A 144,179-nucleotide genomic window follows, 5' to 3' on the forward strand; every position below is an offset into this window, starting at 1 on the left:
CTATTAACAGAAAAAGGTCTGCAGTGACAATCTACATATTTCTCCCATAATAGTTTTCCTTTAATTTCTTTATTATTTAATTAAATTATTTTGGTAACTTGAATTGGTCTCATTCAACCAACCCCTTAAGAATTTCCTATTGGAGGAAACGCATTGAGAAGGAGCCTGTGTTAACATCATCATGCTCGCAGAATTAGCGGTGGTGCTTAAAAGCTTTTTATGTCTTACATTCAGCGATGCTTGTTTTACATTATTAAAAGTATACAGTTTCACACTTGCTGGATTGATATGATGGGAGTGAGAGAAGTACATTAAGCTGCCCTGTAACATTCTGTGTGGTTCCTGATTCTTAAAGGTGCCCTGCCTCTATATCCTCTGCTGGTGTCCTGGGAAGTCTCTATGTAACTAATGAAAATTGATATTTGAAAGCCTACTAAAACCACCATACGTTGGGTCCTTAACAGCTGGTAAGAGGCTGTGTGTGGTGGTGGATACTCACCAGGAGGAGCTGGATACCATTTAAAGAACTATGGACTTTTGTTATTCACTTTAGGGTGAGGCACTGTTAGATGTGTCACTTATGCAGAGTTGGTATAAATCTATATTGTACCAATGCTATTTTAGATTAATCATGGTTTTATTATCTTAAATTACAGCATATTCATTTGACATTTAAAAAAAAGTGATTGAGGAGCCTTATTACGTTTGACACTCACCACAAGCGAGATTGCCTATCAAGTTTAGATGGGCCACGACATCTGGTGAGTGCAACTGAATTATGGGAGGTTTTTCTCTGGAGCACGTGGTGACACTTGAGTGAAGTTTTTTTGGCACATGTGGAAGTAATCTTACTTAATCACGTGGTGATTCAGTGGATCAGAAGGACTTTCCATTTAACTTTATATTTTATATAACACATTTCTTTTGGTGGACTTATGTGAAGCATTTACGTGTTTGATGAATTGGACTTTCACTAATGCAATTTTATTGTTTTTTTTATATATTTATATGTTATAGCACATTATTTTATTGCATACTATTTTATGCCACTTTAATATATTTTATTTGTTGCACTGCTTTCACTAGTCAGGTAAAAGTGTTTCTAGATTGTGTGTCAGCATGGTAATGTGTATCCACAACCTTGATAGGAACTGCCTGAACAAGGAACCTAGTGACAGGATCTCAAGCTGGATTTAGATTAGTGCGGCCTGTTGCATTGTGTCAACACATGCTTGCTATTTTGTATTGCATAAATGAATATGTAAACCCAACATTTCATATTCCTGATATGTGCCCGCTGTACCAAGTACTTGTATGAAAAAGTATCCTGTTCTTTTTGTGAAATCCCTGGTGTTCCTGGCAGTCTCTTTGCTTTCCTACTAAAAACTGACTACAGTACACTAGTCATGTGATCACTTATAAAAAAGGGAACAAAAATGTGTTTATATATTTTTTTATATCTATACACAAATGTTTTACATTTAATTTCTATTTTAAACTGAATGGGTTATTTTACAAGGTGAGGGTTCACCTATATATTAAAGCAGCCCCAGCCTATTCATTATAAATTGGCTGTCAATACACAACAATGGACAGAAAAAAAAAACACAGACCCCTTTTTTTTAACCACTTGCCTACTGAGCATTTTTACCCCCTTCCTGCCCAGGCCAGTGTTCAGCTTGCAGTGCTGTCGCACTTTGAATGACAATTCCGTGGTCATGCAACACTGTACCCATATGAAAGTTTTATAATTTTTTTCACACAAATAGAGCTTTCTTTTGGTGGTATTTAATCACCAATGGGTGCTGTGACAGCGTGAGGAAAGTACTGCCGTGTGTTTAAATGGTGGTCATCTGTGATTAGCTGATCACATGGTAAAAGGCCACTGTGATTGACCCTTTACCGTATCATGTGATCAGCTGTATCCAAAGGACACAGTGATCATAGAGAGTGCTGGGAGCATGACTCTGGGGGTGAGGCTCTGGGAGGACGCCATATGATGCCCTACCAGAACTGGATGACCATTCTGAAGCTGTCATTCATCTCTAGCTCAGTCAGGAAGTTGTTAACACAGCTTACTACAACTCACAACATGTGCATTGTGACATGCTAAAGCATAGGTGCAATACCTGCTAAACTCATTGGGGGTTATTTATTAAAATATCATGGTGCAAAATTTGGTGCAGCTCTACATAGCAACCAATCAGCTTCCAGATTTTATTGTCAAAGCTTACTTGAGCAAGATGATGTTAGAAGCTACCTTGCCCAGCTGAGTGCATCTGAATGCACCAATTTTAGTAAATCCGGCTTGTAAGTCATTCAGATGTGTGCATTGTAGAAAAATTGGTTAAATTACATTTTAACCATGTATTACAGTAACACACTAATCTGAATGAGCCATCAGTTGTTCTTTTAATACAATCTGCAGGTCTAAAAAGACTTTACATATACTTTAAATTTACCAGAGTTACATAGTTAGTCTGGCTGACAAAAGACAAAAGTCCATCCAGTTCAACAATTAAAAAAAAAAAAAAAGTTATAATCCTATACCCACAGTTGATCCAGAGGAAGGCAAGAAAAACCCATCAAAGCATGATTCAATTTGCTTCTTCAGGGAAAAAAAATATTTCCTGATCCCCCGAGAGGCAATTGAATATTCCCTGGATCAACTTTACCTATAAATGTTAGTATCCAGTTCTGTGTATATAAGAAAGAATCCAGTTCAGTTACAGTGTTTTGTGTGCTTTATCGTCCTCTCTTAAAACATGAATATAGCTGTTTTAATAACAATGCATTTGGTAATAACAAGCAAAGAAAAAAATGATAATGCTTTGTTAATATGATTGATAAAATAAATATAGAAATGTGGATCCTTAGTTAAAATACAGTACCTCGGTCCTTCAAAAAAACTACTCTACCTTCAAAATACTATTGAATATTTACTAAAATATAACGTTGCCCTGTTATAATTAAAAATTATAGATTAGAAAACAGCCTGATAGCCTGTCCATATCCTGCAAGATCAATGGCTACTGCTGTTAGCTGTCTTATAAAGCATTTAGAAGGCAACTATTTAATATTTAATTTTTTTTATGTATATTCCACTTTAATTTTCAAATCTAAAAAGTATTGTAAAAGCTCTATCTCTTTCAGTCTCTCTGAGTATTTTGCTAGATATTATGAAAGAGTTCATAATGGCATACTTTAATAAACCAATCTAGGATGCAATAAAATGTACAGCCAAGTTTGAGTTCGATGTAAACCTTTTAATAATTAATAACTTTGGAGCAGAAGCAAACATAGGAAAATTGTAATTTTGTTGATGATATGAATCGGTTGTATTATCCCACCACTTTTTTAATATTCGGAATTAAAACTATAAGATTGAAATGTTTTCATCTGTTGCAAGATTTATTATCAGATTATAATTTTTTCTTCTATGAACTGTTTATTTTTATAACATCATTGTTTTATTAAAGTGAAAAGCATATCAAATATCTAAGTAAGACATAGTTGCAATGTATCACAATTTAAATATTCAGGAAACTCTAGATCACTCTGGAAAGTTTTAACATATATTGTTTCTGTAATTAGATCAGCTTTTGCATCCATTGTGTTTAATTTTACCATTTCTTATAGAGTGCTTGTGGAAGCATTACTGTTTGATTGTTTATAAAAATTTTATTTTTACATACCATTATTGATGCATGCTAATAAACAGCTAGTCTAAAACTAATTCAATTAGTGGAAAATTACCAAGATTTTCAGAACTATTCCATCCCTGTCCCCTTATTTTAATTAAATTTCGCTTTGGAGATTCCTTAAATCAGTGGAAAAGTGATGGAGAAGCTTTTAAAAAAAATTAAAATAACAAATATGTTATACTTATCTGCTCTGTGCAATAGTGTTGCACAGAGTTGCCCCAAACCTCCTTTTCTGGGATCCCCTGCTGGTGATATTGGCTCCTGGTTTTCTGTGTTTTCTCCCCATAGCAAGCTGCTTGCTATGAGGGCAAACATGCGGGTTCACCTCCAAGCTTGGCTGCTTGCATCAATAGACACACACTGTGCAGCTCAGCCTAGCCCCCCACCTCCCTCCTCATTGAATTTATCTGAAAGCAGCAGGAGCCAATGCTGAGGAGTCTCCTGTGAGAAAAAAGAGAGAGGAGAAACTCTGCTGTAGACAGGCACAGAACTGAATTGAGATTGGGTTAAGGTAAGTGTTTAGTGGGGCTGGCAAGGCACATACACATTAATGTTTTTTACCTTAAAGCAGAGACTGCATTTAGGTAAAAATACTTTTTTCCTTTAGTTCTACTTTAAAAACCCCAAAAGGATCATACATTTGCAGTTCACCAATCTTTAAATGTGGTGGCTGAATGGGTTTCCTTTCTCTGATCTGGCCAGTAACACACTTCCTGTCCTAAGGTGTCTCCACTCTGGAAAGGGAACAATGAAGATATCCTTGGACAGCAGAATTGTCAATCTGGAGAGGGAGGGCTGTGTTAGACAAACAGATTTAGATAGACTTGATTAAGGCAGACTACCTCCAGATGAACTGGAGCTTACACTTTATGAACAGTTACAGCAACAGTTTTTCTTCCTTTTGGTATAATGGTTTTAAATAAATGAAGCTGACCATTGTAAGCACCCCTGTCAGTGTTAAATGGTTTATCTCAAACCTCCTATTGCCACTTTTGTTGGAAAGCATGTTCTGTTAAATGAGGTTGAAAAATAACAGACCTAATGGCCCTATCAACATGTGAAAATAAAGGAAAAAAGCCAAAAAAAAGAAACAAATGCAGCCCCCAAGTCTAAACACTGTAAAGCTGCAATATATTATATTTTTGTTTTTGGGTTCAATACTGCTTTTACATTACACAAAAATTAATGTTGGTCAAACATGCTATACAAGTTTGGTGTGATTTTATTCTCTGCATTATAATATATTATTAGCACATTTTTCTTTCTGTGATGGACCATTGGCAAAGCTCAGAAACAGCTGGGGGGATGAGCCAAGCTTGACTTGTAAAACAAAAGATGACATTTGCATGTGACTTCAAGCGTCTCTAATCAAGAATGAAAATCAGCCTTTGCTTAATTTCTTACAATATAGTACCTTTACAATCAGGGGCAGACTGACAACTCATGGGGCCCCTGGGCAATAGGGGATCATGGGGCCCCTGTGTCCTTGCCCAAACTCAAAATGCGTATGAAAAAAAAGGTACCAGGGGCATCTCATGGGGCCCCCTACTGACCCCGGGCCCTCAGTCCACCCCTGTTCACAATATGCTCATGTTTCAAGTTCTTTACTGTTATAAAGCAATTACCTGTTGATCTTGCCAGTTTCTTGATGAATGTATGAGTTCCAGTGCTGAGCTGACAACACTATATCTGTTTTGTTATGAATCTAAATTGTGACAACATTTTTGCTTAGAGAACCAGATGTATCTAGGTATAAACTGGAGTGAACTCAAGAACCTCTCTGTGTGGCTGAAATTTTATCAAGGAATCAGAGTTTCATGGATTGCAAAACTATAATAAAAAACTGTCTTATCTAAATAATTCTATAGCTGTACTTTGGGCAGCCATAAAAACACTTTCTACAATGTATACCCAGCCAAATTTGTTTTTTGTAGTGTTTGATGGAGCCATGGTCATCCGTAAAATCTGACATTGCTTCTAATTCTTCCTCACTATCTGAGGATTCCCCCCACTTCTCACTTACTGTTGACAATAGTTTCAATAGAGAGCAAAAAAGGGGAAATTTCTAAAAGCAACACAAACACAAAAAAATGCTTTTGGCTGAAATTTAATTTTAATTCAGCTGCATATTACATTCAAGTAGCACTAGTATGCTGTACCGCAAATGGTTGTGATATCAGCCTTCCATTCCCTTCACAGCAGCTAGCGGAGGGGGTTCAGCCCCATAAGCCAATCAGACTCTGTTGCCTGCACTAATGTTGACAGGGAACAAGATGACAGGAGGAAAGTGTGGAGTAAGCAGTGGAGTTGATGACGTATCACTTTGTTGTCCAATCCATAGGCTGTGGGTGAGGAGGTCACACCACTGTACATGTTAATTCTATGAAAGAAAGTCTTGTCACCCTCCTATCTCTGTTGTATGCAGAAATATGTGAGTTACAAAAGTGACTTGAAAAAAATTACAAATCTTTTCACCAAAGACTCCTCCTATGTGTATTGCAACAATATATTTAGCTCTTTACCTGGAGTTCAGCTTTAAGAAATGCACTAGATAAGAACTAAAAATGTTTATTCACATACTATTCACAATATTTCCAAATTTAAAGATACCCTGTCACCAACATAAACACATTGCAGATAAACGCACAGGAAAATCAGGTATTTAAAATGCTTACCTAGGTTGTTTTTCCTTTCTATAACTTATTTTTTTGTCACTTGCAATGTGCCTTTAAACTTATTAGAACATCTGACTAGTCAATTTCCAAGCACAAACCCTTTCCTGCTTACACATCATAGCCCTCTCTTCTTCTGGGAGTATCTAACTACTGTCTGTGCTGGCCAGGGTCCTCAGCCAATCCCCCACCTCCCTGCATAGACTTTTATCTAGCTTTTATGTAGGGTGAGTGACAGCTCTGACTCTGCTGGGGCTGCTGACATCATATAAAAGATGGCAGTGCCCAGTACCAGGCCAAGGTCATTTGGATGTCTGCACAAGGAAGGCGTTTACAAGTACACAACATGCATAAAACATGTTAAATGCACCTGTAATCTTATAGTAATAGTATTGCTGAAATGAATGTTCTGGTTACAGGGTCTCTTTAAATGACCACCAGTATGTTTGTACCTACTAATCACAATATGGTAATTCTTTAAAGGGTAAAGCTATTAATTAGAGACCAGTGCAGCTTTCCTTCTTACTGCTGTAATCATTAAATTGATTTTTCCAGTCCATCATGTAATTGTTCCAGCGATGGAATTCAGCCTTCCACTGTCGTTCTACTTCATCAATATTTCCTGAAAAAAAAGATTACAACTAGTGTATTAATCTAAATTTAAATCTGTGTTTACATTAATTGAAAAAAAATGAGTGTTAGTGACTTTGAGATTGTTGTATTTCAACAATACAGACAGCCAAGAAAATGAAAAAAGTTTTTCTAAAAAAGACATGTTTTACCTTGCGTGATTTTAATTCTCTGTTGTATATTTTGTGCATAAAACCTTGGTATTGGGACTGTCCATTTGTATTTTTGTTTAGATATTATTATTTAGATGTCATTTTCCCTTTGCTCACATCTAATGTGGTTAACATATCTAAAAACTTAAAAGCTGTTTATTTAGCTTTTGGTGAATTGTAAGTGAACAAAAAATTTGGTATTATTATTATCAACACACCCCAGTATTTCAAATCAGAATCTATTTACTCCATTTTGCAAGTTTTCATTTACTTTAGATGTGTGGCCTTGATTTGGTCATGTGAAAAAGTAAGTACACACCATGGAGATTGTTGACGTTTTCATCATATTTGACTAGACAAATGCTAGATCCTTACTCAAACAATACCTACAGATAAAGGTAATATACTTGAATACTTTTTTTAATTGTTTTCCCTAGGTCATAAAATACAGTTATAGTAAATTGCTTGGTGCAATAGATTTTTTATTTTTTTTTCCTTTCTCTTTTTCCATAAAAGAAGAATTCTCCAGAATATCTTTTCTGCAATATTACCAGCACCACATTAATATGTTTTGGTTTTGCCCTAAATTAAAATAACTAGTAAGAATGCTTTGGGAATCATGCTTAGAAATAGCATAAACACAACAATGGCCATGTCTTTGGGCAGTTATCCCTAGCAACTCTCAGTGGGAATTTATTATAATAAAAGAGCCTTTGATAATAACACCTGTGACAATAGAAACATAAACATCATTAAACATATGTCTCCATACATAATTGATCTGGTTAATTACTTCATAGAAATTCAGTCCAATGTAACACTCCAATCCCACTCAGGAATTCACATCCTGAAAGGCAGTGAAGGACACAGTGTGATATATTATTGCCACCTGTTTACTTTCTTAGTGATAAGGTCACTGACACTGACCTCATCAATCTATGTGAAATGACTATCCTAGACAGAAATGATCCTGTCTCTAATAAAGCAAGATTACTGTGTTCCGTTCCACTTCTGATTAAAATAAACTGCCCTTGTAACAGGTTTTAATACAAAAATTAAGTAAATAAAAATAGCATACAAGTCATTATTCAAAATATACAAGCACAAATAATTGCAGTAAAAGCATACACAAAGCTCTCTTTTGTCCTCCATTTAAGAACACACCTCCAAAATAAAAAATAATAAAACAGTTTACAAAGCTTGACAGAAGAACAAAAGAGAATCTGAGAAGTCAGAGCTAGATCATCAAACTGGTGGACTTATAGAAGTGATGAAACCACTTCTGCAGTAAGCAACATGATATATGTAAGGCTAAGGGTAAGGAAGATCTGAATAGAATTCTCTTTTCCATATGTGATAATGTATAATCAATGCATTTTCTGCTGCTAGGCTTTGCCTAACACTCAGCTCTGGACACAAGACAAAAACACCCCTACCCCTACTCACTATTCCTCAATTTTTAAAGCTCTCCAATACCCTTTTTAAATTTCTGACTCTGCCATCATGTGTCACTCAGCAGTGCCTCTTTTATTATGGAATACCAGGAACACAGAGCTGCAGGCCTGGGCCTGGTATTGACCCTCATCATGACATCAAACTACCACCACTGTAGTCTTCAGCATCTATGAATGTGCCACCGATGAACAGCTAACGAGAAAGGTTCACATCACTAGTCAGTTTGCCTTATTCTTCAGCTGTTCCTTAAAAGTTATATCCAACCAAAACCTGCTTATCAGAATAGGGTATATGCTAGGCTTTTTACAGTTCCTATACCTTTTTGGACTTAAGCAGCTAAATCTTGTCTGGAAATATGAATTTTTAGGTTCCCCCTAGCTCTGTTTCATGAAGGCCATTACTGTTTAATTTGTCTTTAGGCACACTGAAAAAAATGTGATGGAGTTCATTATTATTATTATTATTATACAGTATTTATAAAGCGCCAATAGTTCGCTCAGCGCTGTACATTACAAAGGGGGACAGAACATGTGACAGAACAATACCAATACAATGCAAAACATGAGGGGATTGAGGGCCCTGCTCTTTCGAGCTTACAATCTAGGAGGGAGGGGATGGTGGCACAGGAGGAGATAGCTGTGGGGGATGGAGTGGTAGGAAGAGTGGAGGAGGTCGGCAAGTTAGCAGGGGGTGGGGCAGGCTTCCCTGAAGAGATGGGTTTTCAGGGTGCGCCTAAAGAAGAGGAGAGTAGGTGATAATCTGATGGGTTGGGGCAGGGCGTTCCAGAGGATGGGTGACACCCTGGAGAAGTCCTGGAGGCGGGCATGGGAGGAGGAGACCAGGGAACTAGAGAGAAGGAGGTCTTGTGAGGAGCGGAGTGTGCGTGCTGGGCGGTACTTGGATATTAGGTCAGTGATGTAGTTCGGGGCAGTATGGTGGACAGCTTTGTACGTCAGCATTAGGATTTTGAATTTGATCCGTTGCGCAATCGGAAGCCAGTGGAGGGATTGGCAGAGGGGGGTGGCGGAGACAGAGCGATTGGAAAGGTGAATGAGTCTGGCAGCCGTATTCAGGATCGACTGAAGCGGGGATAGCCAGCGGCGAGGCAGGCCAGTGAGGAGGGAGTTGCAGTAGTCGAGTCGTGATATGATGAGGGAGTGGATGAGCTGTTTAGTGGTTTCTGGGGTTAGGAACATGCGTATTTTGGCGATGTTGCGGAGGTGGAGTCTGCACGAGTTTGTTAAAGATTGGACTTGGGGTTGAAAGGATAGGTTGGAGTCCAGAATGACACCTAGTACTCTGGCCTGCAGGGCGGGTTTGATGGTAGTGTTGTTGGATGTGATGGAGAAGTCAATGGGGGGTGGTGTCCAGGCTGGGGGGAAGACAAACTCGGTTTTGGAGAGGTTCAATTTAAGGAAGTGGAGTGACATCCAGTCTGATATGTCGCTCAGTAGGTGTGTGATGTTGCTTTGCTCCCTACTTTCACTACAACACTGCATTCCTTATAAAACAAAACATTTGGATTTTTAAACAAGACAAGCCTTAGAGAAATGTATATTCTTTAAAAATTAATTTGTTGTGACAATATTCTCTTCCTTCAAGGTACGGTGGTTTTATAAACTCCACCTTATTTAGAATATTTCATTCGTTTGTTATTTACCTGTTATCTGCAGTATTTTGGGATAGAATTTGTTCCAGAATCTGCACTGCTTGGCACGCATTTTCCGATCTGTCTTTGAGTCTTCTGTGTCTAACATAAGGTAATGTTGTTCATCGAGTGTGAACGCTGGCCATCTGTTTTCCTGAGACTGTGCCCCATTTGGATTGCTAAATGAGAGATATTCAAACATAACGACTGTTATTACATACTCTGCTCATATTTTGCATTACACTGTTTATATCAGCATCCCTTTGGTTACTCATCCATATTCAAAACACACAAGCAATGTTTGTAATATCACTCAGAATTAAAAAGCTCAGACTATTGCGCTATTTTGTAGGCCTTATCAGTACAACGAGCAGACTCTGCTGTCTACTCTGCCTTATTTATCAAGCTCAGAAATGCAGATAGACAAAACTGCACTGGTTCAGTTAGAAAATGAAATCTCACATTTATGAAAAGAAAATATATACCAAATAAATTGTTTTGGTTTCTAACAAGAAAAAGATGGAAAAGCGACATTGAAAGTCAATTGCATACTAAATCAGCTAAGATCCCTAAAGCTCAAAATAAAAGCTTCTGTTCCTGACATTTTTTTTTTTAAACATTCTATGCAAAACATCAAAAGGGACAAGGTCTAAAATAAAATGGCAAATGCAGTGATAGGATATTGCTTCACACAAGATTCATATCAAATCAAAAAAATGCATATAGTAGAATGAAACATAAGGTTTGAAAAAGCTTTTACATTATTTCTCTTTTAAATATATATTGAACCTGCAGCACTTGCAAATTTTACTGTGTTTCTGGGGATATTCTGTCCCACTGAGGAGCATCTTTCATTTCATAAAAACTTGTGCACAGTGAAAGAAATCCTGAAAACCTGACCTGTAAGGAACTGCTAATCTAGATGTTGTATTGACCTGGTCCATTTTTTGGAATTAATTTTGTATTGTTTTGATATGTGCTTAATGAGGTCCATGTACCCTGGCATAAGGAAAACACAGGATGCTGGATATACACAATATACTTTTTTAACAATTGGCTTTTATTCAGACAAAAAGCAGAACATATGAACAGAAATGAACTGCAAGAAGGCATGACATAGTATCATATCATGTAGTACACAATTATACAAAATTAGTTTTGGAGCAAACACAGTAGTATAATCACAACATTATTCTGCAGGAAGCGTTCATATATTAAAACATTTACAATTTGCAGGTACAAATGTCAAGGTAGATATAAAGAAGTGTATGAGCAGAAGACAATTTCCCGGGGGCCCCATGAGTTGTCAGTCCGCCCCTGGGTATGAGCGGTCTTCCAGTGCCTGGGAATTAAGGACTTAGCCACATTCAAAAGGTGCCGCACCAAAGATTTCTTGTACGATTTCAGGGAACGCACAGAAATATGAAGGAAGGAGGCAACATTCAGGGGTTAATGGCAATGCAGTCCCCGTAATAGTAGATCAGCTCTCGAACATCATCCCAAAATGGCTTGAGCCATGGGCATTGCCACCAAATATGAAACAAGGGTCCCTCAGCTGACTCACAGTGCCAGCATAAGCCCGATGTCTGGGGGAACCACCTCTTTAACCTGTCTGGCATAGCGTACCACTGCTTTAACAATTTTTAGGAGATTTCTTGAGTCCTGGTGCTAATGGAGCATTGGTGAACAAAGATGCAAGCTTTTCTCCACTGGTCATCAGAGAACTCTGCCTGAAAGGCTGATTCCCAACCTGAAAATTGTCGGGGGTGGCAGAGGGATTGTTTTGAAGCCAAGAATAGGCAAAAGAGGTGGTTTTGTTAATGGGTTTCCCTTTCAGACATAGCGCTTCTAGGGTCATAAGAGGTCTGGAAAAGGCTGCCTTCCATCTGTGGTTTGTCAAGTAATTGTGTATTGGAAAAAAAGTCCAGTATGGAAGAGAAGCGTCACCTTTGGACCTAACTTCCCCTTGCTTAAAACAGTGAGTCGCCAACAAAGGCAGGCCCGACCCGTGCACCAGAATCAGAGGGAACCTGGAGAGGACGCAAAGCCCTCAACCTTCACAAGATCATGATATGCATCTAAAGTCGCACCAATTAGGGGAAGAGCCAGCAAATGTTTTGAGTGTGTAGACATTGACAGCCATGGTGAGAATCTTAAAGGGGCTAAAGAGTAGGAGCTTTCAGGGGGAAACCCAGTGTCTATGTGTGGATTGACAATTTCAGTCTATGATTCTGGTAATGTGAGTACAGTAATAGTACTTTTTAAAGTCTGGCAACCCCATACCCCCGGAACCTTTAGTGCGCGTGATTAGTTGAAATCTGGGGAAAACTGGGGCTGCTATTACTATGTTCCAGACTCCTCCCTGTCTGCTCATCCCTGATTGCCTTTAATACATTGTTCTGCATAATTTTTTCCCCTTCTTACCAAGGTTACTTGGTAACCTTACTGTCCACCTCTGTTCCCATTCTCCAACTAGTCCCTTAGCACTCCTTCATCACTAACACAATTCTTTTCTTTTGAGTCTCTTCTCCTTATATTCTCTCAGGTATAGTACTTCATGTCTTTCATTTCTGTGCCCACTCTACTTCCTCCCATATTTAAAAAAAATGTCTTTCTTCTGCAACCACTGCTTACTCTGCAGCCTCCAGTCTAGCTATTAGTGCTCCTACTTTCTTCCAGTCTACTATCATTGTTCTCCCCTTTGACCTTATGTATAAATGTTCTAGATCTTGTGTAGCAGTATCACATCTAAAAGCAAACATTTAGTATGCAACTATATGTATAAAAAAGGAGCACTAAACACAATGCCATACAAAATGACACATCTGTGACACTGAACTATGTAAATAGGTCAAAACATAAATAACAAACGTAAGTCATATATAAAGTCCATATCTCCAATATGAGTCAAGGTTCAACATGAAAAACAGTAGTTATTACTTTTCCGCACCATGCAGTCCACTTTAAATCATGCTGTGCCTCCACCACTTAATAGCAGAATGCGCACTCACCAGAAGATCTTGACCCCTGTACCAGAAGCTCAACATATGCTTATTTACAGGCTCAGATTGTACCAGTCACAGAGCTACCTAGGCCTCTCTGCACAAAAACAATTGGCAGAGATCAGGAAACAAAGCCACATGCACTAGAACCCACTCAGAGTGTGGTATATGTATTTAGTATAAAAAAAAGCACTACATGTAAAATAGCACTTACATTTAGCTGTGCCAAATACCAGCACCAATATAAACAGCTGTGTGTAGTGTTGATGGAAGCACTGCTGCTCCACTAAGCCTGAAGCCGGCATGCTCTCCAAAGACCAGAAGGATGTACCCAAGTGTGACGTCACTGACCCGCCTGAAATGAAGACTAATTCCTGCCATACAAGTGTCCTCAGTAAGCTCAAGAAGAACTGACTTATGTTTTTTGTAGAGACTGGGATCACACATTTTCATATTTGTATTGTTTCAAAGCCCATGTAGACATTATCATTAGAGATGAGCGAATCGAACTTGGCGAAGTGGAATTCGTTTCGAATATTAGGAAAAATTCGATTCGCACCGAATCCGAATTTTAGCAAACTTCGGATGCACGAATCAAATTTTCCCCGATCAGTGTCACTGCAGAGAGCTCCGCTATTTCTGACAGTTCTCTGACAGTTCCTTCACATTTACAGCGGTTGAAACATTGTATCTATTTGTTTCCATTTAGGATACAGATGTTTTTATTCGGAAACAAATAGATACAATGTTTCAACCGCTGTAAATGTGAAGGAACTGTCAGAGAGCTGTCAGAAATAGCGGAGCTCTCTGCAGATACACTTTTTGCTGTACTGGAATTCTTCTTCTTTTCATTCTTCTTCTTCTTTTCATTCTTCTTCTTCTTTTCATTCTTCTTCTTATCATTCTTCTTCTTCTTTTCATTCTTCTTTTCATTCTTCTTCTTCTTCTTTTCATTCTTCTTTTCAATCTTCTTCTTCTTCTTTTCATTCTTCTTTTCATTCTTCTTCTTCTTTTCATTCTTCTTCTTCTTTTCATTCTTCTTTTCATTCTTCTTTTCATTCTTCTTCTCATTCTTCTTCTTCTTCTTTTCATTCTTCTTTTCATTCTTCTTCTTCTTCTTTTCATTCTTCTTCTTCTTTTCATTCTTCTTCTTTTCATTCTTCTTTTCATTCTTCTTCTTTTCATTCTTCTCATTCTTCTTTTCATTCTTCTTTTCATTCTTCTTTTCATTCTTCTTTTCATTCTTCTTCTTCTTTTCATTCTTCTTCTTCTTTTCATTCTTCTTCTTCTTTTCATTCTTCTTCTTCTTCTTTTCATTCTTCTTTTCATTCTTCTTCTTCTTTTCATTCTTCTTCTTCTTCTTTTCATTCTTCTTCTTCTTCTTTTCATTCTTCTTTTCATTCTTCTTCTTCTTTTCATTCTTCTTCTTCTTCTTTTCATTCTTCTTTTCATTCTTCTTCTTCTTCTTTTCATTCTTCTTCTTCTTTTCATTCTTCTTCTTCTTTTCATTCTTCTTCTTCTTCTTCTTTTCATTCTTCTTCTTCTTCTTTTCATTCTTCTCATTCTTCTTTTCATTCTTCTTTTCATTCTTCTTCTTCTTCTTTTCATTCTTCTCATTCTTCTTTTCATTCTTCTTCTTTTCATTCTTCTTTTCATTCTTCTTCTTCTTCTTTTCATTCTTCTTCTTCTTCTTTTCATTCTTCTTCTTCTTTTCATTCTTCTTTTCATTCTTCTTCTTCTTCTTTTCATTCTTCTTCTTCTTCTTCTTTTCATTCTTCTTCTTTTCATTCTTCTTCTTCTTCTTTTCATTCTTCTTTTCATTCTTCTTCTTCTTTTCATTCTTCTTCTTCTTCTTCTTTTCATTCTTCTTTTCATTCTTCTTCTTTTCATTCTTCTTTTCATTCTTCTTCTTCTTCTTTTCATTCTTCTTTTCATTCTTCTTCTTCTTCTTTTCATTCTTCTTCTTCTTTTCATTCTTCTTCTTTTCATTCTTGTTTTCATTCTTCTTCTGCTTTTCATTCTTCCTCTTCTTCTTTTCATTCTTCTTTTCATTCTTCTTCTTCTTTTCATTCTTCTTTTCATTGTTCTTCTTCTTCGTCGTGCCCCGTGACTGCCCAAATGAGTGAAGTGTGCGGTGATTCTAAGATCGACGGCACTCATCTGCATGTCATACTGACTGACAGTATTATTTCTCTTCCCCAGCAGACTCCAAGGGCATTTAAATTAAAGGTACAGTGTTCTGCACTAATATAAAGGCTCTCTGAAGCCTAGAAACCCTTTTAATAAGTTAAATTTGCAGTGAATAAATTCGCATCGAATCGAATTTCTAACGCAAATTCGGCGAATCAGCCGAATCAAATTTTTGAATAATTCGCTCATCTCTAATTATCATGTTAGAGCGAGAATCAGCATTGAACCATTAAGCTGTACTTCAGTCATTAAAGTCCAATTTCAGCCAATATTTTTTTTTTTTGGATAGAGTATGACAGATTTGAAAAAACTGTCTGGTTCTTATTTCTTAAATAATATTTGAGAAGAGCTGGGATTTTAATACTTCAAGCAATCAAGCACAAAGAAGTTTTCAAACAAACACACTGCCTTTATTAAGACAGCTTTCAAACACACAGGTCTCACTTAATGGATACCTGGAAGGGACATGTGTAGATATGGGCACCAAACGCCCCCTTCATCAGAGCAAAAATCAGGTATAAAGAAGAATATCAACTTGTGTTCATGCAAATATGACTTATACAGGACACTGGGAGTGTGTCATGAAAGACAGGTATATATATATATATATATATATATATATATATATATAGATATAGATATATGTATATGTATATAAGTGGGGCAGCTTGAAGGATGAGTGCTCAGGGATTCTCGCCCATGCAGGATGAGTAGTTCCAGAATAGTCTGGTTGGAAAGAGAGGACCGATTGTCAGTACTCTGTGAATTGACAAGTACCTATTAGAAATCCGTAACTTTAGAGGTTCAAAGAGTTTTGGGATGGAAGAACCTTCAAACCTTGAGTACAAGGATTCTGGTCTTAAAGGGGTTAGGCTTCAGCAAAGGCAGCAAGAAGGGATCAGCATCTGTATTAATGAGGCAGAGTAGATTGTTTCACAGGTTGTGAGCAAGGTGAAACCTCTGGCAATTGAGATGCTCATTGCTGAATCCCTGCAGCTTGTCTGGTACCCTGATACTCAGAGGTACCCTAACCCAGTACTGGACCAAGAGTGACGGTGAGCCTGCAATGTGCTTCTTTCTTTTGTATCAGAACTGTGCACTGTTTTGCTTTATGTTTGGCTTAGGAAGCTCTTTCCATGTACTTGTTTTTGAAGATACCAATGAAAGGACTACTTTCTTTTACACACTCAATTGGCTGATGTTCCAGAACTACCTAATATTACAGACTATAAAATATTAAAATATGTATATTTTTTATAATAAACCATGGTAAGAAACAAGCAATGAGTTGACATATGAAACAAGAATATGTGTATAAAAACAAAAAAGGTGTTATTAAATGTGCATAAAATATACCATAAAATGGAACCACACAAGCAGTTTTATTATTTATTTTATGTATTTTTAACTGCATTTTTCTCATTTTATACACATCATCTTAATGTGCCAAATCGTTGATTGCATTTTACTATAGATTGTTAAAGAAAAGTTACATCTTTTATACAGTATGTGTTATATTCATACATGCATGGATGCAAGTTCCTATAATTATTGTTTATTATTATTTTTTATGTCTTCATATGTTTTTTTAGCTCTGATGAAGAGGGATTGCTTGAATTGTGAACAGTATTTAGTACTCTTCCACCATTTGGTTTGGTACCTACTTCTCTTTGTTTACACTTTGAGGTTTTTAATACTGTCTGTGTGCCCATTATAAATTTTACCTAACTTGCTGACTTTCTGACAAGAGAACAGAGGGACAGAAAGTGGTGGGAAATCTGTCCACTGTGGACACGGTTCCCAAGAAATAAATCTTGGTAGAGTGGAAAATAGTTAAAACCAGTGTTAAGTTTTTATTACTGGCTGTGTCTTCTTGTTCTGAGAACCCCCATACCCCTAATTTCTTGAACTGGTGTCACTGAGACACAAAGTGAAGATAAATTACCTAAATGGTGAAACAGAGAGCAATAAAACCTGACAAAGGTTCCAAACCCCATACTTATTCTAAAACAACATAGTCTAAAACAAAGAAAAGTTTTGGTTGGATTAGGGCAACTTTGATATGTTAAAGTTGTTGTTTATTATAACAGATGATGATACATATTTTCCTGAAAAAGAAACAAACAAAAACCCGATAATCTCACATTATAATTAAAAAAATTTACTTTTTTGTTATTTAGTAATTTCTGTAGTTCATGTAATAGCTGTGGGAATATGATAAATCACAGCATTTTGTATTAGGATAAGAAGAAATATTTGGTTGAGTTTGTTATTTCTTCTAGCAAATGGCATAGTAATTAATAATGGATGTTTTAGATATGTGTTAGGTAATTAACAGAAAGTGCCAGGAATAAAGTACAGTAATTTGTGAACTGTGATAGTTTATCATACCTCTGATTAATAATTAAAAGTACATTATGATTAATACTTCTTGCCTGCTCAGTAACAACTAGTACCTTGTGTATTATAGTGTGAAGTTCTTGATTCTCTTTCCAGGAGGGAGGTTGCATCTTCATATTGGGAATGTTCTTCCCTGTTAAATGTTTATTATATATTTTGCTTCCAAGGCAGAATTTGTGCTTATCTTTACTGTAAATGCAAGATGGCAGCATGATAAACAGTAGTCTTCATGGACTTCTTCCATAACTCACACACTGAAAGGTACTTTCCAAAATAAGGAATAGTCCAGCCAAAACAGATATTTCATTTCTTTGGGAAAGTATTAGAAAATAAATCAAAGGTAAATCACCTACAGGCTTCCTAGATTTCTCAGGAATACCACTGGTGAGATTTGGGTTTTCCAAGGCATGGGTTGTTCCTATTCTTCTTTTTAAATACGAGCACAATAGGAAAAGAGTAGCAGCATTTCACTGAAGGAGGAGTAAAGACTAGCACAAACCTGTACAATTCAATCTGAGCATTTGATTAAAAATTGCAAAATCAGATTTTGATGTGAAAATGTCAAAATGATCAGTAGATCCAGATACATGTTCAGCTAATGTTACATGCACAATATGGTACAGAAGTAACATATATTAGCAAACAATAAAATACAACTGGAGCACTGTGGAATGATAGGAGATTAATCACTAGTTCATGCTACTTGTGTAATTTACTCCATAGGGGCCATTTGTTCCCTCTGTTTAGCAATCTTTCGCTATTCCTAGTGTTTAACTATAGTTAGCAATTTTATTAACTGTAGTTTTAATGTTATGGACAGCCTTATTCACCAATAAGAAGACTCTGGAGTTGGAAGGAGACAGGGAAAAGAGCAGCTTTTACATAAAAGGCTCCATGCACACTGGATGTTTTGATAACACTGGTAACATTAGCTGTGTAAAGTCACGTTAAAAATGTAATTTTTTCAGCTTTTTTTTAGCATTTTTTTGCATTAGCATTTAGCGGCGTTATGCCGTGTTCAGCAGAGTTTTCCCGCGTTCGCTTTTTCAAGCATTTTTTCCACCCTAAAAAAAAATTTTCTTTGGTCAAAAAAGTACAAAAACACTGGTCTGTGGCAATTTTAAAGTGTTTTACCATGTTTTGCCACGTTTTTCAGCGTTAGAGCATTTTTACAGCTAAAAAAACCCTCTAGAACCAAAAAACATTGACTACAGTCTATGTGTGCATGGACACATAGGATAACATGCTGGGGAGTTTACTGGCTGTAGAAAAAATGTCAAAAGCCAAAAACAGCAGCTGTAAAAATGTCCAGTGTACATGATGACAAAAAATTAGGATCTGCATGTAATCACTGTTGCCACTGTACTGAGCAGGGGCGGACTGACCATTCGGGAACTCAGGCACTGCCCGAGGGCCCGGGGTCAGTAGGGGGCCCCATGAGATGCCTCTGGTACCTTTCATAGGATTTTTTGGGTGTGGTTTGAGTGTGGGTAAGGACACATGGGCCCCATGATCCCCTATTGCCCGGGGGCCCCATGAGTTGTCAGTCCGTCCTTGGTACTGAGCAAACATTTTAGGCAGGTGTGAAGAAATGCTGTAAATTAAAAATACTTTCAAAAATATATTTTTTAATTATTTGTTTGTATCAATGTACAAAATGCAAAGTGAGAGAACAGACGAAAAATTTTAATTTAATATTATTCAACCTAGCATCACTTCTTACACGTGCACACTTGTACAAAGTCAGGGATTTTGTAAGATTACACTCAGGTGCATGAATAACCAAATATACAAAGCAGGTGCTGATTATCAACAATTTCATATGGAGGTTGAAACACAGTCATTAACTGAAACAGAAGTAGCTGTGTAGCAGGCTTAAACTTGCTGAGGAGCAGCTAAACTCTGCTAATAAGTTGACATTGTGGAAGACAGTTTCATGTCACATACACCATGGCAATACTGAGCACAGCAATAAGACACTGCATCAGCAAGGTCTCTCCCAAGATTTCAAAGCAGACTGGGGTTTCAAGGAGTGCTGTTTAAGCTCTTTTGAAGACGCACAAAGAAATGGGCAATGTTGAGGACCGTAGACTCAGTGGTCTGCCAAGGAATCTTAATAAAGCAGATGGCAAGACACATCATGTTCACTTCCCTTTGACAGTGGATGATGTCCATCAGTGCCATCAGCACAGAACTGGCAGAAACCAATTGCACCTAGGTACATCCATCTACTTTCCAGAGAAGCCTGGCCAGAAGTGGTCTTCATGGAGGAATTGCAGCCAGAAGGCCATAACTCCAACTTGGAAACAATGTTAAGCAACTGAACTATGCATGAAAACATAGGTGGTGCAGCAAAAATGGCAGCAGGTGCTCTGGACTGATGAGTCAAAATTTGAAATATTTGGCTGTACCAGGAGTGAAGCATGGTGGAGGTTCTTTGCAAGTTTGGGGCTGTATTTCTGCAAATGAAGTTGGAGATTTCATCAGGATCAATGGTGTCCTCAATGCTGAGAAATACAGGCAAATACATTGTGCTATACCATTAGGGAAGCATGTGATTGACCCCAAATTTATTCTGCATCAGGACAACAACTCCAAACATACAGCCAATGTTATTAAGAACTATCTTAAGGGTAAAGAGAAAAAAAGGAGTCCTGGAAGTGATGGTTTGGTCCCTAAAGAGCCCTGATATTAACATTATCGGGTCTATCTCAGATTACATGACGAGACAGAAGGATTTGAGACAGCCTAGATCCATAGAAGATATGTGGTTAGTTCTATAAGATGTTTGGAGCAACTTACTTGCTGAGTTTTTTCAAAAACTGTGTGCAAGTGTATCTAGATGAATTAATCCTGTCACATGGGTGGTCACATGAAATTTTGATTTGCTTAGATATTTCTGCTGTTTATTTAATTTACATTTTGTTATTTGATAAAAAAAACTATTAACACTTCTATTCATGAAAGCATTCTTAATTTACAGCATTTTTTTCACACCTGCCTAAAACATTTGCACAGTAGTGTATATCTCTGACGTTTTTGGAAAATGTTGTTTTTCATTGAATGTAACCTCTGCTTGTGCATTTTTTTCCATCGTTCTCAGATGGAATAGCTCAGGTTTGTGACAGTTTAACTTTAAATAGTAACTATCCTTAACTATTTTCTTTGTAATGGTGCATGCAAGAGGGGCTTACAGCTTTTTGGTTAAGCAATAGCATTTAACCGAGGTTTTGTTATATGACTGAAGGAAATATTTATTCCTTTGAAGGAAAAGGCAATGGTTACTGGGTAAAAAGAGAGTTCTGCAAAGACAGTGAAAGGAAGTAGACCTAAGGCTGAGAAACTGAATACCATGCCATTTGAGAGGACATAAGTGTGCCCTTTGTTGGGGAGAGCATGGACTGGAGACTGTGGGGTTTATTTACTAAAGCTGGTTTACTTAGTCTTGTGCATGTCTGCATGGAAACCAATCAGCTTCTAGGTTTTATTGCTAAGCCTTAATTGAAAAGTTGAGGATAGAAGCTGATTGGCTAACCATACACAAGATTCTGAGTGAACCAGCTTTGTTCCCTTCCATTGTATGTCAAACTGAATGTGATTGTAAGAAGCTTTGCTGCATCAAAATACATGCACCAGCTAGTAAACCATGATGATCCCATGTTGGAATAATTGTACTTTAACTGCAACTTGGTTTTACTATATTCAGGTATGTGTATGACTTTGGGATCAAGTCACTCATAACACTCTTTTGAGTTGGAATTAAAGTTTAATAAAGTTACAAGCAAGAGCAGCGATGGCTAATTGTTTCCATCTGCACCTTGAAACAACGTACCGTATTTTCCGGCATATAAGACGAGTTTTTACCCCTTGAAAATCTTCTCAAAAGTCGGGGGGTCGTCTTATACGCCGGTATACGGCATGCTGACACTTGGTTTCAGGGCCTTTTTAAGGGGGTGGCGCAGTGCCGCCGCCGCCCCCCCTTCCAACGGAAGGGACACTAAGTACAGGGGTGGGCAGGGGCTGCTGTTTCTTACCTGGCTCCGGTCCCAGTCCCACAACGATCCAGTCCAGGAAGCGCGGCTGCTGCTTCACTCAGTTCGGCCACTGGATGTTCGCGCGGCTGCTCGGCTCCGCCTCCTCACCGGTGATTGGCCACCAAAACTGTAGGTCAGAAAAGGCACACAGGCGGCCAATCACCGGCGAGGAGGCGGAGCCGAGCGGACCCACGAAAATCGAGTGAAGGAGCGGCCGGTAAGTGTGCCGTGCAGAGGTGCTGCTGCAACCACATATGCTGGCTGCAGCAGCACCATACTGGAACAGGGGTCAGCAAGTGTAATTGGTGTCAGTGGGAGGAATAGTGCCCCATCATTGGTGTCACTGATACCAATGATGGGGCATTATTCCTCCCACTGACACCAATGATGGGGCACTATTCCACCCCCCACTGACACCAATGATGGAACACTATTCCTTCCCCCACTGACACCAATGATGGGATACTATTCCTCCCACTGACAGCAATGTTGGAACACTATTCCTGCCACTGACACCAATGACGGGGCACGATTCCTCCCACTGACACCAAAGATGGGGCACTATTCCCCCCACTGATACTAACGATGGGGCACTATTCCCCCCCACTGATACTAACGATGGGGCACTATTCCCCCCCACTGATACTAACGATGGGGCACTATTCCCCCCCACTGATACTAATGATGGGGCACTATTCCTCCCACTGATACCAATGATGGGGCACTATTCCTCCCACTGATACCAATGATGGGGCACTATTCCTGCCACTGATACCAATGATGGGGTGCTATTCCCCCCACTGATACTAATGATGGGGCACGATTCCTCCCACTGACACAAATGATGGGGCGCTATTCCTCCCACTGACACCAATGATGGGGCGCTATTCCTCCCAATGACATCAATGATGGGGCACGATTCGTCGCTCTGACACCATTGATGGGGCACTTTTCCTCCCACTAATACCAATGATGGGGCACTATTCCTCCCACTGATACCAATGATGGGGCACTATTCCTCCCACTGATACCAATGATGGGGCACTATTCCTCCCACTGATACCAATGATGGGGCACTATTCCTCCCACTGATACCAATGTCGGGACACTATTCCTCCCACTGACACCAATGACGGGGCACGATTCCTCCCACTGACACCAAAGATGGGGCACGATACCCCCCCCACTGATACTAATGATGGGGCACTATTCCCCCCACTGATACTAATGATGGGGCACTATTCCTGCCACTGATACCAATGATGGGGCACTATTCCTGCCACTGATACCAATGATGTGGCACGATTCCTCCCACTGACACCAATGATGTGGCACGATTCCTCCCACTGACACCAATGATGGGGCACTATTCCTCCCACTGACACCAATGATGGGGCACTATTCCTGCCACTGATACCAATGATAAGGCACTAATCCTCCCACTAATACCAATGATGGGCACTATTCCTCCCACTGACACCAATGATGAAGCACTATTCCTCCCACTAATACCAATGATGGAGCATTATTCCTGCCACTGATACCAATGATGGGGCACTATTCCTCCCACTAATACCAATGATGGGACACTATTCCTCCCACTGACACCAATGATGGGGCACTATTCCTCCCACTAATACCAATGATGGGACACTATTCCTCCCACTAATACCAATGATGGGACACTATTCCTCCCACTGACACCAATGATGGGGCACTATTCTTCCCACTGGTGTGCATTGGAAGAGGGGTAGTCTTATACGGCGAGTATAGCCCAAACACTATATTTTAACAGGAGACGTAGGGGGGTCGTCTTATATGCCCAGTCATCTTATACGCCGGAAAATACGGTATGTGGATAAAGTGCGCAGTTATGACGGAGTGGAATTTTGGCTAAGTCAGTCACCTGACATACAGGAGTGTATAACCAGAGGGGACATAAGAATACTCCTTTTGTGTTTTGTGGCGAGTCAAGTTAGTATGTGTATCAGTGACTTCCATTTTATTTAACACCATGCCTATTATGCTGAACTTTTTACTAGGAGATTTGCTCAGTGGCCCTTCAAGAATACTTTTTTGACAATTTCAGTTATACAGTTCTTCTTTTCTAGTCCTAAACTTGACATGGTTTATCAAAATAAGCATGGATTTAAACCCAAATACCAGTACTCCGTAAAACTTTAATTTGGATAATGCAAATATGTTAAACCTCAGAACCTTATACATGTTTAAAATTATCCACATAACTAAATTCTTTTTCTGGAAAAAAAACATAAGTATCATGGACATATTTAGAAATCTATGATTTTAAAATTATAACATTACGTCATAAGATATCTATAAAAGAGTTTATCCAGACACAAGAACCCATTGTAAGAAAGGAATGCTGAATGTTAACTCCGGCTGTTATGTGTAATCCTATTATATTCAGTGTATGGAAAGTTATCTTATTATAGAAATAGTGTATGTGTGATGCTATATCTCTAACCAATCAGTAGGGATGTACATGAATTAGTAGGTTTATATGAAGATATGGATATACAGTATGTATATCTATATATAGTGTATCGTTCTGTCCTAAATGTGCATAAAGAATAGTTTTAATCAGTATATATCTACAAATCTGTTTAGTTAAGATTTTACATATTTTACCCTCCAAGACATTTATACAGTTGTCACAAAGTTCAATTTGTTATAGTGGAATATTAATTTTCCCTATAATAAATGAGTTACTTCAATCTCAAAGAAACTCAAAATAATCAGGATTTATCTTAGAGTGGCACTCAGTGGCAAAATGGTGGTAATACTAAAACAAACAATGGGTGAAGTCTGAGACAAAGTCACCAATCAAAGGAAGGTAACGCCTATCGGGGAACCTCATTGGCCAGTATATTCAAATTTTATGAATGTATTTTGTGCCAATAGATAAAAGGGAAAGTCAGGTAGACAGGAAGGATCATATCAGATCATCGTATCATCCCATCTGATCTCATTCCATCCATCTGATCACAACTTTCCATCGGAACACTACCTGCCATCTGTCTGAATATGTACAGTGGGGATCGAAAGTTTGGGCACCCCAGCTAAAAATTTGTATTAATGTGCATAAAGAAGCCAAGGAAAGATGGAAAAATCTCCAAAAGGCATCAAATTACAGATTAGACATTCTTATATGTCAACAAAAGTTAGATTTTATTTCCATCATTTACACTTTCAAAATAACAGAAAACAAAAAAATTGTGTCTGCAAAAGTTTGGGCACCCTGCAGAATTTATAGCATGCACTGCCCCCTTTGCCAAGCTGAGACCTGCCAGTGTCATGGATTGTTCTCAATCATCGTCTCGGAAGACCAGGTGATGTCAATCTCAAAGGTTTTAAATGCCCAGACTCATCTGACCTTGCCCCAACAATTAGCACCATGGGTTCTTCTAAGCAGTTGTCTATAAAACTGAAACTGAAAATAGTTGACGCTCACAAAGCTGGAGAAGGCTATAAGAAGATAGCAAAGCGTTTTCAGATGTCAATATCCTCTGTTCGGAATGTAATTAAGAAATGGAGTCATCAGGAACAGTGGAAGTTAAAGCAAGATCTGGAAGACCAAGAAAAATATCAGACAGAACAGCTCGCAGGATTGTGAGAAAAACAATTCAAAACCCACGTTTGACTGCACGATCCCTCCAGAAAGATCTGGCAGACACTGGAGTTGTGGTACACTATTCCACTATAAAGAGATACTTGTACAAATATGGTCTTCATGAAAGAGTCATCAGAAGAAAACCTCTTCTACGTCCTCACCACAAAAATCATCGTTTGAACTTTGCAAATGAACATATAGACAAGCCTGATGCATTTTGGAAACAAGTTCTGTGGACCGATGAGGTTAAAATTGAACTTTTTGACCGGAATGAGCATAGGTATGTTTGGAGAAGAAGGGGCACAGAATTTAATGAAAAGAACCTCTGTCCAACTGTTAAGCATGGGGTTGGATCAATCATGCTTTGGGGTTGTGTTGCAGCCAGTGGCACAGGGAACATCTCACGAGTAGAAGGAAAAATGGATTCAATAAAATTTCAGCAAATTTTGGATGGTAACTTGATGCCACCTGTGAAAAAGCTGAAGTTAAAGAGAGGATGGCTTCTACAAATGGATAATGATCCTAAACACACCTTGAAATCCACAGGGGATTACATCAAGAGGCGTAAACTGAAGGTTTTGCCATGGCCTTCACAATCTCCTGACCTCAACATAATTGAAAATCTATGGATAGACCTTAAAAGAGCAGTGCGTGACAGACAGCCCAGAAATCTTAAAGAACTGGAAGACTTTTGTAAGGAAGAATGGGCAAAGATACCTCAAACAAGAATTGAAAGACTCTTGGCTGGCTACAAAAAGCGTTTACAAGCTGTGATACTTGCCAAAGGGGGCAGTACAAGATATTAACTCTGCAGGGTGCCCAAACTTTTGCAGATGCCATTTTTTTGTTTTCTGTTATTTTGAAAGTGTAAATGATGGAAATAAAATCTAACTTTTGTTGACATATTATAAGAATGTCTAATCTGTAATTTGATGCCTTTTGGAGATTTTTCCATTTTTCCTTGGCTTCTTTATGCACATTAATACAAATTTTTAGCTAGGGTGCCCAAACCTTCGATCCCCACTGTATCTTACTACATATCTGGCGCACAACTCCAGTCTGTCCAGACACTATTTTGTAGAAGCTCAACTCTACCCATTAAATCGGTAGCCATTTTTTGATTTACATGAGAATTGGAGGGTATCTATAAACTATATCCTAATTTTTATTATTTTTTTAATTATTTTTATACAGTATTTATAAAGTGCCAGCAGTTCACTCAGCGCTATACATTACAAAGAGGGACAGAACATGCGACAGTACAGTCACAATACAATGCGATACACGAGGGGTTCGAGGGCCCTACTCTTCGAGCTTACAATCTAGGAGGAAGGGGATAGTTACCACAAAGTTTAGTGTCATTTTGTGGTAACATAATTGTCTCCTTATGATAAAATAACCACCCACCTGTATAATAGTTTAGTTTTATTTGCTCTTGGGCCATATTGGCATATGGTTTTGAGAATTTTGATGCTTATTCCTTCTGCAGGGGAATAACCACTGAAATTCTGTAAAACACTATTGTCTGATAGTTAGAGATTAATGGTTATTTTGCCTGTGGGGAGAAATTAATTATTGATATTATTCATCTATATATATCTACATGTAAACTAGTGTTTAGGAAAAATTATGCAATTATGCAATTACTGTATGTCCATGTGCATCACAATCGAGCTATTACATTGTGTTTGTATGTGATATTTATTGTAAATAAATAATTTCATAATCTGTAGTCCATAATTACACTGATCTAATCTGTGTTTTAAAGGATTTTTGTTGGCTTCAAATTACTCAGAATTATTAAGCCAGTTAAATTATTTTTAACAATTATTGCTATATTTGCAAGCACCTTTAGCTGACTCAATTAATGGTCCAGCATTACCTGACAGAACATATCATTTTTGGAGGTACTGCTGGATGAATTATTAATTCATATTTCATCAAAAGCACAACAATGTGTATGTGAGATTTAGGTGTACATTTATTAAGCAGAGATAATTTACCTCATTTCAGTTCTCTGTAGATCTCAAGGAAAAATCTTATTCTCTGTCCCCGTTTATGGAGCAGAGAACATTTGTTCTCAGAAGGAGAAGAGAAGTTTTTCTTCTGAGAACAGCTGAAATCTGAGTAGAAGGGGGAGGGGCTACATGTGATCTCTTGAGATAATTGTGTGATTACAGATCACCTGAGTTTAAACAGCGAAACCAAAGTTACAAAGACCATGCAATTACATGACAAAAATAAGCACTGACCCCTGGTACTTTTTTACGCACATTTTGGCACATTCTTTAGATGTATATTTTGGCTCCTTTTTATTGGGCATTTTAGCAATATTTACGTGCATTTTGCCGCTTTTTAGCATGCTGTATTTTTTTTAACATGCAGTATTTTTTTAACATGCATTTTGGCGTGGGTTTTTTTAATGTGAATTTTGGCGATTTTTTTAAACACACATTTAGGTGCTTTAACACACATTTTGGCAGAAGTTATTTTAAATTGCATTTTGGTGTGGTTTGTAAACACACATTTTGGCACTTTTTTAAAGTGAATTTTTTATGCATATTTTGGCAAGCTGCACATCTGCTAGCCACTTTTGGAGCCATTAACAAATAATGGCACCGCAATAATGACATGCATTTGGCATGCATTTCCAGAACACACAAAAAAAACGCAGGTAAAATATGAGCCAAAATATATATTACAAAGCACCAAAATGCACATAAAAAATTGAACTCACATTTTTTTTTAAATATGTGTTGAAAAAAGCAGCAAAATGTTTGTGAAAACGTGCATTAAAATGTGCATTAAAAAAGGTCCAAAAAAACCAAACTGAACCTTTTTGGGCATGGAGTGTTGTGTGTTTTTTCAATGCGCATTTTGGTGCATTGTCAAATGGCAATGTGTGGCAAAATGCATACCTGCTAACAGCATTGGAGTGCCATTAACAATGAATGGCACCCAAAAACACTCTGCGTATTTTAACACAATTGTAGCACAATTTGGAATTGCAGCAAGAATTGTGCAATTCTGCCAACAATTCTGCATTGCTCAGATGTGAATGTGTTGTAAATGACAATACACTGTAACTATACTGTATATGTGTATATATATATATATATATATATATATATATATATATATCATTCCTCACACTAAAAACCCCTCAACACTCCTTCGACCTCACCACTACTGAAGAGGTCACTAAGGTCTTCTCAGAAGCCCGCCTCACCACCTGCCACCTGGACCCTGTCCCCTCACAACTCCTACGGTCCCCCTCTTCTTCCATTCTACGCTCCCTCACTCACATCTTTAATCTCTCCCTCTCTACTGGCACCTTCCCCTCCCCTCTAAAGCATGCTCACATCACCCCCATACTTAAAAAACCCTCCCTGGATCCCACCGATTTGAACAACCGAAGACCCATCTCCCTGCTGCCATTTACATCTAAACTCCTAGAGTGCTTAGTCTTTAATCGTGAGGTGAGTTCCCACCTCACCGACAACAACCTCCTCGATCCCCTACAGTCTGGCTTCCGCCCCCTACACTCCACCAAAACTGCCCTACTCAAACTCACCAACGACCTGCTAACCGCCAAAACCAATGGCCACTATACAGTACAATAATACAATAATAAACAAATATACAATAACAGAGGAGCGCAGCACGATATTTATCTACATATTGGTTGACACTATTGTATGAGTTGGTGTGATGTGTTTGCGAACCTAAAAAAATTTTTGGGGATTTAATATATGTTTATTGAATATTTTTGGGTTGTGTTTGCAGAGAATTCACTGTATTGGCTCACAGGTGGACAGTTGGTTTTGGATTTTTATTTTCACTATACAGTACTCCTACTCCTCGACCTCTCTGCGGCTTTTGACAGGGTTGACCACCCCCTCCTCCTCAAAAAACTACACTCTCTTGGCCTCAGAGACTGCGCTCTCTCCTGGCACTCCTACTATCTATCACAGCGCTCCTTCAGTGTTACCTATAACGCTGCCACCTCCTCTTCACTCCCTCTCTCTGTTGGGGTACCTCAAGGTTCTGTCCTCGGATCCCTTCTCTTCTACACCTCCTCCCTTGGCCAATTGATAGATTCCCATGGCTTCAATTACCATCTCTATGCTGACGACACACAAATCTATCTTTCCACCCTTCAGTCTCCGCCCGTATCACAAGCCTACTAAGCGACATATCGGATTGGATGTCACTCCACTTCCTCAAACTAAATCTTTCCAAAACTGAGCTCCTAGTATTCCCCCCAGCCCGCACCCCCCCCCCTCCCCGACTTCTCCATCAAGACCAACAACACTATCGTCAGTCCCACCCCTCAAGCCAGAGTATTAGGTGTCATCCTAGACTCCAATCTGTCCTTTCAGCCCCAGGTCCAATCGCTGACAAACTCACATCTCCAAGATACGACCGTTCCTAACCTCGGAAACCACTAAGCCACTCACTCACTTCCTTATTATATCATGCCCCGACTACTGTAACTCCTTCCTTATTGGCCTACCTCTCCGCAGACTATCCCCCCTTCAGTCTATCATGAATGCTGCTGCCAGACTCATCCACCTTACTAACCATTCCGTATCCACCACCCCCCTTTGCCAATCCCTCCACTGGCTTCTAATTGCCCAATGGATAAAATTCAAAACGCTAACACTGACGTATAAAGACGTTCATAATACTGCCCCTAATTACATCACTGACCTTGTCTCTAAATACCACCCAAACTGTACTCTCCACTCCTCACAAGACCTCCTACTCTCTAGCTCCCTTGTCTCCTCCTCCCATGCTCATCTCCAGGACTTCTCCAGGGCTCCCCCCATCCTCTGGAACTCCCTACCCCAATCCATCAGACTATCGCCTACTCTGCTCACCTTTAGGCGCAGTCTGAAAATCTCTCTCTTCAGGGAAGCCTACCCCGCCCTCAGCTAATACTGAACTCCTCTACTCTTCCAACCACTCCATCCCTCACAGCTATTTCCTCCTGTACCACTATCCCCTCCCTCCTAGATTGTAAGCTCCAAGGAGCAGGGCCCTCGAACCCCTCTTTTATTGAATTGTATTGTTACTGTACTGTCTCGTGTACTGTCTTCTACCACAATGTAAAGCGTTGAGCAAACTGTCTGCGCTATATAAATCCTGTATAATAAAATATAATAATATATATGCTAATAGACATAATATACAAATATAGTGTACTATACAAATATACATACATAAACATATATAGTTAGAATTTATATCAATGTTTAACCCTGCTGGTGCTGATATCAGGAAGAAAAAGGGCTTCTTCCTTACATCACATCACATACAGTGCACTTTACTAAAACAACCAGGCACAAAAATAAAAATCAAGGTATGTTTAATGTTTAATGCTGCCAGAATGAACCAAACATGGCAGAATGAGGGGTACATTGTCCACTCTAAAGATTTCCATTCTCTGAGCCTTCTGAATTCTATAGAGCCTAAATATACAGTATATCAAGACATTATATTATGTAGACTACAATAAATTCTATATATTTAGCATAGTAAATGTATTAAAAGAAATGTGAATTTACCTTTCTTTTAATGATAAATTCAGGGATTCTCCTTCACCTTGCTAGATAGTATTGGAGGAGGAGGGAGGGACATGGCAAGGATTTTACATCTGTTCACTAGTCACCTGCACATGCAATAATATCCTGTCTATCTAAAGGGTTGTGGGCAAAGCCAAGTGTGGCTTTTAACTGATAGTGTTATCAACATTGTCAACATTTAAGAAGCCTCCCTAGCTGCAGCAAAGGTGACAATGCTGCAGTGATGTCACTGCAAAGGAAGAGTGTTGTCACCCTATCAAATAATGGGCCTGTCTGATGGCCCTGCAAACTGGATCACTAAATACTTAGTGCTAAGTACTTAGAAAATAATTGAGGGGTTACTTATAAAACTCAATACCTGCTAGTTGTACCAGTAAGACCAGGGTCTTAACACCTTACAAATAAAATGTTTCATTTTGACCATAGCTACATTTCAATGGGGGAGCTTTTTGCAATTGCCCTGATTACCTAGCTTCTAAAAAAAAAGTACAGTTGGTTTTTAATTTTAATGAATGAGCCACAAGTCAGCTACAGAATTGCTTTGGTTATAAAAATGTAAGCATCATAAAAAATAGGGCTCCACTGTACATGCATAATAAGTTCTTAATTAGTGGTGATTTGCAAAGCAGGCAAACTGGAGAACTGCACATGTTTTGATGCCTTTGAATATATACATGTTAATGTGTCCAGCCTGCAAAGAATCATACAACTCATGAATTAAATACTACATTTAAATATGCAGGTGAATCAAACATTTGTGATTACCATATTTTTGACCATATCATTAATATTTACTTTCACTTAAATAAATGTATTTTTACTTGATACCTATATAGGTAGGCTGAACCTGAAAGATCCCAAGCTGAAGAGCTAATGTATCTCCAAAACTCCAAATTACCATCTTTATATCTAAGTATAAAGTAGTTAAAATAATAAATTAAAAAAATCCATGTGATGATCTTGATGCTATAATACGTTGTTCTTCCCTCATTAGCAAATTGACCTGTGGTGCCACCATCCAGAAGCTCTACCTCTATCATAACACTGATTTTCTAAGTAATCATTTAAATAATTAGTTTTTGAAAGTAAACAAAACAAGATCACATACGTTATTCATGTTCTGGGAAGTATTTTAATATTTTATTTCAAAAGCTAATTTGTTTAGATGAGAACATTTGCATCTCTATTTCAGGCAATTTCAAAGTTGCATTCCATAGACTATAGATGATTATATGCAACATAATTCAAAGAACTGTAAATCACTGTTCATAGAAAAGTTACTACAGTAGCTATACTCTGACACACCACATTTTAACTGTAATGGAATTTCTTTCCTTGATGAGAAATGGGATGTGTGTTGATGCTGCCAAACAATTGGGTGGGTCCTGGGGCGGACTGACAACTCATGGGGCCCCGGTGTCCTTGCCCAAACTCAAAAAAGCCTATGAAAAAGATACCAGGGGTATCTCATGGGGCCCCCTACTGACCCTGGGCCCTCGGGCAGTGCCCAAGTTTCCAAATGGTCAGTCCGCCCCTGGGTGGGTCTGTCTCTGAATAACTGCTAATATGAGGTAGACATGACCACTTGTTGGAAGCATCAGCACAGAACCCAGAACCATTAACAAAGAAATCACTGTTGGTGGTTGTATACATTGTGCCCAAGCCATGCAGTGCATTAGCTATGTTTTGGAATCAACGCAGTAAAAAAAAGTAGAGTTTATCAGTCCTTAGATGTAGCAGCTGCATTAGCTTTAATTTCTGAAACTTTTTTCCCGTTATTTTTACCTGGAAATCCTGAAAATAACACACTGTTGTTCATGGTTATACTCCATTCTCCATTGCAGTATTATTTGTGTAAGCCACTTTGTATATAGACGGTATCCCACAATCTTACTGGCACTGTTAGTACCTAAGATGGCACCTACCCCAGTAACAAAAGTCCAGTGGACTTCAGGCATTCAACAGCAAACAGGAAATGACATATCACTAAAAACACACCCTATGTGTTTTGTCTATTGACTTCCTCAGAACACCATTTACTTCTATTTGGACTTTTTATTGCCCTTTGTTATTGCACAGTAGGATACATCTATTAGTAAGGGAATAACACTGTTGTTTCATTATATTATTTCAAAGTACACTGTTTCTTTAAAATAGCAATTTTTCACAAGTAATATGGGTTCATTCATATCTAGTGATGTATTTTTTTTTTTAGGTTTGAATAATTTGGTTTATACAGTATATTGGCAGTTTTATTTTCTAAATTGAACTAATTTAAAATTATGATACTAAATTTTGCATTTTAATTGGATCAAAGTAATGTTTATTGAATATAAATGTATGTTCATAACATGTTTGGCCATATGTTGCTGGCAACAAAATATGGTTGGATTGTGCTAGATCAAGTTGTTAATTTCGGGGAGCTAGCAGAGCTGCATCATGCCAAGACTTTACATCTTTTGAAAATTCCTTGCAAAGCTGGACATTCAGAGATTATTGGAATTTGGTGTTATGTGCTATTAAGCCAGGTCGATCTGGTAAAAGGATAAACTAGCTGTAGTGAATGGGTTGTCCTTTCTGCTGACATCTCTATCAGAACACTGTAACTGATTATTGCCCATTTTAATGTAAATGTTTGATTAGTATTCTCAAAATGTTGTCTATGTGATACACAAGGATGATACAATGAATCCCAAAATAAAAGGTATTTCTTTACAACATTTTAAACTGAATCTGCTATTTGTGCCTACCAGGCAAAATAACAGGTTCACTAAGAGAAGTTATGGTCAAGATATAATTACTTTGCAAGTACTCTCAAATCCCCTACTAGTGCAGCATAGACTCTGGGTGCAAGTTACACATTTATGAAAGATAAAACTTGCATACATTCTCACAAGATGTGACAGCACTTGAACCTGGCAACTAACCACTCAGGCAGCACCCATTGGGGCAGCACAATGGCTTAATGTTTAGCACCTTTACCTTGCAGGAACCTCAGTTAAAATCCTATTTAAGATACTATCTGCATGGGCTTTGCATGTTTTTTTCTGACATTCTTAAGACATGCAGGTAGGATTATTGATTCCGATTTAAAACTGATCTTAGAATATGTGTGCATGTATGTATACATGGGAGATAGATCCTTGAGAGCAGATACCAATGTGAATATTAATGTAGAGAATGCCTATTATGAAGAAATAAATAAAATTAGGAGGTAAGTAGAATGTCTGGACATTTCTAAAAGTTCTGGTTGCTCAGTAGTACAGGGAGCATATTAAGCATAATTCAAACCTGCCTCAGTTTGTAATATTAGGAAAGTATGGGTACATTTTAAATAGCTGTTTGAAAATATATCCACTGCATTGATAGCGGTCTTAAGCAAGTCTCAGTTTCTAGTGTGTTCACAATTAGCATTAATTTATCATTTTAAACCAGAACTTCAATTTTCTGTCACTTTAAATTGTTTGGAGCAGCTTGGTTAAAAAAAAAAAAAAAAAAAAAAAAACACCATACCATTGTAGAATGGTCTGGTCCTTGTGGATGATGTAATACACTGTAATAATTTACACAGCCTTGTATTTATTTCCATGAATTCCCAAGGTGGAGAAGTGGGTGAATGATGTCACAAGTTCTACCTTGGCAAATTAGAGTAATGTTTTTTTATTCATAAAGTTATTTATTTAGCGCATTCCCAGTGGCCAGATGGTTCTACAATGGTAAGCATTCATTTTAACCAAGCTGGTCCAAGCAATCTATTTAAAGTGACAGGAGAGCTCAAGTTCTGCTTTAATTTTTTTTTGTTTCACCTCTGAGCTATGCCCTGTCCTGGTGAAGCAAGAGTGGGCAGGGATGGTCCACTAGACTACTTGTTCAACAGGACCCACACCAGCCAGCTTTTTGTAAGAATACAAAATCAACATTAGACTGTATATTTTCACTGAAAAGCCTCCCAAAACTTTGTAGTGAGTATGTGAACAGTCTTTAAAACCTTTTCATAGGCTATTTTATCAACAGCACTCTGGGCAGCCATTTTCAAATTAAAAAAACAAAAACATAAAAACAGTGTATAGTGGGAGGACCAAAAGCACCACATCCTGCAAGGATGTTTGGGAGTGTGAAGGACATGTGACTGTGATTTGCCCATATGTCATGATTTATTTGTGGTGAGACTGAATACCTGAATAAAAAGTGATTGTAATTATTGAGTTAGGTGCTTTCATATAATTGAATGGATGTTTTCTCATTGATATAGTATACTTCAGGTAGTTCTTCCTTATAAAACCAATCTGAGGAAACATGTTGAAGCTACTACATGAAGTCTTATCTACCCACAGATGAGGACATCTGCACAAAGTTACTTATCCAACATATGCTGGAAATTGATTGGTATTCTTGTCTTTTTAATTGAATGGTTGTAATGGATATTTTTTTAAGTAAAACAGTGACTTTTTATAAAGAAATGTGTTAGGTGTAAGACACAAAGTAATTTTTTTAATATTCAGTTTAAAAAAAAAAATCAACATTAGAGTTTGTTTATTTTGATGAAACATATCCACCAAATATTGTAATGAGTGCATATATTATATTTTATTTGTTTTTTTTTTTCTTTATTTATCTTCTTCACATAAAACTTTGGTTTTTATCTTATATCTTTTACCTTTCTCCTTTTTTACTTTTAGTTATTAAAATGTTTCCACCATAATTTCTTTCACAGCACTACACATTCACACGTGTTGATATTTTTCTATCACAGCCAATGATGCAAACTTAGAGAAGAAAAACTGATTTTTTCTGAATGATGCAAACTTAACCAGCGGCTCTGTGTGTCCTCTCCAGGTCTGTGACCAAGCCCTGGTGGGTGGGGTGAAATGCATCAGAGGTTGTGGCTGGAGTGGCAGCTGAGGCCAATACTGACTTTATTGGGCTGGTCCAAGTGGTGTTTATCTCTATTACATACTTACACTCTTGGATTGTGTTGAGACACCAGCTCCCACTTGCTGTGTACCAGCGGGGTAACTCTGCACTGTCTGGCTTTGAACGGTGCTCAAGTCTGTTACATTGAGTGCATGCACAGTCTTTAAAATATTTAAATAGGCCACTTTTTCAACCAGCTTTTAATAAAATAATCAACATTAGAGTATAGAGTAAAAAAGCCCCCCAAATGTTGAAGAGACTATGTGCGCAGTTTTCATGCATTTTGGCAAGACTGCTTTGTCAACAGGAACCACACCTGACAGTGTTTAATTTAAAAAAAATCTTCATTACAGTTTGACTGTAAAAAGCCTAAAAAACAATTGTAGTGATTAAGTGCACAGTCTTTAAACAGCTTTTGTAAAAAATAAACTTTAGGCTGTTTATTTTGCTGGAAAAAAAAGCAAAAATATTTTAGTGAGTACATGCACAGATCACAAATTTTGACTAGGCTCTTTTTTCAACAGGTTCCTCACAGGCAGTTTGTTATATAATAAAATGTATATTTCAGTGTATTTATTTCACGGAACAAAAAACTAAATACTATTGTGTGTATATACCAGTGATGGCGAACCTATGGCACACATGCCAGAGCTGGCACGCAGAGCCATCTCAGTGGGCACGCCAGGAAGAAGAGGATGATGAGCGCGCATGGACCGGCCATCCAGATCTCGTCCACACTGGATCCCCATCAAACTACATTTCCCACATGTCTCTGGGGCCAGGGTGGGCGTGGACGAGAGGAAACGGCTCCAATGCGGCTCTGGCACCAGGGGTGATGTACCCGGGGATGGGCGCGGAAGAGTGGAAGAGGCTCCCACACTGCTCCCACACTGCTCCGGGGCCAGGGGCAACGTGTTCAGCGTGGATGGGAATGAGCTGCTGGGTTGGAAGCCACACCGACGCTGCCAGAGGTGAGATTGCTTGCAGTGTCATCCATCAGTGCCCAGCAGTGTCGCCTGTCAGTGCCCAGCAGTGTTGCCCATCAGTGCTGCCCATCAGTGCCATCCATCAATGATGCCCAGCAGTGCCATCCATCAGTGCCCAGCAGTGTCGCCTGTCAGTGCTGCCCAGCAGTGCCACATGTCAGTGCCCAGCAGTGTCGCCCATCAGTGTCGCCCATCAGTGCCATCCATCAGTGCCCAGCAGTGTCACCCATCAGTGCTGCCCAGCAGTGCCACCTGTCAGTGCTGCCCAGCAGTGCCACCTGTCAGTGCTGCCCAGCAGTGCCACCTGTCAGTGCTGCCCAGCAGTGCCACCTGTCAGTGCTGCCCAGCAGTGCTGCCCATCAGTGCCACCCAATGATGCCCAGCAGTGTCATCCATCAGTGCCCAGCAGTGTCACCCATCAGTGCCCAGCAGTGTCGCCTGTCAGCGCTGCCCAGCAGTGCCACCTGTCAGTGCTGCCCAGCAGTGCCACCTGTCAGTGCTGCCCAGCAGTGTCGCCCGTCAGTGCTGCCCATCAGTGCCACCCAATGATGCCCAGCAGTGCCACCGATCAGTGCTGTCTGTCAGTGCGTCCAGGTAGGCAAGTGGTTAATTGCAGTGTTGGCACTTTGAAATAAAAAAGTTGGTTTGTGTTGCAGTTTTGGGCACTCGGGTTCAAAAAGGTTCGCCATCACTGGTATATACTCTTTACACACTTTAACATGCTTTCTCAAAAGAAAAAAAATAATAGAATTTATTTATTTCACTGTTTAAAACCTCCAAGGTATTGTAGTGAGTACATATGCAGTCTTTAAATACTTTGAATAGGCTGCATTTTTTCAACAGATCCCACACCAGACGACTTTTAATAAAAAAAAAAACAAGTAATAAATACAGTGTATTCATTTAACAGAAAAAGCCCCCAGATATTGTAATGAGTATGTTCACAGTCTTTTAAAAAACTTTTACAAACTACTAAATCCCACCCCCACACTCCCCCTTTAAAAAATAACTGAAAGTGAAAGAAATATCAAATTGTGAAATAAAAAAAGGAACCCCTTTAAAATAAGCCACAAACAGTAACTGTGATTGTAATCTTGATGATGACACACAGAAATGTGTATCTTCCTGTAAACACTCTGTACTCTTTCCATAATCTGCCAATTAACTGTCAATGTAAACATAGACATTATCAGGAATCAGCAAAAGCACCTAGCTCTTCCTGATAACACTCTGCCATCGCTCTCTAATTGCTAAGAACTGTGCAAAACACTGTGGGGGTGTCTGCGACTATGATGTAAATTTGGAAAAAAAATATATTTTTGACTTTTTGCTATTAAACATGTGCAGTAAAAAACATTTAGGCCAAAATGTGTTCTACTACGTCTTTGCTAAAAAAAAATTCCAATATGTGTAAATTAATTGCTTTACGTGAACGTTATAGCGTTTACAAATGGTGGTATGTATACTGGGCTTTTTTTTTTCTACTAGTAATGGCGGCAATCAGCAACTTATAGCGGGACTGTGGGGGGCATTCTGACACTGAGGGGAATTGACTTGGTGTCACTGACATCCCCAGTGACACCAATACAGTGATCAGTGCTAATAAAATGCACTGACACTGTACTAATGGTACTGGGCATGAAGGGATTAACATATGGGGTAATCAAAGGGTTAACTGTGTACTGTGTGCTTTTTTACATCATGTTCTGTGTTTGTGCTTCACTGTAAGCACACTGCTTTGCATGGCTGTTCTGTGCAAAGCCATGCAAAGCAGTGTGCAGGAGCTGACAGGGAGGAGAACTGTTTTGTTTACTAACAGTTCTACCCCCATTGGAGATCCTGAGTGATCTCCGGCTGAGACCCGGTGACTGACAGCTACGGCCATGAAAGGTGGCACTGGTAGGGCGTGCGCGTGCGCCCCCTACCCAGAAATGCAATATCACAGATATATATGTGATTTTGCGCACAGTTGCCGCCGTGTAGCAATATTTCTGCTATGGGGCAGAGCTAAAGTGGATAAATCAGCTATGTGGTTTCACATGTTTGTAACAAAAATCTCTGCTTTTAACCTAAGATGTTGAAATAGTTTAATTAGGATTTTTTTCACTGACTAGCTATAGGAGTATTCTGGGGATTTTTTTTTAGTTTATTAATCTTAGCTTGTGTACCTTTCCTTTCCCTAATTATAAACTGATCTGAGCTGCTGCCATTTTTGCTTTACCCAAATGACTGCCACCCAGAGAGAGAGAAAAAGAGAGAGCTAGTAAGAGAGAGAAGAGAACATAAATTTTATTTGAAGTTATTTTTACACCTAATACATAATAACAGTAAAAGATGTCCAGTATATTCAGCATCATATGTCATTTTGGTTTGGACCACCAAAAATATCTATGAGGTAATAGGAAACAGTTCCAGTGTGACAAAAGTGTTCTAAGACTCCGCTAGCAGAGAGCATGTGTCTATGAGATGTGTCTATTTGCTACCTTTTTGAAAGTCTATATGTGAGTGACTAAGAAGAGGAAGTTTTCCTTTAGATTCAATTTCCATCTCAAATTTTACAGATAAGGCCAAGGAATTCAAAGCTGGAAAAAAGCCAGGGAGATCAATTACAGCTGCCTGGGTGAAGAGAGCCAAACGGTCATCAACATACTGTACCATATCCATAGTACAGGGCACCACGTGGGTTATTCCAAAACAGGATCGGATCAGGTTACAGGAAAATGCTATACTCTGTATGTTAGCTGTGTTATGCTCATAAATCAATGATTGTGGTGACTACAGTTTGAATCAGTTGGATTTATTATATTACTGGATGAGCAAAGCATTGCAAATGCCTGCATGATTTTGGATTCCTTAAAAAAAGAGCTTGCATACTGTTATTTGGAATATTCTATAAGTATTTGCATTACATGGCATTACATGCCTGCTTAGTTACACTTTATAGTATGAAAGTCATTTAATGCAGAACACAATACAAACACACACTGTTTGTGAATGAATGCTCAGACTTCTGATGGCCTATTTGAGACTTGGTTTCCACCCTTTATTTTATAAGTATAATTTAACTCAAAAGATGTAAGTTCTTTTGATATCTATTTAATGCTGAATTCCATATGAAATACTATACATACATGAACAGTTTTACCTAGCAGATTATTTGTAATTCTGTGCAATGACAGACAGCACAACCAGGTACTTCCACAACCGCAGCACCAGAACCATGATTCTGAACCTTTGCTTGTTGATTAGACAGAAAAGCAAGGTTTTTGGATATTTTCGCAATCAGGCTAGAAATTGGGTTTACACTTGGGTTAAGGATGCTGCTCTGCAAACACTTATTCCTCTTTTCCCCTATTCTCTCCTATTCAGTCAACATGTTCTTCAGTCTAAATCCTGCTGTAAAGATGATTTCATCACAAACCTTTGTCACCAACAACTAGTTAATACAGCAGACCTTTAACCACTGTACACCTGCGCTATAGCCGAAAACAGCTACAGCATGGTTGTCCAGTTCTGGTAGGGCGTCACATGACATCCTTCAAGAACGTGCCCCACATACACCCCCAGCAGCTCGCACCCGACGCTGTCAGTGATCGCTGTCTCCTACGGCCAGGGGCGACTGACCATTCGTGCACTCAGGCACTGCCCTAGGGCCCGGGGTCAGTAGGGTGCCCCATGACATGCCCCTGGTACCTTTCATAAGCTTTTTTGGGTGTGGTTTGAGTGTGGGTGAGGACACAGGGGCCCCATGATCCCCTATTGCCCGGGGGCCCCATGAGTTGTCAGTCCGCCCCTGCTCACGGCATGAGGAAAGTACCACCGATAACCAGCAAATGCCACAGAGCAGATCTGCACTGATCAGTGCTTCCCAGCAGTGCCACCCATCAGTGCCCTGCAGTGCCACCCATAAGTGTCCAGTGTCACCCATCAGTGCTGCCCAGCAGTGCCACCCATCAGTGCCCACCATTGCCGCCCATCAGTGTCATCAGTCAGTGCCGCCTGTCAGTGTTGTCAATCAGTGCCACCAGTGCTACCTATCAGCACTGCCTATCAGTGCCCATCATTGCTGCATATCAGTGCAGCATCATCATTGTCTTCTCATCAATTCCCATCAGTGCTGCCTCATCAACGCGCATCAGTGAATGAGAAAAATGATCTGTTTGCAAAATTGAATAATAGAAAAAAAGAAAAACTTTTTTTTTCAAATTGTTTGCTATTTTTTTGTTTATAGTGAAAAAATAAAAATCCCAGTGGAGTATAAATACCACCAAATGAAAGCTCTATTTGTGTGAAAAAGATAAAAATTTCATATGGGTACAGTTTTGCATGACCACGTAATTGTCATTCAAAGTGCAACAGTGCTTAAAGCTGAAAATTGGCCTTGGCAGGAAGGGGGTAAAAGTGGCCTGTAGGCAAGTGATTAAAATGTTACCAAGTAAAAGAAAGTTGAGTTACTTTCTATAGCTGCTTGAGTTTCCAGACTTCTGCCATCATACTGGATTCTATCAGCTCTCTTTTAGTTGATTAGTGTCTTGGCAACAGATGACAAGAGAAGACATAACATTTCTTTTCCAGACAGCAGGACTGGTGTAAGTTACTTTGTAATTTGCTGGACACATTTTAGTTTTTATGAAAATGTTCCTTATTAACAAACAGATTCTGCTTCAGATCTTTTTCTCCCTAATAATATGATATTATAATTAATATCATAAGTAGCAATGCAGTCAGCTTTAATTTGTGTTCCAAAACATACCTTGATGTAAATTTTTGCAGCTGACAAAGTCATTTATTTTCTTTACAGGGTGACACGTATAGCTATACCTTCTAGTAAAATTTATTTACAGAAATAACTTTTTTCTCTTCGTTTTGAAATGAGAAAATAATTTCAAGTCTACGGTCATAATGCAATTACTTTTCTTATGCTTCACACAAATTGCTTTGGTTCTATTGCTTTGTATAGAAATCAGCAAGCAGTAATCACATTGCATATTACAGTGTACCAGAGATACAGCATTTAAGTCATTCTGATATTTCCAAATGGATGCCATTTTGTTTTGTAATGTGCCTGAACTGGGCTATGTTACATGCTTTTATGATTTGTTTAACTACTAAATTATGCTCAAAATACTCTATTGCATAAGAACATTATTATTATTACTACCCCCGTTACTACACTGGAGGGTTCCAAACTCAGTCCCATTGTAAGCAACAAAAAGAGATTTTTGTAACAATTGAAATGTTTGTTGAATGTGTATTTCTATTTGTATAAGGCTGTTTATCTAGAAATCATCAGTCTTACATAAATCCAATAATTTATGCACTATGTTTGGGTAGTCAGTTCCAGATGAAATATTACAACAGAGGAGAACATGTTCCTGCTACTAATATTTCACATAAACCCTGCTGACTGATGAAGCAAAGCTTGTCACTGCCATCTTCTCTAAAAAGATTACTGACACAAGTACACTAAAGGAAGGCAGCATAGGGTTTCATGTGATCTTTAATCAGTTACTAGTGTGTGTGTTTGTGTGTATATATATATATATATATATATATACACACACACACACACATATATACACACACACACACACACACACACACACACACAGTCCCAGCAAATTTCTGTAACCCATATTGCACTGTATGGACTTTGAACTTTGGCCAGTAGGCTTAGAGTGGTTAATAAGGGGGTTTTTATTTAAAGTTGTCTTAAAGCTTCTTTTTTTCTGAAAATAATAAACATGTTATACTTACCTGCTCTGTGCAGTGGTCTAGGGTCCCTCTTGCTTCTCTACTTCTACTAGTTCCCCCATAGCAAGCCACTTACTATGGGGGCACTTGTGTGGGCTTGATTCTGAGCCAGGCTGTGTATGTCCTAGACACACATAGCACAGCTTGGCCCTGTCCCCCATGGCCACCTTACAGGATATGACTGACAGCATCAGGGCCAATGGTTCCTGCAGCTGCTGAGTTCTCTGTGAGAATAGAATGCGAGGAGAGGAGATGCTGCTGATGGGCACAGTGCTGTATTGAGCTCGGGCAAGCGTTTAAGAAGGGCGGGGGAGCAGTTTTTGAAAGTCTTTTTGCCTTAATGCAATGAACGCATTAAGGTTAATAACCTTTTGCTGTTATAAGTACTTTAAGCCAGTCCCTTCATTAAAGGAAGATGAGGCATAGAGTAACCATAGTGTCAGAGAAAGCACAGGGAAAGTTTGCATAGGGATTGATCGGGGTCAGTTAGGAAACTACTTTAATTCTAATTGCTACTTCTTTTGGTAATCAACCCCTTTTCTGCTTTATTATTATTGCCTTTTTTGTTTTTAACTTTATTTTGTGGTTGACTTAAGGTCAGCAATAACTTTTTGCTGCTTTCCTACATACCAATTTTGTTTGTTTTTATTTTTTTGCTGTAATACTTCCTTTTTTATAGTTGATTTAGTTAATATAGTTGGCAGTCCCTTTATTTTTGGTTAAAGTACTTTTTGCCACAAGGCTGGGTTTTTTCATTGCATTTTTTAAGTTTGGAGTGCTCAAAGTGGAGCATTCACTTTTTTTTTACTGACCATCAGTTCTTTGAACTGCCTTTTGTTCGCAGTAAAAAGCTATATCATTTGAAAGAAAAAAAATTATGCATAAGAAAATTGTTTAAATAACCCACCTCACATTATACAGTATAGTATTATTCAGATTCACTGTACCCTGCCCCATCCCCATAGGTATAATAAAAGTTATGCATACAACAATCAAGGTCTGTTATCCCTGTCCAGCAACTGTTGTGCACTGCTGTATCCTCTGCAGTATCTACATTCTTGTAGCAAAACTCTATCGGGTTTAGGTCAGAACTCTATGCAGGCCAATCAAGTTCCTCCACCCCAAACTTGCTCATCCATGCCTTTATGGACCTTGCTTTGTGCACTGCTGCACAATCATGTTGGAACAGGAAGGGGCTATCCCCAAACGGTTCCCATAAAGTTGGGAGCATGAAATTGTTCAAATGTCTTAGTATGCTGATGACTTAAGAGTTCCCTTCACTGGAACTAAGGAGCCAAGCCCAACCCCTGAAAAACAACCCCATACCATATTCCTCCCTCCACCAAACTTTACACTTGGCACAATGCAATCAGATAAGTATCGTTCTCCTGACAACCACCAATTCCAGACACGTCCATCAGATTGCCAGACAGAGAAGCGTGATTGATCACTCCAGAGAACACGTCTCCACTGCTCTAAAGTCCAGTGGTGGCGTGCTTTACACCACTGAATTTGATGGTTTGCATTGCACTTGGCGATGTAAGGCTTGGTTGCAGCTGCTCAACCATGGAAACCCATTCTATATGCACTGTTGTTGTGCTAATCTGAAGGCTACAGGAAGTTTGGAGGTCTTAAGCTATTGACTCTGCAGACAGTAGGCAACTTCTGCACGTCAGCATGCTCTGACTCCGCTCTGTCATTTTACGTGGCCTGCCACTTTGTGGCTGAGTTGCTGTTGTTCCCATTTGCTTCCACTTTGTTACAATACCACTAACAGTTGACCATGGAATATTTACAAGCAAGGGAATTTCACGGATGGACTTATTGCACAGGTGGCAACCTATCACAGTCCCATGCTTGAATTCACTGAGCTCCTGAGAGCGATCCATTCTTTCACAAATGTTTGTAGAAGCAGTCTGGGATTTTCATGCATGACCATCTCTAGTGTTTAGAGATTGGTCCTAACAAAAGAAAATATCCAGTGGGCGGCAGTTGTGTGGATGAAAATGCCTTATCAGAGGTCAGAAGAGAATGGGCAGACTGGTTCGAGGTGATAGAAAGGCAAAAATAACTCAAATAAACACTTGTTACAATCAAGGTATGCAAAATATCATCTCTGAACACAAACACATCGAATCTTGAAGAAGATGGGCTACAGCAGCAGAAGACCACACCGGGTGCCACTCCTGTCAGCTAAGAAAAGAAAACAGAGGATACAATTCACACAGGCTCACCAAAATTGGACAATAGAAGGTTGGAAAATGTTGCCTAGTCTGATGAGTCTCAATTTCAGCTGCAACATTCTAGATTTTCTTGGGACACTTTGGGCCCCTTAGTACCAATTGTGCATCGTTTAAACACCACGGCCTACCTGAGTATTGTGTTGACCATGTCCATCCCTTTATGACTATCTTCTGATGGCTACTTCCATCCGAATAATGCACCATGTCACAAAAACTCAAATCATCTCAGACTGGTTTCTTGAACATAACAGTGTGTTCACTCTACTCCAATGGCCTCCACAGTCACCAGATCTCAATTCAATAAAGCACTTTTGGATGTGGTGGAACGAGAGATATGCAGCACTTCTGCAGCAACTGCTTGATGCTGACATGTCAATATGGAGCAAAATCTCTGAGGATTGTTTCCATCCAACATCTTGTTGAATCTGTGCCATGCAGAGTTAAGGCAGTTCTGAAGGCAAAAGGGGGTCCAACCTGGTACTAGCATGTATACCTAATAAAGTGGCTGGTGAGTATATCTATCTATCTATATATAATATATACACACACACACACACACACACTGCTAAAAAAAAAATATTAAAGGAACACTTTTTAATCAGAGTATGCCATCAAGTCAATTAAACTCCTTGAATATTGATCTGGTCAGTCAAGTAGCAGAGGGGGTTGTTAATCAGTTTCAGCTGCTTTGGCGTTAATGAAATTAACAACAGGTGCACTAGATGGGCAACAATGAGACAACCTCCAAAACAGGAATGGTTTTACTGGTGACTACTGACATTTTTTCCCCCTACTCATCTTTTCTGGCTGTTTTTCACTACTTTTGCATTTGGCTAAGGTCAATGTCATTGACCTGGACCCTACAGAGGTTGCACAGGCAGTCCAACTTCGCCAGGATGGCACATCAATATGTGCTATTGCCAGAGAGTTTGCTGTGTCTCCCAGCACAGTCTCAAGAGCATGGAAGATATTTCAGGAGACAGGCAGTTACTCTAGGAGAGCTGAACAGAGTCATAGAAGGTCCTTAGCTCATCAGCAGGACCAGTATCTGCTCCTTTGTACAAGGAGGAACAGGATGAGCACTGCCAGAGCCCTACAAAATGACCTCCAGCAAGCCACTGGTGTGAATATCTTTGACCAAACAATCAGAAACAGACTTCATGATGGTGTCCTGAGGGTCCGACATCTTCTAGTGGGCCCTGTGCTCACTGCCCGACACCATAAAGCTCAATTGGCATTTGCCATTGAACACCAGAATTGGAAGGTCTGCCACTGGCACCCTGTGCTTTTCACAGATGAAAGCAAGTTCACCCTGAGCACATATGATAGAAAGGGTCTGGAGAAGCCATGGAGAACATTATGCTGCCTGTAACATTGTTCATCATGACCGTTTCGGTGGTCTGGAGAGGCATATCCATGGAAATATTTTTATTCAAAATAGATCTTGCAACCAGCATACAATTTTATACAAAAGTAAAAAAAAATACACAAAATAAATAACATAAGCCATCATACTGGTAATAAACAAAATAGAAACTGGATAAATCTCCAGGGCACACCGCAGTAAGTAACAGAAACACAAAAACTGGTCTTTACGACCGTAGCACAAAGGCATATAATTTTAAACCCTATAAAGGGCAACCTACTTGCAAAAAAAAAAAAAAAAACTGGCCTATATGGCCTACAATTTTAAAAGGAAAGACAATATACTAAGGCCTTACCAGCCTTGTAAATTACTCACATCTTCACGCCCTTCCGGCACAAATTAACTCCCTTTCAGGGAAAATCACACTTATTCAAGTGTACAGGCCTTTAAGGCTCACCAGAATTCTCAACACCGCACCCCTTATGAGGGGGAATCACACTCAAAAATATCTGCCTATACGACTCTAATACACACGAAAACCTAATATGTTACCCAACAAAGGCTAAGAAACCTAGACTTTCAGGTATCCGTGACCATTCTCAAAAAGAAACCTTCACACAAAATCTAAGGGGGGTGAAAGGAGAGGAGAAAAGCAGGACAGCAACCACACCAAGAGATCAACAGATTGCCGCTACAGGCCTGATATTCCTCCACACCTTTATCCAGACCCTTTGCCGCGGCCTGTCTTTCTCAAGACCCCGAATTTTACCAACCTCACCAAGGATGTCAACACCACCACCTGAACAGGAAGGACCTTCTGCCGCAAGGAGACCTGACACCGTGCATTCCATGTGTAATAACAGACAACTAGGTAAACTAGAAACAGTGTATTCAAATCAAAGCCAGTATGACTTTCCAATGCCCCATACACCCACTCTGCATAAGACAGGCAGTGCAGGAAGGGGATGCCTAGAGCCCTCCCCACCTCTTTATACGCCTCTACATTGAAGGGACATCGAAGTAAGAAGTGGTCCATACAAGGCATATCCATGGAGGTACCCACAGAGCTCTAAAGGCTAGACAATGGCACCCTGACTGCCATTAGGTATCGGGATAAAATCCTTGGACACATTGTCAGACCCTACGCTGGTGTAGTGGGTCCTGGGTTCCTCCTGGTAAACAAGAATGCCCAGCCTCATGTGGCAAGAGTATGTAGGCAATTCTTGGAGGATGAAGGAATTGATACCACTGAATGGCCCACACGCTAGGCCTACCTACCTAAATCCAATAGAACACCTCTGTGATATCCTGTTTCAGTCCATTCAATGCCGCCAGGTTGCGCTTCAGACTGTCTAGGAGCTCGGTGATGTCCCGGTCCAGATCTGGGAGGAAATACCCCAGGACACTATCCATCGTCTCTTTAGGAGCATGCCCGACATTGTCAGGCATGTATACAAGCACATGGGTGCCATACAAACTACTGAGTACCATTTTGAGTTGCTGCAATGAAATTTCAGCAAAATGGACTAGCCTGCTGCATAATTTTTTCTTTTTTTGGGTGTCTTTGAATTCAGTCCTCTGTAGGTTGATAATTTGCATTTCCATCAAACGATGGGGCATCCTTACGTTCCTAACACATTACCCAGTCCATATCAGTATAGATATCTAGCATGATATTTTTCCCCATTCAGATCTGATGTGTATTTCTTAATTGTTTTAATCAGTATATATACTGTATATATGTATATATTTTTTTTTTTGCATTGGTCCTCCTTTAGCAGTGTGCATGCCTTTTTTGTCAGTAGTTTGCTTATTAGTCCTAAAAACAGCAAGAATTTTGCAAAAAGATTCACCCTCTATAGACTGATATGTTTCACCCCTAAGTTCGGGTTCAGCAAATTTCGAACAATATTTGCTGAACCCTGGTTAATTGAATCAGGACCCCTTTGCAATTCTATATAGTTAGGCCTGGATATTTTGACACTTGGAAAACAGTGCTATCACCACTTTAAACTGCAGAGATCATTAGACTCCTCATCAGGATGGGAGAATAACCATGATATCCGACTTGCCATTACTTGCTGTATCCCAGTCTGTTACATTTACCACCCATATGCAGTTGGCAGCTATTTTCAGTTTAAACACAATATAATAGTATATTTTTTTAATATCATAAACTTAATTTTTTTACACTACGTTTCACTGTAAATGCCTTCCACACATATCTCCTTCTCTCCTCAGAGCTGTAACTGCCATGAGAAGGAGAGAAAGGAAAAATAGCAAGGAATGTTTGTATACAAACTTTTTTGTGATCACTGTGCTTTGTTAATTGTGATCACATGATCTCAAGTCTTTAGGCCTGGTTCACACCAATGTATATTTAAGTGCTTTTTTGCAGAAATGCACTGCAGTCCATTTAACATGGTTTCCTATGGGATGTGTTCATATCTCTGCTTTTTTTTTACTATAGTAACATTATCCTACTTTGGTCATAGTGAAATATGAAAACAAAAATCTTTAAAAAAGAGAAAAAAAAATTAGTAAAAAATTAAAAATAATAATAAAAAAAAAAATCATCCGTTTTTTTTCGTACTGTCACCAGTCAGTGTCCCTGATCACCACCATGCCAGTTATATGATGACGCTGTACTGCACTGGTGACAGTATGTAAAAAAAAAATAAAATGAAAAATTATTTTTTTAATTACTTAATTTTCAAAAAAAAAATGACAAAAAAAAAAAACTGTACTGTTCTGAAATTCTTGGACCTCAAGAAATTAGATTGGCTGTCAGTACTTCAAGATTGATCAATTTTCAGATATATCCCATAGTTTGTGAACTCTATAAAACTTTCCTACAGACTTAGGGCTCATTCACACTTGACTTTATTTCTAACTCTTGCCAAATGCCCCTATAGCATTGGACAAGCCTTAGACAGGCATTTGTGAAGCGTTTTTAACACTCCTCAAATGCTCCCAAAATGCCCTATGCGCGGTTTTGAGGCAGTTGATAAGCGTTTGCCAAGCGTTAAAACCGCACCACAAACTGCTATAATGAAGTTTAAATGGTATTAATGCTCCACAAATGCCTTGCAACCGCACAGCAAATTCCAGACAGGCATTTGCAGAGCGGCACCATAGACTTGAATGGGAGGCTTCAACTCCTCCTGACTTGACCAGAGGCATCAGTTTTACCACGACGCTAAAGCTTCCATGTGAACAGCACTGTGTGCTGCCATGTGCAGAATTTTTAGAGGCATTTGAGAAGCGTTAAAAAACGCTTCCCAAACGCCTGTCTGACAAAGCTAGTGTGAACGTAGCCTCAATAATAAATACTAATTTGGGTTATTTTCACCAAAGAAATGTAACAGAATACATCTTGGTCTAAATTTATGAACAATTATTTATTTGCAAACTTTTATAACAGAAACAAAGAAAAACGTGTTATTTTTTTAAAACACATTTTGGTCTTTTTTTGTTAATTTAGCAAAAAATAAAAACCCCAGAGGTGATTAAATACCACCAAAAGAAAGCTCTAGTTGTGTGAAGAAAATGATGACATTTTAGTTTGGGTACAGTGTTGCATGACTGTGCAATTGTCATTCAAAGTGTGAGTGCTGAAAGCTGAAAATTGGCCTGGGCAGGAAGGGGGTAAAAGTACCCTGTATGGAAGTGGTTAAAGCTGAAATCCAGCCTTACTTTCAGACTTCCCACTCCTGTGCTGAAATTGCAATGTGCACTACAGGTTGCAGTAAAATCAGCTATGGCTGGGGGCAGGGGTGGATTGACCATTCGAGCACTCGGGCACTGCCAAGGGCCTGGGATCAGTAGTGGGCCCCATGAAATGCCCCTGGTACCTTTTTTATAGGCTTTTTTGAGTGTGGGCAAGGACACAGGGGCCCCATGATCCCCAATTGCCCGGGGGCCCCATGAGTTGTCAGTCTGCCCAAGGCTGGGGGACATTCAGCTCCTTTCATTTATTGGATTTCAGTTTTTTTTTCTCATTGAGACTCAGCATCGAATGTGGGTGTAACTAGGGTAGTCTGCATACAAATAAGGTCTGTCTAGGAACACCTCCTTCAGACTGACATTAACCCATCAAGGCATTTTGATATATATTGACTTCTCCTAAGAGATTGTACACTGTTTGTATCAGGGCTGAGGGCACTTGAGAAGAGTACAGAGACAGGGTGATTTGATGCTTTGAGGAGGCTATGTACAGCACATTACTGGACCCTGCCACGAGCCCTGATTTTCCTGCATTGCATAGAAAAAGCACAGAAATCCAGAGATTTTGTCCCTAGGTTTAAAATAAGGTATGTATTGGAAATAAAAATGTCTTTTAAATTACATTGGCATGTTTGTGAGAGGTGTAAGAAGGAACTAAGGAAGGCAAAACATAAGCCAATTAAACTTCATCTTTATGGAAGGCAAGACATACGCACAACAATATATTACCGGATGCTTTCCCAGTTAACCTCTTGCCGACCGCGCATAGCCGAATGACGGCTTCATCGCGGCCAGCCAGTTCTGGGTGGACGTCATATGACGTCCTCCCAGAACGCGCTCTCCTGCGCGCCCCAGGGGGCGCGCACCAGGCGATCTCCGTGATCGCTGTGTCCTACGGACACAGCTGATCACGTGATGTGGTAAAAGGCCAATCACAGCGGCCTTTTACCACCTGATCAGCGGTGTCCAATGACACGCTGATCAGAGGGAAATGCAAGTCCCGGTTCTCGGCTGCACTTTCCTCACACTGTCAGATCGTGAGGAAAGTACTGCCGAGAACCGGCAGTTGTCAGAGCGGGGATTGGCACCGATCATCAGGGCACTGATGATCAGTGCCCTGATGATCGGTGCCCAGCAGTGCCACCCGCAAGTTCCGCCCAGCAGTGCGCCCACTAGCTCCGCCCACCCGTGCCCAGCAGTGCACCCACCTGTGCCCAGCAGTGCCACCTACCTGTGCCCAGAAGTGCCACCTACATGTGCCCAGCAGTGCCACCCACCTGTGCCCACCCACCTGTGCCCACCAGTGCCACCCACCTGTGCCCACCCACCAGTGCTGCCCACCAGTGCCACCCACCAGTGCAGCCCAGAAGTGCTGCCAGTCAGTGCCACCAGTCAGTGCCCAGGGGTTGTGCCAGTCAGTGCCCAGCAGTGATGCCAGTCAGTGCCGTCTATCAGTACCCATCATCAGTGTCACCTATCAGTGCCGCCTATCAGTGCAGCATATTAGTGCCGCCTATCCGTGACACCTCATTAGTGCTGTCTATCAGTGCCGCCTATCCGTGACACCTCATTAGTACTGCCTATCAGTGCCCTTTAGTGCTGCCTATCAGTGCCCATCAGTGCCGCCTATCAGTGCCCATCAGTGCTGCCTCATCAACGCACATCAGTGAAGGAGAAAAAATGCCTGTTTGAAAAATTTTATAATAGAAACAAAGAAACTTTTTTTTTTTTTCAAATTTTTTGCACTTTTTTATTTATAGTGCAAAAAGTAAAGCACCCAGTGGGGAGTAAATACCACCAAAAGAAAGCTCTATTTGTGAGGAAAAAATGATCAAAATTTCATATGGGAACAATGTTGCATGACCGCGCAATTGTCAAAGAGCGGCAGCGCTGAAAGCTGAAAATTGGCCTGGTAAGGAAGGGGGTATAAGTGGTAAATTAACTTAAATAAATGTAATATTGACCATGCTATCTCTAAATTCATGTAAGTTGGTAAGCCAGCAAAACAAAGTCTTTCAGACTTTGTAAAGGATATTTGCATTTTAAATAGTGTAGCTTGTACTTTGCTACAAATGCTTCATATACAGTGATGGTACAGTATAGGATATCTAATCCCCAAGACCATTACTCATACGTTATAAACTATGGCAAACAAATATAAATAGATGCTTATTTTTAGTAAAAGTGTCATAAACAGACATGATCATCTGACATTTTCTAAGCCATTTTATGAAGCACTGTTATAGAATTGAAGAAGGAAAGACATAATGAATACAGCGTGAAGAAGTCAGGGTATACATAGCGAATGTAATTTTAAATATATTAGGCATTATTCTCCAAAGATATTTTATCCAGAAAGCCCCAAGTTCTGCAATATGCTAAACCTTTAGGTGTTGCACCCTTGCTCCAACTCATATGTATTCAGCAATGCAGCTCAGTTAGATCCTGGGGAATTAGTGAATAAAAGCACATTTATGCTGAATCCAACAAAAAAGTAATATAATATCTTTTGTGAGTCATGGATTCTGTTGTGTTTTTTCCTAATGTCCTAATTTTTTTGTATGTGAATCCTCAGTTTTAGGTGGTCAGGTAATTAGAAGCCGAACTGAGTTGCCAAGTAGCACATGCCCACTGTGACCTTTTCCATTTATCCTCTGATTACCACAACTATTGCTGAGTGAGATTTGGATTGCGGAGCGCAGTAACAGTACAGCTATACAAAATACTAGAACGGGAGTAAGTGGCTAACAAATACATTGCTGGTGGCTGGTGTTTGTCAATTTCAAAAGGAAGGTCCTTTTTAATGGAGACCTCAGAGGTAAAAGTATTCATTTAGGGGAAAGCCAATAAATTAGTATCTGTAAACCCTAACAGTGGATTTCTCTTACTTGCTCAATGTATGTCTTTGAAATATAAAACTGAAATCGGTTTGCCTATATCTTATACAGTAGGTGCAAAAAATACCTTGTAAACATGGTATAAAGTGCAGCGTTTTATACCACACTTTTATAAGGAGTTGTTACCTTTACCTTTGTGCTAGCTGCTCTGTATTAACTTCTAGCGCTTGCCTATATACGACATTTTGCAAAAAAAAAAAAAATACCTGTCGACTCTGCAATAAATCCAAGCTATCAAATTCCTGTGCACTATGCAGTGTCATCTTAAACAGTTATAACAGCCCTGAAAATATCTTTCTGAACTACAGAACACACCCCACACACAATTAAGATGAACAGATGGAAGTTGTTGTGTTAGAGCGACTTATCTCCAATCATTTTGCGTCAGTGACTCAAAAAGTATTGAAGTCAAAGCATCAGAATAACAGTCAGGAAACTAGTATGCTCAAAGGAGATTTTAGCAATGGCAGCTTTCAATAATCTCTGACAGTGTTCGTTTAAAGCATTACTAAACTCTGCTGCTGGTGCACATTGTATTTGCACATTTACCTGCCAAAAGGATCAATCCAGTACTGAAAAGACTGCTAAGTCCGTTGTCTTTCCATTACCATCACTGACATTTTTACACAGTTTTCTTCTGGTTACAGTGTCTTCGACTATCTTGTTTTGCTTGTGCATGGAAGTTAATTTATCCCAGCACCTGGCCAAATGCTGGGATTTAGATAGTATGTACCAGCACTTTTGGATATTACTCTCTAAATCACCACATAGGCTGAATAAAGTGCTATACAAATCATATCAGCTCTTACATATAACCTCCACCTCATACAGCACTACTGATTTTATGTATAACAAAATAAAGTGCAACCTGTTACAAAAATGTATACAGTCCATCAAGTAAACATGCTATAAAAAAGGTAGACACATCCTAGTGCATAAAAAAAATATATACTGCTCCTCTATAGGCTATTTACACATAAAGTGCAACATATTCCAATAAAGTGTCCTTTGTGCATAAAAAGTGTCCTTGTGCTTTCAATTCTTCACAATGTAATACAAAATAACTTGTTTCTTGTTAAAGTGTCTGTGCTTAACGGTGTTCTCTTCAAACAATCAATGCCGTAGTGTTTCAGTGATCCTCCACCACCAACACAGAACACGCACCTGATTTATATGAGTACCTATCACAGGTTAGTCATACAGCACGTATCATAGGTAACCATCATTAGCTGCCTTTCCTGGGCCAACTATATTCCTTCTTTTTATATACTGTATCTCACATAACATGTAAGGAAAGATGGAGGGAGACTACCATAGTGTGAAATCTTTAAAACTTTTATTCAATTAAAAACTCTCACAATGCTTACTCAAACTGTTGGGTGCATAACCTTTCACTGGGATAAATACGCATATTGTGACATATTCCAGGTTACTCAGATATGGCTCTAGGCTCTCTCACTGCCACCTTCTCCCCTCTATCTCTCAAGGACACCAGTCTCAATGTCACTGTACCTGATAACATCACTTCCTTCTACGCCTCTTGTACAGGACACTTTTTTTGTAATTCCTTTATTTTCACAAGTTAAGTAGGGTACAAACAATAGATAGTCTAAGAAAGGAAGCGAGCGCTTAAAACAAGATAAAGCTGCTAAACACCAAAAGGTACCATATAAAACCGCCAGATAAATTGTAAAAGCAGAGTGTACCGCTAAATGAATAACCATAAGGCAAATATCTATACTTATATTGAATAATATAGACACATTAAATAAAGTGACTCAGTGATATAAAACGTGTCAGTTCCATAAACAATAAATGCATGCATACATCATAGAAAAAACGCATAAAACAGTCTGTGGTGAATTAATAAATCTGCATAAAGTGTGACATGAAGTGATAGCCATGTCACTGAGTTGTGACAAATCAGGTGCAAAGTGTGGGACCAATAAATCAGACAATAGTCCACAATTAAGGTGCATATGAGATCTTGATGATCTTCAAATCCAGTGATCTGGTCAGGTATTGTGGTGATATAAGTGATAAGATTGTGCACTCACCAGATACACAATCAGACTGCACATTTGGAAATACCAATTCCAGAGGACTGGAGTTCCCTTTATGGTCTGGTCAGGTGCCCCTCACTGCCTGGTATCCTCTGCCACACATGATACAGCCGCTCTGTGGGTATTAGTAGCTCACAAGGAGCTCCAAAAGAGGAGGCCAGATAGTGTAATACCTTTTAAACAGGTGATGTTTATTCAAAAAGGTGCAGCACAAAAATTGTGAGGGAGACAAAGACACTGACCATCTGATGATATCCAAGATGGCCACCGGGGCCCACTTGGCGCCGGCGGCGTGACGTCACAACTCTGTAGCTCCTCCCTGATGCGTTTCATGCACTCACACGTATTCATAGGGGGTATGCTTCAGTGAAGGACGCCTCTCATTGCTTTAAATAGTGTAAATGGCGCATACGCATTTTCACGCACGCCATTTCCTAATTGCTCAATGTCCAGGTGGCGGGTGCCATTTTTATGTAGCACGTGCAACGGCGCATGTGCGAGCGCCATATAAACGAAGACAGGAGCCACTTTCATGTAACGATGGTCACCAGGGAATAATATACCACCCAAATGAAATTCTAAGGTGCATACTAATTATTCATACACGTGTATTACCACGTGTATGAGAAAAATAACCATAAAAAATACGCACAGATTTACCGCATATGCTAATACAGCACCGCATGAGTATACCAGCGTGCATATTAGTGTCCTAACAGGGCAATACAAAGTATCAAAAATCGGTATTCCCTGTATTTCATAATCAGGATATTTTTTCTCAACATATAATTAGATCACGTTATGAAGTAAAGTGATATCAATAAAAAGTATATGGTGACCGTGGTTACTGGTATCAGTTAATACAAAAACATGCATAGATATTAACATAGAAACAATCCACAAACAAAGTAAAATAATCAGATGGATAAATAATAGTAAAAACAAGGAATATTCATATGTGAAAAACACATGGATATGCCCAAATCATAAACTTTAATAAATAGAATAAAATAACCTCATATAGAATAGAATAGGCTAAAACTAAAATTTAAATTCACAATGACCATAAAACAGGGAGGGGAGGGTTAGAATAAATTTGATCTATTAATATAACATAATCAGCAGGGGAAATCGGTTATCCTATGCTCTACCATATATATTTAAAGTTGGGAGTGAAGTAAAATTCAGCTATTGTCGATGAAACAGTTGACAAGGGGACTGAATATTGAGATGGACATCAACATCAATAGCTCTTCTTTAACCACTTGCCTGTGTGCTGTTTTACTTGTGTCTGTTTCTCACTGTAATCACACTGCTTTGGATGGTTGTGCTTACATACAGTTCTCCTCCCCTTCGGAGATGCTCGGCAATCACCGGGCACCGGCAAGTAATCACTGGCCAAGACTCAGTGATTGACAGCCATGGCCACGAATGGCAGTGCAGGTAGGGCGTGTGCGCCCCCTACCCGGACATGCAAAATTACATATATACACGTGATTTTGAGCACCTGTGTCGCCCTGTAGCAGTATATCTGCTATAGGGCGGTCGGGAAGCGGTTAGCTTGTATATATCAGTGACTCTATGGACACCGCAGGAATAAGACATGGCAAAAAAGCCAATATGTCACGTACCTGATAGAAGTCTGAATTGATGAGGTCAGCCTCTTTTGTATCCCCAACCCAGGCCCCACTGAAGGTGAAACAGATGGTGCCGAGGGACTGGAGGAACATGAGTGCCTGTGGATATTGATTGTGGAACTTGCGGCTGGTGATGTAACCTCGGTAAATCAAACAGGGCATCCAGTCAGGAACAGAGGAGATGCCGGAATGGCCAGTTGCAGTTAAGGACGCACTCCACTGGAACTGCAAGATCTGTGTACGTGGCTTGCCGGAACTTCTGATAGGCGTGAGGCCAGAACACACCGTGACAACCAGAGCTGATGTAATGACAGACAGAACAGGCACTTGGCAGGACTGTAGAGCCAAAACTGGAGCCAGAAGCATAGTAAGAGTAATAGCCAGGGTCAGCAATGAGCAAGTGATGAGGTACTGAATCATCAGACAGGAACGAGGTCAATAGGAAGCCAGGATCAGAAACCGATGAGCAGAAGCATAAACAGGATCCAAGAGCAGGTCAATGGCAAGCCCGGTCAGTAACTGATACACACAGGATACAGCAGGACACAGGGAATCAGCTGAAGACCAGTCAGCACTGACCGAGAGTAAGAGCCACCTTTAAATAGTCTGGCGCCAGAAACAGTGCAATGGCACCTGCTTGTGTGCTCATTTTTGCGCTCATGCGCGAGCCTATGCTCATTTCTATTAGCCAGTTGTCGTACAGGAATTCCCTTACACGATAGCTGGGAGTTCCCAAATAGGTAGGGAGAAGGTAAAGAAAGTAAGTGAGAGAGAGAGAAAAAGAAGGGAGAGAGAAGAAAGAAAGGAGCATAGGAGGGAAGAGAAACAGAGTCGTCACTCTCACGACACAGAATACAGCAAAAAACAGGCTTCACTGTGAAACAGGCAGTTCATTTAGGTAGGAGTCAGTATACACAAAATTGTTCCATGGTGTCCATGTTTCGGTGCAGAACTCTTCCATGTTACAGAGCACGGTGGCTATAAGTTCCTGCATATCCCGGAGAACATTGACTCTAGCAAACCAAAGAGCCTTCAAAAGAGGGTCAGTCCTCCTCATGCAAATCAGAATACAAACCTTATCTGCATTAAGGAGCTGAATCGTCAGGGAGGAGTTGTATTATTACAAGGACACTTCTTTGATACACAAAGAACACTTTATTGGGGTGTGTTGCACTTATGTGACAATAGCCTATAGAGGAGCAGTATATATTTTATTTATGCACTAGGATGTTTTTACCTTTATAGCACATTTTTACTTGTTGAATATATTTTTGCAACAGGTTGCACTTTATTTTGATATACATAAAACCTGTAGCACTATATGAGAGGTGAGGTCAAATGCTGGGATTGTACACTGAGCTAGCTTGCAGTCAGGTTTTTTTTTGTTTGTTTTTTTTGCAGAAGAGACATAATATAGCCTCTTCTGCAATAAAACCCTACCTGCCAGCAAAGTTTTTAAAATAAAACTTTAGTTCTACTAAACTTTGCTCCATGCAGCCCCTAGGGGACGCTGCCTGGGGCTGTATGGAAGAACTGGTCTACATTTTATATTCCGTATAATCACACTGGATATTTTATGCTCATTTTCAAAAGTTCTATTCTAAAAATTACCAATATCCGGTTTACTGGAAAGCTTTTAGATTTTAAAGTCACTGGAGTCTGCAAAAATATGTTTACAATATATGTGCAATAGCTCTATGTTGCTCAGGATATTAAATTGTGCATTAACCAGCAGGGTAAAAATGTATGGTATTGAGAGAAAATTAGCAGTTAATTGGATTGAGATGATGCCTTTATTGGTAAACAGCTATTCAGCAATGCAAGCTGTCAAGTCTGTTCAAACCTCTGTATCAGGAATGCAAAAAGAAGTATCCTAGCTAATCAATGAAATTAACGTCTAGAAAGTGTTTAAGTAATTAATTCAAGAACCAATATGTAACAAATGGCTGCCAATATCTTTCTAGTGTTTGTGAATATTTAGCAATATTGTGCTAATGTTTGTATAAAAGCATCTCAAACATATTTTCTGAATATATTTTTGAATTATTCTTTAAATAGCTCAACTATTCCTGAGACTTTTGAAATAATTCCAAAAGCCCTCATCTAAATTTTGTTTTATTTTAAGGAGGCAGTCATCATATTTACCCCCACCCCATGACTACACATAAATTATTATCTTGCATGGCCATTGTATATTACCTGCACTTACTACACACTAAGCAGCACTAAATTCTTGAAGCAACATTTCCCACTAGAAAAAAAAATAGAAAAGTTTAAAACATTTTTTAAAAGGCACTTGCAAATCCAAACAGAAGTGGGTTGCTACTACCTGTCAAATGTATTAGGCTTAAAGCATAAAAGCTCACCGTGCCCGACTAGCAGTCTTCATCTGCTTATAGGTACAAGTCCAATTCCAAAAATGTTGTCAACAGGTGAACATGAAAATCTTCTTTATTGCATAAAAAAGTAAAAATATTCCATCGCAAACTTATGCTAACGTGTTTCGATCTAAAAACCAGACCTTATTCATAGCTAGTTATATATACAAATAACAAAACCAATATATAGAGTGGAACACAGCTGCCCAACCCACCATCTGGAATCGGATCAAATAACTACACCTGTAGCTGCACGGGACGGACTGAGCTAACATACACCACTATCCATATAACACACCCAGTGAACATAACTCACAACAAACACATATATAACCACAGAGAAAAACATACACAAATATATAATCAAATCTAATACATACTGGCATATGGAGGTTATAAAAGTAATACTTTGCATACATGTCTAAACACTACAGCGAATAAAGTGGACAATCAACCCAGATGTAGATTCATATCCCACCTGTGGTTTAACCCCAAAGGTGATCTGGTGTGCAACCTGTGGACCCACTATGCTTCTATCTGTAATAATTTACTAAGCATATTCCCCCCTCTTGCTGACACAAACTCTCTCAATGCCACAAAAATAAAAAAAAAGTAACATCTCCTCTCTGAACTTCTTTAAAATGTTGTAAGCTATTAGAAATCTGTTTTGCTTGTGGGTTAATGGAGTCACAAAAATGTTGTCCAATGCAGGTTCTAAGACAGCATATATTGCATCCCACATACTGCAGTCGACATGATGTGCAGCATATGAGATACACCACATAGGTGATCCCACAATTTATAAAATTTCTAATCATAAATGTTTCACCGTTATTAAGGGACTCAAAACTCTTGGTACACATTCAACAAGCAATATCTGCATGTTTTAACACTATAGGCTTAAAGGCCATGCAGGAAAACAAGGTAGACTATTTGGTTTTAGAACTAAAATAACTTGGGGAAAAAAGCGTACCGAGTGTAGGTGCTCTCCAATTCAAAAATCTACAACAGTGCTGCAATACAGCATGTATGTCCTTATCTGCATATAGAATTTGTAAATTCTTCTGATACTCTTTTGAAAAGGTAGTGACAAAGGTGACCTTCCTGTCACTTCCCCAATTCTCTTGTGCAGATAAGTCAAATGCTCTCTTGTTCCGTATGTTACTTTCTCCCAAAAGATGTGCCTGATCTCTAGCTTCAGCAATCCTCCTCCCTCATTACATACAACAACTGGGGAAAACCCCTAGCTAACAGTCTATATTCTTAATCATTTCTGATTCCATATCGAAAAGTACACGATCAGAGCAATTCCTTTGTGCCCGAACAAACTCTCCAACTGGTATATCCTTAATCATATGAAACGGATGTCAGCTTGTGGCAAACAAAGTGGAATTTCCTGCGCACAACTTTTGAAAGGTTGCCCTGGCAACAGAGCTAGTGACAAGACCGCTCTGTGGAGTGATATCCAAAAAATCTATAGATGTGGCATGAAAATTTAAGAAAAATCAAGATTAAATTTATTATTATTCAAATAGGCCACAAAATTATTTAACATTGAAATGTCACGATCCCATATAACCAGGAGGTCATCTATATAGCGACCAAGCTTATGTAAATGTTTATTGTAAGGGTTCAGATGTGTAAAAAGAAACTGTTTTTCCCTCCATCCCATAAATAAAATTCTTAATAAAAACTTGCCTATTCTCTCCCTCTGAAACTGAAGCCTACTAGAGCCACTTACTGAGTGTGTAAGCAGTTTGTATAATCTGTCTGTTTTTCTCTGTGAAATTACTTAATTGATTACTTAATTAAAAGCTGCCTGATGTTATCCTTTAAAACTGCAGCTTAAAAGCCATTTAAATAGTATGCATTGAGTCTATACAAAATTGCTATCATTTTACTGTGAAATTATATACTTGTTTTAATTTCATGATTAAACCAGCCTAGTCTCTCCCTCTACTGAAACTGTGGCATACTACGCCTGCTTGCACAGTGTGCATCAAGTCTGTAAAATATTTGTGCCCTTTTCTTGTTAACGAATACCAATTAAATCCACTTACATAATGTGCATAAAGTCTGTGTAATTTCTGTGGTTTTTGTCTATGAAGTAATACACTCTAATTTTGATTGCCTGAAAACACACTCTAAAACTGCGACCTACTAAGATCACTTAGTCTGCACAATTATTTTGCCTTTTTGTGTGAAATAAACCACTGTAATTTTAATTTCTTGATTCAGATTTGCCTGATCCTTCCCTCCTACATAGCTGCCTAATTAAGCTGCTTAGGTATTTGCATTATTTCTAGCTAATGTTTGTGAAATTATTTTTATTTCTTGATAAAACCTTCCTCTCCAAATTTAAATTGGAGCCTATTGAATGTACAATATTTATGGTTATCTGTAAAATATTTTTTTTTATTTCTATACTGGATACATAATTTTTATTAGTTGGCTTCAATTAAAAAAAATCTTTACTTATCTGTTTACAACTATTTTTTATGCGTAAATTTTTATTTGCTGGTCTTTTTATTGGGTTCCTTCAATGAGACTTCCAACTCCTTTGAAAAATCAGTGTCCACCTTTTCCATTATTCTATAAATACCCTCACTCAACATTGTCAGAAGAGCCCAAGAATGAAGAACCATGTGTAGATAACTCCAAGGAATTCCATGTCATCATTGTGATGATAGTAGGTTCTAATGGAAAAACCAGGTTTCATATAGAACACATTGCCACTCTCATTTCTCTAAAGTCAACCTCAGACACAAAACAAGCCATCATCCCAATAAACTGTTAGTAGAAGGTCATAACAATTCCAGTATAAATCCTGTTTATCCAGAATCTGCACAGTCTTTTAATAAGCCCACCCATAAATGGCTGTCATGAACAGCGTTAAACCAGAGCCAAGAAAACAAGAGATTTTAATGAATCCCTATCATTAATCGCTTTAGCTCCACCCCATGGCAGAAATACTGCTACAGGGCGGCTGCTGTGTGCAAAATCATGTATATATACATGATTTTCATCGCTGGGTAGGGGGCTTGCGCGTCGCGCTATCCATGCCGCCATTCTGGGTCCCAGCCAGTGATTACTTGCCGGCACCCGGTGATTGCAGAGGATCTCCGATGGGGGGGGGGGAGAGCTGTTAGTTAACAAAACAGTTCTCCTCCTTGTCAGCTCCTGCACACTACTTTGCATGGCTGTGCACAGCATAGCCATGCAAAGCAGTGTGCTTACAGTGAAGCACAAGCACAGAACATGATGTAAAACAGCACACAGTTAACCCTTTGATCACCCTACATGCTAACCCCTTCCTGCCCAGTGCCATTAGTACAGTATCAGTGCTTTTTATTAGCATTGATCACTGTATTGGTGCCACTGGGGATGTCAGTAACACCAAGTCAGTTCCCCCCAGTGTCAGAATGCCCGCCGCAGTCCCACTATAAGTTGCTGATCGCTGCCATTACTAGTAAAATAATAAAAAAAGCCCAGTATATATACCGCCATATGTAAATGCTATAACTTTCACATAAACCAATTTACACGTACTGGGATTTTTTTTCCAAAGACATGTGGCAGAATACAAATTTACGATGAAATTAGATTTTTTTAATTTTTTGTACCGGACTTGTATATTAGTAAAAAATATATTTTATTCTCAAAATTGTCAGGGTTTTTTTATAGCGCAAAAATAAAAAATGTGCAGATGATCAAATAACACTTAAAAAAAGCTCTATTCATGGGAAAAAAAGAACGTAAATTTAATTTTGGACACAGCCGGTAAAAGATCACGCCGCTGCGTGGCCCCATGAGCAGCTCATTTTGACAGGACGTCATATGACACCCAGTCACAAAGGTGAGTGTCCCTCCCGGCTGCCAATCTGCTATAGACCAGGCAGGAAGGTGTTAATAGAAAAAAGTCAAAAATATTGATTTTTTTTCTAAAAATTGTCGGTCTTTTTTTTTATAGGTGAAAAAATAAAAAATGCACAGGCAATCATTTACCACTGAAAGACAGCTCAATTAATGGGGAAAAAAGACATACATTTTATATGGGAGCAACACTGCATGACTGCGCTATTGTCAGTTAAAGCAACGCAGTGCTGTACCACAAAAAATGGCCTTGTCAAGAAGGGGGGTAAATCCTCCGGAGGGCAAGTGGTTAAAGTCAGTAAAACATTTGAGGAACTATTTAAATCAATACACATCCTGGTCTGATTTTTTTTAACTACCATAACCAAAATATATTCACATCCCATAAATCCTGGTTATGGATAACACTGTTTCTTACTTTTTGTACTATATTGCTTTCCTAAAGATTGTAATAACATAAATACCCATGACAGGACATGCAAAGCAAATTTGTGGACATGATGAGAAAATTTAACAGCATTTACATAAACCATTCTACTTTAGAAACCTGAAGAGAAGAGAGATACAGCCGCCTCTGGAATTACACACCCAGATAGCAAACATATTGCTAATGTTCAAATTTCAGTCAATCTTCTAACAGGTACAGTAGGTGGACAGAACAGAGGGAGAGCCAGTTGACTGAAACATTAGCATTATCTTGCCTGCTACCTGGGAATTTTCAGCTTTCTTTGAGTGTGTAATGCCAGAGGCGGGGGTATCGCTCTCCTCAGGGGCGGACTGACCATTTGGAAACTCAGGCACTGCCCGAGGGCCCGAGGTCAGTATGGGGCCCCATGAGATGCCCATGGTACCTTTTTCATAAGCTTTTTTGAGTTTGGGCAAGGACACAGGGGCCCCATAATCCCCTATTGCCCGGGGGGCCCCATGAGTTGTCAGTTTGCCCCTGGCTCTCCTCCTGTTCAATTGTGATGAGATAGAATGGTGGGAATGTGAATGCTTTCAAATCCCCTCAGTGTGTCCATCAACTGGCAAACAGGTGGGCAGAATGAACAGAGGAAGAGAGGGTGGGAGTAGGTTTCCTCGTTACTGGGACTTATAGAGCACAGAATAACATGTCCTGTGTACTTGTTTCTCCACAGGAGCCTGGTGATGTTGAAACAGCTGTCTTTTTGGTATATTTTAACAGCAGTGTTAGGTTAGACAGACCATGGCAAAATCTTATGTGGAAAAAACTAAAAAGGGGGCTAAGCTCATTACAATGAATATGTTTAAAACAGTGAATTGTCCTTTAATGGGCAATTGTACCTTTAATAAAGTTGTCTTTTAAGTAACCTCCCTCCAAGTACATTTCCCTTGGAGAAATACTCACCTTCCTCCAGCTCCAGCAGTCTTCACTATGTTGCCCTTCCTGGTGCAAAACAGCCTTTGGAAAGAAAATGCCAGTCTCCCCTTCAAGCATGACATAGCCTTATTTATATCTACGGATAAATGTGTGGTGTATTCCAACCATCCAGAAGTGTATAGCTCACCCATTGGAATTAAACGGGGCTGCAACAAGTATATGCAGTAGGAAGAGGAGCTGGCCAGGACATTTTTTTTCAAACTTCAGTTCTGGGCAGTGCTGCACAGTAAAGATTGCTGGAACAGGAATGAAGGTACGTTTTTTCCAGGTAAACTGCACTCAAGGGTTAAAAGTAAAATTTTCCTTTAAGGGTTTACTCACACTTGAACCATCCCCAAGTTCAATTCTTCCTCCTTCCTACTCCATTTCTGGGTTGCTCTCACGCTAGATAGTAATGAAGTGTTCCTGGGAACACTTATGTAGGCCATACATGGGTCAAGTTGCAAACAAATTGGAAATTATTTACATTTTGTAATCCAATGGTGCCACCACTGATTTCGAAATCTACCAACCAAGCCTTTAGTTTCACCTCCTGACCTCACGTACCTCATGTGCTACAGAAAAGAATTTTCATGGCCAAGAATTTTCTTTTCTTTCCATGTCACAGCTCAAGCTCATTTCTTTTCCAATTACATTTCTTGCACGATTCTTCCATCATCGATTAACCACTTGACGACCAGCCACTGTAGAAATACGGTGGCAGGGCGGCACGGCTGCGCAAAACCACGTTTTAAAACATGCTTTTGCAAAACAGGTAGGGGGCGCGCGTGAGGCACGCCTCCGCCCTGCCTACACCGCCGATCATGGCCGCGGGTGTCAGTCGCCGGGTCATTACCTGCCGTGTCCCGGTGATTAGCGGCAATCACTGACAGAGAGCACGGCTGCAGTATTTACACTGCACCTCTGCTTTCTGTCAGTTCCCTGCCAGCTCCTGACAAGCTAATCTGGAGAGAAGAGTTTATCTCTCTGGATCAGCGTATTCCCATGCAGTACACACCCCCCGCCCCCTAGTAAAACACTCGCCTAACACAGTTAACCCTTTCATTGAATAAAAAAGTTAACCCCTTCCTCCCAAGTGCCATTAGTACAGTGTCAGTGTTTTGGTTTTTTTTTGCACTGATCACTGTATTGGTGTCACTGGGGATATCAGTGACCCCAAGTCAGTTCCCCCTCAGTGTCAGAATGTCTGCCGCAGTCCTGCCATAATTTGCTGATCGCCGCCATTATTAGTATAAAAAAAATTAAAAATCCCAGTATCTTTCCCATCATTTGTAAACGCTATAACTTTCATGTAAACCAATTAATTTACATGTATTGGGGTTTTTTTTTTAGCAAAGACATGTCGCAGAATGCATTTTGGCCAAAATTTATGACGAAATTTTATTTTTAAATTTTTTTACTGGATATGTTTTATAGCAAAAAGTCCAAAATATTGTTTTTTTTCTCAAAATTGTCAGCCTTTTTTTTTATACCGCAAAAAATAAAAAACGCACAGGTGATCAAATACCACCAAAAGAAAGCTCAATTTGTGAGAAAAAAAGGACTTAAATTTAATTTGGTTGCAGTGTTGCATGACCACGCAATTGTCAGTTAAATTAACGCAGCGCCGTAACACAAACCTCTTCTGTAACCGCTTCCTGACCACCCTATAGCAAAAATACTGCTACAGGGCGGCATGGGTGCGCAAAATCACATATATATATACACTCCCGTGGTTTTCACACACCTCCCAGATAGCGTCAGATTGCCCCTCAATACACCAGTCTTCACATTTAACCCCTTGATTGCCAGGAACACGCTCATGCACAATAATCCTCCATTGCTAGTATAGCATCTGAACGGATTAATATCTTTGATCAGGTCAGCACTATACCAGCGTTCACATTAATATAGCGTCCCCAAAAACGCAATGTTAACAGGATCAGCCCCGTCACCTGCCAGCACCTGCGTTTAGCCCCTACGCTTACCCCCCCTTCTCTCCCAGCAAGTGTAGTGTCAGTAGGTCCCTGTCACTTGATACATTGCACACAAAACCACAGTGTTTGCAGAATCAGGCCTGATCTCTGTTAGCACTTGTCAGTAAATTTTGATGACTCTCATATGCAGCAGAATGCCGTGCTACCTTTTGGTGAACTGTTGAGCACCAGCGGTCTAGTACATCTTGGTCTTTCACATATCTCTTAGATTGTAAGCTCTCAGGATCAGGCCCTCCTAACCCTCTTGTATTGAACTGTATTGTTGCTGTATTGTCTCCCGTTATATTGTAAAGCACTGAGAAAACTGTTGGCGCTATATAAATCCTGTATAATAATAATAATACCAGCACTGCAGTATGACTTGGTGACATGGCGAGTCGCATAAGTCCAGTAGAAGCCGGTGCGGTGGCAAGCACAAATATTGTCCCGCAGCCACCAAGAATTCATACACAGGCCCATAGAGCTCCTAGTATCCTTCCGGATGTGCTTGCAAATCCAGATTGGCAGCCCACAAATTCTGCAGCACCCGTACTTCCCCCATTCACTGCCCAACCCGGAATTCAGGAGGAAATCGCAAATGTAACTACTCCACTTGATTTTTGGAGCTGTTTTTCACAGAATATCTGTATGCGTTGATTGTGGATCAAAGCAATTTATATGCACAACATTTTATCATCGCCAACCAAAATTCAAACCTTGCCAGACCATTCGCATGGAAACTCATTACGGCTTTCGAATTTACATTGTTTTGGGGCCTAACCCTCAACATGGGCATTACTAAAAGAAATGAATTCCAGTTGTATTGGTCCACAGACCCGATTCATCATATGCCGTGTTCTCTGCTGCCATGGCCAGGCATAGAAATGAGAGTATAATGTGTTTTATGGATTTTACCAAAACACTCTGTCATCCTCGGGGTAACCCTGAATTTGACCGGCCCCACAAAATTCAGCCCCTCGCAAATCACCTTAGCCAAAAATTTGCAGATGTCTATACTCCCCAGCAAAACATCTGCTTTGATGAGTCCCTCATTAATTTTTCTGGCCGCCTTGCATTCAAACAATTTCTCCCCAGCAAGCGTGCCAGACATGGGGTCAAGATGTAAAGACCTGTGAGAGGACAACAGGCTATACTTATAAGTTTCGGATTTACAGGGGAAAAGATAGTCACGTGGAGCCCCCCAGATTCCCAGACTACATGGGGAGCAGAAAGTTTGGGACTTGGTGTCATACTTTTTCCATATGGGTTACCACTTATACGTGGACAATTTTTATTCAAGCATGCCACTATTTAGACATTTGTACAATCTTGGAACTGACGCTTGTGGAAAAGTGTGACCTAATGTGTGCCCACCATTAGAAGTGGGTGGATGCAGGGCAGTATATTCTAATGGTGGGCATACCACACACTTTTTCTGGCAGAAATTTCTTCTTTTTTTTTCATTCAGCCCACAGGCTGCATAAAGAAAAAAAGAACATAGCATATACACCCAAAAGGTCATACTGGTACATCACTGGACTTTGAATGGTTATACCAGGATGATGCCTACAGCTGCAGGCATCATCCTGGTATAGTTTTTTTCAGCCGGTGATCAGCTTTCATGTAAAAGCAATCCTAGTGGCTAATTAGCTGCAGGATTGCTTTTAGAAGCAGTGGGAGATGATGCCCCCCCTCCCCCGCTGCCTTCCACAGCCTTCTCGGGCAGTCTCGTGCCATCGGGGGAGCCTGAGAATGCAGCCGGTGTTTCTACCAGCTGACCATAGAGCTGATTGGAGACCAGAGTGGTGCCAATCATCTCTATAGTCTAGGAATTCGGAAGCTACGAGCATTTCATCACTTCAGTTTCGCAGGATATAAACAGCAATTGGGAACAATTGGGAAAGTATCTGATCACACCGATTTTGGTTTGATTAGATAATGTAAGGGCAGAGGAGATATCTAGAGTCTGATAGACCCCAGATTTCTAAAAAAAGAATATATGACAATGCCCATTGAAGTTATAGGGGATATTTGAATTTCCTGTGATAGCATTAAAAGTGATAAAAAAAAAAAAAAAATTAAAGGTACAGTGTAAAAATAATTTAAAAAATCAAAATGACTACAAAAAAAAAAAAACCTTGCCCCTCCCATGCACGCACACCTGTGTGCACAAGCGTTGACCCTGTGGTTGTATGTAAACAGCGGTTGCACCATACATGTGAGGTATCGCCGTGAACGTCAGATCAAGGGTAGTAATTCTAACACTAGACCTCCTCTGTAAATCTAAAATGGTAGCTTTTAAAGGCTTTTAAAGTGTTGCCTATGGATATTAAAAATGTATGCAGTTTGTCGCCATTTCACGGGGTATGCACAGTTTTAAAACATGTCATGTTTCCTATCTGTTTACTCAGCATACCATCATCTTTTATATCTTACCAAATAATTGGCCAATATATTGTGTTTTTCTGCATTAAAAGTAAAAAAAGTGTATTTTTTTAAAAAAAAAATTGCTTTTGAAAAATCGCTGCGCGAGTACTATGTGCCATAAAAAATTGTAGTACCCACCATTTTATTCACTAGGGTTTCTGATTTAAAAAAAATATATAATGTTTGGGGGTTTTAATTAATTTCCTAGCAAAAAATACTGATTTTTTTCATGTGAACAAAAAGTGTCAGAGAAGGCTTGCTTGATCTTCAGGTGGTTAGAAGAGTGAGTGATGTGTGGCATAAACTTCTAATGCTGGGCATAAAACGCCCCCCCCCCCCCAAAACAACCCCTTTTTGGAAAGTAGACACCCAAAACTATTTGCTGAGAGGCATGTTGAATCAATAGAAGAATTTATTTTTTTACCACAAGTTTTTAGAAAATGACAAAAAATTATTTTTTTTACACAAAATTGTCACTTAAATGATTTATTGGTCACACATGCCATGGGTATATGTGGAATTACTCCCCAAAATACATTCTTCTTCTTCTCCCGAGTATGGGGGTACTACATGTGAGAGAGAGAGACCTTTCGGCAGTCTAGCCAAGTACAGGACCCCAAAATCCAATAAGCACCTTCAGGCTTTTAAAGGGCTTTATTTCCTCATTACACTTCCTGACTACCTATCCCAGTTTCGGAGACCCTGAAATGCCAGGATAGCACCTAACCCCCCCCCCCCCCAAATGACCCCTTTGTGGAAAGTAGACACCCCAAGGAATTTGATAGGAAGCATGGTGAGTATTTTGAAGATCTCATTTGTTGCCACAAGTTTCTGGAAAATGAAGAAAAAAAACAAAAACATATTTTTTCTATTTTTTTAATATTTCAAAACCTTGTGAGAAAAAATGAGATCTTTAAAATACTCACCATGCCTCTTTTTAAATTTCTTGGGGTGTCTACTTTCCACAAAGGGGTCATTTGGGGGGGTTGGTGCTATCCTGGCAAGTCAGGGCCTTCGAAACTGTGATAGGTATTGATGAAGTGAAATGAGGAAGTTACACACCTTCAGGCTTTCAAAGTGGTCATTGGATTTCAGGCTTCTGTATGTGGCTAGGCTCCCAAAAAGTCTCACAAATGTGGTATCCCCATACTCGGTAGAAGTAGCAGATGGTATTTTGGGGTGTAATTCCACATATACCCATGGCTTGTGCGAGAAATAAATCATTTAAATGACAAGTTTGTGTTAAAAAAAAAAAAGTTTTTGTCATTTTCCAGAGATTTTTGGAAAAAAAATAAATCTTACATGGACTCAATGTGCCTCTCAGCAGATAGCTTAGGGTATCTACTTTCCGAAAAGGGGTCATTTGGGGGTGTTTGTACTATCCTGGTATTTTAACACCTCAAGAAATGTGATGAGCAGTCAGAAAGTAAAAGCTGTGTAAATTCCATTATCTATACCATAGTTTGTAGAAGCTATAACTTTCACACAAAGCAATAAATATACACTTATTGGGATTTTTTTAACCAAAAACATGTAGCAGAATACATTTTGGCCTAAATTTATGACAAAATTTTAATTTTTTTGGATATTTGTTATGACCGAAATGAGAAAATATATTTAAAAAAAAAATTTCTTCAAAAAGTTTTTTGTTTATAGCACCAAAAAAATAAAAAAGTGCACAGGTGATCAAATACCACCAAAAGAAAGCTCTATTTATGTGAAAACAAGGACATACATTTTATTTATGTACCGTATTGCATGACCGCGCAATTGTTCGTTAAACTAGCACAGCGCTGTATAGCAAAAAAATGGTTTAAATTTCAATATCTATACCATAGTTTGTAGATGTTCTAACTTTCACACAAAGCAATTAGAGATGAGCGAATCGAACCTGGCGAAGTGGAATTCGTTTAGAATATCAGGAAAAATTCAATTCGCATCGAATCCGAATTTTAGCAAACTTTGGGTGCACGAATCTAATTTTTCCTGATCAGCCGGCAAAAGTGTCACTGCAGAGAGCTCCGCTATTTCTGACAGTTCTGACAGTTCATTTACAGCGGTTGAAACATTGTATCTATTTGTTTCCATTTAGGATACAGATGTTTTTATTCAGAAATAAATAGATACAATGTTTCAACCGCTGTAAATGTGAAGGAACTGTCAGAGAACTGTCAGAAATAGCGGAGCTCTCTGCAGATACACTTTTTGCTGTACTTTAATTCTTCTTCTTTTCATTCTTCTTCTTCTTTTCATTCTTCTTTTCATTCTTCTTCTTCTTCTTTTCATTCTTCTTTTCATTCTTCTTCTTCTTTTCATTCTTCTTCTTTTCATTCTTCTTTTCATTCTTCTTCTTCTTCTTTTCATTCTTCTTTTCATTCTTCTTCTTCTTCTTTTCATTCTTCTTCTTTTCATTCTTCTTCTTCTTCTTTTCATTCTTCTTTTCATTCTTCTTCTTCTTTTCATTCTTCTTCTTCTTCTTTTCATTCTTCTTTTCATTCTTCTTCTTCTTCTTTTCATTCTTCTTTTCATTCTTCTTCTTCTTTTCATTCTTCTTGTCATTCTTCTTCTCATTCTTCTTCTTTTCATTCTTCCTATTTTTCTTTTCATTCTTCTTTTCATTCTTCTTTTCATTCTTCTCATTCTTCTTTTCATTCTTCTCATTCTTCTTTTCATTCTTCTTCTTTTCATTCTTCTTTTCATTCTTCTTCTTCTTCTTTTCATTCTTCTTTTCATTCTTCTTCTTCTTCTTCTTCTTCTTCTTCTTCGTCGTGCCCCGTGACTGCCCAAATGAGTGAAGTGTGCGGTGATTCTAAGATCGACGGCACTCATCTGCATGTCATACTGACTGACAGTATTATTTCTCTTCCCCAGCAGACTCCAAGGGCATTTAAATTAAAGGTACAGTGTTCTGCACTAATATAAAGGCTCTCTGAAGCCTAGAAACCCTTTTAATAAGTTAAATTCGCGGCAAATAAATTTGCATCGAATCGAATTTCTCCCGCAAATTCGGCGAATCAGCCAAATCGAATTTTTGAATAATTGGCTCATCTCTAAAAGCAATCAATAAATACTTATTGGGATTTTATTGGGTTTTTTCTACCAAAAACATGTAGCAGAATACATTTTGGCCTAAATTTATAACTAACTTTGCGTTTACTATATATTTTTTATAGCTGAAAGTAAAAAATATTGTTTTTCTTCAAAATTTTCAATCTTTTTTTGTTTATAGCGTGAAAAATAAAAAGCACACAGGTGATCAAATACCACCAAAAGAAAGCTCTATTTGTGTGAAAAAAAGGACGTAAATTTTGTTTCTTGCAGCATTGTATGACCGTGCAATTATCAGTTGAATTAGTGCAGTGCTGAGTAGCAAAAAGAGGCCTGGTCATTAAGGGGAGTAAATCCTCAGGAGTGCAAGTGGTTAAAAAGTTTGTTTTTCAAAAAATGTCCAACATGCCCAATCACTCAAATTCAATGGTTGCTCAAAAATTGGTGGTTGCTATGGCCCATTAATGGTGCAAAACTTGCACAAAAATTCTTAGAAAAGATGTTCGAAAGAAAATTCTTTTGGAATTCGACCCATGTATGGCCAGCTTTACAAGTGTTCCAGGCACACTCCCCTGCTAACCAGACCAGTGATACCTGTTTCATTACACAGTCCTCTATTAGGAGAACTGTACTCCAGCACATTTTTCACTCACACTGCAGCAAACCATATTGGATCAAAAATGAACTATGCCCCGGACCACCTGTTCCAAGTATTCCCAGGTGTGGTACACTTAACCATGCTTGGGACAAGTTCAGAGTGCTAGAGTGAGTGCACCCTAAAGCCAGCCATACATGGGTCAAATTCCAAAAGAATTTACTTTTGTAAATCTTTTCTAAGAATTTTTGTTCAAATTTCGCACAATTAGTGGGCCACAGCAATGACTGAATTTCAAGAGACCATCAAATCATGTTGGAATTATTTTAAAAAATATTGAATTTCTAGTCAATGATAGGAGAATCATGTGAGAAATGTAATCAAAAAGAAATGAGCATGAGCTGTGACCTGGAAAGAAAAGAAAATTATTGGCCATGAAAATTGTTTTCTGTAGCAATACGAGGTGATATTAGAGGCTTGGTTGGTCGAATTTTGAAATCAATGGTGGCACCATCGGGTTCCAAAATACACACATTTCTGAATTTCTAAAGAAAATTTGCTCGGAATTCAACCTATATATGGCCTGCATAAGAATCAATTAAGTTGCTATCTGAAGTAGCTACATATTCTCAACACTGTTTCTTTCTTTTTGTACTATATAAACATTATTAAAGTTTGTAAGAACACAAAAGCCCATGAGAGAGTTTCCATGTAGAATGCATATGCTAGAGTTGTGGGACTTCATTTAAATGACATTTTAAAGCACATAGGCAGTTTAGGAACGACACAACACTTTATAAAATAATATAAACAAGATAATTACATATATTTAGCAGACATAGCATACAATTTTATTTTCGTTATTGAACTGTAAAATTATGTGTCATGAAAAATGCTGCTCACAGGAAAACACAGTATTAATTAAAGGAGCATTTCTTATAGTTTTAATTTTTTTTTACTTTTTCTTTTTACTTATAATTTATAAATGCATAGAGACTTTACAAACAATAGCCAGGGTAATATTTATTTTCCTTTTTTTGTACATGTCCAACATATTCTGTAACATGGAATATAAAAGGTGTTATAGGATGCCCATGTAAGTGGACACATATTTTGTGCCCCCTTTTACTATGGGAATGCAGGCTGCACATACTCCCTCCCCTGAATACTACTATCTATAAATAAATAATGACACAAAACGCTTTGTTGGCATAGAAGTTTGGCTGTGGCACTTTAAAGAATATCTTTAAAATGTTCTTATTAATTTTATATAATACTGAACGTTAAGATCCAAAACTGAATTGCTCAGTCATTAAGGACTCAGGCATAGCATAAATAAAATACAGCACAAGCCCCACTAGCCGGACTTGTATTACAAGCCTGGCCTACCCCAAAAGTGTGGCCAGCTCAACACAATTTTGTAATCCCACATTGAAAATATCCAGTCCTATGTCCGATAAGTGGATATAGTCTGACCAGTAAAGACCACTAAATCCGCCTTGCAGATCCACATGTCGATAAGAAAAACCATTAATCAATAGCATACATTTTTCCATTGACTTATTCAGCCATCTCCCAATCTTCTCTAATGCTTTAAATTGTGGGTACAACAACCATAACAGATGTGGAACTACAGTATTTCGGAAAAAACTAATGTGGTATTCAAGGCTATTAATCTGAAACGGTGTAAATCTCGCTTCATCAAAAATATTTTCTTGCCCAAAATACAACTATTCACATGCATCTCTTACTACCTGAAATTCAAATAGAAAAGGTCAAGTCAGATATATAAAGGAAAACATTTTGATTCCCATCTACCGAGTTGTTTTGATTATCATTTCATCAAGGCCATTCTAGCAGCTTCCGTGGCTGCACCTATTCTAAATGAATGAGACGTAAATCTTAGATGCTGTAAACCTGCTAGTCTCAGGCACTTTGTAAATACCGAACTAAACTGCTATTTTATAATTATAATTTACTTTTCCCTGAGGTGATTAATTAAACCTCCCTATAATCAAATAGAGGGAGAGGCATCCGCATGCTCATGTAAATGGGCTCACATTTTGTGCCCTCTTTTAACATTCTGCATCCAAAATGATTTGCTTTGCAGCCAGAGCAAGATTAAACCCCCTGCCATGTTTCTGAGGTCAGTACTGCCCACCAAAGGAAAATAGGGTCGCGCAACAACAACTTAATTCCTAATTTGACTGACATATTGTTTAGAAAGCATAAGGCTACTTCCACACTGAGGAGTTTTTTTTGAAGCATTTTTGCGTTAAAAAAAGCACCTGAAAAGCTCAAGAAAAATGCTTCCCTATATATGTGAATGTATATCTATGTATGTTTTCACGCTTAGGCGATGTGCTTGTGGTGTGGTGTAAGAACTCCTGCTTGCAGTATCTTTGGGGCATGTTTCGTGAGTAAAACAAAACACCCCAAAAAACGCCTCTTCCCATTGAAACCAATGGAAAATGCCTGAAAAGCATCTCAAAAACGCCTCTGAAAAGCATTTTTGGTGCAGTTTTTAAGTCACGTGTCCTTTAAAAATTGCTCAGAAAGCGCAGCAAAAGTGTTGTAAAAAACACCTATGTTTTTTCCTGTGTTTTTACGGTGGATCAGTGTGGGCACCTAAAGTGCCGCAGTAACCCTAAAGTGATTGTAAACCTGAAAAACATACAATAATCTGATCATGCCACTGAATAACATTTACTTGTACTAGGCATTTGAGCTTAGTTTCACGTCTAGAAGCATTACAGTTCTTCAGCAATCATCCCTGCTCTGCTGCACTGACTTAACCCGACACCAAGAATTCTAGAAGGATGGCCCTCCCTTTCTCTTGTGATTGACAGGCTGTACAGAGAAGACACCTGCACTAGACATACATACAGATACTGGGTTTCTGGTGCTGAGTACACTCATGAGCTGAGACAGAGCATGTCTGTTTTGCTGAAGGGAGTATATAGTGTGGGGGGGGATCTTGTGACATAAAGACTCCAGTTTTAAGCCCATGGATTGGAAGGAATAGGAGGGCTGAACAAGCTAGGGCAGTGTTTTTCTGAGATGCAGTCATATGTGTGTTTACATTATAATGCATTAATTGGTCATAGAATATTGTTTTTTTAGATGTGCATTTACACCCACTTTAAAATATTATATATTACCTGATCCATTTTTGGATGGAGTGCTGGCTAGCTTAGGCTATAGGCAGTAAACACAGAAGTTTGAGAGGTTTTTAATATTCTGTAGCATGTTACCGAGAATATAGAAATTGTAATGCAAGCTTTATTTCAGAAGGAAGAATCTCACACAAACCTAGGAAATATATACTCTGCGAATTCAAAGGCACTAATCTACTAAAAGAATAATTTTACACTGGCCTGTGTCTTTGCTTCAAATGCCATATCACTTTCCAATGTTTTAGTTTATAAATATTCTCCTGACATGACTAGCGTAAAAATGAACCCAACGTAAAAATGAACCCAAGTTGTTGTAAATAAGGTTCTAATAGTAATCAATATTGCCTCCTGCCCATGCCTCCTCCCTGATTTTCCACAAAGATCAATAATACAACTAACTATCCCTCCCCTCACACCAGGGAAATTGGTGTAGCCCTAAAAACTCACCTGTGCTTTCAGCCCCAAATCCAATCACTCTCAAAAGCTTGTAGACTTCACCTTCATAACATTTAAAAAATTCACCCTTTTTTAACTAATGAAACCATCAAGCTACTTATTTACTCCCTTGTTATCTCTCACCTTGACTATTGCAACTCTCTTCTCATAGGCTTACCTCTACACAGCCATTTCCTCCTTCAGTCTATCATTAAAGTGATTGTAAATGTAATAAAAAAAAAAAAAAAAACATGTCTCACTTATCTGCTCTGTGCAATGGTTTTTGCACAGAGCAGCCCCAATTCTCTATATTTTGGGTCCCCCGTCGATTGTCCTGGCTGTTCCCCCCTGCCAAATGCACCCAATAGCAAGCCTCCTGCTATGGGGGCACTCAAGCAGGCTGGCTCCTGAGCCACACTTCTGTGAATGGACATTGTCCATTTACACACAGAGCTCGGCTCGGCCCTGTGCCCCACTCTCTAATTATTGGATCACAAACTGTGATTGACAGCAGAAGGAGCAAATGTGTGAACCAAGGAGGAGAGAGAGACCTAGGCTCTTATGCACTGAGGGGCTGAGGGGAAAGCTCAAACCGTAAGGTTTTTGTTTACCTTAATGCAGAGAATGTGCCTTTTCCTTAATGCATAAATTAATATTAAAAATGTCTGCCTTTAGAACCACTTTAATGTTGCTGCCAGACCCGTGCAGCTTACCAACCGCTCAGTGTCTGCCACCTCTGTCTGCCAATCCTTCCCCTGGCTTCTGATTGCCCAGCAAATTGAATTCAAAATATTGAAAACAATTAAACAATCCATCCACAGCTCTACCCCAAGCTACATCACCAATCTTATCTCAAAATATTACCCAAAACTGTCCTCTCCGCTCTGCAATTGTACTGTACTCTCTCTTTATTTTGTAAAGTGCTGCACAAACTGTTGGAGCTATATAAATCCAGTATAATAAAATAATAATAATCAGACCTAAGCCAAACAGAATCTCTGTTGGGTTCTCATGCATGTTCGCCCTCCTTCCAGTCCCAGAGCCAGTTTAATTCACATTAAAGACTGCAGTTATATAGATAACTTAGAATCTAAGGGGGGGGGGGGTTTACTAAAACTGGTGCACTCAGAATCTGGTGCAGCTATGCATGGTACCAAATCAGCTTCTAACTTCAGCTTGTTTAATTAACTGTTGGCAACTGCAAGCTGATCGGTTTCTATGCAGAGCTGCACCAGATTTTGTACTTTCCAATTTTAGTAAATAACTTCCTAAATGTTTCTGTACTATTGATTATTTTTAGTATTAGATAAAGTATTAGATAAAGTGGTGGAAAGTTAGAAGCTCCACCAGGATTTTGGTGTTTGTGTCCATCATGAAAATTTCCCTCTTGGCCTGTCAAGTTTACAGGTGTCAGAAAGAACAAGAAGCTAAGGGAGAGCCCAGAAAATGTAAGACCTGAAAACATTTTTAACCATTCTAGTGTCATTCAAAAAAAAAAAAGAAAAATCCTGAGTTTACCCTTGTTAAATTTCTGTTCTTTAAGCTAGAACCTTTGAAAATTAGGCTTTGTAAATATGTGTATTACATGAGACAGTACTTGACTTTGTATGTACAACACATATTTAAAATAGAACTCCTGAATAATGGAGGTAGCACAGCTCCTGTCCACATAGGGCTGTTTTTAATGAAGAAAGGAAAAAGTGGGACTTGTTATAGTACCTTGTGTGCATTTTAAGCCTTCTTTGTACATTCAAGTCAGGATGGGTGTTATATCTAGCGATCAGGCACATTGCCCTATTAAAAGAATTAAAGAACAAAGCAGTAACCATTTGCAGTGTGGTTTTTCACATATATCCATCAGCGTGCTGCTCAGTCAGAGCTTTCTCAGACGGTTGGAACACGAAACCATACAGGGGGTCTTAGCCATTCATCATCATCCTAAGTGCAGCTGTCATATTACATTCTCCCACCTTGTCAGTACTGCAGGGTTTGCTGGGCTGGCTGGTGCCACTCACAGAAGGCCAACAGGTTAAAAGCAGGAAGAATGTTAGGTCTCCTAGTAAGTTACAATTAGAACATACAAAAACTGAGAGAAAGTCAATTCAGTGAAAGTGCCCTGCTCAGTCTTTCCATACCAATGTCTCAGTTTACCTCAAAGAAATTTGCCTGAAACTTACTAATGACAACTGTTTCATGCTTGTCACTGGAACAGGTGTCTCCATTAAAAGATTTACCCTCACCTCTTCTTCTGGTGACAAGCCTAAAAAGCTAATATTTCCCATCATTTCTGTCCTAGTTGGTGATGTTAACAATGGTTAACAGGACAAATACTGTAGAGAAGGTATATATATACATAGCCGGGACATATACAGCATAAAAACTTGACATTCTATTCAAAGAAAAAAAAGGGTTTTGACTTTGTATACACTTTCCCATTGCACCAATCCACTGCAACCTGGATTGGTGCAATGGCAAAGTGTATACAAAGTCGAAACCCTTTTTTTTGTTTTTGTTTTTTTTTCTTTTTTTTCATGGGTTTCCTCTGGGTACCCCAGTTGCCTCCCACACTCCAAAGACATGCTGGTAGGTCAATTGATTCCTGTCCAAATTGGCCCTAGTATTATTATTATTATACAGTATTTATATAGCACCAAAAGTTTGCTCAGCGCTAGTATTTTTATTTTTTAATTTCTGTGCAAGTCTTGATTTGCTTAGCAAACTGAAGCATATATATAACTATGCCATGCTCCCAAGTGATGGTGTTCAGGCACTTTGAGCTACAATGCATTGAGGCAGGGAGAGAATCTTTTGACTGCTTAAAATGGAACTTTAGTCAGAAAATTAGGATTTGCTAGATTACTTCAGACTGGTCCTTTTTGCAGGTATAACTGTAAAACATTAACCACTTGCCCTCCAGAGGATTTACCCCCCTTTCTGGCCATTTTTTGTGGTACATCATTGCGTTACTTTAACTGACAATTGTATGGTCATGCAATGCTGTACATAAATGACATTTATGTAATTTGTTTTCCAACAAACAGAGCTTTATTTTGGTGGTATTTGAACACCTCTGCATTTCTTATTTTTTGCGCTGTAAACAAAAAAAGACCGACAATTTTGAAAAAAAACACTATTTTTGACTTTTTGTTATAAAATATATCCAATAAAAAAATTTTTAAAAATCAAATTTCTTCATAAATTTAGATCAAAATATATTCTGCTACATATCTTTGCTAAAAAAAAATCCCAATACGTATAAATTCATTAGTTTACGTGAAAGCTATAGCATCTACAAATCGTGGTATATATACTGGAATTTTTATTTTTTAATTTTTTAAACTGGTAATGGCAGCGATCAGCTACTTATAGCGGGACTGCGGTGGGCATTCTGACACTGGGTAGCAACTGACTAACTGCCACTGACATCCTCAGTGACACTAATACAGTGATCAGTGCTAATAAAAAGCACTAACACTGTACTAATGACACTGGGCAGGAAGAGGGTTAACATGTGAGGTGATCAAAGGGTTAACTGTGTGCTGTGTTTGTTTCACTGTGTGCTGTGTTTTACTAGGGAAACATTTCCATGCTGACATGAGAGAGACCAGTGTTGTTTATACATAGGTCTCTCTCCTGTCACCTTTACCCGATGATCGCCGAGTGCAGGCCAGGAATCGCCAGCCGGGACCCAATGATTGACAATGGTTAGCACTTCCACCTGGCAGTACTAGGTAGTTGGTTCGAACCCCAACCACGGCACCCCCTGCCTGGAGTTTGCATGTTCTGCATTGATTCCGGTCCAAATTGGCCCTAGTATTATTATTATTATTATTATTATTATTATACAGTATTTATATAGCACCAAAAGTTTGCTCAGCGCTAGTATGTATGAATGTAAGTTAGGGATCTTAGACTGTACGCCCCTTGAGGGTTAGGGACTGATGTGAATGTACAATATAGATGTAAAGCGCTGCATAAAATTGACGGCGCTATATAAGTACCTGAAATAAATAAAATAAATCCCTAGCCGCCAATAGCAGAGCCCCCTACCCGGAAGTGAAAATATATACATGATTTTGCTCAGCCCTGTAGCAGTACTTCTACTTTAGGGTGGCAGGAAAGTGGTTAAAAATCAGTGCCCAAACGGTTTAAAATTCAGTAATAAAGCTCTTTTCCTGATCTGTTGCTTTCTATTTTTCGGGACTGTGCCGAAAATTTAGAGGCCAACTTTCTGACAATCTAAAGATTTACTGCTGTTCAAGGTCTCTGGGCTTCAGCAAAATGGCAGCCTTCAGCAAAAAGAAATAGGAACACTAGTTTTGGTAGCATAATTATTGATGTGGAATATAATTTTCCTTGCTAAAGAACATTATTTTTTATCAGGTTGTGGGTAATGTTCTACTTTAAAGCAAATTAGCAGCCACCAAAACCCAAAAGATGCAGAAGTATAAGATCAGTACATGTAATTATTTATGTTACTTGGGTTGTCGCGTAAATCTGTCTTTGCAAAATATTTTAAATTAGCACATATGAGTATGCAAGTAGCAAATTTGAGTGTAAAAAATGCATGTGGCCTTGGAAAAACTCTTAGCATAGAAATACCCTGGATATGTATATGTTTGAGTTGTAATGCAACCTGAGTCGATGTTTACTCTCATTTAGAACAGCTGTAGCTTTTGACACTATTTGCGTTTGTTCATTTAGAACCTAGATACAGAGAAATCTTAATGGACACCAAGGGTGTATTTATATTAAAAAAAATTCAAATGGCATTTTACCTGGTGAAAGTGCACATACATTTGTTCTGTGCAAAAAAGGGAGAAAAATTAATGTTAGGCTATGTCCTGTGATGATCAAATGTTTTTCATTGATTTTAAATATCATTCAATCAAATCAATATTTAAACTTAAATCAATGAAAACCAGCACAAGAAAATTTCCTTTTCTGCCCTGTCTCACAGAACAAATGTACATGCACTGTAACTGAGAGAACTTCCATTTGAATTTTTTTTTTTAAACGCCCCCCTAAGTGTTAGTCATATTACTGAAACAGTAAAAGATAATGTGTAAGGCTTTATGCCTGTTAATAAAGTATGCATACTGTACCTTATATATATTTAATGTAAAAAGAGCTTACCCAGTTTTTGCAAAGTTTGCCCAGTATCTCATTATGTTTTTGCTCAAAATTTCTTCTTCTTTTGTATAATTAAGTCGTCTGTGCATTGGGATTCCAAATACAAATTCAATCTCATACCCATGCATTACTCCCATCCAGCTTGGCCATGCCATCTTGGAAGATCTGTGACTGAAGAAGTACAAATAAGCTTTGTTTCCAAGTTCAAAATTTCTATTTGTGAATTCCAGAAGAGGACATATAAAATTGTAATCTCCCACAATATCATCCATGGCATCCCGATTGTGAGTGGGATTTTGTTCATCTTCCCAGTTTGTGTAATGAAAAAGGATACAGTCTATTGCAAGTTCAGTGGCTTTTGGAAAAGCCAATTTTATACTGTCTTGGAATTGAGTCCGATTTATAAAACTTTCATGATCCTTGCTAAATCCAGGTAGTAGATACACTAAGAAATATGATCCCTCATCTTTATTAACACCTGTTAATATTTGTGTATTCTTTTTAAGCTGTCCAAGTTGTAACAAATGCTTGGGTAAATCGATGAGAAAATCTCCATCAACTGTTGGAGGAAAATTAATTTCTATTAATGATCTCTGTGTTAGAACAGAAAATGACTTTTCAATTATTTCTTGAGGAGTCTTACTCCGAAGACAAGCAATTATTTCAGTTTCATTTCTGAAGGAACAGCCTAATAGGTTTGCTAATGTAAGTGCTCGAGTGCGGGCTTCTGTACTACCGACAACTCCCCAAGGGGCATTAGCACTCCCACTTTGCATAATAGCTCTTGTGAAATAAGGATGACTTTTAGGAGAAAGCAGGTGATAACTGACTGACCCTGCTCCAGCACTTTCTCCAAAAAGTGTTATGCTTTTGGGGTTCCCACCAAATGCTGCAATATTCTCATAGACCCACTTTAAAGCTAATCTTTGATCAAACAAACCGACATTCCCTGGAGCCTCAGTATTATGTGGGAAAGCTATAAATCCTAATGCACCCACTCTGTAGTTAAGTGACACAACAATGACACGTTCATTGCGGGCCAGAAACTTTCCATCATAAATATCCAAAGAGGCTGTTCCAGTTTCAAAACCACCACCATATATCCATACCATGACACTGGCATTTCTTGGCTTTGGACTAGGTATCCATATATTAAGGTAAAGACAGTCTTCACTGAGTTCAGTGTTAGGACTCCACATTTCAGCACCAGAAAAACCAGGGAATGTTTGGTCCACATACTGATAACATGAATTTCCATATTTTGTGGCATTCCATACTGCAGTCCAAGATTTGATGGGTTCTGGTCTTTTAAATCTCAGAGATCCAACTGGGGGTTCTGCGTAAGGTATTCCAAGGAATGCTGTGATTGTTTTAGAAAACACTGGTATCTGAATCCCTCTTACTTTGCCATCTTTGGTCAGAACAACGTCATCATCTTCACAACAGACATTTGTGCAAAACACATATATTACAGTCAAGAAGATTGCAGAGATTTTCTTTTCATGTGAGAGATTGTACCACATCACTGATAACTGCAACACATAAAACAATTTGTTACAGATTTATATATATGCATGGCATTGATGACATATTCTGGCAAACAGCATACAGCAAGGAACCAAAACATTTCACTCTGACTATTTAACAAATCTCTATGAGTAAGTGTTCAACAAACCTTTTCTTAGTGGGACAATGTCCCACCAAAATGTTACATACTGTCGTTTTAAACATCAAGTTCAACCATTAAAAATATATAAATTATTTGACAACCTGCATCCACAGAACTCTAAACCCACAGTCAATCCAGAAAAAGAAAACTCCATGTGTGGGACAATTTTATCCAATAAGAAAAAATTCCCATCTGATCCCCAAAAGTAATTGGATATTTCCTGGATCAACAAACTATAGTGTTATTACCTATAAATATTAAATAAATATATTTTTTTAAACATTCTACGGAGTTGGTCAGAAGTAGCTTCAGTGAGTTTGTCACATAAACGTGTGTTTTTACTTCTCTGGAGCAGGAAAAATCATGCTGAACGTTTCCATTTATGTTCCTTTCATATAAAACAATTAAGAGAATTAAAGTTAAACATATTTTTCCCAAACACAGAGCTAAAACAAGATATAAATAGATTACATTTTAAATAGTATCACATCCGCAATTATCAGGGCTAAACTTAGAACTCTGTATTACTCTGTAACAGATATAGTCAAGAATCCTTTCCTTTCCAAGGGTAGAGCTGATGATTGAAAGCTACACAGCTAGTCAACAGAAGCAGTACTTGTTCCAGTATTGTTGTTTTAAAGGCAAATTTGTCTTTATTAAGTTTTACACCATAGTATACAGAAAAGAAAAAAGGGGGGGAACTAGCGATTACATATGCATGTGAATAATCAATAGGCTCAAACAGGTGATGAGCCAAAGAGATAATATAAAAGTCAGTGAACTTCACCAGTCAAATTAAGTAAACCTGGATAAATAACATGAAAACCCCTAAGACATATATCCTGAGAATCTGTCCCTATAAAGGGCATGAGAAGCAGCAACATATGTCTGGGTGGAGTGCACCGAATAAAAGAAACAAAGAAAAAGGGGAAAGAGTGAATGAAAGGAAGGAAGGAGCACAGGAAAAAAGAAAAGAAAGGAGGAAGTGTTGGGAGCCGGGAAAGACAAGGGGCGAAGCAAAAGTGGAACAACTTCAAAGGGGTCCCAGGGGGGAAATCAAATCTCGAAAACCAAAAGCAAATGCACTAATACAAGACAGGCAGCCGTGGGTCCAGCAGACCAAATGAATGAGGTCTAAGGCACAGCAGGAGCATACAAGTCACAAAGGGTCGAGGAGGAGGAAAAATGGAGCCAGACTGACCATAATAATTTATGTTTTTCATAGGTATCATTAGCAAATGCCAACATCTCTTCCATTCGCATGATATCATTACTCGCAAAAACCCACAGCAGTAGGGTGGGGCATTTTCCAAAAAAGAGGTATCAATTGACGAGCCGCAGACAGGAAGAAATGGAATAAACATTTCTTCTGTGCCACCAGTGAGCCTGGTAAAATGGAGAGAAGAGCAATCTCCAGCGAAGAGGTCAAGGACTCACCATAAATTTTATTCTAGACTTCAAAAACTTGGTGTCAAAAGGGACGAGTTTTATCACAATCCCACCAAATATGAAGCTGAGTGCCCCCAGCCATATTACAATGGCAACAAAGATTGGACGTAGTTGGAAAAATCCTGTGAAGGGAATAGGGGTCTCTATACCAGTGGGAGAGGAGCTTAAAATTCTTTTCTTGAGAGTAGCAAGAAATAGAGGATTTATGTGTGAAGTGAAACAACGTAAACCATTCCTCAGCAGATATGTCTCTAGTCCATGCTCCAGCGAAGGGTGGAAGTTCAGAATGAATTGCGAAATGCAAAACTTTGTAAAGAAAAGCCAGAACATGTCACGGAGGTTCCGAAAGGGAGCACAATTGCCAAAACTCTTTTTAAAAAAAAAACCTGATGTAAATTGACATACAGTCCTTTTCTACTTTGGTAAAGGATGTAAAAAATTGGATGCAAACTGGTGAAAAATGGATGTAAACTGATGAAAAACTGATGTGAACTGATCCATTTTTCTTGGAAAAAATGTGACTGAACTGATGAAAAAAATGAATCACCTGTGTGAAAGGACCCTAAGAGATTATTTTGTTACATGCGATTTTGTGCAGTTAGAAAAAATAAAGCTGACCATGTCCAGGAATGATGTATTGCAACTATCTGTACATAACCATGGGTAATCGCATTGCACAATTTCACATGCAGATATCAGGGGCAAGTAACAAAAGAAAAACAACAGGAAGCACATCATAATCACAAGGGATACCTGGGAAAGACCCTGGAAGTTGCAGGGAGGGTAAAAATAGAGATAAGAGCTATGGCAGCCCAGAGATATGGGACCCTGAATGTCCAGGATACTCGGGCAGAGTCATGAAATGGTTGAAATGGGAAGAGCTGTACTGATTTTTGAGGTGAGTGAATAGGCTGTGGGAGGGGTGTAAAGGTACACATACATGGGAATAGTTGCCCATAGCAACCATACCTAGCAAATGCATTTTCCTAGGATAATTATTTTCTATAGTCAATTAATGCTCCATCCATCCCATTTCTCATATCTATAGTATTTGCCAATGGAATATATTGCAGGAAAGGAGATATTAAAATGGAGGACCCTATGTGACCACTACAAAAAGGAACTCCATGAAGAGAGGTCTACAGAGAGAAGTAGAAGTAGAACAGCTGCAATGTGCTGTAGACCTAACCCCTATGCAGAGGCTTTCTCATTTTTGAGGCACACCATAGAGATGCAGCTGTAAGTTTATGTTGCTTTTTTTGCATCCAATAAAATGCTGGTATTGCCTAAATGTAACTACCTGATTACATGCCCTGTCTCTGGATAATACAATATTTTCCACTGCTATCCTCAGCACAACTCACTAGTCCAGCATAGTAATCATACTCCATCTGTTGCTAGGGGACAATCCTGTACTTTGCGGCAGGTATCTAAAACCCCCCCAAAAAAAACAAATAAAAAGGGGGGGCTAATACTGAAATAACTATATTGTTTGCACAGAAATTATTCATGAATCTTGATCCTCCAAGTTGTATGCTATTATGTTTACCTAAAATCGTCTCAAACATTCCTGCAAGATCAAGACATGCAAGTGTGTCTTCAGACAATGAGACTGAAGGAGAAACAAACCAAGCAACTAATGCAGAGGCAGTTGCTCCTGAGGAAGATAAACCACCTACTCACGCAGCTGTGGTATGTTTCTTTCAAAATGTCACAATTGTCATGTCACAATCCAGTTTCTGCAAGCCATCCTTAACCACTTCCCGCACAGCCTACAGCCAGATGGCAGCCGGGTGAGCAGCTCGTCCCTCTGGGTGGATGCCATATGGCGTCCTTTCAGGCATGCGCAGTTTGCCTCCCCAAAGAGCCGCGCAGCGGCACGATCTGTCACCGGCCGTCTACCTCGGACACGGCCGATGACAGATCTGTGTACCGGCCCCGTTGCCAGTACCATGTGACCTGCTGTGACCAATCACAGCAGGTCACATGACAGTTGTATACAATAGATGGCTTCCTTTCATGCCATCCATTGTATAGTAGTGTGGCTAGCTGTGAATGGTCACAGCGATCATATGCACAAGCTGGGCCAATCACAGCCCAGCTGTGTCATGTGATTAGCTGTGGCCAAATCACAGTTAAGCACAAAAAAAAACCCTGAATGAATCGATTTCATTCAGGTAAATGCTTGCTTATAGAAAAGTAATTCTTTGCTATAAGCAAATTGTGTAAAAAAAAAAAAAAAAAGCTGATCACTTCCCCAAAGTAGTACAATGTTACTATGGTAACATTATACTACTTTGGTCATAGTGAAATATGAAAAAAAACAAATCGTAAAAAAAGGAGAAAAAAAAATTAATAAAAAATAAAAAAATTAAAAAAAAAACAATTTTTTTTTTTCGTAATGTTACCAGTCAGTGTCCCTGATCACCACCATGCCAGTTATATGATGACGCTGTACTGCACTGGTGACAGTATGTAAAAAAAACAGTGAAAATCATTTTTTTTATTTCTTCATTTCCGAAAAATTAGAAAAAAAAATTACAACTTAAAAAAACTCGCCATGCCTGTTATGAAATACGTCGGACTGTCTACTTTGCAAAAAAGGGGTCATTTGGGGGATATCTGTACTGTTCTGACATTCTTGGACCTCAAGAAATTAGATTGGCTGTCAGTACTTCAGGATTGATTAATATTCAGATCTATACCATAGTTTGTGAACTCTATAACTTTCCTACAAACTAAATAATACATCCTAATTTGGGTTATTTCTACCAAAGACATGTAGTAGAATATATCATGGCCTAAATTTATGAAGAATAATTATTTATTTGCAAACTTTTATAATAGAAACAAAGAAAAACGTGTTTTTTTAAAAAAAAATTTTTTTGTTTTTTTGTTAATTTATCAAAAAAAAAAAATCCCAGTGGTGATTAAATACCACCAAAAGAAAGCACTAGTTGTGTGAAGAAAATTATAAAATTTTAGTTTGGGTACAATGTTGTATGACCGCGCAATTGTTATTCCAAGTGTGAGAGCCCTGAAACCTGAAAATTGGCCTGGGCAGGAAGGGGGTAAAAGTGCCCTGTATGGAAGTGGTTAGTTTAAAACTGTTATTGCTGACACATTAAAAAATGGCAGCTGGTGTGTTGGTGCAGTGACATATTTGTAGAAAAGCATAATTTGTGTTCTCATTCTGTTTACTGGCAAATATGGATAAGAGAGTCTAGTAAAGTTCTACCACCCGTCCAACACACCATCCTGGCTAGCCGTCCAAAACGAGCTCCCTATTGATCCTGAAGAATTAAAAAAATAATGCAAAACACTACCTCAAAGGTTGCTGATGAATTCCTCATTATCTCAGACTGTAATTTTTTGCAGAGTTTTGCTGACTGTAATCAGGGAGATCCCTCCTGACAAGAGTACTGAAGTAAAAAGGTGATATATATGCATATATTATATACATACTGTACTTTCCACTTGCAAAAAGCAACATCCATTTCCTAGATTTCAGCTCTGGCGTTTGTGTTTTAATACACCTAGTGGATCTTTTACTAAATCACTGCCTGCCAATCATTATCATGACACTACCCCTGCCATAAGCAAGCTTTTCTCAGAACCCCCCACTGATGTACACACCTCACCAGGGGCGGACTGACCATTTGGAAACTCGGGCACTGCCCGAGGGCCCGGGGTCAGTAGGGGGACCCATGAGATGCCCCTGGTACCTTTTTCATAGGCTTTTTTGAGTTTGGACAAGGACACAGGGGCCCCGTGATCCCCTATTGCCCGGAGGCCCCATGAGTTGTCAGTCCGCCCCTGCACCTCACGCATCTCATCAGGGTTTGCAAACAATGCAAGACCAACCAAACCCATGCCATTCACCCATCTTTATCTTACCAATCTGAATCATCCATAAATGTTGGCAGGGAACCAAGCCATTCTTTCCTACATTCCCCTTTTTCCATTTATGTAAATTTTAAGTTTTGTTTGCACTCTAAATGTATGTTATTTAAATATCTATTTTATTTTTCTATTGGGGTTTGCTCTGGCAAATAGATTTGCTGCAATCAGGTGTATCCAACTATTTGCTGACTATTTTTTATGCTTTCCCCACTAAAGACAGGTATTCTATGGCATGAGTTAACAGCTTCAATTTACAATTTTGACTTCCCCTTTCCCCTCCCCTGCTCCATTTACAAGCCATCTTGTCAACACACAGTCTGAGTGAGTCAGAGTAGAATGAATGACAATATACTTTCCATTATTCACAAAACATGTTGAATTCAGCCAACCCAATTCCTGACATTTTATCAAAGCAGTAGAGGACAGGAAGGAGAGGTTACTGATACTCACCACAGGCAGTTTAATGACACATCATCAACAGAGGCATAATAGCACTCAGCGGGATGTTGGACACAGTTTTAAGAATGATTGTAAATTTTAGAACCAAAAGGCAGTTAAAAAAAAATACCAATACATGTGGCCACTGTAAACACAGTATGTAGCAGTATGTTCACCACATGCAGTAGACAGATCAGTTTTCTGGCTACGTTCTGTCCACTGCCTGGAATAGATAAAGTCATGATGATCTCCGATAATGTTTTCAAACATTCTAAAGTGGGTGGCCAATGTCACAAATTGCACCCTTGCAATTCAAAGCAAGCCTTTCATGCATACATGGTTTTGAGTGTATAGTGATTACTGCCATTTTTTTTATGTAAGAATGCGGGTTGTTCCAATTGACAAAACACAAAGCTATTAACTGCGCTCACAGTACCCATATGTATTAACAAAGTAATAAAAATAAAATAAATTGGAACCACATCACATGTGACAATGCAATACTTGAACTTGTGATTTCTTCAAGTGATTATTGATTGAGACTGAAAATCTTTCTCAACATTTGTTTTTAATTGGAAACATGTATGTTCAAGATATTGCATTTCCAAGACCTAAGGTCATCTTTCTTTGTTTACAAAGTTTGTTACATAAAGCAAACAGAAAAAAAAAAAAAAATTAGACAATGGCCTTAGTTTTTTTTGAGTGTTTTAGTTTATCAAAAATGTTAAATGTGGTATGCTATCAATATTAGAAACGTAACAAAAATTGTAAAATGGTTGTAAGAGCTATTATACAACATGGGAAAACTCTTTAAAAACTAAAAGGTTGTATAAAATTATTTTGCCACGGCACTTGTCCTTCATCGGTAAAAATTGTTTGGAGGGTATGATTACTGGGACGTGTGACAGTCTGATGACCTTCGGGTTCATTTGCCATTTGATCTGGAGATTCAGTGAATAAATTCTCTCAAATCCTCAAAACGTTACAGTATGTAGAGCACAGCACACTAAAACTGTGTTGATAGAGTGCTCAATCTCCAGGTGCATTAATGCTAGTAAAGCACTCCATTTTGCAGTAGAGATTCCAAAAGCACATTCCACCATTCCGTGTGCTCTACTCAGTCGATGATTAAAAATCCTAGATTCTGCGCCTTGCCTCATTTAGGGCCCAAAGAGGTAGGTGGATAAAGCAAATGCCTCATCTGCTACAACCACTGGAGACAGATTAGACCCAGAAGTGCCAGGCATAGGCCTTGGTTGTGACACATCAAATTTCCCATATTGGAAATGCCTACCCATCACAGAATTACGGAAACGTCTTGAATCTCAATAACTTCCATAGAGCCTGACATCCATCACTGTAAATTTCATATTAGTGTCACTGAGTCCCAGCAGAACTATAGAGAAATATTTTTTGTAGTTGAAGAACCAGAATTAGGTGGCTAGATCAGATGGATCTGTTTCCCATCTAATGTTTCAATGCAATGCAATGAAGTTACTGAGTTTTTCAGGTCATCCCACTGGGTGAGACAAGTTCTGTGCACAATTGTTTACATCAGATCAAGATTCCCATTAAAAAAAATGATGGTGTAGGGAAGTGAAACTGGCACCAGTGGCAAGGTATCTGCAATACAAAATACACTAGTATTACAGAAAATTGAAAACAAAATTAGAACAATTCAAAACAGGAAAAAAAAGATGACTCCAATTATCAAACATCTGTTCAAGATATAGAAAGACCTACCTTAAAATAACAGCTGTTTTCTATGCGAATGCTTCGTCTCAGGTTTGTATGCATTCAGCTCAGGTGTCCTCTTACAAGGTCCAATAGCTGATCAAAGGTTACCACTGACATCCTGGTAAAGTAGTAGATCTTGTCTGGGTCAGTACCCATTTCTTCAAACATGAGGGCAAAGTAGATAAATGCAATATATAGATGATGGCAGGTCAAGGGATGTACCCAATAGAGACAACGTTTCTCCCACAGAATAAGATCTCTCTGTCTCCTCCTTCTTAACTTCATAAGCAGCAAAAAGGGCATAGCAATCAGATTTCTTCTGTAATTCATTTTCAGTAATCACACTGAACAAAGAAAGAGGTACTGAACAAAAACACAGGGAACGGGAAAGCAAAATGCACTATGGGCAGTCAAGGGACCAAAATAACCCCACAGTTGCAAAATGGCAAGAATGTACCACTATAGCTAAAGGCAGATGTATGTAAATGCAAGTAATCACTGGTAACTGCAATTTACAACTGCAATGTACAACTGCAAAAGATTGCTGTGCCAGGAGTCTTTAAAATTTCAAAATAACAAAAAATGCATTTACCAGTGACAGAACAACCACGCATGTCAAAGAGGCCTTACTTTCCTAAGCCATCATTCTATGCTTCTTTAGAATCTCCAATGTGTTCACTGCCAGAAGAGATAAATTATAATTTCTATACTGCATTGAACTCTTGGAAATCACACATTGCCACAAGCAGGCATTACTTTGCCCTGCTCAACCCGCATTACATGTGATTCCAGTAACCCAGTTGTAGAAACCAAAATAGATATATGGAAGTATATCTGATTCCCTCCCTGTTCTCAGGCATGAAGACATACACTATCTGATGCTGCAGCTAAACTTATGCAGGGGCTGCTAGCTTCTAGTGGCTTGTAATCTCCAGTGATTACATGAGTGCATTGTAGCACGGAAATAATTATTTATTACTTGTACCAGTGAAAAGATCAATTGAGACACGTGTGGACTAGATGTTTGTATTGTTATTAGTCCTTGTCTGCAGTTACAGCGAAGCAGCTGACAGGCTAAACATTAACAAAACAATGTTTTCTCTGGCCTGACCATGGGATGACATCACTTAAAACCTAGGGAAAAGGTAGAAGTAATTTGCATATTTGCAAAGTTGTTTGGTATTCTATGGTATGTTTACATTTTTAAAGTCCAGCTCGAGGAATAACAATTAATAATTTTTTGGACAGAGTAGAATGCAAAAATAACTTTTGTAAAGGTTTCATTGCTGTCTATCTCTCTATTGAGAAGCTTTCTCCTTTCCTCTTATCAGGATAGGAGGTTACAGAAATTCTCATCACTGTGGACAGCCCAAACTTACTTTTGGATACAGTAGGGAAGGGATAAAGATGGAGTCTGTCCGTTTTTTTTATTACTGTTTGTATCCTTGCTTAGGAAAAGGGCTAAGACAATGGATAAACAACCAAATAACCTAACTTTAGAATGTTTGGCCCGTTTGGAGGGAATATTGCATCATATGTAGAAGTAGTATTTCTATGACAGCTTCTCACAGGCACAGGTTCCTAAGGGAGTTGCCTGTGCTTGCACTCATTACATCCCTAGGAATCACTTAAGTCATAGAGAATCCCTGCTTCTTTTTAGCAAAAGGGTGGAAAAAGCCCCCATAAAAGGTAACTGGCAATATTTGATCAATGAGGTCACTACTATCCCCACCCCTCCCTTTTATACAGCTGATTGAAGCTTGGGGAACGGTCATTTGACTAGTGTTACTGTCAGGATCAGGCAGGATCAAAAAAAATTGATGATTAATTAATCATGAAGGACTTTTTTGGATTTTTTTTTTAGATAAAGTACATGTATAATGTTTGAGTGATAATTTTTTAGTGAGTTAATGAGTAGCAGGCATCATGATTGATGATGCATACATAAGGGACATTGTTTAGAGATTTTTTTTAAATTTTATTTTATAAAGGTCTTATAAATCATTTGTGTGTCTTTATTTCTATGCTACAACCTTTTTTGGGGGGGAATTAGTTGGCTTACTATGCACCCCATACTCAATCACATGGGGTGGTATCTGGGGTCCCCTTAATATTACAGGACCTCCCAGATTCTGACAACCCCCCACCTACAGACCCCCATAATCACGGAGCAAGGGTTGTGGGGACATGGCCATTATCCTCATCAACAAGATAGAACTCCCAGTGTGGACTGGCATGATTCAGAAGAGGGAGGTGCATACTCCTCCAGCCATTCCCTGTACAGCTAGGCTGCATTCTCAGATTAAGTGTCTGATATGAATTTCCAGGGAAATGTTTTTCTTGCATTGAGTCTCCCTTACAAATATGTACCAGACACAAATGGTCTGGTATAGATTTCCTGGGAGACCTCACAAATATTTTTATGCCTGAGGTACACTCTTAAATACCATACCAGACTCAGAGGCTCTGGTATGCATTTTTGGGGAACTCTGCAATTTTTGTTTCATTCTTGCTGTAGAATGTGACTTTCATTGCCAAATTATTTAAAAATAAAATCACACAAACCCTCCAAAAGCCCCCAAAATACATAGCAAACCCTTGGAAGGGTCTGTGTACTTTTTTTTTTAAATCAAAGAAGCCAACAATGATAGATGTCAAAGCTATTTACCAGAAATGTTAAAAAGGTTTTTCCTATGTAAATGTCAGTGCTGCTGTAGCATTATCTATACATCACAGAGATATCCCCCTTCACAGGATTAGGACACCTTCTGGGCATGCTATTTAAAAGGATTGCACATTTTTTTAATGTTTCATTTTAACTATTTAATAAATTACTGCTCCTGGCTAAATTGATTTTTTTTGCATTGGTATGTTCCCCAGGGCAGTTACCCCCACCCCAAGTGCTTTTGTTGATACTCCCTTGCCTGATAGTGTAGAAAATTAGCATTTTTTATTTTACAGTTTCAGATCCTATTAGATTGAACGGGGTTTGGTATCCAAACTTTTTTGAAGTTCTGTAAACCCTGACAAATCCAGGGCAGTTCAGCTCATCACTATTTAGAAACAATGCTCTCACTTCGTGTTAGAGCAGGGAGCAATGAGAAACTTCTCCAACAGGAATACAAAAAATAATTAGGGTGGGAAGCAATTATGGAGTCAATGACAAAAATTAAAACCTGAAAAAAATCTAAAATTTTCCAAATGTATATGTATATATATATATATATATATATATATATATATATACAGAGAGAGAGAGAGAGAGAGAGAGTCATTCATATTATTATGACGTTATCTATTAACATGTATTAAATGGTATATTGAGGCATTTTTTAAGGGGGGGGGGGTTATCAGTAATAAGGATACCTGTCTGAGAAGCCTTTTATAAAAACTACACATTAGATCCCAGGTAGTCATCTTTCTCACAGTAATGCTTAACTGGTTCTTCTATTTTGGAACACACTTGCAACCTAGTATGTTTTGTCTGCTTATGTTATTTGTCTCTACTGTTTATTATTAAGCTAGATATAAAGAAGAAGTTTTCCCTGGCAAAATCCCTTCACATTCTAAAAAAGGCAGATTTGCAAAGTCAAACCCCAGAATGGAAGTGTCAGACAAATATTTAATTAGTAGCACTGATTTATTAATGTGGAAAAAGTTTCAAATTCACCCGAGAGATTAACAAGCGTTTTGTCCCTTATACCATATATCCCGTAGTCTTGTTTTTTTAGTGTCAAATCACTAAGCTGCATGAGTCATATTGCTGTGTTTGTTAATTTATCACATAACTGTATCTTCAAAACATTCAATTCACTTACCATAAAACTGCATTTGGTAGATTTCTTTTTCCCTATTGAATAGTAAACTGAACTTTTTTATGATAAAAGTATTTGATCTCATTATTTCATCTACACCTCACCAATAAATTACTCTTCTGCTGTTCTCAATATACATTTTTAAAATTTCATAATTGTTGCATGTTAGAAGATAATTGTATCTTCATTTATTGAAGTAACATAGATAGATAGCCAGGAAAATACACAATATACAAAAAAAATGTTAGTCTTACTTCTTTGTTTTGGGTATGTCAATGTATTAATTGTGTAAGGTGTCTAAATATGATTGTGGCATTTAATGGGCTTCAAAAAATATCCACTGTGCTCAGTTCTCCACACAGAACGGGCCAAAAAGTACCCCCTTCCCTGTAATATAGGTGTATCTGACAAGCCTTGTGCTAAAGGGTGTGACTGTTACTCAGCTATGCCAGCATAAAGTACTGGAATGGGAAGAAAGGAAGTATTTTCACCGAGAAAAATGTGTATTTTCAGGCTTTTGCAAGTAAAAGTTAGTCACAAATCAAGACTATGCATGAAAGGGTATGAAACTTTAAGGCTTTGAAAATGTATTGTGTGTATAAATCTTTCTGAATTGAAATTTGGATACAAAAGAGAGCATAAACTTACAATGTTAAGTAAATAAAAACTTGCTTTCTAACAGTAAACAAAAAAAAAAAAGATGCATAGTAATTAAAATACTATAAGCATTTTTCTTTAGTAAAATCCTATATTTTACTTTGGGGTATAATTGAACCTAAGTGTCAATAGTTAAATAAGTTAGTATTGGAGGATCTGAATGTGTGATATGTTTTCTCATGGAATACTGACATTTTAGGGCACCTTACTATACCTTTATTTTATTTATTACAGGTACTTATATAACACCATCAATTTTACTCAGCGCTTTTACATTTATACTGTACATTAACATCAGTCCCTGCCCTCATTACAGTCTAAGGTCCCTAACTCATATTCATACATACCTTAAAAATACATCTTTCTTCTTGGTCAAACTTTACCACTAGTACCTAGTGAACCTTGAAACACCATATGCTTGTGGACACTATCATTTAATACACATTTATTCAATAATACTGCAATATGGAAAATTAGGTAACCCATAGCAACCAACTAGCAATTTCTATTCATTAATAATACTGCACTAAAGGGAAATCCTGACTGCTTGTAGTGAGCTGCTGCACACATAATTTTTTCTGCATTGTCTTAACTGTGTGCGTGTTCACATGTACTTGTGATGTTCACCGATTGCAATGTGCTAGAGAAGTTTTGTTTCTGCTAATTGTTTCTGTAAAAAAAAATATATCTTGAATTGGACAGGCTCTAAAAGGTAACAACAGCTTGCACTGAGCATTGTACTGTATTTATAGGATGGAAAATCATTATCTGACATTATTTATAAGTCTATAATCGCATGCATTGTCTTGATGTCGAGAGCCTATCATGCTTAATTCCCCTCATGTGACCTTAACATATTAATACTTTATTTATGCTAATATTAGATGCCCTAATCCTATCACTCTTGTTATAATAGTTCAAAAGTTTTTACATAATAGAGCAGGAATTAAAGCTTAACAAGTGACTAAAACAGAAAGGATGGTAATAAACTGCTGTTTGTAAAAATATAAAACAAAGCTTTATTGATGATCTACTTTTGTACTATAACAATAAGTCTATTCTTAGTACATGTTAATTGGTTAACAAAAGAACCGTGTTAGTCTGCAAATGCAAAGTACTTCTGAGATTATATATTAATACTTTCCTACTTATTATTTCATGTTTTTCCTTCTAATCTAAAATAAGAGACAACAATGAGAGGTTGCAGTTGTTCATTTATTTTTACAAGCATTTTTTTCTTGGGCTGCGCTTAACAATAAAGCAGAGTCAACATAAATAAAGCCAATTATGGTAACATGCATGAGTACGGGTGCTTTAACAATTCCCTTCACTTCAATGCTTTGCTGAGTACTAATAGTTTGTGGTGAAAAATACTAGGAAACTGATACCATAGCAATAGATTAAAAAAATGTGATAAATTATTTCATAGTAGCAGCATTGCAGCACGTGACCACATTGATTTATTGAGTTTGGCAGCTCTAGTATTTAAATGTAAAAACATAGCATTTTGGAGAATATATCAATTATGACAAAATATAACCGATAGTTTAAAAATTTAGGAATTAAGTATTATTTTGTTACAAATGTAAGGGGTTCAAGAGACTATGTATATACATCTGTTTGTCTTCATTTTGTTATAAATATAATCTAATCACTAAAAATATGTAGCAATGTTACTGTAGTTATTTTTTTTTTTGAATATATGTACTAAACATAAACTGGCTTTTAAAAAGAAAATGATCATATGGTTATTCATTCCATAACCACACACATTTTTTTTCCATTCACAACTAATAACAAATCTGCATATAGAGCATAAACATAATATGAACACAGACCATAACATTTCTATCTGACAGCAAATTCAGTGGTATCTATTTAAGCATTAATCTCTAATATCTGCTCAGGATGCATTTGGGAATAGGACATTCTGTATTGTAACACAAGTACCAAAACTGTTTTAATTCAGTCTGCAATATCTGAATTAATAGAAAGGGCAAATTAACATGGATTAAAAGCTTCACTGAAACACAGAATTATTGAGACACTTACCAGAGTAAAATTACAAAGTTTTAAACAGCGAGGATCTTAAGTAGCTCAGTGCCTAGAAGTACATCTGCTGCCTCAGTTCTGTAAATTGGATAGTACGGACATTAATAGAAACTGTGTCTGAATTAAAGCTCGCGAGACTTGGCAGCAGCAACTTGATCTACAAGCAGCCGATCTTTACCATCTGACATCTGCTTTATGCATAAAACTTTGTAAAATGTCTGTTTTTAAAGTCACTTCAAAAACAAAGATTGTCATGCATGTTTTGGTAAAGCATGACATGTAAAAACCTGCTATGAGATTTTATATATATATATATATATATATATATATATATATTAGAGAGAGAGATTTTAACATTAATAATAAGCAATAATGCATGCATTTTCATATATATACTATAAGTGTTTACTCTGTTGTGAAATTATCATATTAAAAATGCTACTAATGATACTAATAACATTTGTACTTCTAAAGGAAGATCTACTAAGCAGTAGAGACTGTTCTCTTAGTAAATAAGCTGAAGCTGTGTTCAGTTTGAATAATTATCATATACAACAGAAATGAAAACAAACAACTAAAAATAATAGGATTTTTGTTTGCACATTATTGGATGATCAATATTAATATCATGAGTAAGGTAAAGTTGTGTTAAGTAAACATTCTTTTATCTTAGGGAACATTCATTTGACAGTCTCCACTCCTTTGGTAAATCAACTCCATTGTCAGACATTTTAAAACTGAGCATCCTTACTGACAGTCTGCTGTAAAAACTAATGAGTTATTTTCCAGAGGAGCATCATCTGCTTTATGTTTAGACACTTTCTGAGAAATCTAATGACTGCAACATCAGGTACAAGGGGACCTGTACCTAAGTACTCAGGGTAAACAACAGCAGACCAAAAACATTACAGTTTGAGACTGACTTACTAAAGTAGTGGAGGCTGTTCACTTAGCAAAGTAAGTGCTCAATTTGAAAGGTGAACGTGAGGAAGTACCATGAACCTGTGATCACTTTGAATATCCAATAATTTAGGAAGTATTGAAAAATAATTTTGCACATGGTTAAATATTTAAAGCTTCACCTTATGTACAACCCCTTTTTGTTTGTCCACCTCTAGGTATTTGTAGATATTTGGGTAAATTCAGCAGGGTAGAAAGGAAGAAGGCAATTTTAGTAGAATAGTTATTTGTGAGCCACCAGGAGTTAACTTACTCTATTATTAGTGTTAATTGTGTGCTTAAGTGAATATTAATTAAATATTGGATCGCCAGGCACTAATTACACCCTCTCTAGGTGTATGAAATTAAACTATGAATTCTTATACTGTACCGCGCTCCAATATTATCAACCTTTTGTGATTAACCTTTTTTGGTTGTGTGAATTTCTTAATATGCCACCTATAATCCAATCATTACTTACTTCTATGGTGCTTAAATATACAATTAACATAAATTAATTTATAAATATGAATTAGAAAATTATATGTGATTATAACAAATATTAATAAAAAATTAATGAAAAATTGGAATGTCAATTCTATGTGAATAAAATAATAACAAATTAATAAAACATAAAAAAAAAAAAAAAAAAAAAAAAAGGGAAATGTCAATTATTTTCTTTGAATTTGAGATGGTGTTGTTATTCAATTTAGTTAATGTGATAAGTCTGTGTTGGCAGCTTGAACCTCTCCCTCGTCTCCTCTCTTTGTGCTTTCTTCACTGGCTGCTTTGTTTATTCCTCCATATACGGAACATGCAGAGAAGGGAAAAGAAACATAGTGTCTTATCCGGGATATAAGTGATTTATTGCTCTTTGATCTCCCACTCACATTGTGTAAATGTAAATAACGCTTTGAATACAATGTAACAAGATCCTGCTTCAGACAGCCTGGCTGATGTGTTTGCTTGCAGTAAATATACTCGCCGTTCCTCTGTGGATGCGTGATAACGTCACCGCCCCTCCCCTACGCGTTACGCTACAGGGACTCGTAGCTTCCTCTGGGGGATGTGGATTTGCATTCCATCATTCACAGAGGCTATTTATATCCTGCCGGCTCCATTTTTGCTGTGATTTGTTAACTATTCGTTACCTCTCCATGACTTTGGAGTTCAAACTATATCTCAATATTATTCATTGTATATATACAAAGTGCGCATCATCATCCTTCGGCTGTATACTTAATGCTTACATCCACACCCCTCACAATCTGGATTACAATCTTATATTTGATCATCTTTCCACAAAGTTTATTAATATCTAAAATTTAACTTAAACATATTATTTACCATACTTTATTGATTCAGACTTTTAATTCTTAAAAATATATATATATACCCTACACTCAATTTAAATTTAATATGAAATAAATTTAAATAAATAAAATTACATATATCTATATAAAAAATCAATAATAATGGAGAGTATACAATTTATTAAAAAATTTTTTTTTTTTTTTTCAAAATAAACAAAATTAAAATGTATAAAATAAAATAAAAATAAATATTATATAGAAATAATGCAAAAAAAAAAAAAAAAAAAAAAAAAAAAAAAAAATTATAATAAAAAATAAAAAATAATAATTAATAAAAATTACAATAAAAAAATTGAATTAAAAAAAAAAAAAAAAAAAAAAAAAAAAAAAAAAAAATTATAATAAAATATAATAAATAATAATTAATAAAAATTACAATAATAAAAAAAAAAAAAAAAAAAAAAAAAAAAAAAAAATTACAATAAAAAAAAAAAAAAAAAAAAAAAAAAAAAAAAAAATTTAAAATGTTTATCTAAAATTCTTTAAGTTTAATATTATGCGGACTAAACTTTCATACTACTTTGAAATGCTTGTGTATGCTATTGTATGCTTAATCATTAATCCTTCTATTTTCCCCTTTATTATGTTCTATATTTAATAATCGCTCAAGAAACAGGCTAAATCAAATTCCTTGTTTAATCCCAAAGGATGCAAGGAATTCATTAGATATATCCACTGGGATTCTTTCTTACTTATTTCTCTAATGAGATTGTCTCCTCTCCAGTGTGCCTTATGCTTCTCTATTCCCCAAAATTCTAGGCCTTCTGTTTTTTGTTCATGGTATAGTTTGAAATGTAATGATACATTATGGTATTTATAACCTTTTGCAATGTTCCGAACATGCTCCTTTATTCTCTCTTTTAGCCTGCGTTTTGTTCTTCCTATATAAATTTTATTGCACGGACATTTCAATGCATATACTACCCCCTTGGTGTCACATGATATGAATTGTTTTATCTTAAATGTTTTACCACTTATCAAATTATTGAAATGCATTCTTTTTCTGGGGTTATTTTTTGTTCTGATACAACTATAACATCTTCCACACTTATAAAATCCAATTTCCTGAAAAAAAGTAAGTGTATTTTGTTTAGGTGGATTTAATACGTTCTTCACTATCTTGTCTCTGATATTGGGGGCTTTTTTATAAATAAATCTTGGATTTTCAGGGATACTATCTTTTAAATCTTTATCTAGCTTTAATATGTCCCAATGTTTATTTATTATTCTTTGCACATCTTTATATTGCTTATTGTACGGCATTATAATAGTCATAACATTGTCCATACTATTGTTATTCTGACTTTTTGTTAGTAATTTGTTTCTATCTAGTACTCCTACCCTTTCTCTTTCTTCTACTATATATTCTTTTTTGTACCCTTTATTAATAAATCTCTTTATAAGGATGTCACTCTGTTCCTGGTAATCAATATCATGTGTACAATTTCGTCTCAGTCTCATAAACTGCCCTCTGGGTATGTTCTTTATCCATGCTTTATGATGGCAACTATGGGTGGGTATATATGAATTTCTGTCTGTATTTTTAAAGTAATTTTTTGTAGAGATTTTTAATCCCTCTTTCACTAGCCATATATCCAAAAAATTAATGGTTTTATCGCTGCTATTCCAGCTAAGTGATATATTATGATTATTATTATTTAATTCCTTATAGAATTGCGCTAGTGACGTTTCATTACCTTTCCATACTAGAATTATGTCATCTATATATCTATAGTATGCTATGAGTTCTTGTTTGTGATTATTGAATATTGTATCCTCCTCCCATTGTGCCATATATAAATTTGCTATGCTGGGGGCAAAACGTGCCCCCATCGCTACTCCCTTGGTTTGCAGGTAATACTTATTGTTATACCAGAAGAAGTTATGTTTGAGACAGAATATTAGGCACTTAATAAGGTATTTTTTCTGCTTTTTATTCAAATCAGAATACTTTTCTAATGCCCACTTTGCTGCTTCAATAGCCCCATCATGGTCTATATTTGTGTACAATGAGGTGACATCCGCTGTACTTAATATGCTATCATCAGTGAGTGTTAGATTTTGCATTAATTGAATTATATGCCTGGTATCTTTCAGGTATGCCTTCGTTTGTACCACTAATGGTTGTAAATATTGATCTATATATTCTCCCATCCTTGCCGTTAAAGAATCTATCCCATTTATTATAGGTCTAATTGGGGGATTCACGGGATTTTTATGGATCTTAGGTACTGAGTATATTACGGGTAGTTTGCATACTGTTGGTACTAAATACTTAGTTTCTTTTTCATTCAATATGTGCTTTTTATTACCATAATTTACTATCTTTATTAGCTCTTTTTTATACTCTTTATTTGGATTATTCTTAAGTTCTTGATATGTGCTCTCATCTTTTAACATATCCTCCATAGATTGTTCATAAAATGTTTTGGACAGTATGACTATACCTCCCCCCTTATCTGCCGGCCTAATAACTATGTTTTTTCTCTCCTTAAGGCTTTTAATTCCTCTCTCAAGGTTATAGTTGTATTTGTGCTTCTGTATGTTCAATTGCTCTAAATCTTTTGTTACTAGTTTTTTGAATGTTGTTATATATGTGTTATCGCTAGATTTGGGATTGAAAACTGATTTGTTTTTAAGATCGCTATGTTGATACTTTGATATTTTGGCCTCTTGATTATATTCTATCGGATTTTGAGCATAATATTTTTTAATGTTTAATTTTCTTATAAATTTCTGTAAGCTTATGTACATTTCAAATTTGTTCAATCCTTTATTAGGAGCATACTTCAAGCCCTGATCTAATGCGTATATTTCTTCTTGTTTTAAGGGTGTTCCACTTAGATTAAAGATGCCTTCCCCTTTTAATCTCTCCTTCTCTTTTTGTTTGTGTTTTCTTCCTCCTCTATTTCCCCTCTTTCTACAGTGTTTTGATTTGCTTCTGCTAGATTTTGATTCCACTCTAAAAAAGGGTTAGGTAAAGGCGTGTATGATTCCTCTGATTCTAATGGGGAATACCTATTTTGTGTAGGAACTTTGAATAATTGTGGTGTATTTCTTATCTGGTTATTATTTACATATTCTGATGTATATGTGTTTGTGTTGTCATTTCTGTATTCACTTATGTAATTTTATTTATTTAAATTTATTTCATATTAAATTTAAATTGAGTGTAGGGTATATATATATATTTTTAAGAATTAAAAGTCTGAATCAATAAAGTATGGTAAATAATATGTTTAAGTTAAATTTTAGATATTAATAAACTTTGTGGAAAGATGATCAAATATAAGATTGTAATCCAGATTGTGAGGGGTGTGGATGTAAGCATTAAGTATACAGCCGAAGGATGATGATGCGCACTTTGTATATATACAATGAATAATATTGAGATATAGTCTGAACTCCAAAGTCATGGAGAGGTAACGAATAGTTAACAAATCACAGCAAAAATGGAGCCGGCAGGATATAAATAGCCTCTGTGAATGATGGAATGCAAATCCACATCCCCCAGAGGAAGCTACGAGTCCCTGTAGCGTAACGCGTAGGGGAGGGGCGGTGACGTTATCACGCATCCACAGAGGAACGGCGAGTATATTTACTGCAAGCAAACACATCAGCCAGGCTGTCTGAAGCAGGATCTTGTTACATTGTATTCAAAGCGTTATTTACATTTACACAATGTGAGTGGGAGATCAAAGAGCAATAAATCACTTATATCCCGGATAAGACACTATGTTTCTTTTCCCTTCTCTGCATGTTCCGTATATGGAGGAATAAACAAAGCAGCCAGTGAAGAAAGCACAAAGAGAGGAGACGAGGGAGAGGTTCAAGCTGCCAACACAGACTTATCACATTAACTAAATTGAATAACAACACCATCTCAAATTCAAAGAAAATAATTGACATTTCCCTTTTTTTTTTTTTTTTTTTTTTATGTTTTATTAATTTGTTATTATTTTATTCACATAGAATTGACATTCCAATTTTTCATTAATTTTTTATTAATATTTGTTATAATCACATATAATTTTCTAATTCATATTTATAAATTAATTTATGTTAATTGTATATTTAAGCACCATAGAAGTAAGTAATGATTGGATTATAGGTGGCATATTAAGAAATTCACACAACCAAAAAAGGTTAATCACAAAAGGTTGATAATATTGGAGCGCGGTACAGTATAAGAATTCATAGAAAGGAAGAAGGGCTGCTAAAAAGACATAAGTTGCCATATCTCAGGAACCACACTTCTCCCATAAAATCAAAAGATATATGACATTAAAAAACTGCAGAGATAATACTAATACTGCACACTAAAAGAAATGTGTCAAACTTTTAGCTCCTGTCCATTCACAAAGTTATTAAAGTTGAAGTTTGGGGCAACATATATACTCACTTCCTGTCCCCTGCTGGCTCTAAGACAGAGAACTGTGCAATGACCTGACAGCTGATTGCTCAGTTCTCCATTTTCCCTTAGCAGAGAGCGTTGACGGTTAGTCACCACTCTTCACTCACTGAGCTAGAGAGGGGGTAGGTGAAGCTGGCTTCTAATCTCAGCAGGGTAGTGAGAGTCAGAGCCAGGTGCCATTTAGGCAGCTGGGTAAATCCCAACAACATGGTCGGGATCCTTCCAGAGGCTGGAGCTGCTCTGTGATGTCAGCCGACAGCAGGCTTTAGTCTGCAGTTGGCTGAATCTGGGTCACAGAAAAACAAAAGTAAGTGCACTCCTGTGACTCAAAAGAGAAATATGGCCAAAAAAACTTTGCCCATCCTTTTTTTTCATTTAAAGTTTCATTTTCACAAAGCAGCAAAACAATACAAGTTCATGTGTGAAATATGGATGTCATCATCCAAACTGTTACAAAGACACAGTCAAGTTAGGAGGCAATCAAAGTGCAGAACATGCAAGTTCTCTAGAAACATCAAAACTCTGGAATTAAGTGTGACATGAACTAACCCATGAACCAGTGTACAAGTTGCCTGTTTCTAATGGAAGAGGAAAGGGGGAAAATATGCCATCACTAAAGCAAGATGGCAAGGAAGCCAGAAAGAGGAAAAGAAAAGGTGCAACAGCATAAAATTGTCAGCTATAAAAAAGGCACACAAAGAGGGGGAGAAAGAAAGAAAAAATAACAAAAAGGAGGGGGGAATAAGGCTGGGAGAGGGGATCACGTGAATGTTACAACCGCTCATCTGGGGGAGTCAGGTTTAAATTGTAGGTTTGTGAGTTCTGGGAAACATGGCAACAAAACCAATTTTTTTTTAACGGTTTTTCTCTTCTTTTAATGCTGTCATTAATTGTTTCATCATGTTAAATTCCTTCACCACAGCTATCCATTGACCAATCATTGGGGGTTCTGGACTTTTCCACTTTTGCAGTATACTGTATATATTTTAGCAGAATTTAGAAGATGGATCAAGTGGGACTCTCTAGGTTTTTTGACAGTAAGATGTCTATCAGTTTAACCGCTTGACCTCCACCCTGTATCAGATTTACTGCTACTGAGCGGACGTTCTGTGCAAAATTATGTCTATAAACGTGATTTTGCACTTCCGCCATAGGGGGCGCAAGCACACGGCCGGAGCGGTGCTGTGATTGAACACAGCAGAAGCCTATCAACAGGTGCTGGCCAATGGATATGAGTGGGCACCCATTGATCACAGAGGAGACTGACAGAACACGGCTCTGCTTACTATATGTAAACAAGGCAAAGCTGTGTTTTGTCAGTTTCTAGGTAAAGAAAATCTAGCAGATTGCACAGTAAAAACAACATATAATAAACACAAAAAAAAACAAATTAAAACAGCGCAAATAATACCTAAACGAACTAAATATTCCAAACTGGATACAAAAATGTGCAAAGAAATGTGTATGTAAGTGTGACACACTCAAATCAGAAAAATAAATAACTAAATATAAATGAGCCCAAAACAACTCAATTCATTGAAAAAAATAAAATATATAAATAAAATAAAAATTTAGTCCAAAATCCTTTTTCCCAGCCTTCAAAGTGCTTAGACAAAAGAAATGATCTTCTGCAAATGTGTGCTTCCACCTTCCACCAGTGCAAACCAACATAAACCACACTCACCAAATAGTGGTGAATAGTAGGCCTTTTAGGATTTTCAGGAATCCTACACCTCCTCTATAGCCTCCAGACCTCCATTCCACCATACAGGGCTAGCGTAGTCCTTCCAATCCCTCCTAGATCAGGACCTCCAAACCAGCTCCACCGTTGTGTCAAAGAAAAAATATCATATAGTGTAATATTGCCAATGACCATCAAAACATATAGATATATACCAGGCCACTCACATTTTCCAAATTTAACAAAAGCATGTTTTATTATCCTCCATCGATCAATAAAGACCATCACCATCCAGAAATAGCTCTCAGGAACCTCACAGCTCGGCTAGCAGAGGATGACAATGTATACTACAGACAGATCCCAATATGGCCGCTTGGAATGCACCGCTCGGCGTGCATTCCATTCACCGGAAGTTGCGCAGGACGTTCAGGTAACAGACCGAAAGTGCGTCGATGCATTTCACCCCTCCCACTGGGCGTTCTCAAGACCATATTAGGATCTGTCTGTAGTATACATTGTATATTTTATTATAATATTTTATTTTTTTCAATGAATTGAGTTATTTTGGGCACATATATATTTAGTTATTTATTTTTCTGATTTGAGTGTGTCACACTTACATACACATTTCTTTGCACATTTATGTATCCAGTTTGGAATATTTAATTGGTTTAGGTATTATTTGCGCTGTTTTAATTTGTTTTTTTCTTGCTTTGGTGTTTACACTAGTGCACAGCAGCATTGTATACCTGTGGCTGTAGACATTCTGTGGCGAAGTTTATTTTTGTAATATACACAAAAACACTGGCTAGGCACACATTTAACCCTTTGATCACCCTACATGTTTAACCCCTTCCTAGCCAGAGTCATTAAGACAGTGACAGTGTGTATTTTTGGCACTGATCACTGTATTAGTGTCACTGGTTCCCAAAAAGTGTCAGTGTCAGATTGTCCTCTGCAATATCGCAGTCCCACTGTAACTCAGTGATTGCCACCTTTACTAGTATTACAAAAAATTCCAGTATATATACCATAGTTTGTAGACACTATAACTTTTGCACAAATCAATCAATATACACTTTTTGGGATTTTTTTCTACCAAAAACATGTAGCAGAATAAATATTTTCTTTATTTTTGGTCTTCTTTTGTTTATAGCACAAAAAATAAAAAACCCAGGTTTGATCAAATATTACCAAAAGAAAGCTCTATTTGTGGGAAAAAAAATGATACAAATACAATTTATGTACAGGGTTGCATGACTGTGCAATTGTCAGTTAAAGTGATGCGGCGCTATATCATAAAAAATGACCTGATCATGAAGGGGGGTAAATATTCCGGAGGTCAAGTGGTTAAGGATTAAGTTTAGAATTGAATTCCAGGAATGACGGGACACATCCAGAATATGTGTATCCATGAACTGTCAAAAAGTTAGCAGCACCAGCAGTTAGGTGACACCAAAGGGTAGATTTGTTTAAAAAAGTGTGGGTACTCTGTATCAATGCAACATTACCTTTCACCCTACCTCCTAGAATCTACTCCCAATAGAGAAGTGGTGTGCAAAGTATAGGATACATTCCCTCTGGACATCTGTAAAGATCAGCCTAGGTCCCTTTCCCACCTCCCTAAGTAGGGAGTGAAAAAGCTCACCTGGGGTCCATTCTAAATGAGTATATTAAGAACAATAGGTGGCAGAGATGGGATGGATCAAGGTAGTGATGCTCGAAGGGAGACAGGAGTGCCTGGAGGTAAGTACATATTGCGATGATGATAAAAAATGTTTAATCTGCATAGCTTACTAACTGCCTGGGGGGGGGGGGGGTGCAACAGCATGTCCTTAGTTTCCTCAGTGGTACACCAAAGGTCATTATGGATAAAGTCCCAGATACTGTACTGATTGGTGGAGATAAACTCCTTAAACCTTCTTACAGATTAGGGGGAACTCCTGAGCTCTTATAACAGGTGACATAAGGAAAGGTGTGAGAGGTGTCATGGCGATACAACCCATTGTGGCCAAGACAGACAAATTGCAGCCTATCAGTGAATGGGATTTAAGGGACGCAGGTATAGTAGATGTCCGCCATGGCATCATTTGTATTGGAAATGGTGACATGGCCTTTCCACCCCAACCCACTCTCTCCGAGGTTGTTTGGTGGACCACATAGTAATATTTGAATGGGTCTGGGAACCCCATACCACCTCATGGATAATCTTTCGGGTTTGTTGCCCCAAAGGAAGTTCAGAAACTCCACACTGACCTTACCGAGAAAGTGGCATTGGATGGCTATTGGCAGTGTTTGAAAGAGCTATATTAATATTGTCAGGACGGTCATCTTTAGGATACTGTTCCCGCAGAGAAATGAGAAATGTTGCTGGTTTTTGAGATCAAGTCTAGGTGATGCAAGCCAAGGAAGGAAGTTTTCCTTAAAGAACGCGGACAGTGACAGCATTAGGAAAAAGCCAAGGTTTTTTCTTTTTTTAGCGAGCCCTCAAGATAGGAAAATTCTGTTGTATGTTGCATAGAGGCACAGGGGGGGTAAGTTTACATTCAAAGCTTCGGATTTATGTATGTTCATTTTGTAATTGGATAGGTAGCTGTACATTCAATGGGCTTTAAGTTAGTTGCGTATAGAAGTCTCTGGACTAATTACAATGGACAGTAAATCATCAGCATAGGCTGCTACTTTGCAATGTGCATTTTTCAAACAGATGCCTTTTATATTTGGCTCATCCCTAATGTGGGCCAATAAATGCTGCAGAACCAACACAAAAATCAAGGGTGATAAGGGACACCCCTGCCGTGTTATATTGCTCAGAGTAAAAGGGAGGAGATCACTTCATTGGCCTGGACCACTGCTGTGGGATGTGAATAATGTGCCTCAATCCACGTGCACATGGGTCCCAATCCCCGGTATCTTAAGGTGCATTTCATAAAAAGCCAGTTGACGCAGTAGAAAGCTTTTTCTGTGTCTGCTGAAATCAGTAACATTGTCCCTCCACTGAGCCAAGCAAATGAGTTTCAAGGCTCTACTAGTATAATCTCTGGCTTCCCTGTTTGGGATGAACCCCACTTGGTCAAAATGAACCAGTTTGGGGACAAAGGAAATCAAGTGATTAGCCAAAATGTTTGTGATGTTGAGGTCTATATTTAATAGGAATATAAAACAATAGTTTGCAAAAGCAGTTGACTGTCTCTTGAGATTTGAAAGGTTTCTGACTCACCAGATATGACGAGGGGAGCACAGGACTTATTCAACCATGATGAGCCAGGTAGCACACATGAGTGTCCCTAGCTAAAAAAAAATACTGTTTACACCAGGTACACAGGACATAAAAGGTTACCAGTAATGCAAAATAGGCAACTTAGCTGTTCTTTGGCTCCTATGGCATCCAGGAAGTGAAGAAGCACAGTACACAGGAGTGGGGGATGCTCTGTGACTTCCTTTTTTAAGCATCTGTCAGGACTCACTTGTAGCGCCAAAGAGAGCCTTGTAAGCCCAGAGCCCTGTACTTAGTGTCAGCCTGGCCATATTTCTTTGAGGTATAATTATGTCATGATTGTTCACTTAGCTCTTGATGGTTCTGATTTGTGATTAGAATATTCTCTGCTTAGTTCTCTTACATGCTTTTTTTTTATTTTTACAGGAGATGAGTTCTGAACAGTTTGGGGGATCCTCCAATATGCCTTTGTTATCCATCTTCTTTTTTTCATGATATAGTTCTAGTTCATAAGAAGGATTTTTTTTCCAAGTGCTTTTTGGAGCAGCACTTTACTTCTTTGTTGGAAAACACTAGTCTGAAAATAATGTTTTCAGTCTGCATTCTGCTAGCCAGGAAACTTCTTGTGCACATCAGCCTTTTGGAACTGTGCAGTAGCTTTTGAAAAGTGGGCCAAGAAACCTGGCATCTTGGTCCCAAATTTACAACTAGAAATGACTGGTGTGACCTGCTAATACTTGTAGTGCTGCTCTAAGCAAAGAAGGAGAATGTATATAATCCTGTTGGTACTCAGGAATGGGATGCTGGCTGAAAATATGGCTATCCAGTAGTGTGTAGCAAACTTAGAAAAATTGCCACTAAGCAGTTATTTTTCAAGATATACAAATGACTGTCAAGTTTGCACCTATTGCAGCATGAGGTGTGGTACAGTTCACCAAACGTAACAGCAATAATTTCCAATCATTCCCTTCTGTCACTGTGAATAATAACCCAAAACAACTAAAATTGGTGCCCAGGTGATATGTCAACCAGTTCCTTTCATGAACAAAGCAAAGTTCTTTGTGCAATTGGTTCTGATTACAGATTGATGTACACAAGTTTCCAGGTTTGATACAAGGAAACCATATGCTCTATCTTCTAATCAACTCCTGGCCACCAGACAGGCCCAGACTGGCTATAGGGCATACTGGAAATTTGTTCGGTGGGCCAAGGCCGCCATGCCCAGCCCCTGGGCTGGTACCTGTATGTGGCCTGTTGATGACTGTGCCGCACAGCGGGAGGTAAGTGTGACCACAGTCCAGACAGGGCTAACACAGACCGTGGTCACCACTCAACTCCTGCTATGTGGCCATGCCTAGGTCTCTCTCTCATTGCGAAAGGAGCTGGAAATCTACACTGACCCCTCCAAGCTGATCCAGCCCTGATCCCCCTGAAGCAGTGCACAGATGAAACACAGAAGATGGAGGGGGTGGGACCCGGACTGACACTTGGGAAGGAGCATTTAGGGACCACACCACACCCGGTCATTGGCTGCAGGAGCTACATGTTACATGTGACCAGTGGAGAGCAGGAGAGGTACAGAGAATGCCCCAGTGGCCGAGAGAGAAAGTGAGAATGTGCATGAGAGAGAGAGAGAGAGAGATCTACTACAGAGAGAAAAAGAGATACCAGATAGAGGGAGAGAAAAATAGAAGTACTGTAGATAGAGATAGAAATAGTAGAGAGAGAGAGAGAGAGAAGGACCGAGAGAGAAATAGAAGGAGAGAGAGAAAAATCGATGGAAAGAGATCTGATATATATAGAGAAGGAATCCCATATATAAATAGAGTGATCTATTAGATTTGATATACAGAGTGCTCAAGAGAGGGGGGGGTGCTATGGGAACATGCCTGTGTGTCCTCTCCCCCCCCCCTTGCCGATGATGGAATCCTATCAGCAGAGCAGGGGGCAGCAGGAGCTGGAGATCTGCACAGAGGGTGGAAGTCTTTTCATATTTACAAGTGGGTAATCACCCACTTGTTAATGTGATCCAGATCTTCAGCTTCCCCGCCCCTGCTCTGATGATAGGATGACATCGTCGCTGGGGTGGGAGACCCTGGGGAGGACACACAGACTGAATCCTGCCTCTGCCCTGCTGAAGGTAGGACCGTTCAGAGGAGGCAGAGAGTACAAGGGGGGTTGATTAGAGAGAAAAGAGAGGGGCATGACTGCAAGGGGGGGCTGTGATTGCTAGTCTATTTTAGTGCAGAAGACCCCTACTCCGTGAATTTTCCATCACCAACCACCCCTGTGAACACTTGCTCCCACCTGAATGAAGAGTAAGCACCGCTCAAGGCAGGTCTCTATCTGTATCACCTTCACTGCACACTAGCAGATACTGGCCCTGTTCGTAGCAAGCATCATAGTAGAAAAGAAAAATCTGGTCATCCGCACATCCAATAAAATCACCTTTATTTGGCCATATTCAAAATAGACACTCCACAATGTACAGTACATAAGAGGGAACATAGCACTCCAGCTAACACATTTCACGCTGCCACCAGCACTTAATCATAACTGATACTGAAATTTTCACAGGAATATATATATATATATATATATATATATATATATGTATATATACACACATACATACATATACACACACACACATACATACATGCATGCACAGATGATCTTAATGGTCTCTTGATTGTAAGCAATTGTGTGTGAAACAATGAGACACAGGAACCGACAATTATCTTAATCGGCTGTGTCTCTGAACCAAAATAAATTAAATTAAATCCTATAAAACCAATAACAAAGTAAAAAGTATTTCATATGCAACTAAATCATGTAAATGAATTACATGAACATACTGCATAGTAATATGGAATACCGTTATTCATGTATGTTCATAACTTACATGTTCATAACTTACTAGAGTATATGCCCATGCCATAATACCCTGAATGGGTGTCAGCACACCAATAAAACAAGCAAGAAAAGGAAAACACTACCAAAAACAGGAAAAAAAAAAGTTTTTTTAAATTTTTCAGCACTCTGACAATTATTCAGTCATATATATATATATATATATATATATATATATAGTTAGTATATAAAGGTTTTATTATTATTTATTTTGGCAGTTAGAGCTTTCCTTTGGCAGTATTTATTAACCACTTATGATTTCTTACTATATAATGGAAAAAAAAACAAAATGTTACAGAAACTGTTTCCCTTATGTTATAATAAAACATAGCAAATTAAAACATATGGACAGTCTTTTTGCAGAGTAAACACTCCAAGGTGATTGTATTCGTTTTACAATTTTTTTGGAAGTGAATAAACATGCAACGGGATTTAAACTTGGAGCTTTTAATGGTGCACTGGATATATTAAATTTACAGGTCATACACATTGGGGTTGGGAGATGAAGGTGTTCATGTACATGTCACATCAGGAACAGGATGGTGCAATGACATTGCCCAAATGGTTATGGCCATAGTTGGTCAATGATGCCAATATTATACCCACCCCTTCCTTTATATTGCTAATAACAGCTCAGAAAGCGGTCGTTCGGCCAGCAGTACTATTGGGATTGGTTGTGTGTGCCAGGTCAGTCAAGGTAAATATTTTCAGCAAGTTGTCAGGCAATGTGATTACTAATGAATTTACAATGCAGGACTAATTGGGTATTTTTATTTTAATCAAGGACCTTTCAAATGTTTGAGTGATTTTTTTTCTAGGTTATTTTTTTTTTTTTGAATGAGTAGGGGAACTATATCCTCCTAACTCATAAGGGTGGGTGGTATCTGGGGCCCCCGTTATATTAACCACTTGCCTACCAGGCACTTATACCCCCTTATTTACCAGGCCAATTTTCAGCTTTCAGTGCTGCCGCACTTTGATTGACAATTGCGCGGTCATGCAACATTGTACCCATATGAAATTTTGATCATTTTTTTCTCACAAATAGAGATTTCTTTTGGTGGTATTTAATCGCAACTGGGCACTTTACTTTTTGCGCTATAAATAAAAAAAAAGGGCAAAAAATTTGAAAAAAAAAAAGTTTCTTTTATAAAATTTTTCAAACAGGTATTTTTTCTCCTTCACTGATGTGCATTGATGAGGCAGCACTGATGGGCACTGATAGGTGGCACTGATGGGCACTGATAGGCAGCACTAAAGGGCACTGATAGGCAGTACTAATGAGGTGGCACGGATAGGCAGCACTGATAGACAGCACTAATGAGGTGTCACGGATAGGCGGCACTAATATGCGGCACTGATAGGTGACACTGATTATGGGTACTGATAGACGGCACTGACTGGCATCACTGATGGGCACTGACTGGCGGCACTGACTGGCACAACCCCTGGGCACTGACTGGTGGCACTGACTGGCAGCACTGCTGGGCTGCACTGGTGGGCAGCACTGGTGGGTGGGCACAGGTGGGTGGCACTGCAGAGTGGCACAGGTGGGTGCACTGCTGGGCACAGGTGGGGGCACTGCTGGGCACGGGTGGGCGGAGCTAGTGGGTGCACTGCTGGGCACAGGTGGGCGGAACTTGCGGGTGTCACTGCTGGGCACCGATCATCAGGGCACTGATCATCAGTGCCCTGATGATCGGTGCCGATCCCCGCTCTGACAACTGCCGGTTCTCGGCAGTACTTTCCTCACGATCTGACAGCGTGAGGAAAGTGCAGCCGAGAACCGGCACTTGCATTTCCCTCTGATCAGCGTGTCATTGGACACCGCTGATCACGTGGTAAAAGGCCGCTGTGATTGGCCTTTTACCACATCACGTGATCAGCTGTGTCCGTAGGACGCAAGCTGTCACAGCCTGGCACCTGCAGTAGAGATGCCGGCACCATGAAGGAGAGAAGGGGAGAAGGTATGCTGTGGGTGAGAACATCGCTGGACCCTGGGGCAGGTAAGTGTGCATTTCTTAAAAGTCAACAGCTACAGTTTTTGTAGCTGCTGACTTTTAATAAACACAAAAACGGCTGGGACTCCACTTTAATTTATTTTACCATTTTTTTCTTTGATTACATTTTTTTCATTTTTCTTTCATACTGTCATCAGAGTAGTTCAGTGTCACTGTACTACTTTGGGGGGGAGGGGGGGGGGGGTGATCAGGGATTTTGTTTTCTTTTTCAATATGATTGCTTGTTGCAGCGATGACTCATTTATGACTCACTGTTTACTATTATTATTATAAATATTATTATGTTGTGTTTGGCCTGCAGTTATCACATGGAACAGGGTGGTGTGAGTGGCCCAGGTACCAAGTAACAGTGATAGCTGTGGGCCATACACAGCATCACAATAGTAAGCATATCTATTCATGACAGTTTTACTTACATGTGATTGCTATGAAGAAATGTCATCAAGTGATTGGTCATAGCGATTACATGATACCCCTGTCGCTCACAGTATCCAGGTACTGAGCACTGTGATTCCCTGTGTTCACTGCTGTGTTCTTCATTTCAGGATAATGGTTTTACATATTTAAAACTGACCATTAAAAGCACCCTTGTCAGTGTTAAATGGTTTGATTCAACCCTCTGAATGCTACTATTGCTGGAAAGCTTGTTCTGTTAAATGAAGTTGAAAAATAACAGACGTAATGGCCCTATTAACAGGTGAAAAAGGATAAAAGACAAAAAAGGAAAAAAAATGCAGACCCACATCTAAACATTGATAAGCTCTAATATAATATATTGTTTTTTTCGTTTAATACTGCTTTAACATTACACAAGAATTAATGTTTGCCAAACCTGCTATACATGTTGCATGTGATTTTATTCTCTGCATTAAAATATATTATATCATTAGCATGTTTTTTTTTTCTGTAATGGACCATTGGGAAAACTCAGAAACAGCTGGGAGGATGAATAAAGTTTGACTTGTAAAGCAAAAGTTGACATTTGCATGTAACTTCAAGTTTCTCTCTGGGAAAAAATAAAAATCACCCTTTGATTCATTTTTTACTATATATATACTGTATATATTCACAATATACTGATGTTCAAAGTTCTTTGCTTTAATAAAGCAATTACCGGTTGATCCTGCCAGTTTCTTGTTGAATATATGAGTTTCCAGTACTGAGCTGACGAGGCTAAAAAGGAAGCCAATTATATGAAGAATCTTTCAAAATTGTCAAATTGAAGCTTACCCATCTAAAAATGCATGTATTATTGGTGATGCTAATGTGTCATCACTCTGGAAAAAAACTCCCCATATGAACCTGCCCCAGTGTGATGTCATTCTCCTGCCAGAATTTGTAAGAAATGAAAGGAGGAGAAGCAATATATTACCTCCTGCCTGCCATCGCCCTTTATGAAACTATCAGCCCACTGCCTGCAAAGAATTGGAAAGCACTGCTTTCTGATGAAAATTTCTCATGTATTGCCTGGTGTTCCATATATCTATATGTTACTTTTAGTGAAGCTCTGTATGTGAAAACAATTCCATATTTGCTGCTGAAATAAGCTCAGTTTGGCTTATGATAAGTATGTTGAGTTTAATCAGGCCAGACATGACACATAAACCTAAAGCACAGCAGAGACACAGTAAAACAAGCTCACATGCAGTACTAAGTTGGAATAAGGCCCTACATATATAATAAGCTGATATGGCCCTCAATACCTATGTACATACGTATTGTCAGGGACCGTGGGTCTCGCCGCGGCGCACGGGTCTGCGCGTGTGCAGATTGCCCAGGTGCACTAATGTGCGGGCATTAGGACCTGGGCGCCAGCGGCGGCAATTGTGGCTGCACATGCGCACTCACACACGCAGTCACGCGATTGGCACCAATGATGGTGCAGGGCGCACTATTTAAACTAGCCAGGCTGTGATCAGATTTCTGCAAGGTCTAGTTCCTGTTACCTGTTTTCTGAAGTGCGTTCCTAGTTGCTGACCCTGCCTGTCCTGATTCCTGTTGACCTTCTCCTGCTCTGATCCCTGGCTCGTCCCTAACTATTCCTCTGCCTGCCCCTTTGTTATTGGACCTCCTGTTGCTGAACCTTGGCTCGTGACCCAGTTACTCTTCGCCTACTGCTCTGTACCGATCTGCTAGTCTGACCATGCTTACTCCTGACTGTCATCCATCCATTCCGCACGGGTCGTGGACCTGTCAGCCTCTTCACATCAGGCTCACCCTTGGCACATACCCTCAGCGGGACCCCTCTACCACAGTTGGGTGCACTCGGGGACCGCGACCTGGTTTCAGTCTTGCACCAAGTCCATCCCCACCATCAGGGGCTCTGGTGAAAAGGCAGACTGGGACTTAGACTCCGCGTCCTGGGGAATCTTGTTCTGTGGGTCACTAGAGATTCTGCTAGGTGGTGCATGACATGTATACTGTAGATTTAGAATCTTAGAAGTAACATACTAACACTCATTGGGAAGATTATTTACATTACAGTAGTAAAGAAGTAAACCATAACTGAATGACATTTAGTTTGCTAAGCAGTGTGTATTATATACATTTGTCATATTTAAAAAAATATACATTTTTCACCTCTTTTCAGCAATGTTCTGTCTCCTTGTCCTCCAGGCATAACTACATGGCATCTCTCACAGTGACATTGGCCTGTGTGAGTGTTGGAAAGGTCACTACTAGATTCCAATGGAAGCCAGTGTGACAGGGTGACAGCACAGTTGCAAACCTGAAAGAGCCAGGGACAGAGCATTGTCACCCTCTAATAGGAAGTGCCTAAGCAAGGAAATTCACTACGTATTGTTTTATGTCATGCTGTAGATTTAAAATAGGGTGAAAATAAATGAAATTATATTAGCTCATATGAAATGATTTTTGTGTTTGAGGTTATACAGTATACAGTGTACTTTAGGCTGATCACAAACACATGCCTGAAAGCTCTTAAAAAGACTAAACTAGATACTAGAACCTTTTGAGCCTGATTGAACCCAGACATCAAAAGCCTTTCAGTTGGGGGCAAGGAGTACACAGTGGCTGCATTTGCTGATCACCTTATGTTGTTTCTGCAACTGTCTCAGATCTCTTTACCTGTTTTGCTGAAAGATCTAGAGCAGTTTAACACTCTATCCAATCTGAAGATTAATTATCATAAATCTAATGTGCTCAACATCTTTCTGCCAAAATCTACAGTGATCCAATGTAAGGAACACTTCCCATTCACATGGCAATGTCATTGTTTTACTTACTTAGGCATTCAAATCCTTGCCTCCTTTACTGAATTGTATGATAGGAACTTTAAATTACTTTTACACAAAATCCAGGAAGATCTTAAATGGTGGGCTAACCTTAATCGCTCATGGTTCCGGCAATCAGTGCTAATTAAAATGAACATACTTCCAAAACTGCTATACTTACTGTAATGCAAACCATTCCCATAGCCCTTCCTAAACTATTTTTACAGCCTACAAAAGCTCCTGCTCACAGTTTGTTTGAAAAATTCACTGCCCCGTGTAAATATTCCCAACTTACTCTCTCAAAATTAAAAAGGTGGAATTGGCCTGCCCGACCTCCACAAATATTATCTAGCCTGCCATCTAGTTAGAATTGTGGACTGGAACTCCATACGCTAGGAAAACCCTGGATTGACCTGGAAAAGGTCGTGGCTCAACAATCCTTATGATCCCTGCCTTGGACCCCTCCCAAGCACTGGCCATGTTCTAGCCTTGTAAATCATCATCTTTTTTGTCGGTCCCTGGCCTCCTAAAACCTTAACAAAACAACCAGGATTTCCCTCTGGGGATATCAGACTCTTTCCTGAAGCTAGAGTGGCCTTCATGGAAAATTTGTATTGTTAGCACACCTCGAGTCCATTTCCTCTATGAAAACCTTCTCATTTTGGACATACAGGCAAATAAAGCATTACCTACAACCAACAAATCAGGAAGAATTTCCATGGGCAAGGCCCCTAACAGCACATGAGCCTCTGTGTACTCGGAAACACCTCCAATGCCATATGATCTGCAATATCCTCTATATTGTTACAGGATACTTTCACTGGATCAGATAGAGGAAGAGGAACTTGGGAGAGAGAACTCAGATCTCACTCACAGATGAGGAATGGGAAAAGCTTAAATGTGTTTGTGCACAAAGGGTCACTATATGTGGCGTCCAGCAAACTTCTTGTACAGTCAGAACTAGATGGTACAGAACACCAATGATTCTTCATAAATACTACCCCACAGTATCTAACCTATGCTGGAGATGTGGTAAGGCGGAAGGACCCATGCTTCATATCTGGTGGAGCTGTAAACTTTTGATACCCTTTTGGTCCAACTTACATAAAATAATCTCCCAGGTCATGACTTTGCCTCTGAATAATATCTGGACACAATATCTATTGCACCACACAACCCTTCCTAGAAAGGAATACTTAAAATCCTTTGCTATGCACATGATGAATGCAGCTAGAATGTGCATGCCAACCCACTGGCACTCACAGACCATCCCAAGAATCAGGAAACGGTTCCTGAGAATTAACAAATCTGAGGAAATGGAGGAGTTTATTCATATTTTGCATAAATGTATGCACAAATTTAATGTCATTTGGTTTAACTGAATCCACTGGAGCTCTTTCTTTTTTCTTTCTGATTTTTAGACTCAGGTCCCTTGGGTTTTTTTCAGCTGCTACTCTTAGATATAATAAATAGGAAATTGCTTAACTCCTCTTGACTTCTTGGCTGAAAACTCGAGGGGTCTTCCTGGTAGGAGAGGAGGGCAGAGATAATTTTCTTATTTATTCCCCCTGTTCCTTTTTTTGTTCCCTCTTTCTCCATCCCTCCTACTTTCTCTCCCTGTCCTCCCCTTACCTTTTCCTTTTAATATCCTCCATGTTGTCTCCATGTCCTAATACATGCGCGCACCCCCCCACTCCCCAAAAATAAAATAAACAAAAAGTAAAAAGTCTATGGAGTCTCATGAGTTCCCAGTGTTCAGGAAATCTGGGTCTTAGCTGCATCTCGCTTACAGACTTATATACTCTGGGGCTATACAAAGTTTGCTTACCTGTTTTTGCACTGGGACGGACATAACTGTTAATAATTGATTGGTATTCTGCACTTCAAGTTTAATGAACCAAGTTTGATTCTACTGTATATCAAAACTCATGTTTTTCCTTATGCTGTTCTGGCTACCCTTATGTGACTTTAGCTTATACATGTTATCGCTACTTTTTTATATCAATAAAATCATTTATGGAAAAAAAATAACTTTTAGAGCAGTAAGCATACAGTAATCGTACGTCAAGCCATCTCCACGATTTCTCAGCTGGGATATTTCCTCCCCTACCATCCCTCAATCCTCACATCCTCTCATCATGCTTGCTGCTTTGTAAAAGCTTTGTTATAGTCTTTGCAGCTTGTACTGTACAAAAGAGAACAAAGAACTTATTCTAGGTATAAATATTCTATTAGCTATTTTAGGAAGTTCACTCAGCCCACAGAATATAGCCATTATTTTAAATCCTTACGGTTTTCACAGGAAGAGCTGTTATGGAAAATACAACCTGTGTCTTACTAGACTAAAATGACAGTGATTACCTGCTATTTTTTTGCCATATGATGTCAACCAGTGTTGGTAAGGTGCTTTTTCCTATTTTCAATACTATGTGGCCTGTGTGCAGCTTTACATGCAGCTAAAACCTCCTATGATTCAATAAACCAGACTATGTTAACAAATCGTGAGGCATTATTAAAAAGGAGTAGAGTGGATGAAACTAGGAATAAATAATGAAAAACATACATTAAAAACACATGTAATATTAAAAACAGGGTTGCTGGTGGGCGTAAAGGGTAAATTACAGGTATAGGTGCAAAGCTTACCAACGATGCGGCTATTAAGAGTAGAGACAGGAGTCTTCCTCCCTCCAGAAGAACTTAAACATGATGGCTAGTCTTTAAGATGCATTGCAGGAGGTACAGAGAGATGATAGGGTCAAACACTGCTAGAGCAACTTCATAATTTAACAGAGTGGCAGAGTTGTTTAGTCATTAGGAATGGCCGAAAGACAAAGTTCATGGGTACAATAACAGAACATAACTCTATATGCTTGAGGTATTACCCTACCTGCTTGGCATCAACCAATATCACTGTTTTCCTCTTCATATGATAGAAATGAGAAATTAATACATTGTTCTCAGAAACAATTAAATTTTTTTCAAATCTGCAGACTTTGACATCAGCTTTTAAAACCTTCTCATCCTTGCTTGGAAAGGTTATGGTGACAAGGCCTGAGGCCATTCATTTGTGACTGGCACTCTCTCACAAGAACAATGTAGCCAACCTTTAGATTAGACATGTTCCTCTGTCACTTGTGTGGTGGTAAAATGAAGATGTACTGCTTCTGCCACCTGTCCACCTGTCTTCAGAAGGAGTGCTAACTATTCTAGTTGTCTGAGTGAACCAAGTTGCTGGAGTAAAAAAGATCTTCAGAGTCATTTGGAAATGGGGCTAGAGATCCTGCGTTCATATGGCCAAAATTCCTGCCACGAAAGTGGTCACATTCTTATGAGCGATTCTTGAAAATTCTTTTTGTAGGAAAATTTAATAACGTACTCTATAAACTATGCCTTTCATTCTTTTCTAGGCCTTCCCATGTCAGATGGGTGAAGTTGGTTGAAATTCCATGTATAGCTCTAATCACTGACTTTGACTTATGCTATTTAAGATGCTTGACTACTAATTGATTGTTTTTGGAAGTGTTTCCTCTGTCTGCTTATTTTTTGGACTTCACTGTAAAATGTTCCCTCTTTGCAGGTCACCTAATAAAGGTAGTGGTTAAATGGCCACAGTAAAGACTGGGACAAGGGGGTAGAAAGGGCATTTGATCTGAGCACAATTTTATTATGTAAATGTCACAGTAAGAGTTTGTTGCCCTAATCTAAGGGGGGGACGGGACGCTGACCTAAGAAGGTATTCTGACCTAAGGAGGCACATTAATCCAAGGGGAACTCCTGATCTAAGAGGGGATTCTGATCTATATGGACACTGTAATCTAATAGGTTTAAGGGGGTTTGCTCTGCAGCAGGTGTGTGTTACCCCCCTGGGTGAGTTCACAAAACAGGCACAGCAAAACAGCAGTGTTGGTGAAAAACAAAAAGGGGTGGTTTATTTACATTATTTACATAAGAAAAACATCAAAACAAAAAGAAACATGAAAATAAATCCTTGCCAACTTGGCCACTTACTAAACAACAAAAAACTTCCCTTGCTATCAACTAGGTGCAGCCTGGTGGTACACCCAGTCCCTATCTCCCTGTTAATGTGGAGACTAGCCACATAGGCAATTGTCTCACCACATACTGTAGCCAGGTCTGCTGCTTCCCCAGTCTACTGAAGCACAAAACAGATTCCAAGTTGGAGCAACTCCATAAGCAAGCTGGGATGTTTTATAGAGGCCCTAATGAGCCCACTATCTTCAGCTGGGCTCATTACCTCACTGCTGAAGGGCTCAGCACTTCCCTCTAGTGCAGTGTTTTTCAACTCCAGTCCTCATGGACCCCCAACAGGTCATGTTATCAGGATTTCCCTCAGATGAAACAGCTGTGGTAATTACTAAGGCAGTGAAACTGATCAAATCACCTGTGCAAAATAATGGAAATCCTGAAAACATGACCTGTTGGGGGTCCATGAGGACTGGAGTTGAGAAACACTGCTCTAGTGGAACAAATCCACATAGAGCCTAAATCTCGGACAAAATGCATCATCCATCCTGGACGCAACCAGGTGATTTTACCTGCCTACTGTCACATAGGGGACTTCTGATGTAAGAGGGAATTCTGATTTATATGTGAACTCTAATCTATGGGAGGATGGTTCTCCAGATCTAAGAGGGAAATCTGACCTAAACTAAGCAGGGATGTTGATCTGATGGGGGAATCTGATCTAAAAGGGGATGCCTGATCTAAAGGGAAACTTCTATGTAGGGGGATATGAACAGGGGGGTATAAAGGTTATTAAGTTTTCACTGCCTCGCTGGCTGATTGCTGCTTGAAAGGCATATTTAATGGAAAAATTTATTTTTTTAAATGGTTGTGCTGAGTGTTGTAAATGTCTGGTTTTAATCACTTGCCCTCCAGAAAATGTATCCCCCTTCATAACCAAGCTATTTTTTGCTATTCAGCCTTGTGCTACTTTAAATGGCAATTTTACGGTCGTGCAACACTGTACCCAAATTAAACTTACATAATTTTTCACAGAAATAGAGCTTTCTTTTGGTGGTATTTGATCATCACTAGGTTTTTTATTTTTTATTGTATAAATGAAAAAAGACCTAAAAAACCCCAATATTTTTTACTTTTTGCAGTAACACATATCCAGTAAAAAATACAAAAATCTAAAGTCTTGATAAATTTAGGCCAAAATGTATTCTGCTTCATGTCTTTGGTAAAAAAAAAAAAATCCCAACAATTGCATATTAAAGTGTTACTAAACCAAGGACCCTGAATTCACTATATCTGGTCTCCCATTCACAGAATTCACAAGTAGTAAACAATGTCAGGAAGTGATATCTTGTTTACTACTGTTCATGCAATCAGTGATCACATGAACTGGGACCTCACACAGTGGCTCCGTACAGCGATCTGTGTTCACTGGACACAGATCATGACGCTGTGCACTCCCAAAGAGTGCACACAGGCAATGGATACAGAGGGAGAATTAGAAATGTCCCCTCCCGCATTGGCAATGTTCTTGTCCAGTCTATGACGATAAACAAGGTTAATTGGTTTGCATGAAATTTATAGCATCTACAAATGACGGTATACTGTATATACTGGAACTTTTATTTACTTATTATTTTATACTAGTAAAGATGGCGATCAGTGACTTATAGCAGGACTGTGCTAGCTGGGAATCTGACACTGATACTTTTTGGGAACTGACTGACACTGACCTTACCAGTATTATTCATTTGCATGGACATTGTACTAATGACACTGGATAGGAAGGAGTTGATATCTGGGGCAAAGGGTTAACTGTGTACCTATGAAGTGCTAATATGTGCTGATTTTACTAAGGGATCTTGTTTTTTTCTCCCCCGCTTAGCAGGGAAGGAAAAAACAGCTAAATCACCTGTCCCTATGCAGAGCTCTGTGATGTTTAACACAGAGCCAACCAGCATGTCCTGGCAGTCAAGCATTGGCCATGATCTAGTGATCGGCTTGTGCTGATCACATACTAGGTATGTGATCCAGCACAAAAAAGCCACTCTGCCGCTGCTCATCTAAGTGATGTGGCCAGCAAGTAGTTAAAATCAGGTCTTATATAACAATGCCCCTTTAAACACTCCCACTATTAGCACAATCAGGCCGCACTCAGCATTCTGCTCAGTGCAGTTAGCTTTTTTGCTTAATGTCATTTTTAGTATGGGGATGTGTTAAATGATGTACATGTGTAGGTGGCTACAATGTGGCATGGCTTGTTTTGTTGCAGGTGCACATTGTGTTTTAAAAACTAACAGGGGTTCATTTGCCTACGCACCAGACACCACTATTATAAAACTTAACCTTTATTAAAGATTGTTTAATAAATTGTATATAGACAACTGTGTGTTTTTTCAAGGGAGAGTTATGCAAGCCATACATGGATCGAATTCTGAATGAATTTTCTTTAGAAAATCAGAAATTTTGTGCATTTTTTAATGATGGCACCATCATTGATTTAGAAATTCAACCAACCAAGCCTTCAATTTCACCTCATGTTGCTACCGAAAAGAATTTTCCTGGCCAAGAATTTTCTTTTCTTTCGAGGTCACAGCTCATGCTCATTTCTTTTTTGTTTATATTTCTTTCACGATTCTCCCATCATTAATTCAAAATTTGTTTGTTTTAAAAAAATTTACAACATGCCCAATCACTCACATTTGATGGTCACACAAACAATTTCTGTGACCCACTAATGGTGTGAAATTTGAACGAAATTTCTTAGAAAAGATTTTGGAAAGAAAATTCTTTCGGAATTCGACCCGTGTATGGCTGGCTTTAGATTGAACAAGTGTTGGTGGTCAGTAATTATCACAGGTGAAAAGAGCTGCGCTCTGCAAACTTACACCTGTCCCTCCTAATCAGAGAGGAAAAAAATAAAAAAAAAAGAGAAAAAGTAAAGAGAGCTCTGCTCTACAAACGTACACATGTCCCTCCTAAACAGAGAGAAAAAAAACCTATACAAGGGCCCAACTGCTACAAAAGATAAGTGGGGGGGGATTTTTCCTGCAAATCACAAGGATAAAACTAAGAAGTGCACAAATTATCCAAATGTATAAACCATGGCCAGGGGCGGACTGACCATTTGGAAACTCGGGCACTACCCGGGGTCAGTAGGGGGCCCCATGAGACGCCCTTGGTACCTTTTTCATAGGCTTTTTTGAGTTTGGGCAAGGAGACAGGGGCCCCATGATCCCCTATTGTACGGGGGCCCCATGAGTTGTTAGTCCGCCCCTGTCCATGGCCTTAAAATAACTGCCATGTGAAAATTCTCACACAATGACCTCTATAATAAATTGAGCAGTAAAGGTACCAAAAGGTTTGCAGGATTCCTAAATAAGTTATTAAACATGACCCTGCCTCCCTGGCTTCACACAATCTAATCAATAGACAGTGGAACTGGCTACTGAAATTTCAGAGGTTGCTGAATAAATTGCTACAATCATTCTGCCTGTACCATTTCTTCACACTGTTGATAGGCTATGAATAAATAACTAGAATCTCTAAAACAATTTTTCAGTATAGAGATCTTAATAATATTCCTATATAACAGTCTCCATATCTGTCTATCAGGTAAACGCTCTCCTTCCAATGGGCTAGCTATAGCTATCTCTAATACTCTGGAGTACTTCAGTTCCTATGCAATAGTCTCCAAAACTGCTTTCCCATCAAATAAATTCTCTCTTTCCAATAGACTAGTCTAAGGTACCTATTTTGCTTTGGAGTAAATAAAATTGGTAAATTGTGCTACTTCAAAACCTTCCTAATTGGAAGCTACTAGAACTGCTGACCATTCACTACCAAAACATAAACCAAACTTCTCTCCCCATTAACCACTTGCCCTCCTTAGAATTTACCCCCCTTCCTGACCAGGCCATTGTTTGTGTTAAGGCGCTGCGTTACTTTAACTGACAATTGCACGGTCATGCAATGCTGAACCCAAATTAAATTTATATCCATTTTTCCCACAAATCGAGCTTTCTTTTAGTGGTATTTAATCGCCTGTGCATTTTTAATTTTTTTCGCTATAAAAAAAAAAGACCGACAATTTTGAGCAAAAAATAAATTTTTTTACTTTTTGCTATTAAACATGTCCAGTAAAAAAATAAAAAAAATCAAATTTCCTCAAATTTAGGCCAAAATGTATTCTGCTACATGCCTTTGCTATAAAATCCCAATACTTGTAAATTAATTGCTTTACATGAAAGTTATAGTGTTTACAAATGGCGGTATAGATACTGGAATTTTATTTTTATTCTTACTAGGAATGGCAGCAATCAGCGACTTATAGCAGGTTTGTGGGACTGCGGCGGGCATTCTGACCCTGGGGGTAACTGACTTAGTGTCATTGACATCCTCAGTGACACCAATACAGTGCTATAAAAAAGCACTGACACTGTACTAATAGCACTGGGCAGGAAAGGAATAACATAAGGGGCAATCAAAGGGTTAACTGTGTGCTGGATGTATTTTACTATGGGCCTGTGTCTTTCACTGTAATCACACTGCTTTGCATGGCTGTACTGTGCACAGCCATGCAACACATGTGCATGAGCTGACAGGGAGAACTGTTTTGTTTGTCCACTGTTTTTGGAGATGCTCGGCAGTAACCGGGCACTGGCGAGTAATCCCCATCCGAGACCCAGTGATTGACAGCCCCGGCCGCGAATGGCGGTGCAGGTAGGATGCGTGCGCCCCCTACCCGTAAATGAAAAATCACATATATATACATGATTTCATGCACCCGTGCCACCCTGTAGCAGTATATCTGCTATAGGGTAGTCAGGAAGCAGTTAAAGCATTTGTGACAGATCCCAAAAATAAACAAAGGTGCCCCCAAAACCCTTCATGTTTCACTCAATTAAGAGCTTCATCAGGGGTGATAAAATAAAAATAAAGTGTGACTGAAGCATAAAGGGGGGAGGGGAATAAACTATTAATAGTTAATTGATGGTGGGGTTGCCATCTCTTCCCTTTAAAGCCGAACATATATTAATTACACAGGGTCTGAGGCTAATTTAATGCAGATAAGAAAGTTTAATTACCACCTTAATCAGCCACAGAACCTGTGTAATTAATATGTGTTCAGTTATAAAGAGATGAGATGTCAACCCTAGTTGATGGTCATCAGTTCTAGTTAGCAAGCTTTACTAATTTAGTCACTTCAGAGTAAAACAGGCACCTCAAACTAGCCTATTGGAAAGACACAGTTTATTTAATGGGAAGACAGTTTTGGAGACTATTACATAGGAATTGAGTACTAAAAGTAACCTATAGCTAGCCCATTGGAAGGAGAGAGTTTACCTGATAGGCAGGCAGATATGGAGACCATTATGTAGTATAATTGAGATCTCTATACTGAAAGATTGTTTTCGTTTCCAGTTATTTATTCATAGTCTACCAAAAGTTAGTGTGAAGAAATGGTACAGGTAGAATGATTGTAGCATTATATTCAGCAATCTCTGAAGTTTTAGTAGCCAGTTCCGCTGTCTATTGATTAGATTGGGGTAAGCCAGTAAGGCAGGGTAACGTTCAATAGCTTATTTAGGAATCCTGCAAACCTTTTGGTACCTTTTACTGCTCAGTTATTATAGAGGTCATTGTGTGAGGAATAATTTTCACAAGGCAATAATTTTATTGCCATAGTTTATACATTTGGATCATTTTTTGCTTTGTGCTTTGCAGGGAAAATCCACCCTCCCTTTTCTTTTGTTGCAGAGTGAGACCCCTGTGTATTTTTTTTTTTCTCTCTGATTAGGAGGGACAGGTGTAAGTTTGTAGAGCAAAGCCCTCTTCACATTTTTTTTTTCTTTTCTCTCTGATTAGGAGGGAGGAGGTAAAAGTTTGCAGAGCAGAGCTCTTTTCATTTGTGAGGCTCCATGCACACTGGGCGTTTTAATAATGCTGGCAAAGTTAGCTGTGTAAAGTCACGTTAAACGTGAGTTTTTCAGTGTTTTTGCATTAGCACTTAGCGGCATTTTGCCACGCAATTTAGTGGTTTTTTTTTTTTTTTTCTTTTTTTCTTCTTTCTTTTGACCGAGAAAAAATATATTTTGTTTTGCCAAAAAAAAAATCCAAAACCAGCCAGTTTGACATGTTTTACCGCATTGTTCAGCATTCGAGCATTTTTCCAGCTAAAAAACTCCTCTAGAAACCCACTAGTTCTGGGGGTTTATTTTCCAGCCAAAAAATGCTGATTACAGTCTGTGTGCATGGACACATAGGATAACATGCTGGGGAGTTTACTGGCTATAGAAAAAAAAACACCAAGATCCAAAACCGGCAGCTGTAAAAACATCCAGTGTGCTTGAGGACTGATAATTACTGACCATCAACACCAACACTTGCTCAATCTAATGCAGACCATACACTGGGTCAAATTCTGAACAACTTTTCTTTAGAAAATCAGACATTTCTTGCATTTTGTAATCCAAATGTGCTACCATTGATTTTGAAATTCAACCAACCAAGCTTTCACCTCATGTTGACACAGAAAATAGTTTTTGCTACTGGAATTTCTTTTCTTTCCTCGTCACCACTCATGCTCATTTATTTTTTTTTTTAAATTCTATTTTTCACATGATTCTCTCAACATTGATTAGAATTTTTTTTTTCCCCAACATGCCTGATCACTCAAATTCAATGGTCTCACAAAAATTTGGTGCTAAGGGTGCAAAATTCTTTTGAAAATTCTTAGTTACAATTTTCAAAATGAATTTGGAATTCGACCCATGTATGGCCTGAATAACTCCCCCTTGAAAAAAGAAAAAAAAAAAAAACACAAAAAGTTGTTTATATACAAATTATTAAAAAATCCCTAATAAAGGTTAAGCTTTATACCAGTGACATTTGATGCGTAGGGAAACGCACCCTCATTAGGTTTTTTTTTTTTTTTATTCTGATTGCCACAAAGGTAATTGTTATTGTACTTATGAAAAGCATTTGTTGTAGGTGTACATTGTGGCCTAACTTATGTTCTTGCACACAGGACCACTGCACTTAGAAATTTCCCCTGCCTCCTCCTCTGCATTGAGACCATGGACTCCTATATGTTTACAGCTCTGAATGTGTTTGCTCACTCATTCATCTTCTCCAGCAGGGGAAGGGAGTTGGCCACCTGCAATCTTTCGGACTGGGGGTGTTTTACTGGAGGGAGGTGTATGGTGGTCTGCATTTAGGATCTGATGGTAAAGGTGAACAAAATAGAGATTAATCCCAGACGGATGTCCTTATAAATCTTTATTGACACTCATAAAAAGAGATCATTGTGAAGACATATAACAAATGGTACCTAGTGAATTCAAATATGCACAAAAAACACCTGTCATGTCCCCAAATATACATATATGCAAATATCATTATAATATACAGTATATATTGGCTTTATCACTTGGCAATCAATGGGTACAGTCCAATATAGGTTGACCCTTAGGACAAATTAGAATAAGTAAATAGAAGAGTACTCCACTATAAACCGAAAGTCCTCCCATGATTTTTTAATGAATATCCTTATCTTTAAATTTGTTGCAATATTTTCAGCAATTTTAAATGGTCTAAGAGTATGGAAATGTTCCATTAAACACAGTAGAAGGGTATACTTAACATTTGATTAAGTGCAGCATTTGTACCAAAACTAAAGTGAAAGGGGGGAAAAAAAAAAGAAAAAACCCACACACTATTGAAATGTGAACTATCACTCTGAAGAGCGAGCTCAATAGTAAATAGTATGGGTCCTATTCCTCAGAAGGGTGAACCGACACCTGAAGCGTGGGCTCAATAACCATTGTGACTACAAATACTATATATAATGGAAATTATAAAAAAAATGAAAAACCTCTGAAAGGTGAAATGACACTCTGAAAGGTGATCTCAATAGTGAATAAATAACTAATATCCCTCTGAAGGGTGAGACCACTCAGTGACCACTATAAATATCAAATCAGTATTCCATAACACAAAAGGTCGTCTGAAAAGTGAACCCTAATAGTCCTTTTTGAAGGGTGAATTTAAAACTGTATAATTAGGATATCTTGGCTATTCCACGCTCAATATGTATCCTCCACAAACAAACTCTCTGAGGTTTACCAGAGCATATGCAACCTCCACATGAGAAGTCATAAACAGAGTAAAGTGTTATATTAATACTGCAATAAATGCGGAAGACTAAACTAGAGCAGTGCAGGAAAATGAATCCTCCTTATCAATCCACCACATACAGGGCTCTAAAGATGGGCTCCCTACATCGAATGAAGTGATCGCCACACAGTTCAAACAATTCTATAAGGAATTATACGATCTCCCATCTGTTTCCACTACCCCTCATGCTAAGGCTGACCGAGAGAACCTCATTACTGAATTTCTCCAATAATACAGCTCAAAATGGTTTCCCTGGAGACTGCACACAAACTTGAAGCCCCTCTTGCACCAGAAGAATTTGATAAGGCACTGAAAGACAAGAAATCGGGTAGAAGCCCCAGCCCAGCTGGGCTAACTCTGCAATACTTTAAAACTTTTGCTGCGTTCCTAATATCCCTTTTTCTAAACTGCCTTTAGATCTCTGCTGACTGCGCCAGACCCCCTGCCTCAACTCCTAGAGGCACACGTTGTTAAACCAAAACAGGGTAAGAACAAATCGTTAGTTTTTAACTATCACCCGATCTCCTTCCTAAATGTAGACTTAAACATTTTTGTGAAGGTCCTGGCAAACAGATTGCTTCCCCTCCTCCCATCATTAATCTCAATGGATCAAGTTGGCTTTGTCCCGGGTAGGGAGGGTCGAGACAATATGACAAAGGCCCTAAATCTACACTAGTGGAGATTAAAATGCACCTTCCCAGCCTGCTCTACCACTCCAAACTTTGGCCCAATGACTCCCCTCCGCCTCAACCCAGCTTTTTTACCAGGCATGTCTTCTTCTACCTTTCTGGCATCCATCTGGCCGCACAAAGAAATTCGAGCATCTAAGTTCTTACGGCAAGGAACACTTTTCTCCCTTGTCCAAATATCACACTTCTTGACATCCCACAGCCTGCAAACAACTTGGACTAGGCCTTTAATCCCACTCGCGACTCCTTGTACCAGGAAGCAACCACAGAGACACCTAATCTCCACTCTTTATTCCTCACAAAGAGTGGAGATGGGATGGGAATCAGTATGCACCCACACAAAGGCTCTCTGAATGAGGCTTCACATGAATGCGGCTATAAGATCTATATGCGCTAGTAAAGGACCCCATCTTTCCTCCATAAGTTCTACCGCACTGTCTCTAGTCTCTGCTGGAGATGGGAACAAGAGGAGGAGACAATAATCCATGTCTGGTGGTCGTGCTCCAAGTTAATGACCTTTTTGAGAAAAGTACACTATCTCTTCCACAGTCACAGCAGAGACATTGGAATTCTCGCCAGCAAATCTATGGTAAATCTCTGGCAATGATCATGATCACTGCAGTGAAGAACTTCATCCCCTGCCATTGGGGCTCTAAAAAAATCCTGACAATAGAGGAGTGGTTCAGAAGAATAGACAGAATGGAAGAGATTGAAGAACTCATTGCAGTCTCATATGAATAAATATCCAAATTCACCTCTACTTGGTACTGTTGGATCCACTTCAAAACAACCTCTGCATATCAAGATTTCTGTCCTAGGTGCCAGACTCTGGTATACATTTTGGGCTGTACAGTCTCTTCTCATTTTTGTGGCCACCGGGAACACCCCCATTTGACCCTTATAATCTATGGGGCCCCACTGGGTGTCATCATGCAGGAGGTAGGAAAATGAAGGAGTCTCTTCTCCCCACCTTCTCCATTCTCCTTCATTATTCTTTTTTCCTATCCCCTTCTGCCCTCCCCACCTTACTACCCCAACGTTTTCTCCCCCTCTTTCCTTTTTCCTCTGTACTCTATCCCACCATCATGTACCACACCTTTGCACATTCCAGACAGAATAGGCCTAGATTTTCTAGGCGGCTTAGATACTATTTTGCTGATGAGTGTAATTTACCCTTGAACTTTTTGATCATAAAGGTCATGCCCTTTTGTATGTCTTTGTAACATGTAACCGTTTGAGTGATTTTAACATGTTTTGACACTGTAAATCTGTTTTCTGTTATCTCAATAAAATCTTTTATGAAAGGGAAAAAAAAAAAAAAGTCATGAACAGCTTTTATATCAAGCAAGATGCTCCTCCACATCATGGTACATAGGGTAGTCGCTCACCTCCTGAACTCTCACTCTGCACTCAGAAGCAGTATCGTACATGTAGTAAACTGCAAATAATGTTTCCCATAGTGTATAACTGATTAATACATTTTAGTAAAAGAAATAGGAGACCGCATATGAAATAGTAGTCCTCTGAAAAGTAAACTTAAAGAAGAACAGCCAAAGCTCTTTTGACTGTACTTATCCTGTGGATCACAGGAGTGTAGTTTGTTCTGCACTCCTGTGACCCATTTTCAGCTGACAGCGGGCTGAAGCCTGCTGTGGGCTGACGTCACTCAACCGGTCCAGGCTGGGGAAGATCCCCCACTTTAAAGTCAGAATCCACCACAAAATCTGGAGTGGCACCTTGCTCAGCCCCTCAGCAATGTGCTAAGAGCCTGAGCCAGTTGCTCCCTCCCTCTCCACAGCCCAGTGCTCCATTGAGTGTGGTGGGAGCAGAGCAGAGAGCCATGACTGACAGTCCTGCTCTCTGCTCAAAGCGGCAGTGGGAACTCATCCATCAGCAGTCATTTGATCACTGAGTTCTCACCCTAGGAGCTGCTGGGGGTCAGATGCAGCATCGGACCAATGCTGCATCCACCTAGGTAAGTATACCTGGGCAACATTTTTAAAAAAGCCCATACTTCACTTTTAGTAGACTGTGTGGAGAGGTAACTCAATGAATACACTCTCACCATGTGTCCTCCACCAAGAGTACTCTCAGGCTTACCAGAGCATATGTAACCTCCACATGAGAAGTCTTTTATGTCAAGCAAGATGCTCCTCTGCACCGCAATACATAGGGTAATCACTCACCTCCAAATTATTCCCTCAGTATTTGGCAGCAATACATTAGCATCATACATGTAATGAAATGCAAATAACACCTCCCATAGTGTAAATAAGATTACTATATTTGTAAAAATCAGTTAAACACCCTGGCTGTGACATTACTACAAATGTGTGCGCATTGCCGAGGACTTTAGGATATGTTACTTTATATGCTGCTGTTCAAGTCATTCATTTGTAAGTGATTTTAACCAATTTTAATAAATATAGTGACATATAAAAATGACAGACAGTCAGACAAGTCCTTTATTAAAACAAAAATAAAAAAAATGTCCCCCAAGTAGATCCAATGTAAATCACAATGCCTGCTGCCACTGCCGTCCCGAAAAAAGAAAACCGCTTCACTCTCAATGCTGGCTACCACTGTCTGACAGCTGCACCAGGATGACCGTTCTTAAATACTGTGATGATGTCAAAAGGGGACTGGGTCACTCCTGCCCCCTTGTGAAATCATCATGCGCTGTGATTGGCCCAACACATAAACGGCCGATGTTCAATTCGAACTTATGTTTGACCAACATCATGCCCAACACTGCTGAGGGGTGCATGTGTTTGCAGACACATTGTTTTGGTGGTGTGTGCACATATGGGGTAGTATTCAAAATCAATGTCACTGCAAAACCCATACATTGTGAAAACAAAGCTGCCTTTCCCTAAGCACTCTGCAATAAATGAAATAAACACATGCATTAAAATTATTTACATTGCTGTGAATTATATCTTCATTAAACTGTACTGCAATATACACATTTAAGTGTAAAACCAATAGGTGTCATTACCTCCTCTCTTGAGATAGTCCATACAGGGGATATCCAAGATTTATTTATTTTATTTATTAAAAGGTACTTATAGAGCACTGTCAATTTACGCAGCGTTTTACATATATAATATACATTCACAACAGTGCCTATCCCTCAAGGGGTGTACAATCTAAAGCCGCTACCTTACATTCAGACATACACATACTAGGCCAATTTAGACAGGATCCAATTAACCTACCAGCATGTATGTTCTAAATAAATCAATAGAAAAAATTGTCCTACAATTGGACATATTCATATTTACTGGACTGCTAATTTGAGCAGTAACTTGTACAAATATATTCACTTTCAGACATGCCATTTAATAGATGTGCAACAAAAATGTGTATATGCTACAACTTTGAAGTACTAATTCATACTGTTCCTCTGGGATCTGTTCAATTTTCCAGGTCTTGTTGGTTACACAGCAGAGATTGTAAGCATGTCCATACTATTTAAGCAAGCTTGTTACACTAATTTCATTGTAACTTTATGACCTGTCTTGACCTTTTACTAAAGAATGATGATGATCACAAGAATGGGATTTACCGTGAAAGTCCTAACAAAGGGATCTGCCAATTTTTAAATGAATGTATAGAAGCTTTGTCCTCTAAACAGCTTCTTTTTTTTTTTTTTTTTTTTACAACACTAAAGTGGCGTGTTTAATTATGTCAGGCTTTAAGAAGCTGTCAAGTTCATTTTCAGCTGCTGCAGAGGAATTATGATTGGCAAAGTGAAATAGCATTCTTTCTTGTAAAAAAATGGTATGGCTTTCACAAACTAATGGAAAATGAATGGTGTCACATGCAATATGATGATGCTTAAAAATCGTAAATCCCTAAAAAGTAATGGTGTTTAACTAATCTACTTCAGCAGACATGTGAAACTTTAAAGCACATTAGTGTTTAATCTCCAGCAAAGTAAAACACCCATATTTATCTGTCAACACTACCTACTATTAAGTCAGCAAAATCAAAAATAGACCAACAGAAAATAAATGTTGTTGGCAATACTGAGAGCAGTGCTCCTCATCCAACTCTTTACTATATGTCATTGCTTTGGTGTGTTATTTTTCTGCTTGGCATGAGAAACAACTTTAAAAGAAAATGAAAATGCAGCTGTAAGGGCAGCTACACAGAGGATCCATAGGAATTTTTACAGCTGACCAGCCCGGAAACAGACCACAAAAGCTAGTCAGTTACAGTATATAAGATACTATGGTAGACATTATGACTGACAATCCATTGTAAAATGACCCAGCCTTTGAAAGTGTTTTTTTTTTTTTTCCAAAGCATGTATGCATCTTTATTATTAGGTAAAGATCAGCTAATATAAAAACAGCATTTACGTACTTAAATATTACATTTATACTAGTTCTGGAGCCATTAAAATATTTTATTTGAGCCAAAATATGTATAAGTATGGCTTAAGTGCAAAAAAATGCCACTTTTTATAAGTTACCAGAGCTGGTTCATAGATTATAACTATGTAACATTTTACATGCTACAGCAACATAATTTTAAAATGGTGATTTTTAGGGTCCATGCACACTGGGCGTAAAAAAAACATTAGTTCCCTTGGCAGAAAAAAAGTCTCATATAGAGCATTTTTGTACATGCATTTAGGAGTGTTTTAGCATTTTTTTTGTAGCAGAAGGGCACTGGGCATAAACAATGCTGCTCACACAGGCATTTTGCATTTTTTTTCTTCAGCTTGTAGAAACAGATCTATGTTAGCCTATTTGTCCAGGCACATTAGAGAGTTTCCAGCAGACATATTTTCAGAGGGGTGTTTAGAGGCAGAAAAAAAAACCTTTGGGTCCATGCACACTGAGCTTAAAAATGCTGCTTCTAAAGGAATTTTGCTGTTTTTTTTCTGCATGTAGAAGCAGCTCAATGTTATCCTATTTGTCCATGCATATTAGGACATTGAGAGGCATATTTTAAGCTCAATGAAAAAAAAAACCTTCTGGATTGCGATTTTGAGAGCAGTTTTCTGGCAGAAAAAAAAAACACTAAATGCAAGCAAACACTTCTACAAATACGTTGTGATCCAATATTGTGCTTAACCCACACTTGGCAAATTAATCAATCAAATTAAATAAAGGTGAGAAAGTAACAAATCCAGACTGCAGCACTTACTGAAATTCACACATACTGGAAATATCTCATGAATGACATGCCCCAAAAGTGGTCATGGGAACGCAAGGAAAGAACACTCTGTTGACTCTTGGAAGATGTCCTGTCGGACAAAACATGTTTAGGACGGAGTTTAGTGGTGACATCATCACGCATGCCCAGAGAGTTGGCACTGCAGTGCAATATGCTTGTCATACTATCTGTTTTGTGAATACCCACTTGACTTTTTCATAAAAGTTTTTAAATGTACTATTCACTTTACTCTTTCCTGATAGCTTAATCCACACAGACCACCCGTGTGAAGCGCTGGTCATCCCAACATACCTCGGCTAGATTGGGCCAGACTTTGGATGCCATCAACGTCATTACCAGCATGATCCATACGCCTATCCAGGCAGACTCAAACCTTGCTTTGCCTTCCCAGCTGCAACCCTGCTGAGCTCTGCAGTCCTCCCAGTAGATGTGTGTTCATACAGTACATGCTTTTATCCTTTTAATAAATGTGAGTGCAATTCTTCATTTACATCCTTCCTTGGAATCTTATTATACATACTATGCTTAGGTGTTTTTTTTTTTTGCCTTTTAATGCATATTTACCTTTACAAACAGAACTCCAGCCAAGAATAACAGGATCAATATGAACAGCCCATTAAATAAGAAAACAAAAGCTGCAATATTAAGCTTCAATCCAGAGATTTCCCCTGCAATACTTTTTTTTATGCTGCTACATGTTCTCGATCTCATAACCATCATCATTCAACCCATTTCCCCTAAGCCAGATTGTCCTGGGCACATCCCCAACCTGTGACTGGACAGTGAGAGGAAAATAAGCACAATGATGGACCCATATCCCTGTCACTCTGCATGATTCTTTTCAGCTCATGAACTGATTGGATTCACATACTGCTGCTTCTTTTCACAGACATGTGAGTGCCCAGCGACAGAAGAAATAGCTGGGAGGCAGAGAAGTGCTGCCAGTTTTATCACTTGGAGGTGGATCCCCCTCCCAGCAGCTCCCCAGTTGGGATGATAACAGCTAGGTTGCTGTTTGCCCTCTGGTACATGAGTCAGGGTTGGAGGGAAAGTGAGCAAGGACGTCTACCACAATGACTGCCTTGAGGCTACTTCAGTATCTACATCCAGGTGTATGTCTGGTTGGGACATGACTCCCATGAACCTAGTTGGTTCATCACTTTACCATTTAATTTTCAGTATGTGCCATTGTCATTGTTTATCTCAAAGGCTGTGCATAGCAGACTGAGTGTCAGTTTCTTGGATTGGGAGGTTGGTCCACTTCCTCTGATTTAGTCTCAAGTATCTCCCTCCCATTTTTTTATCCGCATTGCAAGCTGCACCATCTGTGGCTGCTCACTCTTTCTTTTATAGTTCTAGATGTGAAGTGAGCATTGCAGTTACTTTACCAACTTGGGTATGGGTAAAGTCACCACTATTGGGACTTCTGCAGTGTGTGATCCAGGTGTCTCAGCTCCTCAGGTGATTGGTGATACCATTAAAAGAACAGCAGGCCAGACAGAAAATGACAAAGGTGGGGAAAGGGTATACTTAACCTTGAAATGTCTAAGTCATTTAAGAAGTGGATATGAAAAGGGGATACTGACGACTATGAAATTTCTGTAAATCAAGGTCAAATGTTGTATTTCAGCTGACAAGCTGTTGGATTTAGGCTAAACAGTCAGGTTGATACACAAGTCCAAGAAAGTGCAATTTGTTTACTTACAGTACTTGTTGGGTAAGAGTTAATTTTGTGTGTCACATAATTACAGACAATTAATGTGTTTGGTGCTGTCCCCCCCCCCCCCAAAAAAAAAAAACTAAACTTCAGCTTTAAACAAAGTCCACATTAAAGTTAAAAAAAGTTGCTAATTGTTTGCTTGGAATAGGGGACTAAGCATTTAGAGGTAGGAGACAATACCTGGCAATATTTGAGGGTAATGGTATACATTTTAATACTGTCAGAACCTATGTGTTCCATAGGTATTCAGCACAGATTGCAAAATGTTTTTCATGTGAGTTGCAGTGCCAAGGGGCCTTGGGTGGGATGGCAGGGTTTTAGGTTCTTAGTATCCACAGTTAACGTTCAATTGAGATTATGAAGCCATCTCAGGTGCGGCATCCACATAGCAATAGATCATGATAAGATTTGTTTGGTATCTGCAGTTGTGATATGGCTGGGAGTAAAGTGTTTAGATACTGTGTTGCTTCTAATAGCATAAGTTCGGTGATTTTCTCAGGCTTACATATAAAGTTTGTTTGTTTTTAGAAGTCAAGGTTTTTTTTTTGTGTGAACATTTCCAAACAAATGCTATTGGAAATGTTTGCACAAACTATCCTCTAATACAATGGGAAAATAGATATTATTGTAGTATGTTAGGCTAGTATAAATGAGTCAGTTGGCAGTGTAAATGAGTCAGTTGGCAGCATAAACATTTTTTAGCTGTTCCCATTGTTTCACAGGTGTTCTGGTCAATCACTGCACCTAGGCAACAAAGGTCAATAATAGCTTTGACCTATGGCATATACAGTATGATACAACAGTGTCATCTAGAGTTTTAGTTGAGAAATGTTCGCTCATGCAAACTAATGTAGAAAAGGATTCACCCATGGGGGAATGGCTGCCTAAACTTTCCAAATGAAAGACCAGAAGTATAAGCCAAAAGGGAGCTCTATAACAAAAAGGAAGATCTTTACCAGAGGGGACTTCACTGGACCAAAAAAGATACTTCACCTGGGCATGATGCTAAAACTACTCAACAAAAGGCCAATTTTTGTAATTGATGGAATAAGCATTAACCCTGGTTGCCTAAAGAGATTGTGAAGCTGCTATAACCTGAGCTAAGTAACTTTTAGCATTATTGTTTGGTAAAGCAAATTAAATACAGTACCAAGGATTTTTATGCTACCTTGCTTTTACCACAAAGTGACCTTACCTTAAAAGACACAAAGCAAAAGTAGTTGGTTTGTTTGTGAAATGCTCTTGTAATACCTTGAACCCCATTCCAGTTGTTTTTTGTTTATTGTTATATATTTATTTTTTACAAGGATGTTATTTGGCTGTGTATTTACATTTTAATCTTTCTATTCAATTGTGGACAAAGGTCTCCCATCAGAAGGAAGATAACAGACAGTTAGAAATCGCTTGTAAAGAATGCAACAGTGAGTGTAAATGGAGAGAATAGGTAAAATGTGAGGTCTACATACAAAATATCCATACAGTTTCCATGTTGGAAATGTTGAACCATAATGTAGGCAGAACTATCAGAAATTTGTAATCAGCAATCCAGTGTGATTTACTTTACATTTAGTAAACCCAACTTAAAGATTGAAAATTAAATACATGATCAGCATAACATGTATCGTCGCTGCATATATTAGATTGAAGGAAAAAGATGAGAGAGAGAGCGAGAGAGAGAGAAGAAATTAAAGAAATGATAAGTAGAAGAAAGAGAGGATTTACCAGTATCAGTAGAGAAGGTCCTCCCAATGGCTCTCTAGTCTGCCGACAAATAGAAGATCCAAAGGTCTCATGTTTTGCTGAACTTGGTTTGGCTTTGTATTAAGTGATGTGGCCACCAAACATATATCAGTGTCAGTTATTTGAGTGGTAGAGGTGCAGGTGGATATTGGTTGGCCTAATTGATGCCAGAACATATACAATAGCCTTTTTTCTGACCTGCATAAATGTAGTAGGGTAGAGTTGGGAAGGATAGGAACTCCTATGTCATTTTGACTGCTATCCAGGACTCCATTAAAGTGATTTACTTTTCTCCTGACAATTTTTTAGCAGACTAGAAGTAAGGCAAAATCTGCAATAGAGACGCAGAAAACAGCAAAATGTAGATAGGGGTTCTAGCCTTCTCCTATTCTACCAAGAACAAGCATTTGCATTTCAGCCTGTATTGCCACTGCATATTTCATTGGAGACCTTTTACTTCCTGTCCGGTGAAAACATGAACAGCAGAACAGGAAGTAAGTAGAAATTTCTCTAACCCAGTCTCAGATAACAGTAAAGCTCAATAGGCGTTCTATTTAATTTTACATTGTATTCAAAACTAAAATAAATTAATGTTTTCACCTTGCAGAGGCACATTATTTCTATGCAATGATACTCATTTGGTGTCTAAATTAATCACAGTGCCCTCACAGTAGTGTGAATGGCAAATTGTAATAACAATCAATTTTGTTTGTAATTAAAATAATCTAAAAAACAAATTCCCAGGATCAAATTAATTTTAATTAAATTAATTTACTCACTAAAACAATATGTTAATGTTACAATCATTCTGCGGTCAGTATGTGCCCCCATGTTTAACCCCTATCCATGGCATGACAAGCTTAATTTCCCATTGTATGCTTGTATGATTAATGGTAAGCAGTATCGTAAATATACAGAACATAAAATAATCAGTTGAAATGTCTCAAAATGAAATGTGTGTTTGTGTGTATGTGTCTGCATGAAGAACACTGCTGTGTATGTTTAAAGCTGCCTATTATGAGAGCATTGTGTCACTTAATATGGCCAGTTGATTTACTACGTATGTGATTAAAGTTTGTGTTATATCCAAATTCCAGTAAATGAGTCAGTAGGATGAAAGCTTTGTAAGAATGAATCAATCATTCCTCCTAACTTAGGAATCAATCATTCTTTCTAAATAACTTACAAATAACCCAGGAAATATTTGTGTGAAGAGCTGAGAATACTCATTCATTTCCATTAGATTAGATTTTAAGTTTCCCAGGTCTCACATTGATTGTTGTGTATTTCAAAATGATGGAATAAAAAGCATGATATGTAACAGGAAAAGAAGGTTCCAGTTAAAGGAATCTGATGCTGGCAATCTTTACAAGTAACATAAGGTAATAAATAATGACTTCATTTTGGCAGATGACCAGGTACTGTAATTGAAACCTATATCATACCTTACCTATGTAATGATTCATTGCAGCTGACCTATGTGAGCTGATGTATATTTTAAAGAATTTATTAAAATATTAAATATAGATATAAACTAAAAATTGAGAAGAAACATATGTAAATTTCAGAAATGATAATGCTAGAACACTGTGATAATGGGTCACATGACTGGTTTGTAACAGGGTTCAAAAGTGGTTAGGAAGGATAGCTAAGTAATAGCTATGGAAACTAGAATTATATTCAATACTGCAGGTAGTATTACTGCTATGGATTCAGTATCTGTATGTAAAAGTACATGGGGTTTCAATTCAAATGTGACTAGATGTACAATCCATGCTTCCTTTTAATCCAGTGAATCATAACATAAAATCAGCATTGTGCCCAGTGCTTGTTTGTACGTAGATCAATAGGCTTTCTGCCCTGGGCATCAGGATGCACTCATCAGAATTAAAGATGGAGACTTCCCCCATCTTGCAAATCAATATATGCACACCTAAATGTATATGGCCTAAGGTGTGCTTCTGTTAACAAAGGTTCAAGCCAACGTATTTCATTTCTAAAAAGGATATCTACATCACAGTGATGTTAAAGTGTATGCAACCTCAAAAGTGATGATAAATAATATTCATATGTTTAAAATTACAGTAATTTTGAAAATTTACCCTTCAACTGGTGATTCTGTCAGTTCTTCTGGGTTTCTATTTTAAACTGACAGCAAGAAAACACAGAAGCAGATCTCTGCTACCGTGGTAAGTTTGTACTCCTGTGGTCACGGCTGGGAGATAAAGGTTACTGTGCCAGCAACACGGAATGGCTGTTGGGTAGCCACACCCCATCCAAGCTTGTTTTAGTAAGGGGACAGTCTTTTACAAATACACACTGGGGACGTTCTTCATCTGTATATTAAATCAGACACAGTGGGTGGGCAGTGGATTATTTCTCACAGTAGGCTGACCAGTGAGCTGTTTCATATTATACAGAGGATGGGTCTAATTATGTGACACAGAGGGTGGGCATATGGGGAAGTAGATTCCCCATTTGTGTATGCCATTTTCCATAACTAACTGCAGTTTTGAAGGCAAGGCTCCATCTGGGCACTGCTGTCAAACCTGCATCTGGTTCTGCAGCAAAGAAAAATTACTACTCCACTGTGTGTATTATGTTAGCTGCCACACCTACTGTGTTATGTAATACTGCCTTCCTACCAGCCTGCTGTGATATAATCCCACTCACCATCCACCTCCTGTGTGTGACATAAATAAATCTGGTAGGATTGTGATCAAATTCATCCATTCTGGATGCAGGTATTTCAGATATTTACTAAGATGTATGCTGAGTCCCTTCCCTTTTCCCCCAAAATAGCATTACTATATATCCTACCTGGCACCGTTAAATCCCAAAAGTCTAGCCTATTGAGATTTCTTCTAACAGCTGTGAGACAGCTTGTCTTTAAATTTTGGAAGACCACAACTACCCCACCACTAACTTTATTGGTGGATACCATTAATGATATCATGCTGTTGGAGGAAATGCAGGCTAAGGAAGCAGACACTTGGGACAGACATAAGAAACTAGGGTCTCTTTGGTTACATTATTCTTCTTTGGATAAACTCCATAATCAACTCCCCCACCTACAAGGTCTGAGTTGATTTCATCCTTTTAGCAGGTTTTCCCTCAGTCTACCCCTTTTTTCATTTTGGTATAATTTCACAGTCCCTTTCATGGGGAGATTTCTTGCCCAATGGTTTTCCACCCCTCCTCTTCCCACTTCGGAGTCCCTGTGCCCGGCGTTGCCCTTTTCTTTTCCCTAATGTCTCCCCCTTTTTTTTCCCTTCTCTCTCTCTTTCATTCTTCCTCCTTTTCTTTCCCTACCTCACATATTTTAGCATTTCCACTACATGATTATATCATTTGTCACTACATGTGATCCTGGGGCTATATTTACTTAAGTTGACTAATAGACAGAAGTGCTTTGTGTGACGGTTGCGACGTCAGACCCCAGCCCTTCTCACCAAACTCGTGACCAAGGACTAGCCAATCTAGAACCGCGCTGTCATTGCATAACAATGCCACACCCAGCTGCACCCTGCGCACCGATTTCCCAGTTAATTGGGCAACGATCAACGTACCGGCAGCCTAAATGCGATTGTTACTGGTTCAGGTTAATTACGCAATTAACCCTTCACACTGCCACCACCTCCTTTTTATACAGAGAAAGAGGAAACTCGGCGTTGTCAGCTATAACACTATAATGATTGAGAATCATTGTATAAAACGGTCCGCAGGCCGGTTATACAGAGGTTTAAACAACCACAGTAGCGTCTCTTTAGAGGCAGGAATTCGTGAGTTGCAATACAGAGCTATAGAAACAGTTCAACACTTTCAGAAAGAAAGATTTATTACTAAAAGGTCAAACAGGAGCAATAAAAATATTTACAGAAAGATGTTTATATATATATATATATATATATATATAGTTTCAAGTCTGATGCGCTCAGAAGGATTTCTGGTCTTGCACTTAGTTGCGATGGTACAAGAAGACTCTTGGTCAGCTAGATGGTAAAGTGCCAACTCACCTCACTTCTCTTCTGATTCACACAAGAACTAACAGTTTCTTTTCTACCCAAAAATCAATTAGTATCTTCTTACAACAGCAAGCTTATTGCCTTATTTGGGAAAAGGATGGCATAGACAGCCCTTAGCAAGGTACACTGAACGCATTCCTGAGGGAGGGGGGGAATCGGAGGAGGGAGCCTGATTTGGAGTTTGATAAAAATACCAAAATGCAGAGGTTTGGGAGCAAAATGAAGGACCGCGCCCATCTCTGTGTGCATGATTGTGACACTTTGGGGTTTATTTACTAAAGCTGGTTGACTCAGAATCTTGTCCACCTGTGCATGGTAGCCAATCAGCTTCTAACTTCAGCTTGTTCAGTTAAGCTTTAGCAATAAAACCTGGAAGCTGATTGGTTTCCATGCAGAAGTGCACAAGATTCTGAGTCAACAAGATTTAGTAAATAAACCCCCTTGGTCCTCTCGTCTTTACATTGTTCTTAATACGATTTATGTCCAAGGATAAGAGCAGCTGTGATGTAATAGCCGACTTATGCTTCTTGTTCTTTAAATTATTCTCACTGTATTTGCCCCTCCTCCCCTATCCCCTATTTTGTTTTTCCCCCTTTTTTTCTGTACCCAAATTTCTATGTTTCAATAAAAATATATTCAACATAAAATATTTACAAACATGTGAGGGGTGTACTCACTTCTGTGAGATACTGTATATTCACTCTGTGATATACTCATTCAGGTCTGACATGGCAACATTGTGGTATTCAACCGACACCAAACATTACAAGGTTGAATACTCTGAGGGGTACAGCTTTATATGAAGTGTGATCTCCATAAAGAAATGATTTGTGGGATATTTTATGGTGGTGTATATATTTTTTTTCTTAGTTCTGATTTGACATATATTAACCCTGTGATATACTCATTCAGTTCTGACATGGCAACATTGTGGTATTCAACTGACACCCATCATTACGGTTGAATACTCTGAGGGGTACAGCTTCTATCTGGACTTTATGTATTATTTTTAGACTTCTCCCAAGATAGCAGCCATTGCATAAATATGTTACGTTTTCTCCAAGATATCTACTAATTTGCATTTATATAACAGAGTCTCTAGACTCTCCAAATTACAGCTGCATGTATGTCAGCTGACACATCCCTTTTGGAATCTCCCAGTTGCCATGAGCAGCAATACTTTTTTATGTTGGCAGTCCAAGTTTTATTTTCTCTTTTTTTCTTGTCATGCAGCTCTTGAGGAAGACAATTCACTAAATACAAAGCACAGTGTTCATTCTCTCACTCCCATTCACAATGGCTGGCATCACCTGCTCAATGTACTGCATAGGCAGGTGATTACTTTAATATTGACAGTCATACTAATTTGGAATGCTTTCACACATATGTTCACCATGGTTTATGTTAACTTATGTAAATATATATTTCTCTCTTGTGTGAGATTTTCATTTATCCAGGTGGTGTACTTAGTATGGTTGACACCTAGAGAAGATTTTTAAACACCTCTCCCCATGCTCCACTGCACATCAAAATAATTTTCAATAATAATCACAAAATTAAATAAATGCCAATAAATTGCAACAAAATGGAGACATTAAACATTTTCTTTTTATTAATGTTGTTGTGTGTATATATAATCATGTTGGTAAATACAAGTCAAATGTAAAGCTTTAATAATGGCACACACAGTGTACAGTGGAATCACATTGGGATTAATAACAGCATGCTAAATAAAAAATGGTTCAAGATTCATGGTGAAGCCTAGAGACAATAGTGATGTGCTTTTCTAATAACAGGTCTGTACCGGCAATTGAGACTATATGGGGCAACAAACAGGCAGTCCTGACTCTACAGATTTCTACTGAAAAACCTGAGAGATGTGCTCCTCTGTGGCAATATGCATCCAGCAGAGATACTGTCCTATAGCACCTCCAGCATAGCTGTACCCAGGGTGGACCACGATTTGGAGGCTTCATAGATCTTTGGGTGGGAATAAGACTCCATTCCTAGGTCCACATCTTATCTGGT

At 38.6% G+C, this 144,179-nt stretch overlaps 1 protein-coding gene across 1 annotated transcript; it reads right to left on the minus strand.

The window, feature by feature from the left end:
* Positions 1 to 5,795: 5,795 nt before the first annotated feature.
* Positions 5,796 to 96,937, minus strand: BCHE (butyrylcholinesterase). The gene is made up of 4 exons (XM_089675457.1): positions 96,838 to 96,937; positions 81,121 to 82,649; positions 10,274 to 10,440; positions 5,796 to 6,998 (listed from the first exon to the last, which is right to left on the minus strand). The coding sequence occupies exons 2-4, from the start codon at positions 82,638 to 82,640 to the stop codon at positions 6,874 to 6,876; spliced, it is 1,812 nt and encodes a 603-aa protein (XP_089531583.1). The 5' UTR covers positions 82,641 to 82,649; positions 96,838 to 96,937; the 3' UTR covers positions 5,796 to 6,873.
* Between the last annotated feature and the right edge of the window lie 47,242 nt (positions 96,938 to 144,179).

The sequence above is a fragment of the Staurois parvus genome, unplaced genomic scaffold (assembly GCF_062004578.1).
Source record: "Staurois parvus isolate SC_StPar_1 unplaced genomic scaffold, SC_StPar_1.0 ptg000155l, whole genome shotgun sequence".
NCBI classification, from domain to species: Eukaryota; Metazoa; Chordata; class Amphibia; order Anura; family Ranidae; genus Staurois; species Staurois parvus.

What these genes read in the sequence shown, in the direction of transcription:
- BCHE (XM_089675457.1), bottom strand. Translation starts at nt 82,640, where the DNA reads ATGTGGTACAATCTCTCACATGAAAAGAAAATCTCTGCAATCTTCTTG. An exon ending in GCAAACTTTGCAAAAACTGG is followed by an intron (nt 10,441 to 81,120) that starts GTAAGCTCTTTT and finishes TCTCTCATTTAG; the next exon opens with CAATCCAAATGGGGCACAGT. An exon ending in CAAAATACTGCAGATAACAG is followed by an intron (nt 6,999 to 10,273) that starts GTAAATAACAAA and finishes CTTTTTTTTCAG; the next exon opens with GAAATATTGATGAAGTAGAA.